General features: G+C 41.2%; 1 protein-coding gene across 2 annotated transcripts; it reads left to right on the top strand.

Moving 5' to 3' along the window:
* The first annotated feature begins 29,184 nt into the window (after nucleotides 1-29,184).
* On the top strand, nucleotides 29,185-131,210 carry HS3ST3A1 (heparan sulfate-glucosamine 3-sulfotransferase 3A1). Of its 2 annotated transcripts, XM_008010425.3 has the most exons (3): nucleotides 29,185-30,895; nucleotides 32,595-32,687; nucleotides 130,274-131,210. In XM_008010425.3, the coding sequence occupies exons 1-3, from the start codon at nucleotides 30,297-30,299 to the stop codon at nucleotides 130,893-130,895; spliced, it is 1,314 nt and encodes a 437-aa protein (XP_008008616.3). In that variant the 5' UTR covers nucleotides 29,185-30,296; the 3' UTR covers nucleotides 130,896-131,210. The 2 variants fall into 2 exon arrangements, with proteins under 2 accessions (XP_008008616.3, XP_008008617.3); XM_008010426.3 differs by lacking the exon at nucleotides 32,595-32,687.
* The last annotated feature ends 12,969 nt before the right edge of the window (nucleotides 131,211-144,179 follow it).

Genomic DNA, 144,179 nt, shown 5'->3' with positions numbered 1-144,179 from the left:
CGAGATAACAACAATAATATTTACTGTTTATTGGGCACTCTTTATGAGTCAGGCACTCTATTAAGCCCTTCATATGTGTTACCAGAAGGGGTCCTGATCCAGACCCCAAAAGAGGTTTCTTGGATCTTGCACAAGAAATAATTCAACATGAATCCATAAAGTGAAAGCAAGTTTATTAAGAAAGTAAAGGAATAAAAGAATGGCTTTACTCCATAGGCAGAACAGCCCTAAGGGCTGCTGGCTGGCTATTTTTATGTTTATTTCTTGATTATGTGCTAAACAGGGTGTGGATTACTCATGAGTTTTCTGGGAATGGGCTGGGCAATTCCCCGAACTGCAGGTTCCTTCCCCTTTTAGATCATATAGGGTAACTTCCTTTCATTGCCATGGCATCTGTAAACTGTCATGGAGCTGGTGAAAGTGTCCTTTAGCACGCTAATGGATTATAATTAGCATGTAATGAGAAGTGAGGTTGATCAGAGGCGACATTTGTTGCCATTTTGGTTTTGGTGGGATTTGGCCCGCTTCTTTGCCACCTGCTGTTTTATCAGCAAGGTCTTTGTGACCTGTGTCTTGCGCAGACCTCCTATCTCATGTTGTGACTAAGAGTGCCTTAACCTCCTGGGAATGCAGCCCAGTAGATCTCAGGCTTATTTTACCCAGCCCCTATTCAAGATGGAGTCGCTTTGGTTTGAGTGCCTCTGATGTATGTATCAGCTCATGTATTGCTCATGATAACTCATTGTAAGAGTGTATTATGATGCTAATACTACTATTATCCCTGTGTTTCAGATAAGGAAAAACCGAAGCTAGGAGAGATAAGTAACTTGTCCAAGGCAACTGACAGGGTGTGGACCCAGATTCAAACCCTGGTCATTCAGCTGCAGAGCTTGTGCCCGTCACTGCTGTGACCTCAGCTTACATCCTAATTCTCAGGTTTACTGTGTAGCCTCTATAATACTGGGGAGAGTATCTGGCCATAGTAACTGTTCAAAAAATGCTAACAATCAATAGCAAATTGTAGTTTGGCTTTATCTTTGTCCAAGTATTCATTAGGCAAGTAATACTTTACTTTCTTACTACTATGATTTTGCCATGTTTTTTAATTATAGTTTTCTTGTCTTATTGCATTGTGGTCAGACATTATGATTGATGAAATTTATGCTATTTAAATTTTTTTAAAATTTAATTATACATGCATGTATAATAGTCTCTAATTTATGTTTTGAACCTATTTAAAATATTTTGCTTTCAGTAAATTAGTATGACTTTTATTCTAAGATGGAACAGGTATATTTGGTTTAATTTCAATAATTTTAATATACGGCTATTGTTTCTTATGCTTCCCTTCTATTTTCTTTGTTTTCTATGCCACTATATTTTCTGGAAATTTTACACATGCATGTGTTAGTTTGGAAGACATTCTGTCTGCTTGAAGTTCTGCTTATAGTTGTATAATGTCTTTCATAACTGATAAGCATTCTTTTAAACTTACATTTGTTAATTTTGAAATGATAGAAATGAAATTATAATTGGTGAGTTCCCTCAATGAAACATGAATTCAGTTATACTTTTGAAATGTTCTTTTCAGTATTTTGAAATTAATTTATGATTTTTTAACCTGTCACATTTGTCTCAAACATTATAAGATGTAAAGTATAATATTTATTACACCACTTGTATTTATAGTTTTAGATGGAGTTTTAACTTCCTACTTGTGGTGTTTTTACTTTTAAATTTTTTTTTTTTTTTTTTTTTTCTGAGATGGAGTTTCACTCTTGTTGCCCAGACTGGAGTGCAATGGCACGATCTCGGCTCATTACAACTTCCACCTCCCGAGTTCAAGTGATTCTTCTGCCTCAGCCTCCCAAGTACCTGGGATTATAGGCATGTGCCACTACACCCAGCTAATTTTTATATGGTTAGTAGAGACAGGGTTTCGCCATGTTGGTCAGGCTGGTCTCAAACTCCCGACCCCAGATGATCCACCCACCTTGGCCTCCAAAAGTGTTGGGATTACAGGCATGAGCCATCGTGCCTGGCACTTTTGAATTTTTAGTTGCTTAAATTGTGCCTTCAACTAGTTTTTCAGGAAGAATACATGAGCAGCTTTGTTACTGAGTCATTTTACTAACTGTGAAAGTCATCGTATCATCTTTATTTCAGAATGGTAAGTTGGCTGAATAGAGAATTCTACTGTTTTTTTTGCCAAAGCGTCTGAGGAGATATTTGAGGTTGATGCTTTAGATGTCAATGATAGTGACACAGGAGTTAAGAAAAAATTATTTAGGCAGATAGTGAGAGGAAGGAAGTCCTTGGTAATGTTTTTCTTTTAATAAAAAAGCAGCCCCAAATCATTTTCTTTTCTAACAAATGGTAGCCTGTAAAATCAACCTGCAGGCATAGACAAGCAAGCTGGAAGCTTGCACGGGTGAGGCAGCTGTGCCAATAGGAAAAGGCTACCTGGCAGGAAGGCATCAAACATGGCAGCTCCATCTTCCCCTTATCTTGTCAACCACGTGCCCAGTAAGGAGCAGGCAACATGGCCCAGCCAAGTACAGACTGTATTTGCATAATAAATGGTTGGGGTGGGGTGGCCAGCTTCCTGTGGGCTATGTAAATGTCACACCTGGTCCAACCAATCTTTGAGCCTTATGTAAATCAGACACTGCCTCCTCAAGCCTGTCTATAAAACTCTGTGCACTCCAACATGGACCAGGAGTCCCCCTGGGGCACCCCTCTGTCTTGTAAGAGAGAGAGAGCAGTTCTCCTTTCTCTCTTTTGCTTATTAAATCTCTGTTTTTAACCTCACTCCACCTGTGTCCATGTCCTAGATTCCTTGGCACAAGGAAACAAACCTTGGGTATTTACTTCAGACAACAGTGCCGCTTCAATATTCCTAAAAAATATATTAAAAATGGTTTGGCCTTTCCTTGGTTTCAGCTTTTTCTTTTCTTTTCTTTCTTTCTTTTTTTTTTGTCTTTGTCTTTGTCATATTTGTTTCTTTCTATTTGTTTCAGATGGTGCTATATATGGAAGTTCCAGCTTTCCTCAGTTTCTTAAAATTTTAAATTAAACATAGATGAGGCTTCTCAGTACCTGTTATCAAGGTTACTTACAGAATTTATCAACATTATATTTCACATTTTATTTTCTATTTTTAACTTACTATATTTTCATATCTGATCTCCTCATGTAAATTTAACCCTCTAACTATTTTAGGCCGGGCGCGGTGGCTCAAGCCTGTAATCCCAGCACTTTGGGAGGCCGAGGGGGAGGATCACGAGGTCAAGAGATCGAGACCATCCTGGCTAACACGGTGAAACCCCGTCTCTACTAAAAATACAAAAAATTAGCCAGGCGTGGTGGTGGGTGCCTGTAGTCCCAGCTACTCAGGAGGCTGAGGCAGGAGAATGGCGTGAACCCAGGAGGCGGAGCTTGCAACGATCCGAGATTGAGCCACTGCACTCCAGCCTGGGCAAGACAGCGAGACTCCGTCTCAAAAAACAAACAAACAAACAAACAAAAAATTTAATATTTTAAAAAATTCAATATTCAGTATCAGCCATTTAAAAACCATTTCTCTTTCTTTTCCACTTCTACTTCAAATACATTTTTTTCAATAAATATTATGAAACTAAATAATTCAAACTTAAAACTGTTGGAACTTTAAATTATTTTTTGAGCCTTGAGATGAATGTGGCTATGTGGCCTGAGCCACCTTACATGCAGCTGTAACTCCTGCTTTTTCCTGAAAATGATTAGGAAAGGCTTTGTGGCATCAGAGGTAAGACCTCCTTAGATCATCATTCCTCCCCACAGAATGTTAAAGCAATCATTCTTGCAATGTAGCAAGCTGTAATAAAATTGCTACAGTGTAGGTACTGACTTTGTTTGGAAAACGTTGCAACCCCTGTTAACTGCCTATATAAGGGAAACTGTAACTTCCCCACTTTGGAATGCTGACCCATTATTTTGCAGTCTGTGTTTCCCAAGCACTTATCCTCAAGCTTTGCACTTGAATAAACTCTATATGTTAGTCATATTTTCTGAATCTAATTATCTAAGGCTGACAATATAAATATATAACACTTTCTGGATATCTGAATATATACATACATATATATGTACACATAATTGTTATATTACTTTTCTGTGAGGAAAAGAGCTTTGATAGGTATATAATACTTCAAACACTTTTCCTTGAAAACTTTACACACATTGCTCCATTGTCTTAAGAGCATTTAAAGTTGTGGGAACGTCTGAGGCTAGTTAATTTTTCATCATCTTTAGACAGCCTTTCCTTTCTACCTGATTTTTTCAGGTACTCTCTTTTTGTTATGTTTTTTACTCCTTTTAATCTGAGAATTTGCTTTATTTGTTTTGCTTTGCTCTGCTCAAGAAAGTTCTCGTGTGTGTGTGTGTGTGTGTGTGTGTGTGTGTGTGTGTATGTTCTGAGATGGAGTCTCTCTCTGTCGCCCAGTCTGGAGTGCAGTGGCACGATCTAGGCTCACTGCAACCTCTTCCTCCCGGGTTCAAGTGATTCTCCTGCCTCGGCCTCCCAAGTAGCTGGGGCTACAGGCACATGCCACCATGCCCAGCTAATTTTTGTATTTTTAGTAGAGACGGGGTTTCACCATGTTGGCCAGGATGGTCTCAATCTCTTGACCTCATGATCCGCCCACCTTGGTATACCAAAGTACTAGGATTACAGGCATGAACCACCGTGCCCGGCCGCTCCTATGTTTTAAATTCTTGTTTTGCTTGCATTTGTTCTGGAGAACCCTTCGATAACATTAAAGATTTACATATTTAACCTTAGTTCTTTGTTCTCCACTTCTATCATCTTTCTTATGTTTTAAATTATATTTCTTTTTTCTGCCATCCTGGAAAAACTTCTCCGATTTACTCTCCATTTTCTAATTCTATCTTCTTGAGGATAAGTTTTGTTTTCACCACTTCTAATAAATTTTGTTTTTATCACCTTTTTAGTATATTAATATTATCAAAATATTATCAAGTTTCTTGTTTCTGTTTTGTCCTACAGAGTCTCCCTTTTAATCTCAGTTTATCTAGTCATCTCATTCTTTTTTTTTTTTTTTTTAGATGCAGTTTCGCTCTTGTTGCCCAGGCTGGAGTGTGATGGCACAATCTCGGCTCACTACGCCCTCCGCCTCCCAGCTTTCAGCAATTCTCCTGTCTCAGCCTCCCGAGTAGCTGGGATTACAGGCATTAGCCACCAGGCCTGGCTAATTTTGTATTTTTAGTAGAGACGGATTTTCTTCATGTTGGTCAGGCTGGTCTCGAACTCCAGACCTCAGGTGATCTGCCCACCTCAGCCCCACAAAGTGCTGGGATTAGAGGCATGAGCCACCACACCCAGCCTCATCTCATTCTTACCTCATTTCAGTGAGCCAATATGTTATTTTATTTTATTGAGAACCAAGCAAACGTACTCTAAAATATACCAGAGAAATACACCATAAAATACCATTTGGAAAATTTTATTTTTCCTTAAATGTATATTTCCTTTTACTCATGCATGCATGATGAGACTTCTATCTAGGAATTATATTTGATTTCTCATAGATTGAGTAGGTTCTTCTTGAATTCCTTTGAACTTTACCTATATGCTTGATTGCAGTGTCTGACACGTCATCCTCATAATCAATAAATATGGAGACTATAAAAAGATTGCGTAATGTAAGGAGAAACAAGGTAAACAAAACGAATTTAAACTTAACTTTCTTATCTACTTAAAGGAGATAATAACACTTAGGCCACAGGAAATATTGCAAGATTAAATGCCTAAGGTGTTTGACATACTCCCTGAGAAATACTTAACAAATACGGCTCTTGTTATTACATCAGTGGAGAATCTGGTCATTATCCAGAACATGAAATTGGCATGGAAAAAGCATCTAGTTATTGAAACTTTGGATACGTAAAAATAGCATTCATGAATCGAACCCATTTCTTACCACATCACTGCAAAATTACAAACAGCCTGGGAGTCCTTCATTTTTATTCTTCACCTTGAGAAGCGTGTGGACAATCTACCTATGTCATCCTTGACATAACTCCTTAACTCCGTTTAAACGTTCTACTCCTGGGCAGGAAATGTGTTGATTCAACCAAACATAGGCAAGTCTAGCAAGTCTGTGGTTACAATCAGGCTAAGTAAAAACATCTAGGTTGTTTGAGGATACCAGGTGGCCATCTTTGCCTTTCTCTAGGTCGACCAGTCTCATCAGTTATTTTCATCATTTGCCGTGTCTGAACCCCAGTTATATGCAAATCATTTTACTTAAAAAAGACCATATTTTATTGCTTTCTGAGTTTTCAACACTTCAAAAATGTTTTTTTAAAAGGCCTATTTCAGGCGGGGTGCAGTGGCTCACTTTGGGAGGCCAACACGGGAGGATCACGAGGTCAAGAGATCAAGACCATCCTGGCCAACACGGTGAAACCCTGTCTCTACTAAAAATACAAAAATCAGCTGGGTGTGGTGGCGGGCACCTGTGGTCTCAGCTACTCGTTCGGGAGGCTGAGGCAGGAGAATCTCTTGAACCCAGGAGGTGTAGGTTGCAGTGAGCCGAGATCGTGCCATAGCACTCCAGCCTGGTGACAGAGTGAGACTTCATCTCAAAAAAAAAAAAAAAAAAAAAAAAAGCAAAAATAACAACAACAACAAAGTCCTATTTCAAAAAATTGTACATGTAGACACATCAGTATTTTTTCCTCTCACTCTTTCTCTTAACTAATATTTTAGAACTTCACAGCTTTGATAGGCTTCCTGGATATAACTTCTTCTTCATATTTTCCTCAGTATAAGCATTTGCTCCTACCTTTTTTTTCTTTTAACTGGGTCCAGTGTATTGATTTAGAAATATCTTTTCCCTTCAAATAAATGTAGAAAATGCCATTGCAAAGGACAGAAAGATGTCTAAATTTCAGAGGCTATTTAAATAGCTTTTTCAGTTTAGCAATATTATAATTATTCTTATTTTTTCCCTTCCTTGTTTGAAAAGTGGCACAAACAAGGTAGTCTAAAGTGAATGTCAGGAGAGAGAAGAAAAAGCAAGATAGAGTAAAAAGCCAACCAAGCGGAGCTATCCTAAAATTAATGGTTACTTCCACTTTGCAGGCTCGTACAAAGTGGCATAGAATTATGTAGTTCTTAGGGATATTCAGGGATCAATTTCTGACCGCCCACAACATCATTTAATCTCCCTGTGCCTTAGTCCCTCTTTTTTTTTTTTTTTTTTTTTGAGATGGAGTCTGGCTCTGTCACCAGGCTGGAGTGCAGTGGCATGATCTCCCCTCACTGCAACCTCCATCTCCCAGGTTCAAGTGATTCTCCTGCCTCAGCCTCTCAAGTAACTGGGACTACAGGCTCACGCCGCCACGCCCACTTAATTTTTGTATTTTTAATAGAGATGGGGTTTCAACATGTTGGCCAGGATGGTCTCCATCTCTTGACCCTGTGATCGACCCACTTCGGCCTCCCAAAATGTGGTGATTACAGGCGTGAGCCACCACGCCTGGGCAGTCCCTCACCTTAAAATGAGACTGATTGGCCCAGCGCGGTGGCTCAAGCCTGTAATCCCAGCACTTTGGAAGGCCGAGATGGGCGGATCACAAGGTCAGGAGATCAAGACCATCCTGGTTAACACGGTGAAACCCCGTCTCTACTAAAAAATACAAAAAATTAGCGGGCGAGGTGGCGGGCGCCTGTAGTCTCAGCTACTCGGGAGGCTGAGGCAGGAGAATGGCGTGAACCTGGGATGCGGAGCTTGCAGTGAGCTGAAATCTGGCCACTGCACTCCAGCCTGGGCGACAGAGCGAGACTCCGTCTCAAAAAAAAAAAAAAAAAAGACTGATTATCATTTTGTGGGGTTGTTCATGAAGATCAAAAAAATTGATATGTGAAAAGAAACTAAAATAGCACTATGTAAATGTTAGGTTCTCTTTTATTTATGTTAGATTAGATCTGATATATCCGAGTTTACTTTTCCAATGGCATATGATCAGAATTTCATCTGTGTAAAAGTTGCAAGGATTTTTTTTAATTGATAACTTCACTGAATTAAGAGTTCTACTCTTAGTGATTGAATATTAGATTATGACTCAACCATGATTCAAATGTACATGAAGATATCATTTATACTGATTTCCTTCTGTCTGTGATCCTTCATTATGTCAGTTTGGTGATGTAAATTTAAAGAGTTAAATTTCAGCAGCTGTGTAAGTAATGATATTACACTTCAATTAAAATTGCTACTTGATTCAAGCATTCTGACGGGACACCTGGCAAGGTTAGTTATGCAATAGAAGCTGCGGGCTGGTGGCAAATGTTGGCTGTGAAGTCATGTGTACTAGCCAAATTGATAAAGAACATTTACTTTAAAATGTTTTGGCGCGGCCGGGCATGGTGGCTCACGCCTGTAATCCCAGGACTTTGGGAGGCCAAGACGGGTAGATCACAAGGTCAGGAAATCGAGACCATCCTGGCTAACACGGTGAAACCCCCGTCTCTACTAAAATACAAAAAAAAACTAGCCGAGTGAGGCGGCGGGCGCCTGTAGTCCCAGCTACTCGGGAGGCTGAAGCGGGAGAATGGCGTGAACCCGGGAGGCGGAGCTTGCAGTGAGCTGAGATCTGGCCACTGCACTCCAGCCTGGGCGACAGAGCGAGACTCCGTCTCAAAAAACAAACAAAACCAAAATATTTTGGGGTACGCCTTTGACCTTTGAACATCTGCAAGCGCAGTAGAGTGGAAAGAGTACAGACACGGGTTTGAGAGTTTTGAACCTGGTCCAGCAGTTCTAAGATCGTAGTGTGGAGCAGTAAGGTTCAGACTTCATACAGAGAAAGCATCTAGCACACAGCTAATACCTATGACACTAAGTGGTAGCAGTATGGGTTAAAATGAATGTGTGAGGCCGGGCCCCGTGGCTCACGCTTGTAATCCCAGCACTTTGGGAAGCCGAGGTGGGCGGATCACGAGGTCAGGAGATCAAGACCATCCTGGCTAACATGGTGAAACTCCCTCTCTACTAAAAAAATACAAAAAATTAGCCGGGCATGGTGGCAGGCGCCTGTAGTCCCAGCTACTCAGGAGGTTAAGGCAGGAGATTGGCATGAACCCGGGAGGCGGAGCTTGCAGTGAGCCGAGATCGTGCCACTGCACTCCAGCCTGGGCTACACAGCCAGACTCCGCCTCAAAAAAAAAAAAAAAAAAAAAAGAATGTGTGATAGTGAATACTAATGAGTAACCACACAAAGTAGGAATCAGAGAGACTCCGTCTCTCCAGATATTCAATCTTAGATAGAGATTCAGCACTACCCTTTTCCCTGACTTTGAAAAAGTTAATTTAAATATCTAACCTTCAGTTTTATCTCTTCCAAATTGGGAATAATACTTGGAGAGGTTGTGGTAGAAAAAAATGTTAGAAATATTATGTGTAGTGTGATTAGCTGAATGTGTAACATAGTAAATGCTCAATAAAGAACCTGACTTTCCCCAGCAATAGATTTTATATCACTTCTTTCCCTCTATCCCCTGCATATCATGTGAGGTGTGCTGAACTCCTCCTAACCTTAATTAGTAGGAGAGGCATCAGGTTCAAGAGGCCAAAGAAGAGACCCAGAGCCAGCAAACGAGACTTGGGGTATTATTTTTATTTTATTATTATTTTTATTATACTTTAAGTTCTAGGGTACATGTGCACAATGTGCAGGTTTGTTATATATGTATACATATGCCATGTTGGTGTGCTGCACCCATTAACTCGTCGTTTACATTAGGTACATCTCCTAACGCTATCTCTCCCCACTTCCCACGACAGGCCCTGGTGTGTGATGTTCCCCGCCCTGTGTCCAGGTGTTCTCATTGTTCAATTCCCACCTATGAGTGAGAGCATGTGGTGTTTGGTTTTCTGTCCTTGCGATAGTTTGCTCAGTATGATGGTTTCCAGTTTCATCCATGTCCCTACAAAGGACATGAACTTACACATGGGGTATTATTAGGGATTTACATATAGGGTACAGAATCCAGTGGCGGTGGGTTGAACAAGATATCTTCCTTACCTACAGTCTAGTGGTGGCGGGCTAGGCAGCAACACTGCAACCCCTTGCAAACAGCATGCAATTTATATGACATTTTCACCTAATACTCTCCCCTTAGTTACCTCCTTCTGATAACCTTCATTTAACCCAAAACTCAGGGGCTCAGTCCCCTGTATGGCCCATGGACGCTCAGAAGTTCCTCATAGACAAGGAATCAAGGAATGGGTCTCCCGGTTGGCCATGCCCAGTTTCCCAAGAACGGACGGAACACACATTCAGATGCCTGTGCCATACGGGGTCAATCTAAGGGTATGCCTAAGTTATTGCTAATCGGGTGTGTTTGCCCTACAAGTCTATTTATTTTCTTCATAGGAGTCATCATTCAGTATCTGAATTTATTTTTATTTATTTTTGTTTTATATCTTTCTTCAGACCACCGTTTTGGTGACAGCAAGAATTAGCCCTCTTGTTCTTTTTTTCTTTTTCTTTTTCTTTTTTTTTGAGATGGAATCTCGCTCTGTCGCCCAGGCTGGAGTGCAGTGGCACAATCTCTGCTCACTGCAAGCTCCGCCTCCTGGGTTCAAGCAATTCTTCCGCCTCAACCTCCCAAGTAGCTGGGACTACAGCCAAGCGCCACCACGCCCGGCTACTTTTTGTATTTTTTTAGTAGAGACAGGGTTTCACCATATTGGCCAGGATGGTCTGGAACTCCTGACCTGGTGATCCTCCCGCCTTGGCCTCCCAAAGTGCTGGGATTATAGGTGTGAGCCACCGCACCCAGTCCCTTCTTGGTCTTAACTCTATCCTTAGTATGTTGCACATGTAAGCCACATAATAAATGTTGGATAAATGAACAAAATAAATTATTATTAGTATTATTATTGATTTGGATACCTGAGACTAAATAAGTCTTTTCAAGCTTTTCATATAGTTTGTTTTCAGTATTCTACTAGTTGTTGTTTTTGTTTGTTTGTTTGTTTGTTTTTGTTTTTTGAGGTGGAGTCTCACTCTGTTGCCCAAGCTAGACAGTGCAGTAGTGTGGTCTCGGCTCACTGCAACCTCCACCTACTGGGTTCAAGTGATTCTCCTGACTCAGCTTCCCGAGTAGGTGGGATTACATGTGCCTGCCACCACGCCCGGCTAATTTCTTTTTCTTTTTCTTTTGTAGATGGAGTCTCGCTCTGTCTCCCAGGCTGGAGCGCAGCGGGGCGATCTCGGCTCACTGCAAGCTCCGCCTCTCGGGTTCAGGCCATTCTCCTGCCTCAGCCTCCCGAGTAGCTGGGACAACAGGCGCTCGCCACCTTGCCCGGCTAATTTTTTGTGTTTTTAGTAGAGACGGGGTTTCACCGTGTTAGCCAGGATGGTCTCGATCTCCTGACCTTGTGATCCGCCCGCCTGGGCTTCCCCAAAGTACTGGGATTACAGGCGTGAGCCACCGCGCCCGGCCACGCCCGGCTAATTTTTGTATTTTCTTTGTTTTAAGTAGAGACAGGGTTTCACCATGTTGGCCAGGCTGACCTCAAACTGCTGACCTCAAGTGGTCTGCCCACCTCGGTCTCCCAAACTGCTGGGATTACAAACATGAGCCATGGCACCCAGCCTCCGCTAGGATTCTTGTCCTGAGTGTATTACACTCTAGCAAAATGTTTACATGCCCTTTTGCCCATAGTTCAATAATTCATAATTCATATATTATGCCATATATGTCTTATTAATATAAAATAGATCTTGACCTTCCTATACATCTGTACTTGAGTAAGAACGATCTACATTTAATGACTGGATTGATGAGGCAGGGATTGGTGCAGGTGGAGTTAATTATGGTGACAGGTAGATTTTGGACCAAATAGAAAAACCTAGCATTCTTTTCAAGAGATTATAGGTCCAATCATCATAGATGCCAAGAAATCTAATTGAAAGGCTTTCTAAAAGTCTTCTGACCTCATTATATCTGCCAGGAGGCAACAAGGACTAGTGGAAGGCAAAAGTGAAGATGGGGAAGAAATAGAAGAGATACCAATTTCAAATTTGTTTCCTGAGAAACAAAACAAAATAAGATTGTTCATTGACAGTTTGGGTTTTTTAATCTCTTTTTTGTTATATCATGCTCTAGATTTTTATAATATCACATTAAATTCGGTGATTTATGTTGCCATATATTTTAAGTTTATAATTAAAGTAACAGCTAACAGACTGCTTAAAGTACATTATGTAAATTATCTTACCCTGCCACAAAATCTTCTATGATTTTGTGTGTGTTTGTCTGTTTTTGAGACGGAGTCTCATTCTGTCTCCAGGCTGGAGTGCAGTGGCACGATCTCAGCTCACTGCAACCTCCGCCTCCTGGGTTCAAGCAATTCTCCTGCCTCAGCCTCCCAAGTAGCTGAGACTACAGGCGCGGTCCACCACGCCCAGCTAATTTTTGTATGTTTAGTAGAGACAGGGTTTCACCATGTTGGCCAGGATGGTTTTGATCTCTTGACCTCATGATCCACCTGCTTCAGCCACCCAAAGTGCCGGGATTACAGGCATGAGCCACCACGTCTGGCCTCTTCTATGGTATTATTAACATCATGTCCATTTTAGGGATGATGAGGCTTGGAGTAATGTGCCCAAGGTGTCACAGGTGCTAGATAATTGTATGGTGATTTGAACACAGGTGAGCCCATAGGTGATCACTACTACAGGGGTTCACAAGCTGTGGTCCAGCGACCCTAGCTTAAACTTGCTAGAAATGCAAACATTTATTTCTCACAGTTCCAGAGGCTGGAAGCCAGCATGGTTGGGTTCTGGCGAGGGCTCTCTTTCTTGTTTATAGGTGGCTGCCTTCTTGCTGTGTCCTCTATGGTGGAGGCAAAGATCATCTTCCTTATGTCTCCTCTAATAAGGGCATTAATCTCATTCATGAGGGCCCCACCCTCATGGCCTAACAAGGGTCCCATCTCTAAATACCAACATATTAGAGATTAGAGCTTTAACACAGGAATTTGAGGGGGACACATTTAATCCATAGAAGGTGGTTTAGGGTTTGGAGTTGTAAGATGATATTGTATAATACCATGATAATATGTGGTTCTGATTAAAATGACAGATTAATGGAACAAAATAAAATGGCTCAGGATTCAGAAATGTGTCAAATTAAACATAAGATAAATGCATTATTTCAAGCCAGCGAGGAAAGACTAGGTATCAGGAAAACCAGTTCATTATTTGGGGATTAAAAAAAAAAAGTTAGATTGTTACCTTACAACAAAGAGAGAAATTGATTAGGTAAAAAATTTTACTCAGAATCCCTTTCTTATTAACTCTTCCTAATCTTGCTTTTTTCCTTAGGATATTTAATACATTAGTTTGAATTTCTCTGCCTATTCACAAAGATATCTAATCATATGCAAGCAAAATAGGGACTATCTTTTGTCTCAACATAATCATGTCTAAAATTTGCTATTTTTTCTTGTGTAAATGGAGTTTTTTTGTTTGTTTGTTTTGTTTTGTTTTGTTTTGTTTGAGACAGGGTCTTCCTTTGTCAACCAGCCTAGGGTGCAGTGGCACAATTATAGCTCATTGGAATTTTAACCTCCCACACTCAAGCCATCCTCCCACCTCAGCCTCTGGGGTAGTTGGGACCATAGGGTCATGCCACCATGCCTGGCTAATTAAAACAAAAAAAATAAAAGAAAAATTGGTAGAGTCAGGGTTCATTAAGTTGCCCAAATTGTTTTCTAACTTCTGCATCCAAGTGATCTTCCTGTCTTGGCTTCCCAAAGTACTGGAATTATAAGCACGAGCCATAGCACTTGGCACTAAACGAGTCTTAAAAAGTTGTGTTCTTAGATAGTCTGGGATTTTAGTCATTCCAAGTCCTTTAAAAGAGTATGGTCTGTGTCAGAGGTCAAGCTGTAAAAAGCTTAGAGGTGAGTTTGAGCTTTTAGTGTTTAATTAGTAAAGTTAAGCATTATCTTCATAGCCCCAGCTAATATAATTCCAGCAGTTAAAGGGCAGGGTGTTAAAGAGATGGGGCTATAAAATGCTCCCCTTTTTGGATAGGAAATAAAAGATACCTTCAGAGTAGTAACACTGGCAAAATCAATCTCTCTCTCACTCCAGGAATTATGAGAAGTGGTCAAGTTTGCAAGAAAATCAACTACAGGCCTTTTCTAGGAAATGACAAAAGTTAGAATGAGCAGAAAAGCTCTGGGAGAAGGAAACTTTGGGGGAGTTTTAACATTTTGAGGATGTTTCTATTAGTACTAAAAGTGTGAACGAAACAGAACAAGGAACTGCAGATTGAGTTGAAAAAGTGTATTTTAGTCTGAGATAAAGTAAGAGTACCTTTTAAGAGTAAGTTGTGTAAGTAAGACAATGCCCAGCTTAAGGATTAATATTGGCTTTGGAGTTAGGCAAAGGTGCAAAAAATCTTGATCATGCCACTTCCCAGATGTGCAACTTCAGGCATGTTTGCTCATCCTCTTTGGACCTCAATTTCCCAGCTGTCAAATGGGGCTAATACAACTTACATTCAAGGTGGCCCTGGGAGGACTCAGTGAGATCGTGGTTGCAAGGCACTTAACACATAGTAAAAGCTAAAAAATATTAGCTATTATTATTAATTGTATTGACTAATTATTGCATTATTATTATTATTATTATTATTATTATTATTTTGAGGTGGAGTTTCACTCTTGTTGCCCAGGCTGGAGTGCAATGGCACAATCTCGACTCACCACAACCTCCGCCTCCCCAGTTCAAGCGATTCTCCCTGCCTCAGCCTTCCCGAGTAGCTGGGATTACAAAAATGTGCCACCATGCCTGGATAATTTTGTACTTTTAATAGAGACTGGATTTCTCCATGTTGGTAAGGCTGGTTTCAAATTCCCAACCTCAGGTGATTTGCCTGCCTCGGCCTCCCGAAGTGCTGGGATTACAGACATGAGCCACTGCACCTGGCCTATTGCATTATTAATTAGCTATTACTATTAATTGCATAGTCATGTGTGCTGTGGCTTGAATTGGGTCCTCCCAAAAGATACATTCAAGTCCTAACCCATAGTACCTGTGAATGTGACTTTATTTGGAAAGAGTCTTTGCAAATTAAGATTTAAATTAAGATGAGGTTATACTGAATTAGGGTGGACCCTAAATCCAATCACCTGTATCCTTAATAGAAGAGACACAGACACACACAGAGGGAAGATGATCATATGCAGAAATTGAAGTAACACATCTACAAGGCAGAAACATCAGGGAATGCTAGCAGATACTAGAAACTAGGAAGCAAGGAACAGGTAAGGAAATACCTTTCCCTAGATATTATCCCTTTCAGAGAGATATATGCCTTTCAGAGGGAGCATGTCCTGTCAACACCTTGATTTTGGACTGTTAGTCTGCAGAGCTAAGATAAAATACATTTCTACTGTTTTAACCCATCTAGTTTTCAGTAATTCATTAAAGTAGTTCTAGGAAATGAGTATAGTACTTAATCTTTCACTTTTAGTTGTTTAACAATATGCCTGGAAAAGCTATATTATTGTATAGAAAAAAATAATAATTAAAAATGTACATTTATTTAACTGTTGTTCTATATGTGTTTTCATTAAAAAAATTAATTGATGCAATCATTTGCCCCAGAAGTTTCAGTACAACTTGAAAAAAACTATTAGACAAGGCAAGAGAGGAGGTGGACATTAGTGCTTTGGGGTTGACGTCATTTGGATTTTTGTCTCCAGTGGCAAAAATGCAATGGAGGAGAAAGCAGTAAAGGGATGAATGTTGCAAATGGTACTGTAAGAGCCTGAGCCCATATCTGACCTGGAATAGAAACCTCACGGGAAACAGAAAATAAAAGTTCTCCTCTTGGTAACCACTGTCTACTTCGTTTTGTTACCCAAGTGTGCACCAAGCCTTCTTGTGATTTTGCAGGTAATGCAATATTTTCCATCATCTCTAAAATTTCATTTATTTTCTACCATCTCCGGGGGTTTTATGTGCTTTATGAAATAACTTGCTCAAGGTGAAATTTACTTAAGTGGAATATTAAATAACCTGAGGAGCACCTGCAATGATTATTCTAATTCCAGTTAATATTCAGGTTCAGCTGTATTCATCATTCTTTTTCAACTTAAAAAAAATCAATTACTAGCAAGTCCTAAGGGAACAATCAATTCAAACTTCTTGCAGTAAATATAAAGCTATTCATGTTAATGTGTGTCTATATACTTACATATGATGTGTGCCTGCCTCCACTAGGTATTCCAGAAAACAATGAAGAGGAGATTATTTTGGCAGTGAGGGCAGAAGAGAACCCTGACTTGAAAATATATCAATTCTTAAAAGCTCTGTCAATGTTTATTAACTTGATTAAATAGAGCTGTTTAGACTGTAGGAGATTGAGCCATCCATACTTTAAAACCATATTTAGTTCTGATTAAGTAAATATGCATAGAAACTACCAATTAATCTTTCACTTTGAGTGCTTAATCATATGACTCAAAAATCTATAGTGTGTGGAAAATAATTAGAACCAAAAAGAAAAACAAAAAATCATTTGTTGAAAAAGGTGGCATGGATAGATGCTTTAAGGTATGCCTTATAGGTTCCCATTAGTAAACTCATTTAGTAAACTTCTTCAGTGACTGTTGCAGACACAAAATATTGGATAGGACAATCATGTATGTAAAAATTAACTTCCTTGCACTTTTTGAAAATTGAACTGAATTTCCATTTTCAGGGCCCATTTTTTTTGGTCCCTTCTGGGTAATCTCAGGGTCTCTCCCCGACCCCCACCCCACAGCCTTTATCAATTCCTCTGATCTTGCCCCCAGGTCTCCTGGGTGGTCTTAGAGAATGCCAAGACATCATAGGGAATCTGGTTTTGGCTGCCATTATCCGTACATAGGCCATCTGGCCCTTGTTCACCACTCCATAGCGATCACAGCTGTATCAGCTACAGAGACCATGGTTTCTCCAGACCTGGATACTTTTTAATTATTTCTGTGCCTTTTCCATTTTGGAGCTTTGACGGGCCCCTGGAGAGTGATTGGAGGTGCTACATCATAGGTGTTCTTTTTTTCTGCTCTCATGATTCTCTGGGCTCTTTGAGACTCACCCCTTCCCTGGGCCCTCCTACAGGCCTCCTTTGCTTTCAGATTCCCTCAAGGGATCTCAGGACCCATGTCTTACCTCCAGCTTCTGCTACACTTGTGGCTTAGAAATGGTTCTTGCTTAGGAACCACGAACATTTCACTCTCACTTTCCACCTAAATTACCTCCCTCTCCTGCAACACAAGGAATGCTTTTAAGTCTCCTCTAGAGATGGGGAGCCAAGAAAACTAACTCAAAGTCCTCTTACTTTTCAGGTTTAGATATATGCCCACCTCCTTCAAACGATCATCTAAAGATTAATTTTTAATCTACTATGAAAAGCATATGGTACCTTTAAAATAAAGGAGTACCAATATTATAATAAAACAAAAAAAAAGTATGGTCCTCTACTTTCAGAAAACAAATTGAGAAGAGAACAAATAGAATAACCATGTCACCCTCATTGAATCGACTTTTAACAATACGTTACTGATTTCAGTATGTCTCATTTTCAAACTGTGAATTCTTCTTCCTTCTGATGCTTTGTTTTTATTCTACCCAATGTTGAAAACCTGGATGCTCTACTCAAACATGTCTCTTGACCTTTTTGCACACTAATTTATTTTTAAATGAGTTATATTTCAAAAACCTGTACCCATTTCTTGCATGTATCATAGAATATGAAAGAATTTACTCAGGGTACAAGCAAGAAGCATGAGGCGATCTCTATGTAATTATAAACCTTTTCAATTATTTTTGGCCAAATCAATAATTCACGAAAATCGCCATTTGTCAGGACCTTGGTTAAACCCCTGTCCCTTGGGGAGAGTGGGCCCTCTGAGAAATAACAGAACAAAGAAAATTCCAGATATTTGGTGAAATATCCCCCCACCTGGTCTCAAAGTAAACCAGGCCCTCACTATATGCAGCTGAGGCCTCAATATGTTCACAAAACATTCATCCTCTGAGGTTCCTGATAATAGCAATCCCTATAAAGCTGAGGATTGTGTTTGCTGATGCGAGTTCCTCAGAACAATGAATGTTACCGGATTGGGCATGAACAAAGAGAGCCCATGATCCTCAAAGCTTGGAAAATGTTGAATTCAGCACAATTTAACCAGTATCTTTACTGCGACATCATCTCAGAGACTACAATATGCTAATGTTTATCAGGAATGTTCAAGAGACGATATGCTCTCCCAAATTTGTGTCATCACAGTATCGTTTTTTATGGGACATTTTTCAGGGTGAAGATGATACCCGGGGAAATGCTGGCCTCTTTGAATACTGGAAATGACAAGAAGAAAACGTGAGCATCCACTCAGAGAAAGACCTGCTAGGAAAACCATGGTGCTGAGTGTAATACCCAGCCTTCAGTGAATATCAGCCATGTTTCATCTCCCTTCCTCATCATCCCGCTGGTCCAGACTGCAAAGAGTTTTGGACACTCGTTTTGGTAAGAGCAATTCTTACCATTGGTAATAATTTTCGTTTGTTTTGTTTCTCAATCTGGGATACCCACGTTGCTCACATCCATCTGCAGAAATCTTACTTCTACAAGGCCCTATTTAAATTTCACTTACTTGGAAATTCTTGGTTATCTCTCTCTCTCTCATTTTATTTTAACTCACTCTCAATAATAACTCACAGTTTAGCAATGGATAGATTTTTAATCATCATCTCACCCGAGGCTGAGAATACAATCTTGCCCCCAATACGAGATTAGTAAGAATTGTATATGATTTAGACAGCAATTGAAATAGTCACTGTGACTTCATTTCAGGCCTGCTTTGTCCTGCAGTGAGAGCTGACTTGTGACCAAAGCCGTAGCTTCGATTCTAAAAGTGACTTGAACCAGCCTCTGTCCCTGCTTGCCCTCTTGTCTGCTGCCCACTCAGGACTACCCCTCCTGGCACATCCCCAAGTCAGTTTGGAGCAGGGCATCTGCATGCCTGACTGCAAAGACAGAAGACAAAACCAGCCAGTAAATAGACACAAGGCCAACTGTGAAGGAAGAATTCAATGGCAATAATTGGAGTGGCTTTTGATTTTTGCTTTTTCTTTCACCTGCTTTATCTACGCCATCACAGGGTTTTCTGTTTCTTTCTTTGGAAGATAGTTTAGAGTTTTCTATTTGTACCCTCTGCTGACAGCATAGTTTGGGCTGATAGGATTTCATGACTGGTACCTAACTATAGCTTCTCTACTGGGTTATCTACTTCAAGCTTTTCCAACCCATCCAGCATGCAGTGCTCAAAGCAATTTTCTAAAATGCTAACTTCATTATTCCTGGGATTGAGAATAAGAAATCAGGCACTTGAATTTGAGCGCTGAACATCCTGAGGTCCTATTTTTGTTTGTTTGTTTCTTTACTTTTATGTGCTTTGACTCAATAAACCTAAGGTTGCCAGGTGCGGTGGCTCACGCCTGTAATCCCAGCACTTTGGGAGGCCGAGGCGGGTGGATCACGAGGTCAGGAGATCGAGACCATCCTGGCTAACATGGTGTAAACCCCGTCTCTACTAAAAATACAAAAAATTAGCCGGGTGTGTTGGTGGACGGCTGTAGTACCAGCTACTCAGGAGGCTGAGGCAGGAGAATGGTGTGAACCTGGGAGGCGGAGCTCACAGTGAGCCGAGATTGCGCCACTGCACTCCAGCCTGGGCGACAGAGCAAGACTCCATCTCAAAACAAACAAACAAACAAACAAAAACAAAAAAACAAAAACCTAAGATTTTGGGACCAGGTAGCTTTCTATCCCCAGCAAGTCCGAGTTAGTCCTTTTTTCCTCCTAATGTTGTTGTGATTAAAATAAGTTCAGAGAAGCAAATGGTTTTCATTCATGAACAATAAAGCTTTCGAACACTATATTGGAATGATTTGCACATAAAATCCAAAACAACGGGTATATTTTGTTATATAAGAATAATCAGTTAGACTTCAAAAGCAAACACTCCTGTTTTATAGTCAATAATTTAGTAATGTGTTAAATCCCTTTTAGAGTAAATGAAAATGGCTGTTTAAAATGTCAGAAATAGTTAACACCAGTTGAGCAGGCTCTCTGGAGTCGGGCTAGGTGGCCTCAGTTCAGGCCTGACTGGTGTTCTGGGAGCAGGAAAACAGGTGCAGTCATACAGGTGACAGCAGGTGGGTCCTGGTAGGTTTCAGCTGGTGGGCATGGAGCAGCACAGGTTGGCATCATTAAAAATATCACTGGTGACCCAGCTACTTGGGAGGCTGAGGCAGGAGAATGGTGTGAACCCGGGAGGCGAAGCTTGCAGTGAGCCAAGATCGCGCCACTGCACTCCAGCCTGGGCGACAGAGCAAGATTCCGTCTCAAAAAAAAAAAAAAAAAAAAAAAAGAAAGAAAAAGAAAAAGAAATCACTAGTGAAAATGTCTGATTAGGCAAGCAAGGAAGCTTGTAGGGTAGAATAGAAAACCAAATTTGGACTGGGCATGGTGGCTCATGCCTGTGATCCCAGCACTTTGGGAAGCCAAGGTGTGTGAATCGTTTGAGCCCAGGAGTTTGAGACCAGCCTGGGCAACATGGTGAAGCAATATCTCTACAAAAAGTACAAAAATTTGCCAGGACTAGTGGTGCACGCCTGTAGTCCCAGCTACTCGGGAGGCTGAAGCAGGAGGATTGCTTTGGCCCAGAATGTGCAGCCTGCAGTGAGCTGAGATGGCACCACTGCACTGAAACCTGGGTGACACAGTGAAAACTCGTCTCAAGAAAAAAAAAAAAAAAAAAAAAAGGGAGAAAACCACATCTGTTGAAATCGAGAGAGACCTGATATTTTAACATCCCGATGAATCTTGAAAATGACAACAACAACAACAGAATTTATCAGTGCATGTAACTACGAGCTCCAGGGTAGAGATGAATCCAGGGCCTCAGATTAAGTGTCCTGGAATCTGTTTCTTGCTTGCCTCTGCATTCTGTGTTGACTCCATCAGAGAGGAAAACATGGTAACCAGCAGTTCAGGCTTACATGCTGTCAGCCCAGCAGCCCAGGGAGAAGAGCACTTCCTTTTTCGGTAGTTGCAGCAAAGTCCTAGGGTTGAACCTCTGAGCCTGACCTGATTTACTTGCATCTTTTAAACCAAACCCTCTGGACAGGAAGCTGGGCTATTTAGACAGCTAAAGCCAGGGGGTGAGGCTGGCTTTATTGGGATTTTGTGATGTGAGTCCAAAGAAGAGTATTTGCCCGTTCTTAGAAGAGCAGGAGAGAAAAATTAGAGCTATTCACTGCCATCGCTCCCCAACTCTCATCTACCTCTCAACATACATAACAGAAAGCACTCTTCCCTGGGACTTGCGAATGTCTGGGGCAGATTTTGTCAGGAGAGCGCTAGAACCCATGTGAGTCCCCTTGGCACCACTGTGCCCATTAGATCAAGGTACTGCTTCTAAAACCATTTTATTGCCATCTGACAAAACATTAGCATTATAAATTACAAATCTGCAATGACTGCCATGCGAATGACATCCTGGAATGTGATTAAAATAAGTTCAGAGAAGCAAATGGTTGCCATTCGTGAATAATAAAGCATAACATAAAAAATATAAAAATATAAAAAATACATGTTAAGTTGGGTATAATCTTCACAGCCTAACTAACTGTGGCCCTGAGTTTGGTATTCCTTTGTCCACTGTATTCCTTTTCAGGTGAACAGGGGCAATTTTGCAAGGTTCGTTAATAATTTATTGACTTCAGTGCTTCTTTTCTTTTTCTTTTCTTCTTCTTCTTCTTTTTTTTTTTTTTTTTTTTGTTTTTGGTCTTCAAGGTGGTTTCTGGCAGCAAAATCCTGATGCAAGTCTTGAGAGCGAGAATAATGGAAGCGAAAATATTGGGTGACAATGCTACGAAAAAAGGAACGTGACTTCTCATCTGGTAACTTCATTCTCAGGAATTGGGCGTAACCTACAGAAAACATGAGGAGTGGGTAGGTTAGAAAGCAGAGACTACAACGTAATGCAGAAGTCTATGACAAGCCCCAGAGGCTGCAGAAATCCAACGTCTGCTTCTAGGAAACTTTCTTAAGTTAATAGATAGAAACACTTTCTTTCCTTTCTCCCTATCATTGCACACACATTGACTGAATTTTTAAAAAACCACTGCATAAACCCTATAGAATAGATTTAACTATCCTCTATTGATGGACATCTTAGCCATCAATTTTTTTTTTTTTTTTTTGAGACAGAGTCTCACTGTATCACCCAGGCTGGAGTGCAGTGGCGCTATTTCAGCTCACTGCAACCTCTGCCTCCGGGGTTCAAGTGATTCTCCTGCCTCAGCCTCCCGAGTAGCTGGGACTACAGGCACCTGCCACCGCGCCTGGCTAATTTTTGTATTTTTAGTAAAGATGGGGTTTCACCATCTTGGCCAGGCTGATCTTGAACTCCTGACTTCGTGATCCACCCGCCTTGGCCTCCCAAAGTGTTGGAATTACAGGCGTGAGCCACGGAGCCCGGTCCCATATATATATATATGCATAGATGTGTGTGTATATATATGTGTGTGTGTGTGTGTGTGTATATATATACATATTGAAAGGAGAAACACTTTCTTAACACTAAAATAGGGATAAATGAAGATTTGGTTATAGTTAATCATTCAACAAATATTGATTGACTGCCTCTTGGGTGGTGCTTATTCTTTGTGACTCAATGTCCCCACCTGCCCCACATTCCTCAAGACCTAGTTGGAAATCTACCACCTCCACCAATTCTCCCTCTAGTTTCTAGCCAATAATTGATTGTCATTTTTACTCTCTTCTAATAGGAATTTGTCACACAACTGGAATCCTGTTCTCCTGACTTGACACTGTGTAGGAGAGCTTTCTAGAAATGCAAAGTGGCCTTATCGGTCTCCACCAGTGTCCCACAAAAGTGCAGCCTGTCAAGAAAATTGTACAAGATCTTCAAGATCTGCTCTTGATTTCCACTCTAGTCTTACTCTCCTGCTACTTCCAGCTCTCTTCAGTAGCTCCACTAAGCCAATCACATACTTCATTCCGACTGAAATACAAGCTGTTCACAGGACACCACGTCCTCTCTGGTCTCTTGGCTTTTTTTTTCTTCTTTGAGACAGAGTTTCCCTCTTATTGCCCAAGCTGGAGTGCAATGGTGTGATCTTGGCTCACTGCAACCTCCGCCTCCTGGGTTCAAGCGATTCTCCTGTCTTAGCCCCCCAAGTAACTGGGATTACAGGCGCATGCCACCATGCCCGGCTAATTTTTGTATTTTTAGTAGAGACAGGGTTTCTTCATGTTGGCCAGGCTGGTCTCGAACTCCTGACCTCAGGTGATCTGCCCGCCTCGCCCTCTCAAAGTGCTGGGATTACAGGCATGAGACACTGCGTCCGGCGTCTCGGCTTTTTAATGAAGTGTGCTCAGTCCCTGCCACACCTCTAGATGCATAAGTCCATTCAACACATCTTTACTGGGCATCTCCTTACAACAGGTAATATGCTAGATGTTCTAGGTATACTAATGGGCAATGGGGTAGGATCCCTTGGCGGGCTTGTAGTCTAAGGGGGAGGCATAGACACAACCACACATCTATATAGCAAGAAACTCTCATACAGTCTGCAAGGAACAGTGCTGGGCACTATTAGAATCCATACCAGGAGATCTCATTAAACTAGGGGCAAGAAATGGACCAGGAAAACACCCTTGAAGATGAGTTTAGAGCTGATATCTGAAGAACAGGTTGGGGTAGGGGAGCAGTGCATTCTAGGTAGAAACACCATGTGCCTCAAATCAGAAAGAAACAGGTCAACCGGGTGCGGTGGCTCATGCCTGTAATCCCAGAACTTTGGGAGGCTGAGGTAGGTGGATCACCTGAGGTTGGGAGTTCGAGACCAGGCTGACCAACGTGTAGAAACCCCATGTCTACTAAAAATACAAAATTAACCGGGCGTGGTGGCACATGCCTGTAATCCCAGCTACTCGGGATGCTGACGCAGGAGAATTGCTTGAACCCAGGAGGTGGATGTTGCAGTGAGCAGAGATTGCGCTATTGTACTCCAGCCTAGGCAACAAGAGCAAAACTCTGCCTCCAAAAAGGAAGGAAGGAAAGAAGGAAGGAAGGAAGGAAGGAAGGAAGGAAGGAAGGAAGGAAGGAAGGGAGGGAGGGAGGGAGGGAGGGAGGGAGGGAGGGAGGGAGGGAGGGAAAGAAAGAAAGAGAGAAATAGAGAGAAAGAAAGAAAAAGAAAGAAAGAAAGAAAGAAAGAAAGAAAGAAAGAAAGAAAGAAAGAAAGAAAGAAAGGTGAAATTTGTGAATTGAAAATGAATCTGGTGAGTGTGGAACATAAAGTCTGATAGTTTATTGAATACAATATAATTCTGCATTCTAAGGGGTGCATTCATGTTTTGGCTCACAAAGCTCATAAGCTCTTAAATCTGTGTCCCCACTTGTGGGACATACTCTGTTCTGAATGCCTTTTACTCTTAATCTCTATCCTGACCTGGGTGTAGCTCACATCAGTGGGCTCCTGAGTTCATTGGCTTCTGCATTAGTTTGGCTGATGTGGTATCCTGGCAGGCGATGGAGGCAAGGATGTGACCGAGAGACAGATAGGAAAGGAGCAGGACTCTGAGGAGCCATAAACGTTGTTTCTCAGATATGTGGGTCTTTGGGGAAAGGGGAGGTAAAAAGTCTTCGGTGAAGCACTCTAAATTCTTGGAGCAGAACCATCCATGAGTTCATGCACATCAATTATGCACATTATTACAGGCGGCCAAAGGGTGATCCCCATATTCTCCACACTGCTAGAAACTTTTAGTATTTTTTTTTAAAGTATCTGTTTTTCTGTCTATCGATCCATCTGTCAATCTATCTCTCTCATATATCTACATCCACCTCTCTCTCAGAGAGAGAGAAAGAGAAAGAGGTGGATGTGCATATGGATGTAATTGTTTTATTTGTTACATATTAATGTATATTAAGTTTTCTGAATGAGTATAAACTATTGATATGTGGGTCAGTGGGACTGAGTCGTCTTTAAAAATATTCCTTACTTTACAATGTTAAACCTCTGTGATAGCGCATGAGAGATGGTAAGAAATGCTTGAACAGTAGAATAACAGGTTTATAAGATCCAGGCCTGGGAAGGGATTGAAGGTGGGAAGCCTCACAGGACCCTGGGTGGCATTGCAAGAGTGGGCATCACAGTAAAGGAAGCCAGAAGGGTACAGAGAGGGAAGCTGAAAGTCACTGAACACAGACCTCACCCCTTTCACCACCGAGCACAAGACCAGCTTCTGTGATAGCAAGAAACACCTGGAGTTTTTTCCAAGGCAGAGCCTTATTGCTTTCAAGGGTCTTGAAAGCATGCTTTAACATGATGTGATAATTAATTTTAGGTGTTAACATGACTGGATTGAGGAATATGTACAAAAGGCATTATTTTGGGTTCTTTCTGTAAGGATGCTTTCAGAGGAGATTAGCATGTAAGCCTGAGTGGACTGAGTTGGAAAGATCCACCCTCAATGTGGGCAGGCACTATCCAACTGGTTGGGGGGCCTAGACATAACAAAAGCAGAGGAAGGCGAATTTGTCTTTTTTTTTTTTTGAGATGGCATCTCACTCTGTCGCCCAGGCTGGAGTGCAATGGCACAGTCTTGGCTCACTGCAACCTCCCCCTCCTGGGTTCAAGCAATTCTCCTGCCTCAGCCTCCCGAGTAGTTGGGATCACAGGCACCCACTGGCTGTGTGGGCATATGCCTGGCTAAATTTTGTATTTTTAATAGAGACGGGGTTTTGCCATGTTGGCCAGACTGGTCTTGAACTCCTGACCTGAGGCAATCCACCTACCTTGGCCTCCCAAAGTGTTGGGATTACAGGCATGAACCCCTGAGCCCGGCCCAACGTATCTTTATCTACCTCCTAGAGCTGGAATACATTCTCCTTCTCATGTTACTGGGCATCAGAATTCCAGGCTCTTTCGCTTTTGGACTCCAAGACTCACACCAGTGGACCTTTGGTTCTCAGAACTTATACCATTGACTTTCTGGGCTCTGAAGCCTTCAGACTTGGACTGAGCTACACTACGAGCATTCAGGGTCTGTGGCTTGCAGATGGCTTGTCATGGAACTTCTCAGCCTCCACAATCACGTGAGCCGATTCCCCAGTAAATAATCTCTCATCTCTCTATCTCTATCATCTCTCTCTAATCCATCTATCTATATCCATATATCCCATTAGTTCTCTCTCTCTGAAGAAGCCTAATAAACATGGAATAACAAAGAGAAAGGGAATAACAAGAAGAAGCTGTGCAACAAAGTCTATTGTGCTCTCAGGTATTTTGGTAGGCATTTTTTTCCCCATCAAAGAACCCTAATAATCATTATCTCCAACTTGTTTCCATTCTAATGTAAGCCTCTGAGTGGATGAAAGAAGACAGTTTCTAAAAGGCTGTGTAGTGTGACTGCATCTAATGTTATCATGAGGCTTTAATCACCCTTCTTGATTTTTATCACGATTAAACATAATGCCACATACTTATCCCCTACTGTCTTATCAAGAACATTTCTTTCCCTGATTCCTTTTCTAAGAGGTGCCTTGGACAGGCTGTGTGTCACCACGAAAACTTGCCGCCAAGAGCCTCTTCTATGGACATGTTCCCTCCTGGTTGTGGTAACCCTCCCTTTCCCTCATTCTTTCAGACATAAGGGTAGTGACAGTGCCAGAGCTACTAGCTCGGGGTTGTTGTCTTTTCTAGTCCTTTAGAAACAGATCTTTTGGAAGTAAACCCTCCATGCATTATGTGCTGTCTGATTCCTGTTGAGATCCTGACAGATTCACCCCTCCCACCAAAGCAACATCCCCATTTGTGCTGGTAGGCACAATGGTAGGGGAGCCACCAGCCACCTAGGGGTAATGAGCATTTGAAATGTGGCTAGTCCCAACTGAGATGTGCGGAAAGTGTAAGATTCACACTGGATTTCAAAGACTTGGTATGAAAAGAAAGGACATATATGACTTCAATCATTTTTATATTGACTACATGTTATAGTCACCTTTTTGGATGATGGGATATATTATGAAAAGATAACTTTCTCTGCTTCTTTTTTAACCTTTGTAAAGTGATAAAATTTATTAGAAATCAGCCTGGGCAATATGGCATAACCCCATCTCTACAAAAAACAACAACAATTAAAAAACTAGGTATAGTGGTACACGCCTGTAGTCCCAGCTACTCAGGAGGCGAAGGTGGGAAGATCACTTGAGCCCGGAAGGCAGAGACTGCAGTGAGCCAAGATTGTGCCACTGTACTCCAGCCTGGGTGACACTCAGACCCCATTTCAAAAAACACACAAAAAAGTACTGGAAATTAAAAATTACCCATGCAGCTTTTATTTGTGGCTCACATTTTGCTTCTAAGGTGCAGAGCTGTCCTACATATCATGCGAGTGATGGTGAGAACCGAGCAAGTATTTAATTCCCACCTAAAGGCAAGACCTGTGCTCAGAAAGTGAAAGACAAAACGCATGCTATGATGTCATGTTGGAGCTAGAAGGGAACTTCGAGCCCATCATTTTCCAGTCCAGGAAACTGGGGCATGTTTAATAAGAATGCACAGAATTGCGTGTCTTCAAAACAACTTAAAAATGGTCTTTGTTTTGTCTTCCTTCTGCAAATCTGACTGAAGTACTTAGGGAAAAAATCTGAAAACACAGGAAAGCTTAAGTTAGCATTAGATCTCAACTGGTTTGTCAATATCCAATTTTAGAACACAGAAGGACGTTCAAGCTTGGCAGGGCTTGTCCATCCTTGTAAATGTCCAGTGCTTTATGGCATCAGAATCTAAAGGGCTCTTCAATGGTTGCTGAATCAGTTGGGATTGGTAATTCATAAACATAAAACCATATCCAGCAGTGACTATTTATCCAGCAGGGCACAAATTCATGGATCCATGCAAGCCCAGAGTTAGAACCACTAGGTTCCCCTTGGAAGCTGAAAAAGTGGAAACTGACTTCCACTTCCATGGTCAAATAGAGCACAGAAGGGCTGCGAAGTTCCTGCATGGGGGCGCAGAAATGCCTGGTAAGTTTCCTGCACCGTGGACCTTGAGCCTATGGTGGGCCCTTGTTAGTACCCACAGTGGACCCAGAAAGCTGCCTCCACAGCTTGCAGGGGCTGGTATGAAACTGCCAGGCTACCGCCCACATGCTGAGGCATCCCGTGGAGGCAAGGAAGTCAAGAAATAAGGAACAAATAGAATTGGAACAAAAAACCACCTAATACATCTTCCACAGGCCACCTCCCTCCATTAGACAGCAAGGCGGTTTGTATCCCTTCCTGACCTGCTCTCCGGGGAGCGCACGAAGAGGATATAGGGTCAGGGGAGGCAAGGGAAAGAGGAAACCGCCGTTTATGACAGGACATTTAACCCCTTTGCGAGCGTGCACGAGCGCGCGCGCGCGCGCGCGCACACACACACACACACACAAGTACAAACAACAATAAGAAAATACACACTACATTAAAAATTGGGCATAGGGACTTGGGATAGGAGCTGCATTTTTTTTTAAATTTTAATTTTGCCTTTGATTTATGCATTGGTTTTTCTCCTAAGAGTCTGTTCCTTTCTAGGCCCTGGAGGACTGGATTATCTTATGCAAATCCAGGGGAAAACAATCAAAAGAAGAAAACCAAACAAACAAACAAACAAACAACAAACTGATGGGAGAAAGAGCTTTGCTCCAAGGCCCGTAGCAGACAGTTGAGTAGGTAGAAGTCGAAGCTGCTGCAGAGGAATTCGGTTTGCGCCAGACAAACGGGGGCGTGGCGTGCAGCGCAGTACTGGGAACTGCTGCAAACAAAACTTCCAACGGGACGAAGAGTAGGCTCCAGGCGATGGAAAGTGGTGGGATGGGGAAGGATAGGGCAACAGTGCCGAGAGAGGAGCAGAGCACGGGGAACCTGGAGAGGTTCAGGGCTGCGGAGGGCTCAGCTGCGGTGGAGAGCTCTGGAGCCTCTCACCAAGCTAGTGGCTTCTTGGGTGGAAGTCAGGCCTCCAGGGATCCGGCCGGCCTTAGCTGTCACTCAGGCAACCCCGAAGCCGCCACAGACCCCGGATACACTGGAAGGGGGCGAAGCCGCCGGGAGGAAAGGGGGACACTGGGGAAGGGGCGTCGCCCCTGCCACCCCCGCCCTCTCCAGTGCCATTGGGCGGCCGCTGCGGAGCCCGCGCCACCTTTTCTCCATCCTACCCCGCCCGTCTGGCCCCGCCCGGCCGCTGGTCCGCGCCCCGCTGCGCTCGTCCTGGGGCTGGTCGGGCCCGGGCCGTTGACGTCACCAGCAAGTTTGCTGCCCTCGGCGTCCCACGTGTGGCGGCGGTGGCTGCGGCCCGGGAGGCAGCCGGTGAGTGCCTGCGAGCACAGTGGCGGGGGCCGCTGACAGGTCCCGCGCAGCCCAGCCCCACCAAGCAGCTCACTGGTGGGGTCCAAGGGCAGTTTGGAGCAACCCGGCGCGCACCGAGAGGGGTGGACGGCTCGGCAAGGGCCTCCTGTCTCCCGCTCTGGCAGAGGGACTCGGGCGGACCTCGCTCCTTGGCCAAGAGAACCTGAACCCGGGCGGAGAGAACGCACCCAGGCGGGCAAGGGGACCAGAGGAAGCCCGGGCTGGAGGGCACTGTCGCTCACCCCTGTCTGGAGCGCACGGAGCGCAGAGGCGCCGCAGCCGCCCGTGCCCTCACCGGGACCGAGCCAGGGATGCAGGATCGCTGAGCGGACATCCGCCCCGAGAGGCCGCTCGGGGCCGGGGCTGAGACGCACGCCTTCGCCACTGCTGCCAAGACCCCGATTCCGGCGACTCTTGGGGGAACCGGGTGGCCGAGGGCTGCCCCAAGCTCAGGACTTGGGCGAGTCTAAGAAGATGGTTTCTTAAGCACGGACCCGCGTTCCCCTTCCCGCCCCCTCGACTGGAGGCAGGGATCCTGCGTGAGGCCCCCGGGGGCTCCGTCTCCCCGCGGAGCCCCGGCCGCTGCCTCCCGGGACAGTTCGCACGGCCGCAGGGGCGCACGGCGATGTGGCCTCCGTCCAGCGCGCAGGCACGCCGGGGGGATGCTCTGGCACCTGTCGGGGTCCCGGCCTAGCATGGCCCGCGCGTTGCCCGACGTCGCCTCCGGCTAGGATGGCCCCTCTGGGCCCGGCCGGTGCCCTCCCCACCTCTGCCGAGCCGCTGTCCCGCAGCATCTTCCGGAAGTTCTTGCTGATGCTCTGCTCCCTGCTCACGTCCCTTTACGTCTTCTACTGCCTGGCCGAGCGCTGCCAGACCCTGTCCGGACCCGTCGTGGGGCTGTCCGGCGGCGGCGAGGAGGCGGGGGCCCCTGGTCGCGGCGTCCTGGCCGGAGGCCCGCGGGAGCTGGCGGTGTGGCCGGCGGCGGCACAGAGAAAGCGCCTCCTGCAACTGCAGCAGTGGCGGAGGCGCCGGCCGCCCGCGCGGCGCGACAACGGCGAGGAGGCGGCCTGGGAAGAGGAGTCCGCTGGCCTGGCCGGGGGTCCCGGCGGCTCCGGGGCCGGAAGCAGCGTGGCCGAAGCCCCGCAGGGGACCCTGGCGCTGCTCCTGGACGAAGGCAGCAAGCAGCTGCCGCAGGCCATCATCATCGGCGTGAAGAAGGGCGGCACGCGGGCGTTGCTGGAGTTCCTGCGCGTGCACCCCGACGTGCGCGCCGTGGGCGCCGAGCCCCACTTCTTCGACCGCAGCTACGACAAGGGCCTCGCCTGGTACCGGTGAGCGGGGCGGGCCCGGGCGGGGGCTGAAGGATCCGGGGGTCCTGGGCTGGGAAAGACGTGGGAGAGCCCTCGGTGACCCCCGGTTCGCCCTCCTGCCCACTTCTTGCAGAAGGCGAAAGGTCATCAAGGGTCTTTCTTCTCTCTCCGCCTTCTCCCTCCTGGGAAGTGAATGTTGAGGGAGACAGTGGGAGGGAAATTCTGGCCTTCATGATTTTCATCCTTGGGGATCCCTCGCCAACAAATAGCTAGTCTGGTCTCTTTCTCCTGCTCTGCAAAAGTATTCATATATTTAACTAACAGAAAAAAAAAAGTCTCTTCTAAATTAGAAACCTGTTCAACAATTAATAGATTTCCTTCCCCTTCCCAAGGAAGCCCGTTTTCATTCTTTATCTTTCGGGCAGTTCTCTGTGGTTAACACAGTCTTTACCATCAGGTATTTATTTACCTTGACCTTTTGCCAGATAGTTGTCCTAGGTGGGAAGTAATATAGAGACTTAGTAAAAGTGTCAAGAACCAGAGAATCTGGGTAGTTTGGAAAATATATGCCTGTCTGAGCAACAGAAAGCAACCAGGCACTGTATTTTAAAGGACGCTTGGCAGTAACTTTTGTTTGAGGGCAAGGAGTGAGTTTTGTGAAGGGCTTTTGATATTTGTAGGGATCCAAAGATCTTCAAACAATCCTCTTTACAGATAAGGTAGCCAATTAAAAGAAGAAGAAGAAGATAAAAGAGAGAAAAATACATTGGCACAACGTTGCCAATACAGTTTAGGAAATAAGTTTCGCTTAGATCTTAATCTTAAATTTGCCAGTCTCTTCAAATTCAGACCACCGTTAATAATAAAATCAGCCAGATTCTAATAAATCTAGTGTCGCCTGGATTTTGTTTGCCATAATATATTGGCTTTTTTTTTTTCTTTCTTCAAAGTACCAGTAAAAATTATGTTGCTAGTTTTCCATTTTATAAAGTTTATCTTGTTCATAAAATATGCATTCTGTTTGTTATTTTAACTGAAACAATGTTACAAAAATTACAGCAAAATTTAGGTACATTTCAAAAAGCCCATTAAATTAACCATTCATCCCCAACACAGAAATGGATATGATTTGACAAGTTTATTTACTTGAGGGGCCAATTACACTCTCAGATTGATTTCAGGAGCCGAATTTACAGTAAATCTTCTCATAGAGAAAAGATTTGGCCCTAAAAATAGAATTTGAACATTAAACACGTTTAAAACAGCAACTTTCCATTTGTTGGAAAGAAAAAACAAACAACATTCCCTTAATATAGATGATATATCATTTAAAATCATCAGCCACTTAAAATATCCCCTTGTGTTTCTGTCATTTATGTTGTATCCTCTGGGAAGTTCTTATAAAAATGACCTGTTGAATCTGAAAACAACAGGTCCTTCTTTTTAGCACAAAGGCAGTTCTGTTTTTTCCATCAAGGACACGAGAAAGAAGTGATTAAAGACCCCTAAAACTCTTATCTATAGCAGTTTGCATTGAATTCGGCCTCGAACCGTGCTATAAGCGAACACATTTCACGCTGACTGTCTGAAACATCTAACACTATGTTGGGCTCTGAGGTGCTATTAAATATGGTGAAATATTTAGTACTAAAACCCTTTATTTTCCTTTTGCCACATAAACTTTATTTCCACAAAGTAGGATTGTTTCTTCTTATTCCAGAAATGAGTATTTGAGGGCACAGTGTATCTGCAGACCTGGATCTTATTTTCCGTGGACCTTTCTGAGCTCCTGTAAGGGGAGGAAGGTTTCAAGGTAACTAGAAACATAAGTATTTTTTTAAAAAAAAGAAAGAAAAAAAAAAAAGAAAAAAAGAGTCATAAACTTGTAGGCCACTCTTTCCTTTGGAAACTGAAAGCATGCTATAAAGTAAATCTCTCCTTGGATTGTTTACTCCAGCAGAAGAGTTCTATAAAGCAATTTATGGTGGTTACAAAAATAACTGCACAGTAGACTTCATGGTTTGGTGAATTTAATTTTCTAAGTGTTGGAGCAATGTCTTTGTTTTACCATTTGCAGTGGTTTTTTTATTGGATGCATAAATTTACGTTTAACTCAATTACATAGGAAACTTACTTTAAAAAACTCCAACCTATGGAGCTTAGATTATGTGATTATTTAATGAAATTTCCCCAAAGTTCTCTTTCATCTTGGCTCTGAACTTGGAGTTTGATGTTTGTGAGTAAGACTGAAGGCTCAACTATGAAAAAAAAACAAAAACTCCCATCCAGAATGCCACTTCAATATTAAGTGCATTTTAGCTACTTATATTTGGCTAATAGTTTAGAACAGGGGGATTCAGTTAGACCTGCATGAGTCAGCCCAAACTTTGCAATACAGGATTTGTACCACATGCTTATGACCACACTAACACAGACACACACATAGGAACAGAAATAAATTCCAGATATTTGCACCCAGCAGTGAATTATGGAAGAGAAAAACCTATATAATTATTTTTAGGTGTACATTGACGTGGGAGAATCCTAAAATGTCTAGCCATTTTTTTGGCCAGTGAAATCACTCAGCTAGCCATAATAGTTTGTGGTGGCAGCGCCCCCTACTGTCCCCACAAAGGGACAAATCTGTTGCTATTAGCAAGTTTGAAGAAAGTCTCTTGGAGAACGAGTCTGTGAGTTAGAAATGCCTGTTGCTGAACTTTTTCAGTCAATGACTCTCACTGGGAAGAAAATAAAATACTTGATGAAGTTTTTTCCAAGAGGGAAGTAATAAACACTTCCTTCATTTGAACACACTTGTTGTGAAGGCAAAGAAAACAAATGTATTATTCAAAATCTCTAGAAAGAAAGTTATTCTTACTAATTTAAATGTCCTAATAGACTTCCTCTAAAATAAATACAACAAAGGCAAATTTTTATATGCTGAGAAACTCGACCCTGATGGAGTTAAAAAAAAAAATTCCTCAAACTTAATTTAGCAGACATGGTATCAGTACAACAAATGTGTGTGGCTTGCAGGTCACGGGAAAGCTGTCCTTTTCAATGAATAGTCTCCATTTCTCTTGTATGTGTGGTGGCTTCATACAGGAAAGGAAAAAGCTTCCTTAGCTTCAAAACATTGAGATATTTGCTGGAAGTCAGGACCAAATACCTCTACTGTAGTTCAAAAGCAGGCGAGTTTAGAATAAGGAGGCTCTCTTCTGCTTTTTCTATCTGTACCAACTAAAAGGTATGCCTTTTTTTTTTCTTGCAAGCTAAAAGATACCTGTTAATAAAGTAGTTAAATATGTGTGTATGTGTGTGTACGTGTGTACACATACACATACATATGTACGTATATAAATGTTTAGATTCAATAACATTTCAGTCTATTATTTTGGTGCAAGATAGGAAATATTTATTATCCAGTCTCTTACACTAGCATGTCTATTTCTTATATTTCAATTTCTTTTCTTTAGCAAGTCTGGACAATTTCAGCAGAGAAGGATACCACTAGAATCATTTTATTCTAGAGGATACGGGAAGATCAAAGATAGTCCAGATCAGAGTTTAGGAGTTAGTGCTCCCCGGACTTCACCAAAATCTGAAATTTCCTGGCCTCGAATGATCATGGCCCTGTTTTTCAAGTCCATTAGAGAGGCAGACTGAGCAGAGGCCCTTTCGATTCCTAGGAGGAGAAATTGGTATTTCGTAGCAGCTGGGAGCAGCTGCGAAGTCCCTCTACGTACAGTTTCCCACCCTCCTGTACTGGGCAAGCCCCTTCTGTGTGAAGAGTTTGAAATGAAATCTGAGCCAAGGAAGCTGCAGTCTGGCCACCCATGCAAGGTCGTATGGACTGAAGGCCAAGGGCACTCTGTCCTTAGGGCAGAGGAAAGAACATTGGGAATAGGTGAGGGCTAGGAAGAGAGTGAGGTGTTGCTTTGGACTCTGAGTCTAGAGTACTTGTCTACAGAAGTTCTCAGTACCTGGACGTTCCCCACCTAGTCACAGGTTGGGGAGCCAAAATGCTGTCATCTAGTTTGCTAAATGTCTGAACTCTGGGCTCATCCCCAGTAGACAACCAGAAATGCAAGTTGATCAGCCCAGTTCCTGTGTGTGTGTGTGTGTGTGTGTGTGTGTTTGCCCTCACACATGCATGTGCATGCAGGAGCAGACACCCAGAAGGCAGGGACAATGACAGAATTTATGATAGGAAAGTTACTAAGTAGTTGGGGAACTTCTGAGCGATACTGGACATCCTGAGTAGGGAACAGTTTGGGGGCACTATTGACATCATAGTCCAGGCATTAAACAACAACAAAAACCCTTGGTAGAGCTTGGACTGGAATGCCTTGTGTGAATGAATATTCCTTTACAGGGATGAGATTTACAATATGCTCCTATACTTCATGTGAAATTCATAGACTTCTATGAAAATCCACCACTACATTATAATCTCCTGCCCTCTCTTTAAAAAGAAAACACCCTGGCCAAAATATTTGTCTCCTGTAAATAAGTCTGTTGATTGGCCAGGAAAGGATAAGTGCCAAATCTGTATTTTGGCAGGGTCATGGGAATGAAATAAGCCTGTGTAATTAATGACAACAGGGCCTAACCTCACATAGACCAGATGCTTAACTTCATGAGAAGAGTGTTGCAGGGCAAACAAAACTCCCTGATATGAACAACAACAACAACAACAACAACAACAACAACAACAACAAAAGGCCTCATATCTCTCCGGGACACAGTTGAACAACTGCAAATTGCAATTACCATCAGTCAAATTGCTGGGCCCAGTCGGGAATTTGATATTCTCAGCTCTTTTCCTTGGGGGGCAATCTTCCTCCACCTAGTGATAGTAAGTTGGCTGAAAAAGAGCATCGTTTCTTGGTATGGGTTTCCTAATGATATTAAACCCCAAGCTTTTAGAAAATTTGTTTCTGCTTAAGTGATGAGTTGCAATTGTGAACATAAGGTTTCTTATTAAATATGTGCCTCTAATATGTAATCAGAGGAAATCGTACTCCCTCATCTTTGCATTTTATAAGGATATCTTAAAAATGCTTGTCAGCACTTTAAAACTTTTGCTAATTTGATACAATTTAAAAATCTCTATGGCGGATATTTATATAGTGAACACATAAGCTGTTGTGAAGCTAAAATTTGGAAATTGAATTTATGAGAGGGAAGTTATTAAGTAGTTGGGGAACTTCTGAGCAATATTGGACATCCTGAGTAGGGAAGAATTTGGGGGCACTATTGAGATCATATGCCAGGCAATGCTGAGTTAATGAATGGAAGCCTTTCCCCAGTTTCTTGCCTTCAGTGATGCAACTCTTGAATTTTTGCCTTACTATGTGGTCATGATTCTTCATGCCCCTAAAAACTTACATTTATCCTAAGATTGCCCGACTGCATTACAGAAATTCAGAACTGGCCTGTTTCAGTTGTCTGATGACAAGAAATGTGAAAAGAGACAGGGGAAGTGTTTATTAACAATGAAGTTTAGTACTTGCCATCAGGAATTCCAGAGACATTCTTGCAAAGGTTTCAACACAGACTACCGACTCCATCAGCCCGCTTTGAATGTGATGTGTAGCGCCACCTAGTGGGAGGAGGAGTCAGCAAGCAACACCTAAAGGGAGGACTTGGAAAAATCTCATCATGATAGAGCATATTTGCGGTCCCACTTTAAAAAAGAAACTACAGCAATATCAAAAACTTGTGTTTAGGTAGCACTTATAGCAAGATGATGTGCCTAGCACAGATGAGCTGCACTTTGCTTTTTTCCAGGCAAGGATAAGTCACTTCATTTAGGCAGGGAGTTGATTCTTTGGAGAGAAATAAAGAGATTTGGCTTCACAATAAACTGAAAACCAAGATCTAAATGATTAGGGGATTTATATTAAAAATGCCTATGACTGAAAGGAATACCATATGCCCCAGATTACTTTTGTTAGTGTGTTTTGCCTCTGTGTCTGAAAGCCAGCTTCAAATGAAAATACTTCCAGATGATTTTATTTCAACATCAGTAATGCAGGCCTGTTCCTTCCCCTGTGTGGTACAGGCTCTGGAGGAGGGTTCTGGGATTCTAAACAGAAGCCTGTTTAACCCTTAAGGCGCTTGAGGTGCCCCGTTGAGAATCCTACCCATCACACACAGGACAGCTTCACAGGAAAGCGCTTCGAGAGTTCCGACAGGACAGGCGTTTCTGCGCCTGCAGTCCAGGGCCTGGGAGAGCAGGCTGGGACGCAGTGTGGTGGTCAGGTTAAAGGAAGGCAGGATGATAGGGACAAATAGGACAGATTGAGTGGAGAAACTGACAGACACCACCTTAACCAAGTAACCAGGGTTAGCATTCCCTTGTTGTGTTGAGATCATGATCCCTGATATAATACAATAGGATGGCACTTCACCTGTGCGGTAATCTTCCCCCAAATCCATAACCCCAGTATAGCCATGAGAAAACATTAGACAAACACTAACTGAGGGACATTTTACAAAATACTTGACCAGTACTCTTCAAAAGTGTCAGGATCATGCAAAACAACGCAAGACCACTAAGCTAATCTGTCTCAGATGTGGGGAGACAAAGGTGAGTCATGACTAATGAGTAAACACGAGGGTGCCGTTGGTTGGATCCTGGGTCCGAACTAAGGCATTTATGGGAAAACTGGGGAAATGTGGATAATGTGTACAGTTTAGTTAATAGCATTATTATTCAGGTCAATTTCTTGGTTTTGATCATTGTACTGTACTAGGATTGCGATATCCCCTAAGATTATCATCTGGGTGAAAGGGGTATGCGAATTCTCTGTACTATTTTTCACAGTTTTAATATCTAAAATGATTCTAAAATCAAAGGTGCAAACAGCAAAGAAGGCGGGAGAAGCCTAACAGGCGTTGAAGGATGAGGGCTCATGCTGAAATACTGTCTGTGCCGATTCCCTTTTATTCCGTGTTTCTTCTTTCCTTTCCTTCGGAAGGGCCCCCAGGATGGGCCCGCCAGCTTCCCCTCCCCTGCCCGCACCTGTTGCTTCCAGACATGCTGATCTTATCCTCAGCTGATTTCATAATCATATTGGCTCACGGCTCCCCTCCTACGCTCTTGTTCCCGAACCAAGCACAGAGACAGTTTTGTATTCCTTTCTGTCTGTCTTCTACGGCGGGCAAATGTAAAGTGAAGAAGGTGTGAAAGTTTCCCCAAAGCTTCTTGTCATAGAGAACAAAAACGCTGATGTAAATGACAGGTCTCTGAGGGCACAAAGAGTTAAAAACTAAAATAAGGGTCAGAGGAAAATCAGACTTGGGCGTATGACTTTTTTTTTTTTTTTTTTTTTTTTTTTTGCTACAAACATACAAAGGAACAGGTGTCAGTGGTTGAAAGCTGGTTGTAGGGTAAATAGATAGATAGGGCCAGAGCTGTGGATGCACCTTATGGCGAAGATGACAACACGGTCCAGATTTTCCAGGCCAGCTTAGGAATTTTATCTGCTTACTTTACTCGTTTTAACCTTTGTTGTAGACACTTTGAGTTATGAAACTTTCCATAGGAGAAAAACAGACCTGGAACAGTTAATGCATTCAAGGAGGAGGCAGGAAGAGAGAAAGTGCAACCTTCAGAGCTCTGGAGGACCAGTTTCATTGCACCTTCTAACCATGCGGGTTTATTCCACTGGAGCTGCTCAGCCAGACTCTCAGCGTTATCAGACTCAAAGTTCCTGTCTAGGTGGTGTGCTGTCGTTTTCTGCTTCTGTTTTTAAGCACACAGTTATGTTGATCTGCGCTTCTGGTTGAATAGAGTCATGAAAATCTCCCTCAAAACATTTCCTCTGATATTTTTAATAACTGTAAAAATAGTTTTATCCATGTTACATTTTTCCCTAAGCAAAACAAAGCAACACCCGCTCCATCAAGAGACTCCAAGAAACTAACAGTATTTTCTTCTAATCGTGCATTCGCTTATCTTTATTGGATCTGTTGTATCAACTGCTTTCGTGCAAGGGATAGACTGCAAATGCTTATGTAGTTAAAAATAATTTCTGTGATTTAATACCATTCTCTACTTGTTTGGCATTTTTCCATTTTAGTGGCCATACACTTTTCTTCATGCGTTTTAGCCCTTTTTTAAAAGAGCAAAATAATTGGACCCCGCAGTGTACCTTTGATGAAATCTATCATTTCAGAGGTGAGGTGATATTAACTATACTTGTTGAGGCCACACTCTGTGCTGGATGATGCAGAACGACCTGTCGCTCGTAGTCTGATGTTATTAATGTGATTCCTATTTTTAAGCAGGTCCTATCATTTTCTACATTTTATAGATCAGAAAACAGGCTCAGAAAGATGAAATAACTTGTCCAAGGTCGTAGAACTATGTACGTTATAGAACTGCTGCCAAATCCAGATTCACCCACCTCCGGCATGCCAGTGCCTCACCACTGTGGTGAATGGTCTCTGTGATGGTCTCTGGCAGAACTGCCTACAGCTAGTTCCTGCCTACATAGCAAGCCACCAGTGTCTCAGAGGTGCAGGGGACTGAAAGGCCCATGTGGTAGAGTGACTTGGATGTTCTGATCTTGGACCTTTAGTTAGAAAATGGGACAGCACATTAGGGCCAGGTGTGGTGGCTCATGCCTGGAATCCCAGCACTTTGGGAGACCAAGGCAGGCAGATCACTTGAGGGCAGGAGTTCGAGACCAGCCTGGCCAACATGGCAAAATCCTATCTCTACTGAAAACACAAAAATCAGCCGGGTGTGTGGTGGTGCGCGCCCTGTAATCCCAGCTACTCGGGAAGCCGAGGCACAAGAATCGCTTAAGCCCAGGAGGCAGAGGTTGCAGTGAGCTGAGATTGTATCACTGCACTCCAGCCTATGCAACAGATTGAGACTCTGTCTCAAAAAAAAAAAAAAAAAAGAAAGAAAAAAAGAAGTTTGGGCAATCCATTAAAATATGGTTGTAAAAGTGAATTTTTAAAAATATTTAAATATCTCTGTTAGTCAATTGGCCTATTATGGAATAGCTAATTATGGAATAACTATTATGAAATAATAATTTTAGTTATTGTTGTCAACTTTACTCCCTTTTTCTCTAAAGAAGTCGTCTGATCACAGAACTTATCTCGTTGAACATATCAGAAATCTCGTGTCATTCAATTGATTTTTTCCCTATTTATTACAAAATGACAATAACCACCAAAAACACTTTCCAAACTGCTGTGTGAGAAAGCCAATATGTTGTCAGAAATGTAATCAGAGCTGGGCGCAGTGGCTCATGCCTGTAAACCCAGCACTTTGGGAGGCTGAGGCAGGTGGATCACTTGAGGTCAGGAGTTCGAGACCAGCCTGGACAACATGGTGAAACCCTGTCTCTACTAAAAATACAAAAGATTAGCCAGGTGTTGTGGCCATGCCTGTAATCCCAGGTACTCCGGAGGCTGAGGTAAGAGGATGGTGGAGCCCGGGATGCGGAGGTAGCAGTGAGCTGAGATCACACCACTGCACTCCAGCCTGGGTGACAGAGTGAGACTCTGTCTCATTAAAACAAAAAAAAAAAAAAATAAAAAAAATAAAAAGGAAAGAAAAAGAAAATACATGGAATCGGAAGGATGCTTGCTGCTCCTGGAATTGGAGCAAGGAGAACTGAGGCTTATGTGCCGTGGCTAGTGTCATCGAGCTACCTTGAGGTCCCTTTTGCACCATAGGGATCCCCCAATCCAGTGCTCTCCCGAAACCTTGCTGAGCCACTCTGCCAGTCTGTCTTCTTCACTTTTCCATATTTTCATCTTTGGATTGATGCTTTAAAAAAATTCTTCAGATATGTTAATACCCCCAATGAGAGCACAACCTGGTTGTTATCCGAAGTACTATTCTATCTTCATTATTGTTGTTATTAATAATGTTTGTCAAATTGATTTCCTGTCATCTGGTCATTATTAGCACCAAGACTTTACTGGAGTGGTCAGGTCATTAGTCACATAAGACATGATTGTTGATCTGAACTTCCTTTAGTTCCAATAAGATAGAATCATAAACAGATAGGATGTTGGAGGTAGAAGGTATCCAAAAGATAAAGGTTGTCTTCTGAATAGGAAGAACCAGAAGTGCTTTGCCCAAGGTTAAGCTGAAAGACAAGAACTCAGTGCTTCTAATTCCAAGGATATAATTCTTAAATGCAATTGGGGAACAATTGCATACCTCCACATATGTAAGTTTGGTTTTGGTGGATTTGCAACAAAGATAAAAATATTTTTTTTAATGGAACCAATCGTAGCATTATTTTTTTTCCTCACAGAGCTATTAAATTAAAGCATTGAATTGAATTGAATCAATGGTCAATTCATCTTTAAATTTCTGTTTTTCATCTCAGATGTTTTCCACAATATTTTGATACTTAGAGGTGTGGGAACACAGCGAGTGCAATTGGTCTTGGGGTCCTTGAAAGTAATTTGTGTTTTATGTCCGTTGCCTGCTTGTAAAAGATTAGCAGGAGAAATCTGAGTATGGACAGGAAAAAGTTTGCTTTTTCGCTTTTTTCTCTCTTGAGTGTTCAGAGTAGGAAGTAATCAATCAAATTACGGGAATAAAATTTCTTTCCCCTTTTTCAGAGTTCTTACTTGGATTAGGTCTCTCCTTTCACTAGGAAATATCAAAGTTGCCAGACTGGTTTGAATGACAAAGTCAAAAATGATGTGTTTGTTATGGTCATAAATCTCTGCGGATTCTCATTAAGTTCAGGTATTTAACAAAAGGGAACCGGATTGAGCTGCAACTAAAGTTGTATTGCCGGAGCTAACTGCTCCCCTCGCCACCTTTCTAAACGGAAGCCGTGTTTGCCCTAACTCTGTTTTGAAAAGATGCTGCAGCAATGCAGTGATTTCATTTCACAAACAAAGCTTTTCACAAAGTAAACAAAAACTTGCACCTGTGTGTGCGTGCGTGCGTGCGTGTGTGTGTGTGTGTGTAATTTTCTGGTGAGCTCTAATTATTCTTGTAGTTTCTTTTGTCAAATGTTGTGTGTTTGCTTTTTCATTTTTTCTTGTTTTAAGAAAGAAAAGCCACTTTTTTCTTTCTAATGAGGCCTTGGTGTAGGAGGCTTTTGGATTACAACATTATTTGTTCATAAGGGCTTTCCCCAAAGCCAGAGGGTCTACTCGAATGCCCTGCTAGGGTTTAATGATGGAAAGAAAACAGATTGGATCTGTTTTATATTTATATGGGGAGAGGTCATAGGGAGCTAATGCTTGTGAAGAAAATTCTTGGGATTTTCAGGTGCATTTGCTCTGTTGGCGAAGGGTGGCAAATTGGGGAGCAGGCCTTGGAGAAACTACTCAGCTCCCACGGATTCTTACAAAGTAGGAAGGAGGGTTCCCAGTGCCTTGTCCTCTGACTTTTCAAAGAAACTTGGAGTATCGACTTTTTAAAAACGTATTGGAAAAGAATTTACGTATGAAAAACCAAAACCCACACGAAAACCAAACAAACGTCTGTGTGGATGAAGCGAATCAATCTCAACTGAAGTGAATGGCTGCTAGTTTACAGCCTGTGACGTGCGGTGAAGGTCAGAGTTAGACAGTCCACAGCTGGAGTGGACCAGGGAGTTTTTCAAACTGAATCACAAGACATGAATATCTGATAAAATCAATCCTTCTTTAAAAATGGAATTCCCTATAAAATGGGCTATACTAAGGTAACATAAAAGAGTGAATCCCATGTGGTAAGAAGGACAACTATTGCCTTGACAATCTTGGTTCTGTTTGTTGTATTTACTTACATAGATACGTGTGTGCTGAAAGGGTTGGGTGTAAAATGTATTTGTTATAGTGGATCCCAATAGAAAAAAAAGTTTGGAAAACACTGACTAGTGTACAAGAAACTCATGTTTGAAAAGACTAAAATGAATGTGCTAAAATGACTAAAATGAGAAACTAAGTGTGAACATTCTATGCTATGGATTCTAAACTTCAATCCTTTCAACCCTATATGCCCAAGGCTTGGAACTGTACCATAAATAGAATCACTATGAATTTAATGAAAAAAAAAAAGTTTAACGCCCCATTACACCAGGTGTCAGCAATTTTTTTTTTCTTTTTTCTGGAAAGGGCCAGATACTAAATACTTTAGGTTTTGTGGGTGGTGCAGTGTTTATCACAACCACTCAATTCTGCTTGTGTAGCATGGAAGCAGCCACAGATGATATGTAAATGATTATGTGTGGCTGTATTCCAATATTCCAATAAAACTTTATTGACCCAAACTATGAAACCACTGGCTGTCGTTTGCAGACTTCTGGGCTAAGCCAGAGGCTTCAAATATCTCATATGTGCTTCCTTTACTTATGGTTTACTCTCAGGTGAGCACCCGCAGCTAATATTCATGGCAATGTTAGGGAGGCCGAAGGTAGGTGATGAAACACCAATTCAAGATCCAATTCAGAAATAACAGAGCTCCCTGTGACTGTGTGGGAATGGGATTAGGCCATGCCCTCTGGAACTGCATGCCAGTGACCTGTATTTTTGAAACATATAAAGTTGTTTGGGAGGATGACATTTTCTAGAATGTGATTATATGCTCAACTACAAATATTCTGTTTTGAAACAGACATAAACACCAATCAAAGCAGTGGTAGCTCTTTTTTTTTTTTTTCCCAAGCTTAATAATCTGTTTTGATGCTTCCTTGACTTTGTACTTGAGTGTGTTTAGTTTATAAATCATTCCCTGCTCTCTCTTTTGCCTTTTTTCTTTAGATGCCTGGGCACCATATGAATCATTTAGGAGTAGTGGGGGTACAGTGAGGTCACTTTGATTGTCACCTGACTTCTGCACTGAAACAGCATTTCATTCACCCATCTGTCTGTGCAGGTGAGGAGTGAGACATCAAGTTGGGAACAAAGTTTGGGAAAGATTTTTGGAAATTTTTTTTTTTTATTTTTGAGACGGGGTCTCGCTCAGTCACCAGATTGGAGTGCGGTGGCACGATATTGGCTCACTGCAACATCTACCTCTTGGTTCAAGCGATTCTCCTGCCTCACCCTCCCCAGTAGCTGGGACTACAGGTGTGTGCCACCACACCCAGCTAATTTTTGTATTTTTAGTAGAGACAGGTTTCACCATGTTGGCCAGGATGATCTCAATCTCCCTACCTTGTGATCCGCCCACCTTGGCCTCCCAAAGTGCTGGGATTAGAGGCGTGAGCCACTGAGCCCGGGCTCGATTATTAAGTGGCATGTTTAAGGAGTTTGGACTTTATTCAAGTCCAGTGGAAATGTAATGGGAACCTTATATGTAATTTCAACTTTCTAGTAGCTACCTTAAAAAGGTAAGAGTAAAGAGGTGAAATTAACTAATAATATTTTAACTTAAGCCAATATGTCTAAAATATTATAATTTCAATATGAAATCAAAATAAAACATTATTGGTAAGAGATCTTGCAGTTTTTTATATTGTCTCCAAAATCTAGTATGCATTCTACACTTGCAACAGATTTCCATTTGGGTTAACTACATTTCAAGAGCTCAGTAGCCTCATGAAGCCAATGGCTATTCTACTAGCTACTCAAGGCACTGGAGACAGAATCAGGGGAGGCACTGAAGGCTTTCAGTGGAGGACTGATTTCACAGACCTCCTCTCGTTCTGCTTTGGAAATCTAATTCTCGGTGGCATATGGATGCACACTGGGATAGGTGGCTGTTGAGGAATCTAGAGGACAGATGATAGAGGCTTGAACTAGAGCAGAGCAGTGCAGTGTGCATGGGAAGTGAGGGAAAGATTTGGTAGATGTTTCAGAAGTAGGTCTTGTAACGTTGTGTGGAATACTAGCAATGCGGAAAGGAGGAGGAAAGGGAGAGTAGTTGAATACTTATTAGTAAGTGTAACTGTGATAAAGAACACAGAGGCAGGGTGTGGTGGCTCACACCTGTAATCCCAGCACTTTGGAAGGCCGAGGCAGGTGGATCATGAGGTCAGGCGATTAAGATCATCCTGGTCAACCTGGTGAAACCCTGTCTCTACTAAAATACAAAAAATTAGCCCGGCGTGGTAGTCCGCTCCTGTAGTCTCAGCTACTTGGGAGGTTGAGGCAGGGGAATCGCTTGAACCCAGGAGGCGGAGGTTGCAGTGAGCCGAGATCGCACCACTGCACTCCAGCCTGGGCAACAGAGCAAGACTCTATGTCAAAAAAAAAAAAAAAAAAAGCACAGAAAAATGAGTATTTAGATTGTAATTGGTGACTAAATGGTTGCTCGTGGTATAATTCTTTCAAATTTTGCTCTATTTTACATTTCCACAATAAATGCTGGTAATGGAGAAGGGAGGGTGGTTTCAAGGTCCGTGGTATCAGCTTCTACAGAAAGGATGAATACAGGTTTGAGTGTTTGCCTTGTGAGTTAAGAAGTCATTGGTGACCTCGAGGCCAGGTGGGCTTTTGTGGTGTGACAGAAGCCACATGGCATGGGGTGACGAGTAAATGGAAATGAGTAAATGAGTAAATCCTGTGTCAGAAGACACAGGAGGTAATGTGTATCTGTGTAATCTTTGCCACCTTCCCTGTCTTTCCTGGACTTGAGTCACCCAATGGGATCCTCATACTTGCTTTGTGATGACTTTGACTAGTTATCCATGTGAATAAAACTTCCTGAGATGAAAAGAGGGTTTAGAATGTTCTTACTGTATTTTTTCCTGGTTACTGCACTTATATGCCCTGGTTTCTGTGCTTATGTGGTTACTTATGTATAGTGGCTTGATGAATAGTTTTTTTATCAGAGAGTTTTAGCCAAATCCATCCTTCCTTCTTTCCTTCCTTCCTTCCTTCCCTCCCTTCCCTCCCTCTTTCCCTCCCTGCTTTCCTTCCTTCCCTCCCTCCCTCCCTCCCTTCCTTTCTTCCTTCCCTCCTTCCCTTCCTCTCTCCCTCCCTCCCTCCTTTCATTCCTTCCCTCCCTCCCTCCCTCCTTTCTTTCCTTCCCTCACTCCCTCCCTCCTTTCCTTCCTTCCTTCCTTCCTTCCTTCCCTCCCTCCCTCTCTCTTTTCCTTCCTTCCTTCCTTCCTTCCTTCCTTCCTTCCTTCCTTCCTTCCCTCCCTCCCTCCCTCCCTCTCTCCTTTCCTTCCTTCCTTCCTTCCTTCTTTTCTTCCTTCCTTCCTTCCCTCCCTCCCTCCCTCCTTCGTTCCTTCATTCCTTCCTTCCTTCCTTCGTTCCTTCGTTCCTTCCTTCCTTCCTTCCTTCCTTCCTTCCTTCCTTCCTTCCTTCCTCTTTCTTCCTTTTTTTTGGAAATTGCAGACTGTGCTCTTTGGATGAATGCTTATGGTTTCCAGCATTAATTATTAAATACATGTAACCATGTAGCATCTGAAATGCCTGTTTCATTTTCGTGAACATTTTGGTAAAAGCATAGTGGTTCTTCTTCAAGCCAGCACTTGTACCAGTCTATTCTAAACTCCATTGCAAGTATGTAAGTAAAGACAAACTTGCTTTAAGAATCTCCATTTTTTAAATACTTGCTTGAAAATTTCATCAGAGAATGAAGAAATTTAAATACCTTATGTTTTTTCCTCACTCACATTGAAGGCTTTTTAAAAAGTTTTACCATTGACTCTTCTTCCATCAGTGACATGTTTTTATGTGTTCACCTGTGAATACCAGATAGCAGATAAAATACTTTCCTTTTTCTTCTCTGGAAATCATGGTAATGGTGAGAAATCCTCAAAAACGAAGCAAAACAAAAACGCTCAGGAGTGAGAAAACCAAACCAATGTATTACTGCCGTATTGTCTGACTCACAAATGTATTGCTCATGGCAAAACCAAACCAAACCAAGCCAAATGCCATTGTAGTGTTCAATTTCTCATTTAGTTGACAGCGAATATTTCTCTCCAACTCATAGAGGTTCATAGAGAAAAGAATCAGAGAAAATTTCAAGCTGAATATCGTTTAAAATAAGTGGAGTGACTGTATGTAAAGTTCAACAACTATGTTCATGCCATCTCTTTAGATTTAATATTGGGATATTGCAAATAATTAATGTATTTCACCATGAGTTTCTTTTCCCGTTTGATAAAAGTTTGATAAAAAATCTAAGGGTAGGCCTTTAGCAGCATGGTGATGTGTTAAGGGGCATTTTTTCTGGAGGGGATGAGGGAGAAGGGAAATTGAGAGAGTATCAGGAACCCAGAAAACTGAAGAATTTAAAAGCTGGTGGCTTACGTTTAAATAAATAAGTGCCTGAGATCTTCACTTTTCTAATAGCCTGATTAAAGCCAGACTCCTTGTGACTCTCTGCATATATGTAACAAAACTTTAGAATATTTCAATGCATGACCAGAAACTCCACACAACTGCAGCGGAGGAGAAAGCAGAGAACCAAAAGGGGAAGAGAAAGTAGCACGGATGAAATGCTTCAGAGGTTCACCAATAAAAGGGCAAAGAGGCCAACATGGAGGAGAACGTGGTCTAAAGGCAGTTTCAGATTTTCTTAGCGGTCGAGCTGGATTTTTTCAAGGAATAACTCTGAAGACTTCTGTGACTCTTAAAATTCACAGACGCTGAAATGTTTGTACCTTCCCTACGTCCCCCGCGTCTCATGCCTTTCTATGGCCGTGGGTTTCCAGTGAATTTCCTCATACCCACAGTTTAATGCCTTTTCAGTTACCACTATCATTTTGTTCACAGAGAGGCATTTTTCTCTCATATCTGGAGAATGAATGGCTATAACATCTTCACAGGAATTTAAACGATCTGCCTCTACAAAATTAACAAATGACCGAGTCTCAGGAACTGTGCAGGCTACTTACACACGATCAAAGAGCAAATGTGAATCTTTGCCTGCCAGAGGTTACTCTGTATTACAGCATTATCTAAAAAATAAGGCACTCGGAAAGACATGAGAGTATTTCAAATACGATTTCTGATAGACTGATTGATTTCTCAAGGAAAGAAAGCATGAAAATCATTAAAGAATATAATGAATGAGAAAGTCGTGTTATGCAAATGAAAAGGTGATTATTTTGACATCTTAGAAATACGTTGGGCATTAAATGTTTCATTTCACGTGCAACTCCTTGGTCGTTTAGCACACCACATCGGTGGACAGATTATATGTTGGCTCTATTCATGCAAGCATGTTTTCCTTCATTTATAAAAAAGCAAATAAATCATAGTTCATTTAAATAGCTACATGAGTATATTGATTTGGACTTCTGACTTATGTATTCCTATTATCATAGTATACTAGCACGGTTGTAAAGGTTTGGGCAAAATTATTGCCCTTTTAAAAAGGAAGTTCTGAAAAACCAAATAATAACTGGATATTTAAGCAACTTCAATACGTTGATTTGGACATATGACTTCTTGTAGGCCTATTATCAGGATTCCATTGACTATGCTAGCTCAGTTTTAAAAGCTCAGGCAAAATCATTTTCCTTGAAAACAGAAAGTTCTTTTTCTTCCTCCCCAAGGCCGCTAAAAATTTGAACTATTGAACTCAGATTTGAGTGATGATGTACTATACTTTGCCAAACGAGTTGTTTCCCCTTTTATAACATCCATCAGGAAAAAAAAAAAAAAAAAAAAAAAAAGGAGGAACACTTCCTTTCATTTGTTCATTGGTCAAACTGTTTGCCAGGAAAGTCCTTTTTTGTGTGTCTGTTCGCTTAAGTCAAGGTAATTTTAAAATAGGAAGAAAATTTCACACTGTTCTCAGGTGACATTTAGGAAATAGAAAAGTATGAGTCTGTGTGCTGTGTTCTGCTGGTACGGAAATGCCCAGACAGTAGTTAAAGGGTGACCCCCCTCAGAACTGAGTTTATTTATTCTTATCTAAACATAAAGTACTTTATTATTAAGAAAAAAGTACACTATCACAAAATCTCGTTATTAGCATTGGAAATGACCTTGGGGTCATTTAGCCCAAAACTTATCTGATAGACCAAAGTTTATTAAAACAGTTCTGTAGCTATTCTAGTCATCAGATAATGCTTTTAAGATAAGTGCTCAAAACATTGATATAACATAACCTATTTGGATGGCAAAATATTTATTTAGTCCATTGCTTGCTTTGCCTGCTCATTGACGAGCAGATTCACATGTATTTATTCTGTATTTGTGTGGCTAGTTTTGAGACAGTGTTGGGTGTGTAGACAACTTTAGAAACATTATTTTATTAGCTCATGTTAAAGTTTATTTATTAGGAAGTTTCTACCTTTTTTTTTTTTTTTCTGAGATAGAGTCTCACTTCGTCACCCAGTCTGGAGTGCAGTGGCTTGATCTCAGCCCAGTGCAACTTCTATCTCCCGGGTTCAAGTGATTCTCCTGCCTCAGCCTCCTGAGCAGCTGGGATTACAGGCATGCACCACCATGTCCGGCTAATTTTGTATTTTTAGTAGAGGCGGGGTTTCTTTGTGTTGGTCAGGCTAGTCTCGAACTCCCAACCTCAGGTGATCTGCCTGCCTTGGTCTTCCAAAGTGCTAAGATTACAGACATGAGCCACTGTGCCCGGCCCACTGTGTGTGTTCTCAGTCTCACCCATCCAGGTCTGTTGTCTGGCTTTAAGCTGGATTTTACTTTACTATGCCTTTCTATTTAAAATTATTATTTTTTTATTAACTTGTTTTTAATTGACAAATACTAATTGCATGTATACATGTATAAACAGAGTACAATGTGATGTTTTGCTAATCTGATTTTAGATAACCTTCCATTCACCACTTCACAGTAATTCACAAGCTGCAACTCCTCCAATGCCCACTTCCATGAGAAAACACTAGGGCTTTTTCAAAGTAAAAGTGTCATTTTTATTTTAGAATTTCTGGATTTCTTAACCATTAGCGTGTATGGAACTGTGTTATCATTGCTATTTAGGTTCTTTTTTTTTTTTTTTAATGTGCCACTGATGAAAATTTTAAGTGTTGTACCCTAATCCTATTTTCCTCTAAGTCCTGTGGTTTTTTTTATCTTTGAATTTTTATCGGCATAGTGATTTGAAGAATGTGTGTGTTGACATTATAGCACAACAGACTCTATATGCTCCCCCTTACAAAAAACATGGCAAATGCCATGGCAAATGCAAGACATGGCAAATTCAAAACTCGTAGCCTTGCTTTTGTTTTGTTTTTAACCTAATTAAGATCACAGCATATGTATAATTTCTTTTCTTTTTTTTTTTTAGACAGAATCACTCTGTCACCTAGGCTGGAGTGCAGTGGCATGATCTTGGCTCACTGCAGCCTCTGCCTCCCAGGCTCCTGAATAACTGGGATTATAGGCAAGCACCACCACAGCCCTGCTAATGTTCGTTATTTTTAGTAGAGACAGGGTTTCCCCATGTTGACCTCAGGTGATCTGAGGAGTTCAGTCGGCCTCCCAAAGTATAATTTCTTATGATGCTTTATTTATTTACTTATTTTTTTTTTTGGAGACAGAGTCTGGCTCTGTCGCCCAGGCTGGAATGCAGTGGTGTGACCTTGGCTCACTGCAACCTCTGCCTCCCGAGTTCAAGCAATTCTCCTGCCTCAGCCTCCCAAGTAGCCCAGATTACAGGTATGCACCACCATGCCCTGCTAGCTTTTGTATTTTTTATTAGAGACAGGATTTCACCATTTTGGCCAGGTTGGTCTTGAACTCCTGAGCACAAGTGATCTGCCCACCTTGGCCTCCCAAAGTGCTGGGATTACAGGAGTGAGCCACTAGGCCCAGCCTAAATCCTCTTTTAAGAGTGTCTCATAGTAATCATTACCCCTTTAGGCACTTTGTAATTTGGGACTATTATAAGGGATACTTTTGATGGAAATCTTTGTTTGTAATGTTATTTCTAATATTGGGTAAAAGTTTAGAATATGTTTCCAGAAGTCGAATCATAAGGTCAAAGGCTATGAACATTTGATACATATTGCCAAATCGATGTCCAAAATGGTTGCATGAATTTACACTCCCAACAGTACTGTACCAACAGAACAGTGGTAGAGTTTCCACATCTTTATGATGCTGAAACAACAAAGATAAAAAATTTCATTAAAATGAAAAAATCTGTCCAGTTGTATGAATGGCTTTCTTTTTTGAAAAGATACAGAGTGCTACGCGTCTGGGAATTTAAAAATATATAATTATGTGATATGGTCAAGAAAATGTTCAGCTTATCTAATAATAAATGTTTTCCTGGGTAGCTGCATGTTGCTTGCATATTTTGTGTATTTAATAAAAATGACAAATTTGAGTATCTTTAATAATGAAAAATCAACATCTATTTTGAATACATGAAGTAATTCAAAAAATTGAATAATCGACCTACCTCTAAATAATCGCTTATATTGACATGGTCTCCGTAATTCCTCTTACTCAGGTAAGATTTTGTTATTAGGGTGTGTCTGGTGTTACGATGAAAATCTAATCACATTCATTCATTCAGTATTACCAAGTCTCTTTCCTGTGGCAAGCACTGTACTGAATATGGATATGTCTAGGAGAGACTGGGCCCAGGCTTCAGATTAGATTCAATAAATTTTCAGACACCACTGTGGAAACCCTGACTTTTTTTTTTTTTTTTGGAGATGGAGTCTCGCTCTGTCACCCAGGCTGGAGTGCAGTGGCACAATCCTGGCTCACTGCAACCTCTGCCTCCCAGGTTCAAGTGATTTTTCCACCTCAACCTTCCAAGTGGCTGGGACTACAGGCACCTGCCACCATGCCCAGCTAATTTTTTTTTTTTTTTTTTTTGTATTTTTGTAGAGACGGGGTTTCATCATGTTGGCCAGGCTGGTCTTGAACTACAGACCTCAGGTGATCCGCCCACCTTGGCCTCCCAAAGTGCTGGTATTACAGGCATGAGCCACCGTACCTGGCCTGGAAACCCTGACTTTTAAAAAGATTTTAACCTTTTTTTTATTTGAGACAGAGTCTCACTCTGTTGCCCAGGCTGGAGTGCAGTGGCGTAATCTCGGCTCACTGCAAGCTCCACCTTCCGAGTTCACGCCATTCTCCTGCCTCAGCCTCCTGAGTAGCTGGGACTACAAGTGTCAGCCACCACACTCGGCTAGTTTTTTTGTATTTTTAGTAGAGATGGGGTTTCTCTGTGTTAGCCAGGATGGTCTCAATCTCCTGACCTTGTGATATGCCCTCCTCGGCCTCCCAAAGTGCTGAGATTACAGGTGTGAGCCACTGTGCCCAGCCATTTTAAACATTTTTTTAAAATATCACATGGATTCTGTTGTCTGGAAGTCCTGTAAGTCACTTAGGCAATTCTTATTGTTCAATATTTTAACTTGATTCCAATATTTCACCATGACAAATAAAACTGCCGTGGACTCCTTGTTACTAAATCTTTAATGCTCACCTATCATTATTTTCTTAGGATAACTTCTCAGCAGAAAAGATGGCTGAGTAAAGTGGTATATGCATTTTTTAAATCTTTTGACAGCTGTTACAAAATGGCCCTTTGGAAAAATGGTATCAAATACTGTCTCTGGTAGTGTGAAGAAGCCCATTAATCTAGAGGTTCTAGATTAAGAGCTACTCTAAGAACTCTTTTTACACACGCACGTGCACACACACACACACACACACACACCAGAAACTGCTGCCAAAATTTCTTGGCTTCTTCAAAATAGTCATTAGACATAAAAGCAGGGAGCTGAACTTGATGGAAATGGTAGTCATATTGACTATGATAATAAAGCACTTTCTAGTAGGGATCTAGCCCTGGCTTTGCCATTAATTAATTGGTGAATTTGTACAAGGTACTTGTGTTTTAACTGTGCCTGAGTTTTTTTCATCTTCTAAATAAAAATGTCAAATTTGGTGATTTCTGTTGGTTTCCTCCAAGCCTACAATTGTATTATTCTGTATGTATTCTGTCCTGGATTATGTAAATTTTGACTAAGGACAGCTTGTGGGCATGACTGTTGTCATGAATGTCCTCAAACTCTCATTAGTTCTCTGTCCCAGGAGGGAGCAGTTAGCTTTACTGGTTTCCTTGCCAGACCTAAGGGCTCTTCAGAGTGGAAGGCAGTGGGGAAGGAAGGTCTTCTTTCATGAGGCAGCCAGAAAGCAACCCCATGAATACAATGAACTGATAATAGCTTGGAGAACTGGAAACTAGTAAGATTTCCTCCAGTCCTGGCCAGGCAGACTTAGGGTGAAGAAACCTTAGTTCCATGAATTAATAGCATGCTGAGTAGGTGTTATGGTTTGGCTGTGTCCCCACCCAAATCTCATCTTGAATTATAGCTCCCATAATTTCCATGTCTCATGGGAGGGACCTGGTGGGAGGTAATAGAATCATGGGGATGGGTCCTTCCTGTACTGTTCTTGCAATAGTGAGTAAGTCTCATGAGATCTGAAGATTTTATAAAGGGGAGTTCCCCTGCACATGCCCTCTTGCCTGCCACCATGTAAGGCATGCCTTTGCTCTTCCTTCGCCTTCTGCAATGATTGTGAGGCTTCCCCAGCCACGTGGAACTGTGAGTCCGTTAAGTCTCTTTCCTTTGTAAATTACCCAGTCTCGGATATGTCTTTATCAGCAGTACGAGAATGTACTAATGCAGTAGGCCATCCTACCAACCAAATGTCTGTTCTGCCATCTAGTGCTAGACATGAAAATTGTGATTAATTGCGCCATCCAGTTTATTGGTTAAAAAAATCTCTAGGATTGTTGCTTGCTCTAGGAATAGTGAACTAATTTTTAGGATGTCCCTTGGTCTCTCCTGCTGGGGAGGCACTAATTAAAATTGGATTCCTAAGACGTTAGGTGTTATTAAAGGTTTTTGGACACCCTTAACATTGCCGTGGTGATCTTCAAGATATGTCCACAAAGTCATATACTCTTGGTACTCTTTTGTTTAATAATTGAAGCGTAATCCTCCTCTTGGATGTGGCCTAGACCTAGTCATTCACTTGCAACAAAAATAATACGAGAGAAGTGATGAGATATATCTTCCAGGCTTGGCTTGTTAAAAGATTGTGCTTTCTCTCTTGAGTGCGTTCTCTGTCTGGAATGACTTGAAGTAGCAGAAGTTAGCTGCCATGTTTTATGAGCAGCCCCTATGGAGAGGCCCACATGGCAAGGACCTGAAGTCTTCCAACAGCACGTGAGTGAGCTTGGAGTGACTCTTCCACCTTAATCAAGTATCCATATGTCTGCAGCTCCAGCTGATGACTGTGATCCCAGGAGATACACCGAGCTGAGCTGGAACCACCCACTTAAGCAGCTGCAGCATTCCTGACCCTGGGCAACTGTGTGAGATAATCAATGTTTGTTATTTTAAGCTAGTAAGGTCTGCAGTCCCTTGCTGTGCTGCAATTGTTAATGCAGCCACCACCACCATTTGCTAAGGCAGTGCTTAACCAAAGTTGCATCAGAATCACCTGGAGAGCTCATTAAAACTCAAGTTCCTGGGCCTCGGTCCCAGAAATACCAATGCAGTAGCCTTAAGGTGAGGCCTGAGCATTTGCATTTCTAACAAGCTTCCAAGTAATGCTGATGCTAATAGTGTGGAGATCATCCTTTGAGTGACAAGGCCTTTATCTGCTTTCCAGAAAGACTTGTGTGAGTACGCTGTTCACAGCAGGGTAAATCTTTTCCATGGCACTTAGCTGGGAAATGTTTCTAGCTCCCGCAGTCTAACTGGAGCCTCTACTTCCCAGCATTGACGGAAATGATGGTTAATACTTACAATGGTTATTTTTGAGGCTTCTAAACCTGCTGGGCTTTCGGTAGACATTCCAGCCACTAGTCAATTATCAGCTCATTACTTTCCAATACGATTTCCCTTCCTTCTTAGTTTCTATTGGCTAAGAGGTCAGGAGACTCCTTGCTAACCTCTGGTATGGTCTTGTGCTATCTGGGAACCTCAGATAAAGGCAGAAGGAGCTAAAATCTTTGATTGACCCCTAGAATAAGCTGTGAGATGAAAGGATTTTTTCTATTCTTTTCCTGATGACAGTCACCATAATTAGAAGTGAGAGAGCGGAAACTTCCTGATTGGAACTAGGAACCAACAAGGGTAGATTCATGCTCTGTAGTTTCTTCTTCAAAGCATACCCCTGCTTTTATCTTACCAGTGTGTTTCATTTGCAATGTCTTATGAATTCGGCAAATTTTGAAATCAAAATAGAGGCTGGGAATTTCATGTCTTTCTGACCTCATCCATTATCCATTTTTTTGAACCTAAAAGATGCTTTTTCCCCACTTAGGGTAGGAGTTTGCAATTTGATGGAGGAATCAGAAAAGAGCCTCAACATGGGTAGTACATGTAATGCTAGGCAAGGGGTATAGGTAATAATTATCAGAGAATTTCACAACTGAGAGAGCAAGCAAGAGTGGTCTTGGTATGCTAGAACATTTGGGGGAAAGTCTCCTGAAGGAGATGGGATTATTAACAAAAATTGATAGAAATTAGATAAACAGAGAGACACTGAGAAAAATTTCCAGGTGGGGACAACTGTGAAGTGGAAGAGGGACGCATATGTGCATGCGTTACAGGATGGTGGCAAGAGGATTAATTTGACTAGAGGGGATATTTTGTCTTCAAGCAGTATTTCAAGGTGAGATGGGAAAGAAAAAGCAGACCCTCCTTGCGGGGGACCCTGGACATCAGTTTTAGTGTTTTACAATTACCATCTATTGATATGGAGAACGTTTTTCAGGAGGGTGATGATGAGACATGACTTTCATTGCTTTGAGAGTGATATGGGCTGGGCGCCGTGGCTAACGCCTGTAATCCCAGCACTTTGGGAGACCGAGGCGGGCAGATCACGAGGTCAGGAGATCGAGACCATCCTGGCTAACACGGTGAAAACCCGTCTCTACTAAAAATACAAAAAATTAGCTGGGTGTGGTGGCACACACCTGTAGTCCCAGCTACTAGGGAGGCTGAGGCAGGAGAGTCACTTAAACCCGGGAAACCGAGGTTGCAGTGAGCTGAGATCGCACCACTGCACTCCAGCCTGAGTGACAGAGTGAGACTCCATCTCAAAAAAAAAAAACAAAAACCAACCAACCAACCAACAAACAAACAAAAAAACAAAAAAAGAGTGATACAACAATGAGTATAGACTGAATTAATTGAGGACAAGGATAGAGAGTACTGGGGTGAGAACTGCATTAGGGGATGGTCTTAGTTTATCTACTATAACAGAATGCCACTGACTTGAACAACAAATACTGATTTCTTACTTCTGTGGAGGTTGGGAAGTCCAAGACCAAGGTGCCGGAAGATCTGTGTCCAATAAGTGCACTCTTCCTGGTTTGCAGACTGACATCTTCTTGTGTATTCTCATGTATCAGAGACAGCAGAGAGAAGGAGACAAGCTCCCCTGTGTCCTTAACTCCACTTTGGAGGCTCTATCCTCGTGCCTTCATTTATTTTATTTTATTTTGTTTTTTTGTTTTTTTTTTTTTGAGACGGAGTCTCGCTCATCGCCCAGGCTGGAGTGCAGTGGTGCGATCTCGGCTCACTGCAAGCTCCGCCTCCTGGGCTCAAGCCATTCTCCTGCCTCAGCCTCCTGAGTAGCTGGGACTACAGGCACCCGCCACCATGCCCAGCTAATTTTTTGTATTTTTAATAGAGACGGGTTTTCACCGTGTTAGCCAGGATGGTCTCGATCTCCTGACCTCGTGATCTGCCCGCCTTGGCCTCCCAAGGTGCTCTCATGCCTTCATTTAAATCCAGCCACCTCACAAAGGCCCCCAGCTCCTAGTACCTTCACATTGGAGATTACAGTTTGAACACATGAATTTGTGGTGGGGGATGGTGGGGGCACAAACATTCAACCTGTGTTGTTGACACTCACCCTCAACATTCAGCTCAGTCACATACCAAGTGTGAGGATAGAGGGTTCTGGAGGTGGGAACTCTGCCAGAGACACAGCTGATGTCTTTTGGGCTGGTGACAGTGAAGTCCTGGACCAGGAAAGACTGGAGAGGAAGAATCATCAGATTTTGATTTCTGGTTGTTTAGGAGACTAAAAAGGAGTCACAAATGACTCTTTCCAACTTTGTAGCATGGTGGTGTGGAAATGGGTAGAACTGAGGGAGCATGGATAAAGGGGCATGGTTGTGGATGGACAGAGACGTCAGGCGGGGAGCTTCGAGTTCTAGGTGGAAACTTCCATGAGACAGGGGTAACACTACAAATGGAGGCTTGCAATGATCTGCTTAGAAGTGAGAAGATAAAGCATGGATGGATTGAGTATTTAGGAGTTGGAAGGAGGAGGAGGTCTTGGAAGAAGTCTTGCTGTGGGCATTAGGGTATTCTAAAATGCATTCAGAGAGGATGGATGAGATCTAGGGCAACTGTAATGCCATGGAGGTCAGGGAAATGGTCATTTTAAATGTGGACAGGAAGGAGGCTAAGGAGAGCCAAGAACACTGCAAATTGGATGCATGTGTCCACTAGGAAGTCAAGGTGAGGAATCTCATGGTGTGCAATATTTTGACGGAAATCCGGACATCAGTGGAAAAGCTTTAGTGGAATTGGTTATAATCTTTCTTCCAGGACCTCCTGAACTCTAGGACTCCACATAAAAATCCTTTTCTGCTCACTGGGATCAGGCTGTTAAATAAGCAGGGTCTTGTGGTGGAAAAGGGTGCTCTGTTTTCCCTAATTCAATATATACAATTTTAACTTATTCTTTTCCTGCCTCTCATATCTCTAACAGAACGGCTAGTTCCTTGAGTTTGTGTTTTGCTCAACTTTTTATTTTCCTGAGGTTTCTGGCACAGTGCCTTGCACACAGTAAAAACTCAGAAAATAGCTGTTGAATTCCCCATCTACTTAATCCTGTAAAATAAAAGCATGGGTCTGAAGATTAGGCAGGTGAAATGACCTTAACAAATTAAAACACAGCCTGGACCTCTCCTCTAGGGAGCCCAGCCTCTATGAACAGAAGCCAGCGGTTTCATTCCAGCCCATTCAATTGTGAGCCCCGTATCAACTTCAGGATCAAATCCCGGTAGCAGCTCTCACATCCTCTCCACTGGCCCCCTCGATGCCCTTTTTTTCCATGGGTATTTCTTAGCACCCCGACTTTCTCTAAACCTGCATTTATGATTTCCAAATGCATTGGTTTCCTAGTCCTTCCAGGTAGGGTCCTACGAGAAAGTGGTCCAAGTGGTCACCCCCTAGGAAGGAAAGGATCCTGGGACACAAGAGCCCGACCTTTGCCCCTGCATCTGCCAGATGATGACTTGATTTGGGATAAGTCAGTTCCCTTCTTTAGAACTCAGTATTATCCTCTCAAAAAATGCATTTGATTCAATGTTTTCCGAGCATATTCGTTCATCTTTAGAGAAATATCCCTAAGCAATTCATAGACATAAAAAGGACGTGATAAGGAGAGAGATGAAGAGAGACAGAAAAAATATATCTATCCAGCAACATTTTGTTACCCAGAAAAGCATTTTGCTGTGGAGTCTCTTTGTTTTTTAAAAGCATTATTGGCCGGGCGCTATGGCTCATGCCTGTAATCCCAGCACTTTGAGAGGCTGAGGTGGGTGGATCACCTGAGGTCAGGAGTTCGAGACCAACCTGGCTAGTATGGCGAAACCCCGTCTGGACTCAAAATACAAAAATTAGCCAAATACGGAGGCACATGCCTGTAGTCCTAGCTACTCAGGAGGCTGAGGCAGGAGAAACGTTTGAACCTGGGAGGTGGAGGCTGCAGTGAGCTGAGATCATGCCACTGCACTCCAGCCTGGGCAATGGAGCGTGACTCCATCTCAAAACAACAACAACAACAAAACATTATTTTGAAAATTTCAGTATATGGCAGGACTAAAATAATTTTATAGTGAAAACCCATCAACCCACCATCTGGATTCTGTTCTTTACGTTTTACTATACTTGTTTTTATCATATATATTTCCATCTACCTGTCCTCTCTCTAGCACTAATCCCCTTTTTGATTTTCCGAATCCTCTGAGGATATGACTCTCCTGAGACATCAGGGGCTTGTGGGAAAGTTAGGGAAAGTTGTCAATTAGCCATTGAGGTGAAGTGAGATTGGCCAATTGGCAACCTATGCCATCTAGGTTGCCCTCAGAAAGTGATTTTCTTCCTGCAGTCTTCAAAGCGTAGAGCACTTGCTAAAATAATGCATCAACTGAATTATGTAAAATGTGAACATAGGAAGACTGAGTGTTTTTGAAAACAGACACACATAATTTATAGATCCAATTAAGTGACGTCCATCAAAGCAGTCCCCAGCAGAGGTTATGTGCTTACGCTAGTATTGCCATCACACAGAGCATTTGGGGGGATTTTTATCTGGAATTCCCTCTAAAACTATATGTGTCACAAAGAAATTGGCTTTATTGTTTATAGACAGGCCATACACTGATTAGATTCATAATCACAGCTTTGCAAAGCCCCCTTCCTCCCACCTTTCTCCCTTTAATTCCAGTTTGGCTCTAGTTCTAACTACCCATGAGTTTGTATGGGCTGATAGAGCAATTGTGAATTCCCTAGGTTTACAGACACCGAAGAAGAAAACCTTGGTAACAACAGGCTTCTCCTATATCTGTAATGCTGAGCAACTCATTGTCAAATGCTTGCGTCTCGGTTTCCTTCTCTGTCAAATGTGGTCAAGCACGTTTACCTTGCTTTAGTGAGAGGGTTGTTGTGATTAAAAAACAAACAAACAAACAAAAACCTGAGATGCATAGGGACCTAAAACTCCTGTAAATATGTGAAAAACACATGGATACTTTGATTTTAACTATGTTTAAATAAGTTGTAGACCGGACACAGTGGCTCACCCCTATAATCCCAGCACTTTGGGAGGCTGAGGCTGGTCAATTGCCCAAGAGTTGGAGACCAGCCTGAGCAACATGATGAAATCCCATCTCTACAAAAAACACAAGAATTAGCTAGGCCTGGTGGCGTGCACCTGTATCTCAGCTACTCGGGAGGCTGAGGTGCGAGGAATCACTTGAACCTGGGAGGCTGAGGCTACACTGAGCTGTGATTGTGTCACTGCACTCCAGCCTAGGTAGCAGAGTTTGCTTGTCTCAAAAAAACAAACAAAAAGGAAACACCCTTAGAATGCTAGCAGTGCTGGAATTATGGATGAGTGATTATCTTTTTTTTTTTCAAAACTGTCTATAAGGTGATATTATTACCTTCATCACGAAGAAGTGTATTAGAACTAAGCATCCAATATTCTTTTCATTTTTAGGACAAACAGCAAGAAATGACTTTTGTAGTAGTTAGTTCAAGAGGGAAACACCCAGTCATTTGAGAGAGAGATGGAAATAGCATGGAGAAGGTCCTTCTTTGTCTCCTGGTAGCATTGACTCCCATTTACGCCTTCCATATCCTAAGACCATTGGTTTACTTTGCATCTCTGAGTAACAGCTGAAATCTCTCAAATGTGGTGAGAATATTCATATATCAATAATTCTAGAAGGTTTTTCTTCTACCAGTTTTGAGCTATGAGAGGATTTTGAAAGGTTAGAATAACTGTTTGTTAACCAGCTAACTCCCATCTTCTGCACAGTGCCACTTTCCAAGAGGGATTAATGGCAAGTCCCAGAATAGAATTTCCAGCCTACACATCTAGGACACGGCTTCTGTGAGCAGGAAGGTGGGAGGAGTGTGGAATGGTTAAAGACCCATTTTAGATGGAGACGAACAGGGAATGTGAAAACCAGGAAGGTGACAGCCAGAGCTGTTGATAAGCCAGCTCCAAAGGAGAGGTAGCACTGAGATTCTTCAGACGTGCTTTTCAGTTCTATTTTACTCGTCGTTTCACTACCTTTCCCAAGGGATTGAATTTACATCAGAATTTTACTCCCAGTGGAGGTCTGTTGCATTAAAGTTTCAAAAGTTGATAGTTGTAAAAAATGAACCCCCCCCCCCCAACAAATTCGCTACTTGTTGTATAGAGATAGAAATGGAAGGAGCTGGCAGGGCATGGCTGGGGGACACCGGCAGTGAATCACCTGATTCATGCAGGCGTTGTGTACTTGCTGACAGTCCACAGCAGTCTCTGGTGGAGGGCTGGGACTGGTGTGTGTATCTGCCGTGTCTCGCAGCAATGCATGTGGAGCTTGGATGCCTGAACTCTGCTCACATAATATGGTGCCAATAGAGCATCATAATTAAAATCTTTAATTATCACAGAAACATTTCTAGCAATGAGAGGGACTCAGCTGAGGAGAGAAGTGATCTACTTCTCTCTTCTTTCCACCCAAAATAAACATAAAAGAATGCTGCATAAAATGTAACAGCTACCACAACAAAAACAAGTATACCCAGCCAAAGTTCAAAGAAAAGAAAACCTGCCAGGGCAGTAAGTGGGCGCTGAGGCTGCTGTAGCCCACAGAGGATGAACAGGAGAAAGGACCTGGGTTGAAAGCTGGGATTCAGGAATTTGGCCACTGCCTGCATTTGCCCCTAGAGACAAAACCATGCCTATACATGAAGCGAAGCATCTTGACATGCTCCATGCTCCTTGACCTCATAGATTAGAAAACCCGGCCTCCCAGGCTCAGCAAAAGTGTCAGAAAGCTTGCCCTCTCTCTAGACTGTTGGACAAAAAGTAAAAATAAAAATAAAAGTCACTCATAAGGAATTAAAACCACAAGTCTGAGCTGTATGTTTGCATGTGGCCTGAGTTTATGCTTCCCGTGAAGTGTGAGAACCACAAGCTGAGAAATCAACAGAAGAACTGGTCTCAGGACCATTGAAACCCTTGGCGTCTTTGGCAAAAGAAAAACTGAAGCTGTTCCGAATGATTTTCTACAACTTGGTTCCCAGGAGACTTCCCTAGAATGAACGACCACAATTGAGGATGGGAAACACGATCAGAAATTTCAATCACTCGAACAAAGACACCTACCCTGTGGAAGAGGCAGTAAAACCAACAAACCCCAAAATTGACCTCAAAATCATAATACTCTGAAAGATACCTACATGATTGTTTCAAATTTATTAAAGAAACAAAATATTAAAATTATTACAAAAAATCTGGACAGCATAAAAATATATGACAAAGAGTCAAATAGAATGTGAAATGAAAAATTGTAAATGTTGAAGGTAAAACCTCAACAGAAAGGATAAACTGCAGATTAAAAAAACAGAAAAACATAGTCCAGGTATACCTCGGAGATCTTGCAGGTTCTGCTCCAGACCACTGTAATAAAGCAAATATCACAATAAAACAAATATTACAATAAAGCGAGCTGCACAAATTATTTGATTTCCCAGTACGTATAAAAGTTATGGTTTTTTTTTTTTTTTTTTTTTTTTTGAGATGGAGTCTCGCTCTGTCGCCCAGGCGGGAGTGCAGTGGTGCCATCTCAGCTCACTGCAAGCCCCACCTCCTGGGTTCATGCCATTCTCCTGCCTCAGCCTCTTGTGTAGCTGGAACTACAGGTGCCCACCACCACGCCCGGCTAATTTTTTGTATTTTTTTTAGTAGAGACGGGGTTTCACTGTGTTGGCCAAGATGGTCTCGATCTCCTGACCTTGTGATCTGCCTACCTTGACCTCCCAAAGTGCTGGGATTACAGGCGTGAGCCACCGCACCTGGCCTAAAAGTTATGTTTATGCTATACTGTAGGTTATTAAGAGTGCTATGTAATTATGTCTAAGAAAGTACATAACTCAGTTTAAAAATAATTTATTGCTAAAAAAGTGCTAATGATCATCTGAGTCTTCAGTGAGTTGTAATCTTTGCTGAGAAAGGGTCTTGCCTCAGTGTCGATGGCTGCTGACTAATCAAGGTGTTGGTTGCTGAAGACTGGGGTGGCTGTGCCAATTTCTTAAAATAAGGCAACAGTGAAATTTGCCTCGTTGATCCACTCTTCCTTTCATGAAAGATTTCTCTGCAGCATGCAATGCTGCCGTTTGATAGCATTTTACCTACAGTGGAACTTCCTTTAAAATTGGAGTCGATCCTCTCAAATCCTCCTGTTGTTTTATCTACTAAGTTCATGTGACATTCTAAATCCTTCATCGTCATTTCAACAATGTTTACAGCATCTTTACCAGGAGGAGATTCCATCTCAAGAAACCACTGTCTTCGTTTATCCATAAGAAGCAACTCATTATCAGTTCAAGGTTTATTGCGAGATTGCAACAATTCAGTCATATCTTCAAGCTGTACTTTTAATTCTAATTCTCAGGCTCTTTACACCACATCTGGAGTTACTTCCTTCTCTGAAGTCCAGAACTTCTCAAAGTCATCCATGAGGGTTGGAACCAACATCTTCAAAACTCCTATTTGTGTTGATATTTTATAACCTCCTTCCATACATTACAAATGTTCTTCATGGCACTTAGAATGGTGAATTCTTTCCCGAAGGTTTTCAGTTTTCTTTGCCAAGATCTATCAGAGGAATCATTATCTATGGTAGCTAGAGCCTTACAAAGTATATTCCTTAAATAATAAGACTTGAAAGTCAAAACGACTCTGTCCTGTGGTCTACACAATGGATATTGTATTAACAGGTATAAAAAACAACATTCATCTTATACATCAGAGATCTTAGATAACCAGATGCATTATCAATGAGTAGTAATATTTAGACAGATATCCTTTTTATTTTCTGAGCAGTAGGTCTCAACAGTGGGCTTAAAATATTCAGTAAACCATGCTGTAAACAGATGTGCTGTCATCCGGGCTTTGTTGTTCCATTTGTACAGCACAGGCAGAATAGGCTTAGCATCAATTGTAAGGGCCCTAGAAATTTTGAAATGGCAAATGAGCATTGGCTTCAGCTCAAAGTCACCGGCTGCATTAACCCCTAACAAAAGGGTCAGCTTGTCCTTGAAACTTTGAAGCCAGGTATTAACTTCTCTGTAGCTATGAAATTCCTAGATGGCATCTTCTTCTAGTACAGAATAAAGCTATGTTGTCTACATGGAAAATCTGTTGTTTGGTGTAGCCACCTCCATCAATAATTTTATGTAGATATTCTAGATAACGTTTTGCAACTTCTGCGTCAGTACCTGCTGCTTCATCTTACACTTTTATGTTATGGAGACGGCTTCTTTTTTTAAACCCCATGAACTAGACTCTGCTAACTTCACACTTTTTTTCTGCAACTTCCTCACCTTCTCAGCCTTCATAAAATATAAGAGAGTTAGGGCCTGGCTCTAGATTACACTTTGGCTTAAGGGGATGTTGTGGCTGGTTTGATCTTCTGTCCAGATCAGCGATAAGGCTGTTTCACTTTCTTATCATTTGTGTGTTCGCTGGAGTAGCACTTTTTGTTTCCTTTAAGGACTTTTCCTCTGCATTTACAACTTGGCTAACTGCTGCAGGAGGCTGAGCTTTCAGCCTGTCTCAGCTTTCAACATGCCTTCCTCACTAAGTTTAATCATTTCTGGCTTTTGATTGAAAGTGACGGATGTGCAACTCTTCCTTTTCCTTGAACATTTAGAACATTGTAGGGATATTAAATGACCTAATTTCAATATTGTTGTGTCTCAGGTAATAGGGAGGCCTGAAGAAGAGAGAGATGGGGGATAGCTGGTCTGTGGAGCAGTCAGGACATACACATTTATCGATAAAATTCCCTGTCTTCTATGGACATGGTTTGAAGCACCTCAAAACAATTACAATGGTAACCTCAAAGATCACTGATCACAGATCACCATAACAGATACAATATTAATGAAAAAGTGAAATATTGAGAAAAATGCCAAAATTGTGACATACAGACACAGCATATGAGCATACTATTGGAAAAATGACCCCGACAGACTTGCTTGATGCAGGGTTGCCTCAAACCTTCAATTTTAAAAAAATGCAGTATCTGCAATGCACAGTAAACCAGAGCTCAATAAAGCAAGGTATGCCTGTAATAACTAAAAGATACATGATAAACTTACCAAACAGCAGAGGAAAACAGCTGAAACATGTTAATAATGAGAAGATCTGAGAAACTTCTTAAAGAGATTAAAAGATGGAACTATAACAAGGTGGTTTACAGACTCCAAGTATAGACTTACTAGGTCCAAAATGCATTTAATAAAACTTCCAGAGGACAGAACGTGGAGAACTTTCAGATAAACAAAGAGAGAAGTAACTATACAAAACCTTTACTGAAACTACTAAATGACAGACTTTAGCAAGAAAGACTGAATCCAGAAGGAAAGCAAGATGTACTAAAAGCAAGGGTGAGTTGGGAAGATGGTAAACACACTCATCCATCCAAACGAGCTGGGACTATAAAATTAAAAAAAAGTAATATGTTGCTTGGATTAATAGCAGTTTTACCAATAATAAATTTAGAATGAGAGGAAGGTGAAGTGGAGGGCAGTGTTAAAGCATTTTATTTTTTATGTTACTTATTTATTTATTTTTTGAGACAGGGTCTCGCTCTGTAGCCCAGGCTGGAGTGCAGTGGCACGATCACAGCTCACTGCAGCCTTGACCTCCCAGGCACAAGTGATCCTCCTGCCTCGGCCTCTGGAGTAGCTGGGACTGCAGGTGCAAGCCACCGTGCCCAGTTAATTTTTGCATTTTTTGTAGAGATGGGGATTCACCATGTTGCCCAAGCTGGTCTTGAACTCCTGGGCTCAAGTGATCTGCCTGCCTCGGCCTCTCAAAGTACTGAGATGACAGACAGGAGCAACTGTGCCTGGCCTCAAGCTTTTTAAACCCTTGCATTGATAGAGAAGGATTGCAATATCAATATGAGGTTTTCTTAAATTAATTACCATGCAAAATTTGAAATGTAACCAATGAAATAATAATTTCTAAACTGGAAGGGGATTCAATAAAATAAACTTGACTACTCCAATAAAAGAAAAGAAAAAAGCAAACAGACATAGTAAATGGAGAGCATCAAATAAAATGATAGAAAACAAGTCCAAATTTCATCCAGGCACGATGGCTCATGTCTGTAATCCCAGCACTTTGGGAGGCTGAAGCAGGCAGATCACTTGAGGTCAGGAGTTTGCGACCAGCCTGGCCAACATGGCTGGTCTCTACTAAAAATACAAAAATTAGCCGGGCATGGTGGCATGTGCCTGTAATCCCAGGTACTTGAGAGACTGAGGCATAAGAATCGTTTGAACTCGGGAGGTGAAGGTTGCAGTGAGCCGTGATCGTACCACTGCAGTCCAACCTGGGTGACAGAGCGAGACTCTGTCTCTTAAAAAAAAAAAAAAAAAAAGAAACAAGAAACAAGTCCAAATTTCTAAGCACAGGGGACATTCCACATCTGTGGGTTCTGCATTCAAGGATTCAGCTAATCCCCCGCCCCCCCGCCACAAAACAATACAATGATAAAAAGTAACATAAATGCTAAAAAAATGTGGTGTAATAGCTATTTACATAGCATTTCCATTCTAGCAGGCATTATAAGTAATTTAGAGAAGATTTAAATGTATACAGGAGGATGTGTGTAGGTTATATGCAAATACCATGCCATTTTATATAAGGAACTTGAGCATCCATGGATTTTGGTATCCTTAGGGGGTCCTGGAACCAATCCTTTGTGGATACCAAGGGGCAACAGTCATCAAAATAAATTTAAATGGATTAAAATCTAATACTAAAGGCGTCTCAGACTGGATAATTTACTCAGAAAAAATAAATCTCTGCCAAATAGCATCTGAACCTTGTGAGAAAATCCCTACTGCCTTTAATCTTCCTCAGGATATTTCACTTCTGTTATTTTCTGCACCAAGGGGTGAAAATGCAGGTTGCTGAGCACTGGCAGAAGGAAGTTCAGGGTACAGAAAAAATATCATTAACACATGTCATGAGGTGCTGCTGATGGAGGCAGAATTGCTTTCCTGGATTAACAGTAAAAACTTCCTAAAACCCACCTAATCTCTTTAGCTTCCTGAAGAGCAGTGGTAATTCAGCTTTGTGGTCCACGAGACGAGTCCAAATGTTTTATTGTGCAATCGTAGATTGGCCCATGTATTCAACAATAATTAATAAGAAATTAATTTTTCTTAATAATTAATAAAAAATTAGTGCCTGGCACTGGTGCCCACAGTTGCGATTTTGGGATCTTTAAGTTGTCCTTTCACAGTTAATTAATCGCATTTAAAAAATACAGAAACGTGTATTCAGCAAAGGAAGGAGCTGCAGCCGCGTACTCCAGTAACAAAATACCCATTGCCAGAAAGAGAGAGACAGCAGCCTCCAGTTCAGCGTTGGGGACTCGTGTGTGTCCTCTGAAAAGGCTGTTTCCTGAGGCTTTGCTCAACTATGACCCTTTGTACTCCATTCACTTCGTGATTCCCAGAGTTAGAGAGTGTCGGAGCTGAAAAAACCTCTGGATTTCCGTGAAGCTGCTCTAGAGATGAGGACAATTTACGTGCTGCCTCTCTGGTCCCCACACTGGGGTCAACACTTCAGAGTAGCCGGACGTCTCTGACATTTTCTTAGTTTGCTTACATCCTCACAAAATGCCTACATACATCCTGCTCCAGTTCCCTTGACCCCAGCTGGCATAGGTCCTCTTGAAGAATGACTTGAGTGAAATAAATGCAACATTGGTAGCAAACAACACACAGACCCTCCAGGTGACTGAAAGAGCTCAGAAGATGTCCCTTCTGCATGAGAAAGCTCCCTCCTAAATCCCTTTGTTCCCCTTGTACCCCACCTTCAGTTTCTTTCCATACCCCGAGCAACCTAAAGAGATGATGTGGTTCTACCCTTCGCTGCGGTTCTGGCGAACATTTCAGAGACTCATCGCTGTCCCTTTTTCCAAATGGGATCTAGGTATCCCTGGAGGACGCAGGGCTGGGAGAGGCAGGGCTGGGGAGGAGGAGGCAAGGGCTAGGGAGGTTAAATAAAATGATTCTCTTCTCCCTGCTTCTCATTTGCATCATACAAGATAACAGGTATGTATTTTTCCCACTTATCATGGACCGTCAAGAATCTATGGAATCTTGTTTAGGGCCCCTTTAAGTCTGACTCAATTTCTTTACCCCAACAAAATGCGCAAACAACAGCTGGCTGACTTAGCTTTTCAGGCTCTCTATCGGTCCCGACACACAATCCCCTTGTAAAGGAAGCTAGGGCCTTCCAGGCAACAAAAGTTAGGCAGAAAAATCATCTTTTTATGAACTCAAATACTGTCCTGTCATAGTAAATATAAGATGGTTTACGGTCACAGGGCACATCGACTGGCTTCATAAACGCTGGCTCCTGGAGCTCAGCTGGGTGCCTTGATATTTGACTCTGAATGGAGTTTGGCCCGGTGGAAACGTTTGCCCGTGATTTCCATCAATGTAGAAAAACAGGACTTAGAGCTCATAAATTCTCTGCCTGGCCAGGGGTGGGGATGGGAGCTCTATTGTAGGGCCTGGGGGAAGGGCCTGAAGCTTGAGGGTGGAGGATGTTAAAGGACTTCCATCAGGATACTGTTTCTTCAGTTTTTGAATCTGTCTTTCACGGTTTTTATAGGGCCATTCAATCCCAGGATGTAATGGAGATCAGAGCGGGTGTGAGGGGGCTGCAATGTCAGGAATTGGATAGGGTTACTGTCCCTCCCACCCGCTGTCCCTCGTGTGTGCCCGGGCAGCCACACTGGTGACAGGATGTGAAATGTTCGCGGAATAGACGAGGCTGTCTGTCCACGGCACACACGTCTGTCCCTGCCTCTTGCAGAATGAGCGGTCCTGGACTCCTCCAGACCATGACTGTGTCTGACTCATCTCCTGGCAAGTGGTGGAAGCTCAGTCAACTCTTGCAGGCTGCGGCTCCTTTTTCCTAGAGACGGAGCCAGAGTTACTGCCTGGCTATTCCAAAAAGGCAGGGTGGTCATGGCGATGGAGAGAAGGGAAAGAAGAGGGAGGTACAGCTGTTGTTTATTCACATTGTCAGGTATTGTGAGCTGTCACAAACACGGGTCTTTGCTTGAGAATTCAATTGTTTATAAGGGACATGGGCGGCATGACTTTGTCAATTGCAGATTTCTCCTCCAGCTAAGCTCCTGGACCCAGTGACAGCCCATGCCATTGAGAGCCTCATCTGAGGAAGCTGCCTTCAGCACCACACAGAACTGCACCCTACACCCTCCTTTTGCCCTTTATCTCTCCTCTTTGTACCCCTGGGATCCGGACATTGGCACTGGCACAGTTCATAGCTCTGTCATTTTCCGGTTTGTGTGAGTGAAATGCCTGCTATTGGGTGTGGCGTCCGTCTCCTGCTGGAATTCCCCAGTGTCTCCAGCCTGGTGGGAGGTCTGAGACATTGTGGACAATGCATTTAAGAATGGTCTGGTGGCCGGGTCCAGTGTCTCACGCCTGTAATCCCAGCGCTTTGGGAGGCCAAGGTGGTTGGATCACGAGGTCAAGAGTTCGAGACCAGCCTGACCAACATGGCGAAAGCCCGTCACTACTAAAAATAAAACAAAGATTAGCAGAGCATGGTGGTAGGTACTTGTAATCCCAAATCCCAGCTACTTGGGAGGCTAAGGCAGGAGAATCCCTTAAACCCAGGAGGAGGAGGTTGCAGTGAGCCAAGATTGCACCACTGTACTCTAGCCTGGGCAACAGAGCAAGATTCTGTCTCCAAAAAAAAGAATGATCTGGTATCTCAGGGTGAATGCTCTCAAGAAAATCAGCAGCAGAGGGAAGGAAAAATGTGGTGCAGTGTCACTTCCTAAGGCAACAGACTTAGGCAGTGGTGGACAAGAATACACAGCCGTACCCAAAGTCCAAACTTCCTTTCCTCTAGGGCAATGGGTCTCAGTTCCGGCTGCTTGTTAGAATCACCTGTGAGCTTGTAAATACCAGCATCCTTGTTCTGTCCCCATCGATTTCTACTTTTATTGGTCTGAGGCAGGCTCCAAGCCATCTCTGCATCTTTTAAAAGCTCCCGAGATGATTCTAGCATCCATCGAGGAATGGAGACCTCTGGCTGAGATGTGTTATAAACAGAAATGAGGGAGATGGAAGCAACGTGTTTCTGATCTCTTCGTGGATCATCTGTGCCCACCTCTCCCATAGGCTACGTGGTGTCAGGATCTGTGCTTTGCTGTACAGTATCGCTGGAACTTAAGTTTGAATTTTACCAACCTTCCTTCTGTAAACTTGAGGAATGTCACTTTAATTTCCTACACTTCGGTTCCCCTGTCTTTTACAAGAAGAAAACATTTTAATAAGTTTTCCTGAGGTACTAAGTACTTCAGTTCCAAACCAGATTCTCTACTAGGCACCTGTGTTGATATTATACTTTGATCAAGATGGAATTGCGATAATTAATTATTTAGAGATATTTACTCATGATATTTAGGAATGGAGCTATATTGTTAGTAAGCTCACTTTACCATACATAATAGGCAGCATATCCAGACTAAAAGAAACTCTATATTCCAAACCAAAAATCCAGACACACGCTGTAATAAAATTTGTTTTCCTCCATGTTAAATGTCTTGATGATTGTATTATGATTACTTAGGAGAATGTTTTTGTTCTTAGGTAGTAATACATGTGAAAGTATTTGAGGTGAGATGTCATGATGTTTATCTCTATTATGGTTCAGAAAGGATATACACAGTTATACACACACACAGGCAAAGGAGGCAGGAAAAAAGAAATGGTGACTCTAGTTGAAGAGTATGTGGGTAATACACTTTTTTTTTTTTTTTTTTTTGAGATGGAGTTTTGCTTTCGTTGCCTAGGCTGGAGTGCAATGACGTGATCTCGGCTCACCAGAGCCTCCGCCTCCCGGGTTCAAGCGATTCTCCTGCCTCAGCCTCCTGAGTAGCTGGGATTACAAGCATGTGCCACCACGCCCAGCTAATTTTGTGTTTTTAATAGAGATGGGGTTTCTCCATGTTGGTCAGGATGGTCTTGAACTCCTGACCTCAGGTGATCTGCCTGCCTTGGCCTCCCAAAATGTTGGGATTACAGGCATGAACCACCACGCCCGGCCAATATACTCTTACTACTGTACCTTTCCTATAACTTTGAAAATTTTCAAAATATAAATTTAGAGGATCAAATAATTGTTAAGAAAACAAGATGGGCTTATTGCAAAAAAACCAAAACTAAACTTGCTGCTTGAAAAATGAATAGTAATTGTACAGCCTAAGCAAAAAATAAAATAAAATAAAAATGTATATTTGCACCTTGCTCCTCAGTCTCCTCAGTTGCCTTAGGGATAGCCTGTGCTTCCATTCTGTACCTGGAATGTGAAGAAGAAAATACTGTTCACTGAATTTGGTAGGAACATGTTCATTTCCATTTCTAGAATTTTCTAAAGGGAAGGATACTTTAAAGACAATCAATTGCCTAAGACCTTAATAATTAATAAATTAGACAATAACAAATTAAACATATATGATAAAAGATCGAACTTTTATAATATATAATATAAATAAAATTATATCATAAAATCTAAAATTATATCTAACAATATATGTAAATATATGTTATATAATTAAATTTTATATAAAATATTAAATTATATACATATCTAATTGAATATATATTCACATGTAATAAAAACGGTATATTTTCAGAACTATTTTTACTTTTAGGTGTAAGAATAGTGTAGAAGTAGAGTTTGGACACATAAATGTCTGAATTTCTAGATGCTTGAAGCGGTGTCATCCATTAATACGAAATTACCTGTTCCAGATTTGCCTTGGGTGGTAGCCCCCAGCTGAGGGGCTAAGAGACTGGAGTAAAACCAAGCATCTCCACCCAGTCTCTTTTTTTGTTGTCATAATAATACTAACAGTTAATATTAATTGAATACTCATATGTGCCGGCCTCCAGGCTGATTTGTATTCCTTGTTTTACATAATTGTTACAATTTCCCCATGAGGTAGGTATCATTATTAGCCTTTGTACAAGGGCATAGCTGAGATTCAGACAGGCATTGTCACCTATTGAAGGTCACATCACTACTAAGTGGCAGAGGCAGAATCTGAGCACAGAGCAGTATTATTCCTGAGCTCAAGCCTTAAACCATTGTAATCTACCACCTGGCCCTTTATTATGACTTTTCAGTAGCATTGTGGTTTTTTTCTTCAAGGGCTATTTTTTACACTGGCATTTCATAAACATTTTTGTGACAATTTTTTAGACTTTCTTGTTTAGCTTCTTTGCTGATGCAGCTCTGCAGTCTCTAATCTCTTCATTATTCTCTTCTTTTAAAAAGCATGTACAATATATTAAGCCTGAAAATGACACAGATAACCTCTCACGTGCCAGATTTGATATTTTGCCGTGTTTGTTTGTTTCAGGCATAGCTACAGATAGTGATTGTTTTAAAGGAAATAAACTGGTATAGTTACCAGATTCCACCCTCTGCCTTCCTTCCCTCGAGATAATCATCTTCTTTAATATTTTTATCATTTGCTTTCTTACTCTGAATTTTTTGTTACTTACATATAGCATACATCACTATTTTTTTGTTTTTAAATTATATAATAGATCTTTGAAATATTTATACATTATTGAAGTACTTAGTACTTTATAGATATTATATATAATACCATATGCATATAGTACAAAGTAATGTTTTCAACATTTAAAAATTTTTGCACAGCCAATTTTTGTTTGTTTTAGAGATGGTGTCTCACTATGTTGTCCAGTCTGGTGTGCAATGGTTATTCACAGGGACAACTGCAGTGCACTACAGTCTCTAACTCCTGGGTTCAAGGGATTCTTCTGTCTCAGCCTCCCAAGCAGCAAGGAGCTACAGGCTCAAGCCACTATGCCTGGCTTTTCAATTTTTTTCTTAAATCTCTTATAAATGAAATATTGGTGGACTATAGCTTTCCTGAGTCATAGATATTTTCCCTCAAATTTCTGCAGAGTCTGCTTCCAGGTCTTATGGTACGTAATGGTGTTAAGTAAAGGCCTCAGATCACTTCTTTTATCTTGCTTTTAGGTAACTTGAAGGATTCTGTCTTTATTCTTAAAATTCAAAACGTTTACCAGGACACAGCAAATGCTTGTCCCTTTTCAGTAATTTTGTTAACGGTGAATGTTTTCTGTCTGCAGATTCCAGGTCTTGAGATCTTTTTCCAAAACATTCAGTGACCTGCATCGTGGAACTTCGTTCTCTGATCTTAACCTGTCTGCTCATCTTCCCGTTCCCATCTCTGAATAGCTTTTCTCTGCAGCCTAAGAGGAGATGGCTTCAAGCTTGGCCTCCACAGTGATACTTAACCTTCCTACTTTTGTATTTTCAGTTTCTGTGAATGATTTCACTTGTCCTTTTTTCATTTCTGCTCACCTTTTAAGTAGCTGCTTCTTAACCTGTCTTTATTCTTAGTATTTCCAATTTCATCTCTGTCTGATGAAGTCCATATTTACATTTAGTGAGAGTATTGGACAAGTGTCACTTAATTCTTACCTCGGGTTTTTGTTGTTGTTGTTGTTACAAATCTTTTTTTTCTTCCCTCTGAAAGGTGCCTTTGCTGTCTCTGTCTCTTTAGAGCTTGTCCTTTTCTTTTAATTTTGTAACTTCTCTTTCTGAAGTTGGTGGTTATCTGTTGACTCACGCTTAAATGTTCAAGGGTTTTACTCTGGCCTTCAGTTTGCTCAAAAAGTAGAGTGTGTGATTCACCTCATATAAACAGGAGGTCTAGCTAATGAAAAAATCCATTTTTATTAAGTGATTCAGCAACTGTGAAGAGGGGAAAAGAGGTGGAATCGCACAGCACCCATTAAGGAAACATTTCTGGGCCTTCCTCCGACCCGTGGTCATTTTTGTGAATCTGCTGGGCTAGATGTTTGCTTTGTATGTATCCTTTTGTTTGTTGGAAGTTTGATGTTCTCGTTCGTTTTAATTTGGGTGAGTTAAGGCGTCTCTGTGGCTATACGATTTGACTGCCTCGAACCTGTTGGCTATTCTGGTAACCGCACTTTCAGGGAACATGTTTGCTGTCCTAAGGATGTTCTGCTGGGTGCAAGCATGTGCAAGCATGGCTGCCATTGAGTTTCTGAGTGCATTTCTGTTTATGCTGATTTCGCCTTGCTTTTTTTTTTTTGAGACAGAGTTTCGCTCTTTCACCCAGGCTGGAGTGCAGTAGCACGATCTCCACTCGTGGCAACCTCTCCCTTCTGGTTTCAAGCAATTCTCCTGCCTCAGCCTCCCGAGTAGCTGAGACTACAGGTGCCTGTCACCATGCCTGGCTAATTTTTGTATTTTTAGTAGAGACGGGGTTTCATTATATTGGCCAGGCTGGTCTCGAACTCCTGACCTCGTGATTCACGTGCCTCGGCCTCCCAAAGTGCTGGGATTACAGGCATGAGCCTCCACGCCCAGCCTCGCCTTGCTTTCTAATTCTCCCTAAATCTAGGGAGATTGAAGTCTTTCTGGCGTAGCCCCTCATCACACCACATGCTGTTTTCGGGAGGGTGCTATATCTGTGCAACATGGCCCTTGGTGTCATCCTTCTTGATTCCTCAAAGCTGAACGTGGATGCCACCCTTCCCTAGGGCTCAATACTTAAGAAGGGCTTCCCAGATTTTTCTTCTTCTTTGGTCGTTGTGCATACGATTGGGAGAAAGACAAGAGAAGGAGGAAATCTAATGAAACCAAAAGTATCTTTTATTTCATAATTTGTGTCTTTGCTTTTATGCTTAGAAAACAGTTCTTCAGGAATGGCTTCATATTCGTCTGTCTTCAAGTTCTTACATGTAATATAATATACTCTCAGACACATTGAACTCTTCACACATCTGGGGTTGACTTTTGCATGTGGTTTGAGGTGCTGCTGGAGCTTTATTTCTTATCTCAGGTAGTTAAATGATTGTCCCAGTACCTTCTGTTAATTATAAATCTCTTTTGCATTTTTATTTTATGAAACAATGACATATTTATGAATGTAGGGGAATTTTGTTGTGTTTGAGTGTTAGGTCCAAAACTCCACAGGTAAGCAAGTTCTTAATACAGTATAACATCGACTTGAGAAACTCTTTTTTTTTTTTTTTTTTTTTAAAGACAGAGTCTCGCTCTGTCACCCAGGCTGGAGCACAGTGGCACGATCTCGGCTCGCTGCAAGCCTCCGCCTCCCGGGTTCACGCCATTCTCCTGCCTTAGCCTCCCTAGTAGCTGGGACTACAGGTGCCTGTCACCATGCCTGGCTAATTTTTGTATTTTTAGTAGAGACAGGGTTTCACCGTGTTAGCCAGGATGGTCTTGATCTCCTGACCTCATGATCCGCCCGCCTCGGCCTCCCAAAGTGCTGGGATTACAGGTGTGAGCCACCGAGCCCAGCTGAGAAACTCTTTAATCAAGTCTAGGATGGTTTTGAGGCAAGATGCTTCCACTCTAAGGGGCTCTCGGGGATCTGGGGACCTTGGAGAAGACAGGTGGGTCTCAGCCCCATTTCTGTTTTCTAGAACACAGGCTCCTAGTTGAACACCAGGCTGAACTACCTGCACCATTTCAATTGTGCTGTGTCTCCCTGTTGCCAAGTTGAGTCTGTGTAAGTGAAACGGGTTTAATGTTGAATGTGACACCCCTACAAGAGCAGGTTACATTTCTTCCTCCACCTGTTTCCATTCCCATACTGCCTGAACCACGGTAGGTTTATATGAACAAGGGTTTGGGAAAGACTTCGTGGAGTGGAATGGAGGAAGGATGAACTCCAGGCAGAAAAGGCCCACGCAGCAGGAGGCATAAGGGTGTAATCTGTGCTAAGGAAGCCATGGGTGTTTTTGTTCAGCAGAAATGGGGGCCACCACCGGGGAGCAGTGGGCGATAACACTGATGAGGTAGGTAGTGTGCGACTCCATTGGTGAAAATGGTGAATTCTAGACTGAAATGTCGGTGAGTTATTTGCAAATCAGACAGGTGCCGCTGAATGAGGTTAAGTGACATTATTCTCAGGGGGCTTGAGGAATACTAATTTGGCACACCAGGACACAGGGTGGAATACAGTCAGGGGGCAGTCTGCCTGTGGGGAGATCATTTATGGGGATATTGCTATCATTTGGTTTCAAGATAATAAGGTACTAGAGTTGTTGGGGGTGGAGGGGATGGTGGAGGAAGGTAGTATCTGTTAAATCCTCAGGGATGGCATCTTATCCCAATCCTGCAGGTTTTGAAAATCTGGATGAACGTTTCCTCTTCGTGCTTGAAAGACAAAACCTTTGCCTTATCTCTCTTTCAAAAGGAGGCTGAGCATGCTTCGAACTAGATTGCCTTGGTAGGTCTGGGGACTTGACAGTTCGGAAGTCAGCACCCCTCAACAAGAAAGGCAGTAATCAGTTGAGCGCCCCTCGGGGTTTTGCACTGAGCTGCCTTGAGCACACAGCCCACAAGGCATCACAAAGATATCAGCACCACACAGGGCCCAGCAGCTGTCAGATGTCAGCTCTGGTAATGACTGTATCTTATAAAACTTTGTGAATTTCCCATTCCCCTTGTGAGCACTTTTATTTCTCATTTATATTTTTTAATAAGCTTGATACATTATACATTGCTCATTTGCTACTAAGATTGGAACCAGTAGAGCAATAACTGGCAATTACCTCCTGAGCGCTGTGAATTTTCCTGCTACTTTTCTGGAATCCGTAGAAGACTCAGAGCTACTCAAACCACCAACCAGGCTTTGGTCTTGGGCTTTGCAACTGGGCCAGTAGGCTTGCTGAGTCTCTGCCTAGAACACAGACTAGCCACTGAATAGAAACTCAGAAAAAATGTACAATCGAATGTCTGCTTATGAGGCAGGAAGTTTGCCACTGATGGCTTGGGTCGCCAGCTTTTATTCCCTTATTTGGCCCCGCCCATGTCCTACTGATTGGTCCATCTTACAGAGTACTGATTGGTCCATTTTACAGAGTGCTGATTGGTCCGTTTCTACAGAGTGCTGATTGGTGCATTTACAAACCTTTAGCTAGGCACAGAGCACTGATTGGTGCGTTTTTACAGAGTGCCGATTGGTGTATTTACAAATCTTTAGCTAGACACAGTGCTGATTGGTGCATTTTTACAGAGTGCTGATTGGTGTGTTTACAAACCTTTAGCTAGACTGAGAGCACTGATTGGTGCACTTTTACAGAGTGCTGATTGGTGCGTTTACAAACCTTTAGCTAGACACAGAGCGCTGATTTTTGGTGCGTTTTAGCAGTGTGCCGATTGGTGTGTTTACAAATGTTTAACTAGACTCAGAGCACTGACTGGTGTGTTTACAAACCTTTAGCTAGACACAGAGAGCTGATTGGTGCATTTTTACAGAGTGCTGATTGGTGCATTTCCAAACCTTTAGCTACAAACAGAGTGCTGATTGGTGCATTTACAAACCTTTAACTAGACACAGAAAGCTGATTGGTGCATTTTTTGCAGAGTGCTGATTGGTGTGTTTATAAACCTTTAGCTAGACACAGAGCGCTGATTGGTGTTTTTACAATCCTTTAGCTAGAAAGAAAAGTTCTCCAAGTCCCCATCTGACCCAGAAGGGCAGCCGGCTTCACCTCTCAACGTGTGGAGTGAAGACTGCCAGTGAAGTCTAGGAATATGGTAGACTAGAGGATAGGATTAGAGATGGTTTGTTAATATGAACACTATCCAGGATGTTAAGGAACATGGTGGATATAATGGACTAAACGTGTTCCTGCAAAATTCATACATCGAAGCCCTTATTTCCCATGGGATGGTATTGGTATAGGTAGCACTTTCAGTAAATAATCAGGTTTAGGTGACAGGATGAGAGTAGAGATCCTATGATAGGATTAGTGCCCTTATTAAAGGAAGAGACCGGGGGTTTCTCTGACTCCTCAATGTGAGAATGCCACAGAATATGGCCATTTACAAACCAGAGAGAGAGCCCTAACTAGATACCAAATCTGCCTGCACCTTGATCTTGGAGCTCCCAGCCTCCAGAACTGGGAGAAATACATATTTGTTATATAAACCATCTTGTCTGTGGTATTTTGTTATAGCTCCCCAAAGTAACTGTAACAATTTAGAAAAGTAATACAGATACAAAGTCATCAGACAATGAAAATGGCTACTGGAAACCATGAGAGTGTGAAAGTGAGAATTTAGACTTGGTTAGTATACTTAAATAATCAGTGCTGTGTTTAATAACACCATACCTGACGCCATACCTGACGTGTGGGGTGTTTTTTTTTTTTTTTTTTTTTTGCTCACACCAACCAATTCTCCAACTCTCCAGACACCAAGTAGGTCTCCAACAACTCAATTCAATTCTGACACTATCTACCTGGAGTTAGCATCCTATCCCTGGAGTTAAGGGCTCAGTCCCTCCCACAAGGCTGCCCCATATCAGATGCTAATCTCAAGTCCCAGGCCTCCTGTACTTCCGACTGACTGGCTAAATATCAAGGTTTCTCATAACCCCTTTCTTGGGTTCAATAATTTGCTGGAACAACTCACAGAACTCAAAAAAGACTGTACTTATTATAACCAGTTTATTGTCAATAATACAATTTAGAAGCAGCCAAATGGAAGAGATGCTTAGGACAAGGTGTGGAGGAAGGGCATGGATCTTCCCATGTCCTCTCTGGGTGCACGGCCTTCCAGCACCTCCATAAGCTTTCTGAACCCTGGTTGTTTAGGGGCTTTTATGAAGTTCTGTTACATAGACATGATGAACTAAATCATTGGCCATTGTTGATTAGCTCCAATTCCAGCCCCTTCTCCCCTCCATGGAGGTTGTAGGGTGAGGTTAAAAGTTCTAACTCTCTAATGGTGCCTTGTTCTTTCTGGCAACCCATGCCCCTGGAGCTATCCAGGGGCCCTCCAACCATGGGTCCTCACATTTGCTTGCAAAAGGTACTTATCATTCCGAAAATTCCAAGGGCTTTAGGAACTGTGTCAGGAACTGGGGACAAAGACCAACTTTTTTTTTTTTTTTTTTAATGATCACAGGACTTTAAAAGTAAAGACGTAGTGTTAGATGCTATGGGGAGGGATGAAGGTGAAGTCTTATTTTCTTCCCTTGAGGTGAATGGGAGTGACGGGTGGGTCTCTGTGTGAGAGACACATGGTCATAGAATGCAATAGCCAAAGGAAATTTGGTAATCATTAAGTCTAATGTATATTCTGTGAGGGGTTCCTAGGCAACTGCAAAACATGAAATTCCATGGTTAAACACGTTTGCTAAAAGTTGCATACCATATGAAGTTTCATACTGCTTAGTAGCCCATTGGAAGGCTTGAAGAGTTTTAGAGTAAAGATTAAACACATTTTTCTCAGCTCACCCTACACTTGTCTCCAGAATCCCTTTTATCATGGCACAAGTATTTTCATTCATTCAACAAATATTTATTGAATATCTGTGCTTGGCACTGTACTATGAAAAGTTGGTATTCTAGAGAAGGCAGTTTGAGAAATGATGATCTTGTCCAACTTCTGGGTTTTTCAGGTGAGCAAATTAAGTCTATGAATAATCATATTTTAGTCAAAGGAGGTAGTTAAAAAGAGAGGCTGAAAGAGGGGGTGCCATTTCCACAGGGAAATCAGTAGGAAAAATGTACTGCAAGATAACGACAATTGGGAAGCGTGATGTGGGCTGGGTGTGATGGCTCATGCCTGTAATCCGAACACTTTGGGAGGCCGAGGCAGGCAGATCACGAGGTCAGGAGATCGAGATCATCCTGTCCAACATGGTGAAACCCTGTCTCTACTAAAAATACAAAAATTAGCTGGGCGTAGTGGCACACACTTGTAATCTCAGCTTCTCGGGAGGCTGAGGCAGGAGAATCGCTTGAACCTGGGAGGCAGAAATTGCAAGTGAGCCAAGATGACGCCACTGCACTCCAGCCTGGCAACAGAGTGAGACTCTGTCTCAAAAAAAAAAAAAAAAAAAAAAAAAGAAAGAAAAAAAGTGATATGGAGTTGTAGAAATAGTTTGGGCGGCAGATTCATTTTTTTTCTGAGAGTGGCATATAAAGAAAAAGGACTAGATAAGATGAAACTGCATGCATCTTAGCGGTGAGGAGTGGGTCCACGTGGTAGACAGTCAATTTTAAGTCAGAGAGGGAGGATAGGTGGAAATTACGCAGAGAAATGCACATACACACACGCTCTCTCTCTCAAGCGACCCCCAGAGCTGGCAAGAGGGTGGAGATCAGATTCACCTGGTACTTTTAAAAAATTATTTTAAGATGGAGACTCCCTCTGTCACCCAGGCTGGAGTGCAGTGGCACAATCTCAGCTCACTGCAGCCTCTGCCTCCTGGGTTCAAGCGATTCTCCTGCCTCAGCCTCCTGAGTAGCTGAGACTATAGGTGCGAACCACCACGCCCGGCTAATTTTTGTATTTTTAGTAGAGAAAGTTTCACCAAGTTGTCTAGGCTGGTTTCGAACTCCTGACCTCAAGTGAGCCACCCGCCTTGGCCCCCCAAAATGCTGAGATGATCACCTGATACTTTTTAGCATTGTGCGGGATGTTCTGAGTGATGCAGACATGAGCAATGGAGGTTTCTCCCCATATTCTATGGAAGAGGTGATGCAGCCCCAGCTCCAGGGGTTATTTCAGAGGTCACAAAACCAAAATGTCTGTGGCCCAGTGGAGTGTGACAAAAGATATATAAACCTCTTCCATGCAGAGAGATGCATAGCTCTCCGGTATAGGTAGGGAGAAAGAAGGAAAGATTTCTTAGATAGTGAAGGCAGGTCAATCGAAAAGGCCAGAAATAAAACTACACCACAGCCGGGCACGGTGGCTCACACCTGTGGTCCCCGCACTTTGGGAGGCCGAGGCGGGCGGATCACCTGAGGCCAGGAATTCGAGATCTGCCTGATTAACGTGGAGAAACCCCGTCTCTACTAAAAATACAAAATTAGCCAGGTATGGTGGTACATGCCTGTAATCCTAGCCACTTGGGAGGCTGAAGCAGGAGAATCACTTGAACCCGGAAGGCGGAGGTTGCAGTGAGCCGAGATGGTGCCATTGCACTCCAACCTGGGCAACAAGAGCCAAACTCCGTCTCAAACAAACAAACAAACAAAACAGACAAACAAAAAAACCTCCACCACGATGAGAAGCAACCTCTGTGAGGAGTTACTGGGGGAAGAGTCCCCGGTGGAACTAGCATTGATGTCTCCATTCATTGTGCAGGTCCCTCTCACACTGCTTTCATTACTTGAACACGATCTGGTGTCATTAAGATATCAATTTTATTTAGGTATATCTGCATTGGCAGTTTAATTATGTCTGGGTAAGGCCCGGTATTTATTCATGGGTGATCTTGGTAGTTGTCAGACACCAGCCTGAAGATAAAGCCGTCCATGCCTGAGGAATGCTAATGCTCCCCAGCCCGCCGTTTGACAAGCTCACATGCCAGTTACTACCAAACTGATTATTTCAATCATTAACAACACATGCATCAGCCTCCTTCACCCGAGATTGCCACATGCATTCATCTTTTCACAAACAATTATCTGACAAGGGTGCCGAGAATTGATGTTCTGGGGGGAATTGCCCAACTTGCCTTAGCCACGGATGCAGCAAGCTGAACACCCCGCTTAGCATCGTCATTTCATTAATCAGATTAGCACAATGCCCGATTGAGTGAGTACCATGTTGCTAAACAGTCTCCAATCAGGGTTCCTTTCTGTTGTCCATGCTGGTGGCTGCACTTTGATTTTTTTTTTTTCCTGGAGGATTCGACCTTGCAGATCCTCTTAGAAAACCTGGATCTTTGCTTATCCCACCACCCATCCCATTTATAATAATTACTCTTGTTCCAAGGAGCAGGGTGCAAGGAGATGCTCTGGGTTTGTGGAGGCGCCATCTGCTCCTTATTGCTCACCTGAGTCAGAGCCTCCTGACATCACTTCTCCGCAGCAATGAGAGCCAAATATTCACACAAAGAGGCCGGGGCTGTGCCAGACGGCGCAGGGCCTGAAAAGTGATGAATGAAAGAAATGTGAAACAGCAAAACTGCTCCCAGGCAGCGAGCCCTTCCTTTAAAAAGTGACTCACAGAAAAGGCAGTTTCGCCTTAGTTAGAAAGGTTGTCCCAGACCCTTACAGCCGAAGGACTAGCATTTGTTTCTCTACACTCACAGCTTGTACAGATCGCATCTCACCCATCGGGGAAAAGAGAACATTCTGTTCAATTTCACTGAGGCTTTTTGTTGTTCTTCTTCTTCTGATGTAAGGCAAACTTCCAGGGTTTGGGTTTTTAATGGTTTTATATGATTGCCTTTTCATGAGACACACAGTTATATTTTTAAAGCAAACCCAAAGTAAGAAAAAAATTATATACTTTCATCATATGAGTGGAAAGTATTATATAGTTTTTTCTTTTCTTGGAATATTTTCATTTGATGACACAAACGGCATGATGATGATAATAATGTTTTCTATTTATTTGTTGCTTGACTAATATATTCTTTTCAATTTTCACAAAAACTGTACTTTCTTTTTAAAAAGAGTTTTGGAAACTGAGATGAAGAGACTTTGGACAACTTGCCCAAGACAGTGAGCTACTTAGTGGTAACCCTTGATGAGTGGGTTTTAAAATCCTACTTTTACCACATAAAAGTCATCATAGAGTTCTGCTAGTCCAACATTCTTTGTGATGCTTCGGAATCCAGATCGATGGTTATTTATGTGATGGGATCTTACCCACTTTTGTTATGTAGCTCCTTCTCATTCTTCTTTTGAAAAGCTTTAACAGTTAAAAATTCTTTTTTTATAATTGAGCCAAATACCTTATTTTTTAAAACATTTCCAACCAGTTCTAGATTTCCTTCTAGATTCACAGAGAACAAATCTGAATCTCCATGTATTAGGTTGGTGCAAAAGTAATCACAGTTTTTGGCATTGAAAGTAATAGCAAAAACTGCAATTTCTTTTGCACCAAGCTAAAAGTAGTCACTGTCTTCAGATATTTTAAAACAGCTATAATGTCTTCTGGAAACTTCTCTTCTTCAGGCTGATTCCAAATGTTGAAGTTATGTGGCACTGTATTAGTCTGCGTGGGCTATGTCGGAGGAAAAAAAAATCCTTTTTCTCTACTTCCACACATCACTCGATATAACACTTTTGACACTACATTCTCCAGCACACATCATCTGGGTGTCTTATGCAATTCAGTTCTGACACCATCAACCTGTAGATAGCATCAGATATCATAGGTTAAGGGCTTAGTTTCACAAGACTGCCCCCCACTTTAAATGCTAGTTGTGAATAGTATACCTCTGATTGACTGTCTGGCTATAAATTGGGGTTTTCCATGAACTCTTCCTTAGATTTGTTTAATTTGCTATAGAGGCTCACAGAACTCAGGGAAACACTTATGTTGACCCACTTATTACAAAGGATGTTACAAAGGATACAGGGGAGCAGCCAGATAGAAGAGATGTATAGGGCGAGGTATGTAGAAAGGGGTTTGGAGCTTCCACGCGCCTGGGTGCACTACCCTCCAGGAACCGCTGTGTGTGCAGTGCTCTGGAAGCCGTCAGAACCCAGTCTTGGGTTCTTGTAGAGGCCTTATTACATAAGCATGATTGATTAAACCATTGGCCATTGGTGATGAACTCAACCTTCAGCTCCTCTTTCCACCCCAGAGGTGTGTGTGTGATGGTAGTAGGGGAGCTGAAAGTTTCAACCCTCTAATTACAATGTTCCCCTGGCAACCAGCCCCCATCCTGAGGCCATCCAGGAGCCCCCAGCCACCAGTGATCTCATTAGCATTCACAAAGACACTTATTGCTTTAGATTCCAAGGGTTTGGGGAAAGGTGAACCAGAAAACAGGAAGACCAAATATCAAAATATGGTAGCCTGTGATGTTTCAAAATGTCACAGGCTACCATAACAAAGTGCCACAGGCTGGGGGACCTAAACAACAGTTTATTTCCTCACAATTCTGGAGACTGGAAGTCTGAGATTGAGGATGGTAGGGTTGTTCTGTCCTGTGACCTCTCTCCTTGGCTTGCACATGGCCACCTTTTCTCTGTGTCTTCACACAACCTTTCCTCTGTACAGACATACTCCTGGTATCTCTTCCTCTTCCTTTAAGGACACCAGTTCTGTTGGATCAGGGCTCCATTCTTACAACCTCATTTAACTTTTTTTTTGGGGGGACAGAGTCTCGCTCTATTGCCCAGGCTGGAGTGCAGTGGCACAATCTCAGCTCACCGCAACCTCCACCTCTCCCGGGTTCAAGTGATTCTCATGCCTCAGCCTCCCAAGTAGCTGGGACTGCAGGTGTACGCCGCCACGCCGAGCTATTTTTGTATTTTTTGTAGGGATGGGATTTTGCCATGCTGGCCAGGCTGGTCTCAAACTCCTGACCTCAAGTGATCCACCCGCCTTGGCCTCCCAAAGTGCTGGGATTACAGGCATGAGCCACTGTGCCTGACCCCTCATTCAACTTTAATTACCTCCTTTAATGCCCTTTAATCTTCAAATACAGTCACATTGAGAGTTAAGCCTTCAACATACCAGTTTTGAGGGGACATAATTCAGTCCATTCCAGATATCAGTGAAGTCAAGGCATCCATTTCCTCAGTATGCTTTACTACATGTACAGCAAGCCAGGACTGTTCACAGTTGAAAGAGGTTTCTGGAGGTGTGTGAACCATCTGAACTTCATCCTCTTTCTTCAAGTAGTCTTCAGGACTTGTGCCCACTCAATGAATCCTGTGGAAACTGCCAACAGATGGCCATCTGGTCAAGATGTTCAAAGGCTCAACCTAAACAACTTTGAAAATTATCAAAACTAAGGCAAAGGATATGATTCTACTAAAGAAGGAGACTTCTTAAGGAGCAAGAGTCTCTAGGAACTGACTGTTCAGCAGCACTGAATGTAAAATTGGAATAACCACCCTCTCAAATCTCAAAGAAACTGGACTTAGGGCTTTTTTTTTTTTTTTTTTTTTTTGTTATTAGAATGTGTTTGGGGAAGTGGACAGGGTGATTATATTAACTGGCCCTTCCATTCCCAATGTGTGTACCAAGAGCGAGTGAGACAGTGATGAATTACCCAGGATGAGGTTAGAATAATTTAATAAAAAGAGGTGGAAATGGGGTCTTTAATTCCTAACCTTTTGAGCTGTGGCTAAAATCCATTAATAGAACATGGATTAAGAGTCCAAAGTAAGATTACTCAGCATCACCCGCCAGTGAATCACTCTGGTACTTGGGTCAGAATTCATATCTGAGAATTCTTTGAAACTTTATGGCTGGAATGTTTCTTTCCCCCTGGCTTGGCTTCTTTTGTAGTCTTAGCCTCTTTAGCAGAGGAGATAGGAAATCTTTGGCATCCTTTCAAAAACTCATTCAAACCACAGGGTAGAACTTTAAAGGAGGCCTTTGGGGATATGTGGGGTCAGTTGGAATAGTTTATATCATAGCTTTCAGTTTAAAGAATTTTTTTACAGCATCAGTAGGGAGAATTATATCACAATACATAAATAGATTTAGCAGGATTTACAAATCCACATGTGTTCGCTTAAGCAGTAGTTTTCAAATATTTGATGACCTTAGAACTCCTAGTTCAAATGAAATTTTACACTGAAGTGAAAATGAACAACACTGATAAAAGGGGAGTTTCTCTGCTAAAATAAGGATGTGAGGTCCCAGAGATCCCTTCTGCCTTTCCCTTTTGCTCTTTTGGGTAGCCCCTAAGGGGAACGAATGCCAAGATCTTCCAGGAAGATAGATCGAATGCTTTTTCTCTAGGAGACTCTTGTTCTACAGTGAAGTTCCCTCAATGAACCACAGAAATGTGTGAGCAAAAGTTGATCATTAAGTAGTAAGTCACACCTCTCCTTAAGTTTTGAAAAATATTTTGAAAATGATATCTGGTCTTCCAACATAAATGCAGAGATGAAAGAAAACAGACTTTTCTTTCTCCACAGCAGGAGCACTTAAAAGTCTTTGACTATTTAAACTACTGGAAAAAGGTACATTTTATCAATTGAGCATGCATTTTTAATCCATCAAATCATGCAATGTTGAAGATGGAAGGAACCCTAGAAATTGAAATCAAATGAGGCAATTACACAAAGTGCTTTGGAACCTGTGAAACATTTTCAAGAGTATAATTTGATGATGATATTTAACCCCTTCCACTAACTAGAGCTTTACTGTGCCTTTAATGTTTAACCCTGAACCCTTTGGCAAGAACTCAGAAAGGGGAAAACCACCCTGCCCAGTGTCAAGCTGCTGGTCAGTGACACAGATAACCCTAGAACATTATAGATTGTTGCTTGAAGACATTGTGATCAGTCATAAAAGCCTAGGAATCAGAGGTCAATCAGAAATTAGAAAGAAATCGTTTACTTTCTCTTGCACAAAAATATGTTTTATTTATACCTACGGTGGATCCCAAGGGACTACTTTCTGTTGGAACACAAAAGACAAGTCTATCAGTCTTGATCTGCAAATCTAAAACATGTTTTAAAGAGGGGATTTAGGCTTATTTACTAACTAAGCCCAAACTGGGGTGCACAGGAACACTCTCTCTTCGTAGCTCTACAGTGATACATTTGGAGCAAATGGGTGGAATGTCATCTTACATGGTTGGTGGTGAGCTTCTAAAATGAGTAAAGAAGTTGAAGGTCATACAAAATCACAATTTTTTCTGAGGACCGTTCAGACTCTTAGAAGCTCAATGACAAATCGTATGTTAATATTATTGTCTATGGAAATTTCACTGACATGTTCCTTTTCCTGTGACACTGGAAACTAAAGTCTCTTTTGAATTAAGGAAGGCAGCATAAATAAGGTGTGTTTTGTCTTCTTTGTGCTTGACTGGTTGAATATGAATCATGTGCTCTGGTTCCTAAACAAGTTGCCTGTTTGACTTACAAATTGACTCATGGTGATAGAACTGATTTGAGGCTCAAGTTAATTTGAAATGAGGATCTAATAACAAACATGCAGTGATGTTTAAAGAAAAAGATGTTCTTTGCCAACGTCTCTAACCTGTGAAGTGAAATTATGGAGAATGACCACTAACTCTCTGAGCTGACCATTAGTACCCTCATCCATGCTAGAATTGAGAAAAACACTGGGAGCTAGTACGGTTGACTGTCTCCATAGATATGCCAACTATTCCTCCCACCCATATTTGTGCATTCCATTTACCCCATCCAGATATGGAATCATGGAATCTAATTATGTCCACGCACCTTGGATTTGAACTGGCCTTGTGATTTGTATCAGCTACTAGAATATGGCAGCAGCAATGTTGTGCCAACTCCAGGCTTAGCCACTTAGAGGCCTGACGGCTTCTGCTGTGGCTCACTTGGAGCCCTGAGCCACCAAATAAGAAATTCAACAACCCTGCTGAAGAGAGGCTCAGCCAGCCCCCAGATCTTCAGCCACCACAGCTGAGGACCCAGATATGTGAGTGAGGCCGCCTTGATATCATTCTAGCCCCAGCTGACCTCTCTGTCAACTAAAGCTAAATGAGTGACTCTAGCTGATATCACATGGAGCAGATGAATCACTTAGCTGAGCACTTTCTAAATTTCAGAATTATGAGCAAATAAATGTTTTGTATTGTTGCAAGCATTAAGTTTGAGGGTGTTTTGTTAAATAGCAGTACATGACAGTTAGTTGGCCAAGAGATTTCTGATAGATTTTGTCTTATAGACTCTTCCCTGACCCTCTTCCTTCTCCAGATAGGCTCTTCTGCTTTGGTGTCCCCTAATTTTACCCCAAATCTTGATGGAAAAAAAAGCAAAACCAAAACACCTGGGACTTCCCTACTGGTAGACCCTGCACGGTCTTCCCTTCCTTCCAAGCAGATGATGTGGTTGCGGGGATCTGGCCTGAGTCTCTAAATGTTCTCACCTTGCAGGAGTGGTCAGAAATGTCGATCAGGGTATCATACATTTCAAATTCCATGTTATGCTGGCATTTGGTTTTCAATTCCCATTACAGAAGAAGATATGGACAGGTGGCCACAATTACTTTCTAAAGAATTCAATACTCCAGGGAGAAGGGGTTAGTGATAAGCATCAGAAGTGAAAAATTAGACAATTGTTGGGTAACCAGGGTAAGCAGAAGGAATTTCTAAGAATTTCTAAGTGCTACTGTGAAAATAGCAACAGACAACCTCAAAGACTTGCAAAATGGTCAGACCACTTCTGTGGCTAATCAGGATGGCTTGGAGTCAGTCAGTAATTGAGCCATTTCAGTCAATTCTAAAATAAATTGGTCTGCAAAAAAAGTAGAATAACCATCTATAAACACAAAGGGTTTATCCCAGTATCCAATATCATGGTAAATTTATTCCATAAAATGCAGTTGCTGGATGTTTAACCATTAAGTAGTAAGACACATCATTTCTGTTGTATTGAAAAACACTATACAGATGATACGTCATTTAAAATACACAAATGTAGTCCTGACAGACCAAATAGATGTTTCTTAATACAAACATCCTTTGAAACCCTGGCACGGTAAAGCAATCGCTACAGAATGTTTATTGTATTAGTTGAACAACTCCGTTAAATCCAATAATGTTGTCACCTAAGAAAACACCAAAGCTGAGTTTTTAACCTTACAGAAATATTGATGGCATAAAGTGGAGGCTGATGAAATAAAGATTTCTTATTACTTTTACTACCTTGGAATAACCTTCTACCTGTGAACTGTAAGAAAATGCTTTGCCAGTGCCACCACCTGCCCTCCAGGGCAGCTCTACCCTCAGTTGACAGGTGTTCGTAGAAATTTTATAGGAGTTTTCAGTGAGGCATCAGTTGTCTTTAATACTTGAAAGAAAATTGAATGGAAGGATTCAATTACTCATGTGAAAAATGAGTCTTCTACCCAAGGTTTGGCCACTGCTGGTATGCTTGTTTTAAAACTGAATTATAGGCGCAATACATTTCCCAGAGACACAGGCATTAATTTTTCTCAAACCATTCAAGATTGGGAGGACAGAATAGGAGGGAGCAGAGAGAAAATAAGATAATAAGAGCTTCACATTGATTTATTCACCTTTGTGCAAAGTAATGGGGACAAGAGGGAGGCGGCCCCTGGAGCCTGGAAGAGAGATGGAGGAGCTGAGAAAGGAAGGATTGCAGGGCAGCCTGCCAAATAGAAAGTCAAATTGTTGTTCTTAGATGATATAAGATTGCTTTATTTCTCTAGCTGCTTTATAAAAATACATATGCATAAAATATGCCACATGATGCAGCTGGAGTGAACGAAGGCCACTCTATTTATCCAGGAAAGGATTGTATTCCTAACTTGCCTGTCTGTTAGCTCATTCTTTTAATAAAGGTAAACTGATCCTCTACCTAGCAGAGCTCAGGCTATGATTCCAATGTGTTTGATGCTAGGAGTGCATGAGAGATTGGCTCATAACCTGCCCTGGGCAGATGGATGGATGGATGCTCTGAAGCACAAAGTTGACACTATACAGAAGTCTGTGTACGTGAGCTATCATAGTTGCGGAGGATGTTCTGTCCTTCGCAGACCTGATGTCAGGTCACTTAGCATAGATGGGAGAAGTATTGGACAAGGAGTCTGTGCAATCCTCCCTCAGCTACTAAGTAGCTCCATGCAGGACTAGGCTCATAATTTCCAGGACCCAGTGCAGTAAGAAAATGTAGGGATCCTTGTTAAAAAGAAAAATGAGAATTTTAAGACAGCAGTGTCAGAGCATTAAACCAAAGGCAGAACCCTTCTAAATATGGTGATCTTTTGAGTGCAAGACTCTGTGGGACTGCATGGGTTACATGTCCAGAAAGCCCAACCTGGCTCCATGATTTTGTGACATGAAGCTTCTCATTTGGGACTGTCAGTTTCCTTGTATTAAGAGAAGCCAATTGGAAACGATCAGCAGCTTTCACCCTAGGGGTGTTAAACATGGGCGTGGTCAGTTAGCAACATTATTGGTGAAGTTGGATCTTCTCTGTATTATGGAATTTGAATCTTAATTCCAAGAAAACCTTCTTTTTTTTGGAACCACGTGACAGCGCAGAGGGAAATACCTACTCTCTTGGGTACCCAGGAGATGGGGAGCAGAAAGCTTGTGTCCATTGTCTCATGGAGCAAAAGAAAACTTATATTAACAAAGAGTATATTTTCTCATGTCTATAAAAGAAAATCAAGTCCATTCCATAAATTAGCCCTTGCCTTTCTTCTAAAACAACTTAAATCTTTTTTTTTTTTTTTTTGGTCTCCAAACAGAAAATTTAAAAAATAGCATAAGCTCATTTATCTTGGAACTGACATTGCAGGCAAAGTTGACAGGTTTATCTGTTTGAAAAGAGACCTTGAAACCTCAATGCCTTCTTTAATGCTTGGGCGCTGAAGTTGAACTTCTGGGAGATGACAAATGAGAATGGGATGAAGCATAACTTTTCTTATTTTAACCATAAAAGTATCACTAAACCCAAGCATATAACTTGACTTACAAGTTCTGAGAAATAGAACTCTGTGCCCAGCAGCTGCAAAATTAGTAACTGTGGTTCTCTAGGTCATTTTGGGAAGGTTCTGGAGTCACCAGAACCTTGCTGATATTTCAGTTTCTCATCTTAATGGAAGAATCTACTATAATTCTGTGGATTTGCTATTTTTTCCCTGTTCACGCCCCAGAGGGTAGCCCTTGGGTCAGTAAAACTCTAGAAACAATTCTTCAGCATTGGAAAAGCCATTTGATACCAACTTGCCATTTTGCACTGAACAGGTGTGTTTCTGACTTATAAATATTTTTGCTTTTTTAAACAAGATTTTTCGTTTTTTTAAGAGGGAGAAAGCTGATTTGAAAAAACAGACAACCCAAAAATATTTGGCCTATTTTCATGGGTTTTCAATTTCTTTTTTTTTTAATACACCTATTTAACAAATGCAGTCGATCCTCACTATTCACGGATTTGCGTCTGCAAATGTGCCTACTTGCTAAATTTATTTGTGACTCCAGAATCAAGACTTGCAGCACTTTCAGAGTCATTTGTGGGCATGCCCAGAGCTGCCAAAAATTTGAGGTGCTTGAGGTTTGCAGCTGAGGTTGAACAAAACAACACTGCCTTCTTGTTTTAGCTCTCATACCGTAACCTGGCTTTCTTGCATGTATTTGGTGACTTGGTTTTTTTTTTTTTTTTTTTTTTTTATTATTATACTTTAAGTTCTAGGGTACATGTGCATAATGTGCAGGTTTCTTACATATGTATACTTGTGCCGTGTTGCTGTGCTGCACCCATCAACTCGTCAGCACCCATCAACTCGTCATTTACATCAGGTATAACTCCCAATGCAGTCCCTCCCCCCTCCCCCCTCCCCATGATAGGCCCCAGTGTGTGATGTTCCCCTTCCCGAGTCCAAGTGATCTCATTGTTCAGTTCCCACCTATGAGTGAGAACATGCGGTGTTTGGTTTTCTGTTCTTGTGATAGTTTGCTAAGAATGATGGTTTCCAGCTGCATCCATGTCCCTATAAAGGACACAAACTCATCCTTTTTTATGGCTGCATAGTATTCCATGGTGTATATGTGCCACATTTTCTTAATCCAGTCTGTCACTGATGGACATGGTGACTTGGTTTTTGCACTTTCATGCTTTTTGTCGATTTCACTGTTTAAAATGGCCCCCAAGTGTAGTGCCAAATTGCCGTCTAGTGTTCCTAAGCACAAGAAGGCTGTGATGTGCCTTGCAGGGAAAATACATATGTTAACAAGCTCCCTTCAGGCACAAGGTATTGCACTATTGGCCATGAGTTTAGTGTTAATGCATCAACTATATATTAAATAATGTGTCTTTAAACAGAAACACATAAAACAAGATTATGATTTGAGCATTTGACAAAATGTGACCAGAAACTCACAGGAACCTAGCCCTATGTTTCCCCTAGGAGCATTGGTTCAGTATTCACTAATTAATGTTTCATTTTATTTATTTATTTTTGAGATGGAGTTTCACTGTTGTTGCCCAGACTGGTGTGCAATGGCACGATCTTGGCTCACCACAACCTCCACCTCCCAGGTTCAAGTGATTCTCCTGCCTCAGCCTCCCGAGTAGCTGGGATTACAGGCATGCGCCACCATGCCTGGCTAATTTTTGTATTTTTAGTAGAGATGTGGTTTCTCCATGCTAGTTAGGCTGGTCACGAACTCCTGACCTCAGGTGATCTGCCTGCCTTGGCCTCCCAAAGTGTTGGGATTACAGGCGTGAGCCACTGCGCCCTGCCATTATTTATTTTTTTGAGACAGGGTGTCACTTTGTTGCCCAGGTTGGATGGCAGTGGCACCATTATGGCTCACTGCAGCCTTGATCTCCCTGGGCTCCAGCAATCCTCCCACCTCATTCTCCCAGGTTGCTGGAACTACAGATGCATGCCACCATACCTGGCTAATTTTTTTTTTTTTTTTTTTTTTTTTTTTTTTTTTGTAGTTTGTAGAGATGAGGTTTCGCCATGTTACCCAGGCTAGTCTCAAACTCCTGGGCTCAAGCAGTCCACCTCCCTCTACCTCCCAAAGTGCTGGGATTACTGGTGTAAGCCATCGCACCTGGCCTGCAGCAACTTTATAGAACATAATTACTTAGAATAACAAGAACTGACTGTATGTGTTGAGAGTCTGCTCTGTTCAAATGCCCTGAAGGAGGCAAAGTGCAATAAAAGGTTTCCTATCTTCAAGGAGTGTGTTTAATAGCAGTCTTTTCCATTTTTGAGTACTTATTCCAAGCATCTTAAATATTGTATCTGCTTTAATTTTCTCAGTAACACTGTAAGTTAGACATTAACCCCATTTATAGAAACAAAGAAACAAAGACTTAAGTTATCACAGCTACTACTAAGTAGGACAAGAAGGATTTGGACTTTCCACATCATGCATTCATCTTCCCACATTATTCTACCTACCTAGTCAAGGGGAAGAAAAGTTGCAGGTTATGGTTTCATAACAAGATTCTAATGCTTGTGATTGCTTTGGGATCTATGGAATTGAGACAAAAGAAAGTACCCAAATGGGTATTTCTGGCTAGTTTTCTCAAAAACACTAAATTCATCCTAATTTCTTTCTCCCTCTTTCTCTGAGACATCTGTGAAAATGCTCTCAGAGAAACTCTTCAGGGATTTACAGTCCTTCCTATGTTAAGTTCTTTCTCTTCTTATTTGTTACACTAAACATAAGGCAGGAATTTTAAACAAGCAAGAAAAGAACTTTATACTCTGGACTATGATCTTTGACGACAATAAGTATCACTGAACATTTTGTTCTTTTTTTCATTTTGGGTTATTACTCTCCTATTTGTTCAAATTATAGACCCTATCTAAAGCTTTAGGAAGTTGTTTCCATGAAAGTAACATCTTTCTATCTTGATGCAATCAGATTTCTTCTGCTTTTTGTTATTTTGATTTAAATTCTTTGCAATGAATGTAACCAATCTCAAATAACAGATACAGAGTTGCCTTAAAAATTAATAACTTCAGATTATAACAATTCTTTGTATATTTTCATTATTATTTTTCTTATCTCCCCTTTGAAGATCTGGGAACTCATTGAAAACAGAGTCTCCGTTCTAGACTTTTCTCCTTCCGAACAAGACTTAGGACAATGACATTTCCTTTTTCTATTTCTTCAGGGTTGCTGTAAGGATAAAGTGAGATAAACTACAAAAGTCACCTTAAGCAGTGTGTGGATTATAGCAGATATGTATTAAATATTAGTTTCTTTCCTGTTTCCCTTATTAAGCAGTTTAATTTCTACTTAGCAGTGGATGCCATTTACAAGGTTGGTATGCAAATGAGAAAGCCTAACTTGACTATATATACTAGCCTTATACATGTAGGTATTTTACACTTTACACAGTTCCCCACTCCTCCACAATCTTGACATGTTCTATTCAATTTAATTCTTACAGCAGCACTATAAAAAGGATAGAGCAGGTGTTGTTGTCCTTTTTTGATAAGATGATGGGACTGAGGTCTAGAGTGGATGAGATTATTCAGGGTGAGATCCAGATGTCACTGAAAAGAACCTATTATATTTCCTCCATTTTCATCATAAGTCAAAGCGTATAAATATATATTTATATATTTTTATATATATATTTGTGTGTGTGTAACCATAACCATATTGTTTACTAGTTGCAAATATGTCTTGGAAATATTCAACAAAGATGATAAAAACCTCCAGAACCTAAATCCTGCATGCTGCTCTCTGATGCTTCTATCTCCTGCTGCCCAGATGTCTCTAATTTCCGACTTTTGTCTAATAGGACTATGGAAAATAATTGTCTTTCCCCATCTTCAGTATTCCATCAGCAGATATTTAAAAGCGACTCTCTCGTAAACTCTTAATACCCAGACGTCTTGCTTGTGTTGATCTCTACTTTATACTTTATTCCCCTTTCATCCTGACCCCCCTCGGGCCCTGGACTCTCTTGGAAAACTGATTTCTTCATGATATTGCCTCCATCTCCTTGTTGCTAGGTGTTCGGCTAGCTCCTGAAGCGCTAGGCTTTGTTTGTCAATTTCTGAAACTCAGGCTTCTTTGAAATTTGCTTCGACCTCCCGACGGCCTTAGGACCCTGTTTCCTAATTTGAACTCAGCATTCTCCTGGTCAGCCCCTGGTCTTCCTGGCACCATTCCTAACTAGGACTGCTCTACCTATGCCCCACTGTGTTACCTGATGACAGTCAGATCTTTTGCAAATGCAATGGTAAAGGAACACAAGTGCAGCCAGCACTTGGGAGGACATAAGACATGTGTAGAAGATCCTGTGTTCAGCAGCCCGTCTTCATCTGAAACAGAATTGCCAGAGAAGTCACCGGTGAACTAAGTCCGTGGCTTCTCCCCTTAAAGTATGCTGTTTCAACTCATCTGGCTGATTGTGCTTGCAAAGAGCCTTGATTTTGAGCTCTAATTACCAGCCGCTAATTCAAGCCTGGCCTCTGATCATTCATCTTTTAAGTGTTCAGCTTCTGAATCCCATTTGGTTCCCTGTCCCCTCTCTCTTTCCTACCACCTCCCCTTGATGTGGCCAGAATAGTTAACTCAGACAATTAGTAAATGCTGAATCATTGAGTCAGTGAATGAGGCAAGTGTCTGTGTGAGGTATACAACTTCCTGAGTGGGTTTAATGGAAGCCTAAAGAGATTTTTCACAGATTCATGGGTTTTCAAAGGAGAAATTTGCATATTAATAAGAAGCTGTTCAGACTGATTCGCTTAATGTGTTTGGAGTAAGTATAATTAAATGTCAAGGGAGATATATCATGAAGTAATGAAGCTGAAGCCAATTTATCAAAAATAAGGTCTGGAGAGAGACATTTCAAATAATAAACAGTTCTCTAACCTTCCTTTTTAAGGTGATTTGCTTAGTCTGGGCCAAGATTTACATGTTTTTTGAGACTTGGTTCAAACAAAGATGCTGGGAACTGGGTGGGGGTGGGGAAAGAGAATGCACATTTTTTCCCATTCAAGTTTATAACATTCAAGGAGGTCTTTCCTGTCTGAAACACTTTTAAAGGGGACAAAACCTATTTCGTTTTCCTCACTCAGATATTGGGATGTGAGATAGGATGAGCACCCCACCCAAACCCCACAATTACAGCGGCCATTTGAAAACTCCTGTTCTGATGAAAGGGAAGGTGATATGCAACGGGAGCTGGTTCATCAGGAACTGCAACTGTGAGAAAAATGGATGAAAATACAACCCCGAGTTCTTGATTTTGAAGAGTGAGCTATTTACTAATGAATATGTTTTAAGAGTTGGTCATTCTTTGAGCAAAATCAATCCATGCTTTGCTTTGAATTCACTCAGGAGAGATATCATGATAAAATTGCACAGCCGTCTTTTTATGCTTTTCCTTAAATGTTGGATTAAATTAAGAAGTTTAGGCTCATGTAATACATGGATTCTTTTGAGTTCAAATGACCCTGAAGTGACCTCAGGAATAGTTGCCTGACCCAATCAAATGGAAACACTCAATAGCATCTGATTCCGTTTATCAGAATGTGAAAGTCACTGGGTTCATTTCTAGCCAGAGAAGAGGGATCAGTGGCCCTCACTGGCCCACCTCAAAGAGGTCTCGGGGGAAGAGAGGAAGGGCTTGAGTCAATACTGTAAAACCACTGGGTGGAAGAAAGAAAATGCCTGCCTCGTATTCATTTGTCACACTGAAAAAATGAAAAGCCACATACAGAAAACTGAGAGATTGAGTTGCTTACCCTTGTATTGACTGCGAGTTGTGCTGACTGTGGTCATGGGGAGGATAAAGCAGAGACAGGCCATGATTCAGTACTATCAGCTTTTGGGGTGGCGGTAGGCTCCCCCAAGTCTTACAAAGGTAGCTAACTTTGAGAAGCATCCATCTATTTTGTTTCATAACCAAACAGATTGTTACCCATTAGTGTTACCCACTGCCTTTGTAACAGGACTGCTTTTGAAATCTGCCTGTCTTGGGTTCAAGTCTTCCACACCTCCTTATCATCTGGCTAACTTGGTACAAGTTACTGAAGCTCTCTACACTTTAGTTTAGTCATTTGGAGAGTGGGAACAGTAATGTCCACCTTGCTTTGCATTTGTCAGGATTAGAGATGGTGCATGTGGACCACCTTGTTGATATTACTGTTGTGATTGTCCTTTGACCCATAACTTCTTGTCGCCATCTTTTCTGGATGTCATTTGTAGACATCGTTTATACCTCAAATGATTAGTGATAATGAGCCTTGCAATTTCCTCTTAACTTCATTAAAGTTAAAAATAAGAACTGTATTTTAGGTGGGATTGCCTATGTCTGAGCAGGAGTGTCCTTTGGGAACTTTGTGTTGCATCTATTGAAAGGAATGAAAAGGGGGCATTTCTTCTGAGATCAAGCCCCTGGTCTTTCTCCTTTTCCTAATGGTAGATATATGCCCACCCCAACCCGTGTGTGTGTGTGTGTGTGTGTGTGTGTGTGTGTGTGTGTAGTTAGATAAATAGATTGATTGATTACTGTTGTGATTTCAAATGTTTGTAGCACTAGAACTCTTTTTTTTTATTCTTAAATATCTGTTACAAATTCTTAATACATAATACAATCCGCGATGATTGAATTGGGGAGGGGAGCTCTAGAACCCACCTGCTTAGCCACCCTCTCATTTCATGGAGTGACCCTAAAACCTTTACAAGGAGACTTTGGGGTTGTGTTCAGCAAGTTTTGATATGAAATGCTTTTGAATTCCTCAAAGTCAACCCACAAAATGTTTTCCCTGTAGTGTTGTTTCCGTATCTTTCACGGGGGTTATGAAGGTAGGAGGATTTTGTGATCAAATATGAATGGGAAATGAATTCAACAAACATAAATGGATTTTCTACAGTAGACTTTTCAAGTCTGTGGACCTTCTAAAATTCACTGTGAAAAGTCAGATGGGATTTGTCACATACAGTGTTTCCCATATTATGACGACAGTGGAAAGCATTTTAATGAAAAATCCATAGAACTCTGTGTTTCTTGGAATGCAGCTTGGGAAATTTTTTTTTAATTAAAGCAAATTATGATTTCTAAAATAACTTCTTTAGGATGGATGGTCTTCCTTGTTAGGATTTGATAATGGGCTTAAGGTAGTTATTTTAGAACCACACAAACGTGTCTTTTTCTTCTCTTGAATAAGTAGTCAGCAATAGGAATATTAACTGCCATTTTCTTTCCTCAAAATGTGGGCCTAGAGAATGAATTTCACATGATAGATTGGTGTTATGATATGATTGATTTGACTGTACCATGGGTCAAGCAATTCATTCTCTCCCTAACAAATAGCAGGTGCTATTTTTCCAAGGAAACCACCTACATAGAAGTAAAATATCTGTTTCAGGGCTGTCAAAAATACTATGCTATGGAATTCTACATATTTTATTGCTTTGTGCGGCTCATTCTTCTCCCAGGACTACCATTTCCCTTTATCAGAGTCTACAAACCAATAGGAGTGTATACATAGAGCGTTTGTGACAGCTGTTTATCTTGGATCCCGTATTTCCCAGCTTTATCTCCCCGCTTCACCCCCGCCCCCGCCACTGCACACGTCCACATCGTTCCATGCATTACCCATGCTCCCACATCCTGCTCTTTATATCATGCCTTTGTGCATGTGTCCATCCTGCTGCTTCAAATGTCTATTTTCTTCTTTCCTACTCATTCAACTCCTATTCATCTTCAAAGTCAATTCGAATGCCGTTTCCTTCACGATTTCGCCTTCCTCCGTTCCCCCAGTGGTCGGATCCATCACACCCTCTTCTGCATCGTATGCCACTTTGTTTGCAACTCATCCTCTGTCGCCATGGAGGTTCTCCAGGAAGCGGATCCTAAGAGGGAGTTAGAAGTACAAAAGGTGTCATAGAGAGGGAAATCTGTACAAGTAAAGGGAGGGAAGCTGGATTGGGCAGACCCCCATGCAGACCTGACAGTCTCTGCCAGACCAATGGGAGGCTCTGGGGCAAAGATGGCTCAGCACAAGAGTCACTGGGCTAAGCCTTGGTGCCACCACCTTGTTCCACTATTGACCAAACTATTCTGTGAGCAAATCATGAGCTCGATAGTGAGATGGAGCCTAAAGGCTCTAACAGCTGAAACCTGTTGGCTGCCCACACGTCACACAGCTGAATGGCAGGCAAGTCCTTTCCTGAAGGGTGATCTGAGTAGCACATCTCTGTGCCTGTCACATTTCCCATCATTTTTGTTGCCTGCCAGAGTTTTTATTCCTTGACCTACATGTCCAGAATATTAGAGGTAGATGGGACTTAGGAGCCCATACTGTGCATCCTTCACATTCCATTAGGAATGGAGACGTTCGTTACTCATACTGCATTATAACTTCCCTGACTGTATGATCCATTCTGAATGGGATCCCAAATCAGAATCCAGTAGATCTCCTCCTTCTTTCCAATGACATGGATCAGTATATATACATATATCTGGCCAACCCAGGACGCACTGCCTATTCCTGGGGGCCAAGAAGAATGAATATTGATAGCTGTAAAAAAAAAAATAAGAACATTATTAGTGATATCGTGGTATCTGCACTGGGTCATTGTACTTCAATTATACATTTTCCCAAAAAAGCAAACAGCAACCAAGAATATTGACACTTTAAATATTAGCCTTTTGTGACTTGAAGTCCCCACACAATTACAGATAATGAAGGGGAGCTAAAATCCTCAAAGCCAGATCCGCTGCAGCCGTAGTTGGAAGCCTACGAACAAATGTTTGTAAAAGGAGGAAAATCAATGAGCAGAATGGGAATACATCGGAGCAGAGTCTGTTTCCCTTTCTGTTGATCAATCAGTCTTCCTAGAAGCTGCTGGGCTGTGAGGTTATCTTAGATGCATTTCCAAAGACCCTGGGCTCTTGGCACTTTGTGGTGAGCAATCCCTGTGCTGTGGGGAGCAGGGGGGCTTCACTCTCCCACCAGGGTCCACTCCGCTCCTGGGGTGATGGATAATGCCTTAATTACCAAACCCAGAGCAGGTGATGTCTGTCTTCTTGGTCCTCAGGGCTCTTGATTACTTAACTCCCTCCCTAAAAGGAAACAGTTTCCACATCAATAATTTAACAGAGCAATTAGGGGAATTTAAAAAGTATAATTAGACAGAATCAACTCTGTGTCCCTTGGGTATTCTGTCCCTTTTTCTTTTTCATGCTCCGTGCCCTCCCTCCCCTTTTTCTAAAGGATCATTTTGTGGGCATAGCAGATAGGAACATAGTTCAATGTCTTTAGTCCAGGAGAGAGAGAGAAAAAAAAAATCAATTTAAAGGAATGAAAGAAAGGAATGGAAGGTAAGCGCACACCCAGACTGTCTGGGTTCAGTCCTGGGACCTGCTGTTTCCCACGTATAACAGCCTCAGCTCTCGGGGCTTGAGGAAGGCAAAGGAGGTAGGTTATTTGGGGCTGGAACAGTCTGTCGCGCAAGAAGTCTCTGGAAATGGGGTTCTCAGTCCCCAGAATAGTGCCCAGCCAGCAGCAAAGTATGTGGCAGCCCCCCTAGGAAACGACCTCCATGGACCAGGTGCGATGGCTCACGCCTGTAATCCCAGCGCTTTGGGAGGCCAAGGCGGGTGGATCACCTGAGGTCGGGAGTTCAAGATCAGGCTGACCAACATGGAGAAACCCGTCTCTGCTAAAAATACAAAAAAAAAAATTAGCCGGGCACGGTGGCAGGTGCCTGTAATCCCAGCTACTCGGGAGGCTAAGGCAGGAGAATCGCTTGAACCTGGGAGACGGAGGTTGCAGTGAGCTGAGACCACACCACTGCACTCCAGCCTGGGCAACAAGAGTGAAACTCTGTCTCAAAAAAAAAATAAAAAAGAAAATAAAAAGAAAATAACTACTGTGAATGGTTTTTACTTTACTCTGATCTGCCTGGTATCCTCAGGTGAGGAGAATATATATTTTTTAACCTTGAGGAAATGAAAATTAATCACAGGCCAACCCAATAATATGTATATTAAAAAAATTAAAGTTGCATCCAAGTTCAATTTGGTAATAAAAACTTGTGCTTTAATGTGTCCTTTCCCCAAATTCCCAGTGACATGGCCAAAGAAATAGTAGCAATGAGGAAAAAGCACTGTCAGTAATGGAAAAAGGACAATCACCATCTACCAGCAAAGAGCTCATAAATTCTCTAAGATACAATGCAGGGAAGTCTGGATTGAGGCAACAGCAATTGAGAAGTTGGGACAGGAGCCACTGAAGGAAAGCTTGTTCTCAGAAGGAAGCAGAAGGGACCATCTGCAAACCCTGGAACAAAGATGCTGGGCCCCAGGGAGGGTGCACTGCAATGCAGTGACAGAGGGCAGATTCTAAGACTGCCCTGTGGAGACACCAAGGGCCAGGACCGAACAAGCAGGATTCAGGCCTGCAGATGGCAAGGTGGGTGCCTGAAGCACTGATATCCCAGTTTCCTAGGATATCATGCCAAGTACGGCTGGGGGCTTAGTGCAGCCAGCCTCAGGTCTCAGCCTTGGCGTACTAGTTCCTGTGGTCTCTCCTTGCCTCCTCCTCTTGGGATATTTATTTGACTTTTATTTTGATAAAGTAAATCACAGAAGAAAAAAAAAAAGGTAACATTTCTCTTCTCCCTTCCTCTGGCCCTGAACAGATTTCAACAGGCACTCGGAAAAACGGAAGCCGTTTCGGTCACAAATATGGACAAACACAGATCCACCTCTGGGGCCCTGTAAGGTCAGCAGGAAGAAACATGATCAAACATAAAACTCGGTCTTTTAGAAGAACAGAGTCAATTGGAGGCATCAGAATGAACGTCCTCCCTTCCTGACCCTCTATGAGACAGAGTTTCAGTATGAAATGGGAGAAAACTGGAGAAAATCTCTTAATTTGTTTTCTCCAGATTTCAGTCTGTAATTTGAAAAGGTTAACTGAGTGTCATGCAAAAGTAATGAAAGTAGCCTAAATGTATCCTGATTTCAAGGAGAAAAGTTTAATCAAGGGAAAACAACAACATCCACAAACAAAAACCCTACAATTATCTAGATGACAAAAACAGATTGCCTCAGAGGAAAAATATATATAACACTGGCATTAGATGTCTTCCTTGAAATATTACGTTTCAAAAAGCGTTAGCCTCATATTACAGTTTTAAGGAAAAAAACATTTAGGACAATAATTTTTAATTTTAAAATTTATTTTAAAATTATTTTTAAAATAATTTTAATAATAATTTATTTTAAAAATAATAATTTTTAAGTCCAAATTACCTGATATGGTTAAGGTATAAAGAAAGTTAAGGCATCACAAGAATAATGAATGAACTAAAATTATATCATAATAGGAGGAATAAAAATCTGTGATCGTTGTTTCTTATTTGTAACAGACACACTAAAACAAAATGAAATAAGTTTAAAAATACAGGATAGTCAAAGCTGACTTACCAGACTTGGGAGTATGCAGACACACTCACACATACACACTGCAAGACAGAAAAGAAAGGAAATAAAAGAAAGCAAGCTGGGGTTACAAAATTAGCATCAGGCAAAGTAAAATTCAAGGTAAAACATGTTAAATAAAACAAAAGTATCTATTTTTAATAATCAAGGCTGTAAGTTATAGCTTGAGATTTATGAACCTTTATGTCGTAGATGACATAACCACTAACATCAAAATATATGACCTGAAAGCTGTTAGAAATGCAAGCAGTGAATTTTTAAATTTATTTTTACTTTTAATCGGAAACAATTATAGATTTGTAGGAATGTGAATACATTTTGCAAAAGGTTCTTAGGTGCCCTTCACCCAGCCTCTCCCAATGTTATCATCTTCTATAGCTATTGTACCGTACCAAAACCAGGAAATTGATATTGATACAATCCATGGAACATGTAGAAATTTAAAAAAAAATCACAGTACTGGTGGAATATTTTAATACATTCATTTGAACTTTTGCCAGAGCAACTGGAAAAACGAGAATAAATATAGAAATATCAAAAATGTGCTTAAACCCGGCTCAGTGGCGCACACCTGTAATGCCAACACTTTGGGAAGCTGAGGTGGGCAGATCACCAGAGTCCTCAGCCTAGGCAACATGGTGAAACCCCATATCTACAAAACACACAAAAATTAGCCGGGTGTGGTAGTGTGTGCCTGTAGTCCCAGCTACTCAGGAGGCTGACTCAGGAGGATCACTTGAGCCCTGGCGTTTGAGGCTTCAGTGAGCTGAGATCGTGTCACTGCACTCTGGCCTGGGTGACAGATATATAGGCTTAATTATGACCTGATAAATAACTATCAGAAGGCTACTTATCTACAAACAGAAAATAGTCTTTTCAAAAGTCTGTGAAATATTTGTAAAATGTGTATATACTTGGCCACAAACTCATACTCTGTAAGTGACAAGTAATAACAAAGGAAAAATAAAATTAATAAAATCAATATAAGGTTAAAAACTACTTTTTAAAAACCTTCAAAGAGGAAATCAAACAAGCAGTTAAAGACCATTTATGTAAGAGCCAAATGATAATACTATATACCTGTCATATTTTTACAGTCAGTGATGTAAGTAGAATGAATTCACATTTTTATGTATTTTAGTATTAAGATAGAATGAAAATGGATAAATAAGCATTCATGCCCCCAAACTTGAAAAAGGGCAACAAGTAATAAAACAATGAGACTAGATATGGCCAAGAAATTATAAAATATATATTACATAACTCTGCAATAATGAATTTAAAATATATCTGAAATAAATTCTCTATTGAAAGACACAAGTTACTAAAACTCTCTGTGGGAAACACAGCAGGCATCTGTTATTGAAAGGCAATTCAAATTGAAAACAACTGATTGAAAACAGGCAAAAACTTACCGAGAGAAAACTATTGGAGATTTCTCCGTGTAAAACTAACTCTTACCTATTTTCTGTAGCACCCAGGAAACCTCTCTTAGTGTGGAGGGCGCGCATTGTATGGAAACTTCTTTCCAGGAGCAATAGCAATCCACCATTGTCAGAGCTGCCATTTCTCAACATCTTTGCAACATTTGATATTCAACACTATAGATCACAGGCACATTTACAAATGATTTCCTGCATCCTTTTGGTTTCCTCTTCTGTATGACACCACCCTCTGTCTTCCTAATTTTACCCCAAATGTGGGCTGTCAAATATCCAGCCTTTGTCTTACCCATGATTACATTTTCTGTTTCAGTTACCTGATCCAGTTTCCTGCTCAAGAAATTAACTAGACAGGGCCATAGTCTTCGTCTTTTCCTTGTTATTTCACCCACTTTCCATACAACTACATGGCCAGATCTTCAAATGCAGATTGGGTTTATTTATTTATTTATCTTTTTCCAGCAAGGAAATATTTAAGAAGAAAATAGAGAAAGCTTCACTTCGTCTTTAGTTTGATCCTAGAGTCTCAGATGCTGGACTCTTGAAACCTAGTTCATCCTCTCTCTTTTGTGAAATTCCTAGCTTGGGTAACTTCTCACTTCTGCCTTTGGTTCCTATCTGGACCCACTTCTATTTTTTTCTAAGCATTCAGCATTTCTCACTCACCCTAGCTGTCTGTTTTAGCTTGAATATGTGCTTTATCACTCTCAATAAAACTCCACTTCTGTGTTCCGGGGTTACCACAAACTTATGGCCAAAACTGAAAAGGTTATCTTTTGTACTTGCTTTTTTTGTTTTTTGTTTTCTAGGTTTTTTTGGTCTAGGAAGCTTGACTTGACTTGAAACAGCTTTGGTATCATTAAATATTATTTTGCCATTTTTTATTGTTTCGGTTTTTATGTGTTCATTCATATGTCCCCAACTGACAGCAAATGGCCATTTTCTTGTCTAATTTAACTTGGTATTAACCATCTAACCTGTGTCATCTGTCTTAAAGTGAGATTTAAATACACATTGCTTAATAATTGTCTCCTGAAATATATAATAAGCCCGGAGATGGCGAGATTGGGCAGCTTTGCACGTATTTTGCTATTTCCCTCAGTATATAGACTCCCTAATCTCCTGGATGACCTATGATATTTTGTTTTGATTCTTTTATATTATCTAAGGTAGACAGAAATCACTAACCTTGTTTCAATAAGGTAGAAAACAAAGTGCTCATTAGTTGTTGAAAGAAAACCATACTAAATTAAAAACAATCCAACAAAAGCATACAATACAATATTGAAGAGAAATAGATTTCTAAATGGGAGACTGTAATCCATCTCTTAGTAATAGCACAGATAAACAATAGACTTTCTGAGGGTCAAGTCTCTCAGTATTGTTAACTTTTTTTTTAACCATAATTTAACCATAATCCATGTTATTTATAGGCATATACATACACACAGATGAATATGAAATACATGTTTATGAAACAGTACTTTCTCTTATGCTATGTTGTCTGATTTTTTTTTTCTGATTCTATTTTACTGTATTCCACTTTTTAAATTCAATGTCTGTGGCCATTTTCTAAAGCAGTGGTTTTCATCAGAGGACAATTTTGCCCCCAGGAGACATTTGGCCACGTCTGGAGACACTAGTAGTTGTTATCACACCCTGGAGAGAGAGTAGAGGAAAGGGAGGTTGCTACTGGCATCTATCTATGCAGTCCAGAGATGCTGCCCAAATTCTACAATGCATAGAACAGCCCCCAAACAAAGAATTATCCATCCTGGAATATCAATAGTGTTGGGGTCGAGAAACCCATATCTAAAGAGTTGTAGCCACAGATCCAAACACACTTCCCTCAATCCTAGGGTTACCAAGAGGAGAGGAACATTGCCTGTAACAATATGATAAAGTTCTTCTAAGAGGAATCATTAGAGCGATTTTTGTCTATATGAGGACCCCGCAACGTAGGCCCATCTTTCCTATGATAATGCTTGATGTACTCTTTCTTCAAGTTTACATCAACTTGTGAGACCTTGAAGGCCATGCAGGGCACGCTGAGGTTAAATGTTAGCAAATACCTCTCTAAGTGTCCATGAAAGCGGATTCATCACTCGGGGCGATTAGCAGTGTTGGGTTAGAACTAATGAGCTTTGAGTGCCAGTAGTTGCTATGTGAGCTTAGTGGGGCATTGAAACTCAACAGCACTCAACTTCTTTCTGACCTGCCTGGCCCTCTATTACTTCAAAACCCAGCAGTGAGAAAACTGCTGAAACAGCAGTGTATTCCCCATCAGGCTAATTACTTCTTTTCCCAAGATCAAGAGTACATTTTGGAAGGGCTGACACATCTGAAAGCAGAGAACATCCTGCCTACTGGGGCAGGGAAGCTCAGGCAGTTTTTGTGCCCCTCAAAAGAAAGAAGCAATTAGCAAAGGATCTGAAAGCAGAACACAAAGCACGGGGACTTCTGATGGAGTCTGTAAACCAACCCGGCCAAGAGGCAAATGGTCACTCAAACTCAGAAGCAACAGTTTGGGAGTGCTGCCACCACAGACAGCTGCTGCCATGTAGAAGAAAGGGTGTCAGTGGGACTGGGGAAGCCCAACAGAATGCTTGTAAACCATAGAGAATTTGGAAAGAAGCCCATGAAGTTGCTTTTGGTTGGAAGGTTTGAGGTTGTCAGAGCAAACTCTCAGCAAACTCAACATACAAGGATATTGTTCTAGTTTTCCAATGAATAAGCGCTTTAAAAATCTAAATGATCCCACCACTTTGGGAGGTCGAGGTGGGTGGATCACCTGAGGTTAGGAGTTAGAAACCAGCCTGGCCAACTTGGTGAAATCCCATCTCTACTAAAAATACAAAAATTAGCCAGGCCTGGTGGCGGGTGCCTATAATCCCAGCTATTTGGGAAGCTGAGGCAGGAGAATCGCTTGAACCCAGGAGGTATACTCCTTGCAGTGAGTGGACATTGCTCCATGGCACTCCAGCCTGGGTGACACAACGAGACTCTATCTCAAAAAGAAAAAGAAAAAAAAAAAAACCGGGTGAAAATATTTGCGTATTCTTCGGCATTGAGGATTGTTAGCTCGCCATGGACTGGTTCTACAGACATAGACTGGTTGGGAAATATTTCAGATGTTGCTCTGGCCAGGAGAATAGGGTCCTAGATTTTTGTTCCTATTCTGTTGATATAACACTGGGCAAATGACTCTATGTCTTCTGACCAGGATCTTATAATATCTGAATGTACAGTAGGACTGATACAATTTTCAAAGGCTTGTTTCCCCTCAAACATACTGTAGATTTAAGAGGATTAAATGATAATGAAACTGTCCTAAAGTATATGAAGTTTTGTTTCATATCACTGCTTAAGCAGACATTAGAAAATAATAGCATACTGGGGAAAGGAAAATTAATGAGTCAAAGCAATAGCATAAGAGACATGAAGAGTATCAATAGCAATAGCATATCCATTCTTTATTGATCCTTTACCAGCCTTTTTATTAATTAGAGGGTAGATGTCGGGAGGTGGCGGCAAATAACTGAATTTAATTTCCATAACATGAATTTTCTATTCATTATTTATTTTCAATGGATGAGGAAACTAATACACAGAAATTAAGAAACTTAGGGTCAGATAGTTATCAGGAGATGGAACCAGGTACTTTTAACCCTCAAACCTGACATATTTTCATGCTATTTTACCATCCTGCTACCTCTAATCAGTTCTATGCTTCACACAGGAGACGACTCTGATATTTTGGATGTCTACAGTTATTTTAAAAGCTTGCCATTTGTTAAAACTATTGGTCGAAGCTTAATGTGGGGTGAGCAACCAAATCAAATCAATAGCTTGGAGTTCCTTTTTTTTTTTTTCTAGACTTGGGAAAGATTAAAACAATAATTAAATTTTCTCCCAGAGAGTTGGCATGAGTGAATAAAATAACCATACATCAGAATCCACTTACTTATAAAATCACTCAGCTATTTTAATAATCTGAAAGGCCAAATTAGATCAATCTCAAGAAGATTAATAGATCATATGGCAGTTGGTTCTTAGTGTGGGTTAAAATTAGCAAATTATCATCATCATCATCATCGTCGTCATCATTGCTATTCTAAGCACTTTCAGCTTATAATACTTTTATACAGAACTTTGGGTACTCTTAACAGTTTCTTCTATGGCTGTTCATCTTCAAAATAGACATAATCATTATCTCAATGATCTCACCCCTGGCATCAGCCGTTTGCAGCTTTATAAATAAGGAAAAATGGGCTAAAATAGAGGTTAAGTATCTCATTCACTGATGTTCAGCCTATCAGTGTGACAGATAAGAACAAAAGCCAACTATTCTCAAACTTTTTAGAATGTTGGTTCTGTAACCATTCAGACTTAATCTTAAGGCCCTAGGCAGCCACCAGGATCAAGTCCTATTTTCTTATCTATTTTTGGTGTTTTAAGAACACATTAGGAGAGAAAATGGATCAAAGCAAAAACAGCAATTCGATTTCTTAGAGGGTACATCAATACTTTCAGTGTGTGGAAGTACAATGTTAACCAACCATTCCATTTTCTAGAGGTAACCACTGTTAATAATTTGTTATGTATCTGTCTAGATTTTTGGTAAGCTTATATTATATACAAATATAGCCTATCAGTTATCTAGGGCTAAAATAATGCTTCATAACATTACCACAAAACCTCAGAGACATACAATAACAGTTATTTATTTTATAAGTCTGCAGGTTTTAGCTGATCCAGACTAACTTGGGATCTCAGCTGGCCTTGCTTATGTGTCTGTGGTCAGCTGTGGGTCGACCAGATGGCTCTGCTGATCTTGGCTGAGCCTGAGCAGAGGAATTAGCTGGCTGAAGGCTGACCTAGGGAAGGCTTTCCTGGGATAACTGAGGTGGCTTTACTTTGTTCCATCTGCCTTTCATCCTTCAGAAGGCTAGCCCAGACATGTCCTCACAGTGATGAAGAATTTTCAAGTCTCTTCTTATAGCACAAGTGCTAATGTTTCATTGGCCAAAGCAAGTCACATGGATAAGCTAAGTATCATGAAATGGGAAAACAGATTCCACTCCCGACACAAAAACTAGAAATTCCATGGCAAACGGCAAGGATAAAGAGAGGAATGAAGAATTGGAGCCGTCAACACACTCAACCTAATACTAAAACACATTCTAACTCAAAACATTTTTTTTATTGCCTGTTTTTACAAACATGAGATAGTGTCTTATCGTTTTATGACTTGTTTTGTAACCTAATACTATTTTGGGGATCTTTCTAAGTCATTGGAAACAGATGTAACTCAATCTTTTTAACACTGGGAAATGTTACATTATATGAATAAATTAGAGATTTTTCAGCAGTCCTCTAATGATGGATAAGCTAATAATCATTAAGTTACTTCCTGTTTTGAGAACTTTGTTAACAGTGCTGCAGTAGACACCATCTTGCATAAATATTTGTGTATTTCCACTGTAATTTCTGTAAATTAAATTCACATAAGTCAGACTGTAGGATCCTTCCTACTTCACCCTCCAGCAAGACTGAGCCACTTATACTTCTCTGAATATGCCTCCATTTTCTCAAGCACTAATCTCTTATGCCTCCATTTTTTTAAGCACTTTTCTTCTAGAATCCTTCCTCTCCCAGTGGACCCTGATAAACTATAATAAAACTCTATTAGAAAATAAATTTACGGCCAGGCACGGTGGCTCATATCTGTAATCCCAACACTTTGAGAGGCCGAGGCAGGCAGATCACCTGAGGTCAGGAGTTCGAGATCAGCCTAGCCAACGTGGCAAAACCCCACCTCTACTAAAAATACAAAAATTAGCCGGAGATGGTAGTGGGCGCCTGTAATCCCAGCTACTTGGGAGGCTGAGGCAGGAGAATTGCTTGAACCCGAGAGGCAGAGGTTGCAGTGAGCCAAGATCGTGACACTGCACTCCAACCTGTGGGCGACAGAGTGAGACTCCTTCTCAAAAAAATAAAATACAATAATAAAATAAATTTCCATATAATTGATCATTAGCTCCCGTTCTCTATATCTGACTCACTCTGCAACATCTCAAGTTTACAGAATATGCAAATTATTGGGAGGTCACTTGTGACTCTACTTTTATCATCATTCTTGTCTTCACTCAAGCACTTCTGTGTTTGTGAAGCTTTTTCTAAATTCCTTAGGCAGATTCAGTACTCCTTCTGTGAACATAAACATTCCCTTATAGTAATTTTCCCATTGAAATACATTTGTTATTATGTCTACCTGCCCTCTAGATAGTAAGCTTTTTGTCTCAGGGACATTATCTTTTTATTCATGTAGCCAATAGGATGCTTGGCCAAGATAGACATTCAATAAATGTTTACTAAATAAAAATTTTGCACTTTAGGTCAAACCTAATGTTAGTCATCTATTAATAACATTCATTCACTAAATATTAAATTTGTTCAGTGATTTAGATATGTTTGAGATGAGAGTGTGGGTAGAATGTGAATGTGCCTAATTGAAAAGGGATGATCTTTTTAGAGTATCTGATGAAATTTCAAATTTTTCCTTCAGAAAAATGCATATATGCTCATTTCCACACTTTTACATACACTTACTGTAAGTTCACTATTTCCTGATACTCATTCTTGGAACTCAAGTTAAGAACCTCGGCCTTAGGTGGATAAGAACATGGCCCAATGTCAGACTTAGCTGTGCTAAGGACAGATTTTGGGAACTTGAGGTTAGACCATCTGTCATAACCTCCGCATTATAGTCCTTCATTCTTATAATAAGTGTACACGTGGCCAGAATATAGATTCTGTCATATCTATATCTTCATCTACATTTTGGCTATCTTGCCTACCTCCTAAAATACGCTTGAGACTCATAATATTTCGGGTCATTGATAATGAGACAGCTACAAAGACAGGGAAACCACAAAGATGCCTCATCACTTGTTTGACATTTCCACCATAATTCTGTGTAAATACATTGATCAGTTTGATTTAGTGGGAGAAAGAAAAAGTTTCCAAAAAATCACTGGATTGAAAATATAACTTCTGCATTAAAAAAAAAGAAAAAGCTTAAGGTATATTTAGATCAAATAAAACATCAAGATCTCATTCAAAATAATAGCAAAAATTAAAATATTTAGAAAAACATCTCAATAAGAATTGTGTACAACTTGCCTGTAAAAAGCTTTACTGAGGCTTCACGACTTGGGTCTAGGCAAAGAGTTCTTACACATGTGATAAAAGCATAATCCATAAAATAAATCTATAAATTGGACTTCATCAAAATTAAAAACCTTTTACTCAGTCTAAGACACTGTTAAAAAAAATGCAAAGTCAAACTACAAACTGGGAAAATACTTCGAAAAACCTCCTATCCAACAAAGGACTTTTATTTTGAATAGATAAAGAACTTTTATGTATTTATTTATTTAATTTAATTTTTTTTTTTTGAGACAGAGTCTTGCTCTGTCACCCAGGCTGGAGTGCAATTGCACAATCTCTGCTCACCGCAACCTCTGCCTCCTGGGTTCAAGTGATTCTCCTGCCTCAGCCTCCCGAGTAGCTAGGATTACAGGTGCGTGCCACCATGCCCAGCTCACTGTTTGTATTTTTAGTAGAGATGGAGTTTCTCCATGTTGGCCAGGGTGGTCTCAAACTCCTGACCTCGTGATTCGCCCACCTTGGCCTTCCAAAGTTCTGGGATTATAGGTGTGAGCCAACACGCCCGGCCCGTGAAGATATAAAGAACTTTTAAAACTCAGCAGTAAAAAAATAAACAGCCCCATGTAAAAATGGGCAAAAAACACCTGTAATAAACATTTCAACAAGGAGGCAATTAAACACATAAAAAGATGTTCAACATCATTCATCAATAGGAAAAGGTAAATGGAAACCACCATGTGATACCACCACACAACTATTAGAATGGTTAAAATTATTTTTAAAAAGTGACAACATTAAGTGCTGACAAGGATGTGAAGCAAATGAAACCCTCATACATTGCTTTTAGGAAATGAGAAATGGTAGGCACTCTTTTTTTTTTTTTTTTTTTTTGAGACGGAGTCTCGCTCTGTCGCCCAGGCTGGAGTGCAGTGGCACCGATCTCGGCTCACTGCAAGCTCTGCCTCCCGGCTTCACGCCATTCTCCTGCCTCAGCCTCCCGAGTAGCTGGGACTACAGGCACCCCCCACCACGCCTGGCTAATTTTTGTATTTTTAGTAGAGACGGGGTTTCACCATGTTAGCCAGGATGGTCTCTATCTCCTGACTTCGTGATCCGCCCGCCTCGGCCTCCCAAAGTGCTGGGATTACAGGCCTGAGCCACCGCGCCCGGCCGACACTCCTTAAAACACTTTGGCAGTTACTTATAAAGTTAAACATATACTTGTTAAATGACCCAGTAATTTTGCCCCTTACTATTTAGCCTAGAGAAAAAGTTTGTATTCACATAAAGCCTCTGCAAAATGTTAATAACAGTGCTAGTCATAATCATTGAAAACTGGAACTGACCAAGATGTCCTCCAGCAGGTGAATGGATAAACTAACTGTGGTGCGTGTGGGCAATAGAATACTATTCAGCAAAAACAAAAACAAACAAACAAACAAACAAAAACAAAACGGAGCAAACTGGTTGCCCACAGTGGCTCATGCCTGTAATCCCAGCACTTTGGGAGGTGGAGGTGGGCAGATCACCTGAGGTCAGGAGTTCAAGACCAGCCTGGCCAACATGGTGAAACCCCATCTCTACTAAAAATACAAAAATTAGCCAGGTATGGTGGCACATGCCTGTTATGCCAGCTACTTGGGAGGCTGAGGTGGGAGAATCACTTGAACCCAAGAGGTGGAGGTTGCAGTGAGCCAAGATAGTGCCCTGCACTCCAGCCTGGGCAAGAGAGGGAGACTCGTTTCAAAAAATATATGTTATTGCAATTTTATATGTCTCAAATCGAATGTGAAATTTCCTGTTCTACTCTTGAATATTTTTCACTGAATGTGTTTTCTTCCAAATACATTGAAGAATTATACAATATTTGAATTAAATCCTATTTCCCTCTTCATTTCCATTTGAATTGGCATTTCATAAAATGCAAGTACTAGTTTGGGAAGAGATGACTTTTTACTACCTTTAGTTCATTAATCTAGGAAAATTATATGACTTTCATTTCCACAAATTTTCTTTTATGTTCCTCAGTAACATTTTTATTTTGTTTTATATTTAAATTAATATTTAGCAAAACTGACATTTCTGGAGGACAACTCTATGAAGTCCAACGTGTGTACTGATTTGCATAACCAACACCACCATCTGAATGTAAAACAGTTTCATCACTTTAATCTCATCCTATCACTTTGTAGTCTTACCCTGTCCTCATCTCTGGCAACGTTTCCTCAAAAGGAAAAGCCATACCTAGAAACACGTGACCTCACGTGATCCACCCTCCTTGGCCTCTCAAAGTGCTGGGACTACAGGCATGGGCCATCGCGTCCAGCCAAATTGCAATAATTAAAAGAGTGTTTTACTAATGCCAAGGTAAACATAGAACAGTATCAAAACTCCGAACACAAAATGAAGGATACATAGCAACTTAGTATATGATGTAGGTGGCATATCAATACTGGATAAAAGGACAGGTACTTGTTCATAATTTTAAAATATACATATATTTCAAATTTGACTTGACATAATTTAAAATGAATTAAAAAATAAAATACAAATCAAAGATGGATATTTATTTAATATTAAGATTAGAAAGACCTTTCTTAGGAAACATTATAAAGGAAAAGCAAAAGTCCTAAAGAAAAACATTGATGGATTTAAAAATATTTTTTAAAAACACTATGAACAAAAAAGAAACAAGAAAGGATAGACTGGAATGTTTGCTCCATAAAAGACAAGGGATAAATATCATTAATATAAAGAAAATGTTTGAAATCTAAGAAAAAAAAATCCCATTAGAAAAATATAGACAAAACAAACATAACCAGAAAATGTCTTTGAAAATCATAATCTTGATAAACATCTGGGAAATGCTCTAATTTAAAGCATAACTATGAAAATATTTTAAAAAATCATTTCCCTATGCTTACTGGAAGCAATTGAAATATAATACAAAGTGTTAAGGACTGTATGAGAAAATATATACTTTAATGTACTGAAATAGAACTAAAATGTTTTAATATATTAAGATTCAAAGACAAAATATAAATACTTCCATAGAAGTTTTACGGTATGCCTCAAAAGCTTTTAAAATACTCATGCCTTCATTTCTACTTCAAGGAAATAATTAAACATGTGAGTCAAAATGTTTGACTTTAGAAATAACTCAGGTATCCAATAATAAGGGATTCACTGAACACTTCATGGCATTTCATAAAATAGGATACTGCGCAGCAATTTAAAATGAAGTAGATGTGTAATTAATGACAAGAATGGTGTTTCTATTCCAAAGCGCAACAGGCAGTTTAGAATAGTGTGTGCACCATATGATTTAATTTTATAAATAAAGTATGAACCTACAGCTCTGCATAGAATGAGATCTGCATGGACGTATTTTTAAATGCTGTATCTGAGCGGTGGGTGAGTGGTTTTACTTTCTAGAATTTTGTGCTTCTCTGAATTTTCTAAGTTTTCTATAATGAACCTTTTTGGCATGTAGGATTTTTAAAATGTTGTTGAAGTTTAATTTTTTAAAAAGCCCATTTGGACAGCCGCTATTTTCCGCTGCTCCCCCCAGAGCCTAGCCTGTTTCGTTTTCCTGTGCTGAAAGAAGAGGGATTTCTGTTCGCTCACACAGATGTGAGGCGTCTGCAGCGTTTCTGCTGCGGTGGAACTACCTCGCCCGCGTGAAGTGCCTCATCTGGAAAGTTCAACCCCTGACAGCCCCAGGCTTTTGTTGAATGGACAGCCTGTCTGCGGGCCTTGTGTTTCTTCACCATGACTTAGCTCTAAGTCCCGGTGTGTTTTCTTCTGGCCCACCCTTTACATTTCAGGTCCCTGGACAAGAGCACAAACGAAGGCCCGCATACCGTATGTCTGAACATTTAAAAAGTTATAAATCAAGCTAATAAACTGTTAAATGAAATACATCCTATTCTCCTATTTTGACAAATATTCCTTCCTAACAACAAAACAGAAAAATACACATAAATCTATTATTTTTCTATGTCTGAAAGTTGGCAAATTACCAAAAATGACTCCATTTAATTATTATTGCTCATTTGGGCATTTTGTTGATGGGCCAGCAATGTTGGGATGAGTAATAAAACAAAGACATACGCAGATCACGAACTACTACATACTTGTGCGTACAATTTGTTTTTTATCTCTTAATTTCAACAAAATGCTAATTATGCTACCATCAAGATTTTGAATACCAATTTTTTTTTTTTTTTTTTTTTTTTTGAGGCAGAGTCTCACTCTGTCGCCCAGGCTGGAGTGCAGTGGCGTGATCTCAGCTCACTGCAAGCTCCGCCTCCCGGGTTCACGCCATTCTCCTGCCTCAGCCTCCCGAGTAGCTGGGACTACAGGCGCCCGTCACCACGCCCGGCTAATTTTTTTTGCATTTTTAGTAGAGACGGGATTTCACCGTGTTAGCCGGGATGGTCTCCGTCTCCTGACCTTGTGATCCGCCCGCCTCAGCCTCCCAAAGTGTTGAATACTAATTTTGTTCTACTGACAGCAATGGTCTAAAGCAGGAGGTGAAAAATGTTTTATGAAACGGTCCAGATAATGAATATTTTTTAGGCCACGTGATCTCTGTTACACGTACCCAGTCCCGTGTTTGTGGTTCAAAAGCAGCCAGAGAGGATACATTTGCAAATGGACGTGGCTATGTTTCAATAAAACTTTACTGACAAAAATAGCTGATCACCACTGCTATCCAATCCCAGAGAACTTTCATCTGGTCAAAAGGAAACGTCATACCTATTAAGCACTCACTGCCATTCCCCACTCCCCTTAGCCCTTGGCAACAACTAATCTGCTTTCTGTCACTATAGATTTGCGTGTTCTGAATGTGTCATATAAATGGAATCATGCAGTTTAAAAAAACTAGCTGGGGTTGACCTGTGGGCCATAGTTGGATGACCTCTGATCTAAAGAATTTTTGAAGTGCAAGTATACAAATGTGAACATATTTTGATCAAAAAAGTAAGTGTAAAATTTAAGAAATGAAAGTTATTTCCATGTGTATTTCAAAGTTGTCTTCATTTCTAAAATATTCCAACTTATCTATCAAAATTCAAAGACAAAATGTAGATTCTAATTAATAAATATAAAATTTTGAAATAAAAATTATTTTAAATTGACTTCTTATTAATTTTTAAATTGTAATTAAATCTCAAACATATTTATAAAATTAGAACTGTTCTCTGTTCTAGCTTTTAACATCCATGTAGTTGCCACTAGAGTCAGTACCATACTTCAGCTGTTTCATCTGGACCTACATGTTTATACATGTCAGAGTGGCATCATTTGCTCCATTATGAAATATGCCCCTCCACCTCCAAGTGCAAATGTTGTGAGTACGTCTATAATGTGTTAATATCTTCAGGACCGTGAACTGGATTAGGAGGAGAAGCAGAGAAATGAGCACTCAGTCATGCTAGGACATGATACTTTTACTTCAAGACGCTATTTCATGCTCTGTGATAGGAAGCCCTGGATAAGTTACTTAATTTGATTTTTTTTTCTCTTAGCTAACTACTTCCCTCACCCAAATCCTTCCCCAGACTGGAACCAGTGTCTATCTGCTGCAACACAACCCCTGTATGTTCTCAGCATTTGGACCTTTTGTTTTAAAGACACAGGGCAAGAGGTTTGCTGAAGCATTTCCCTGGGATTTAAATATGAGAGTGGGTATTTAGGGTTTCTGGTTGCACTATGCTGATGCTGGAGTGACAGTTTCTGTAATAAATTTGTGTGTGTGTGCAATTCGTGGGAACTTCCAAATTGTGGGACTTAAAGCCAGAGCCCTTCTTGCCTGTGTCCCTATTGGATGGATGGTTTTACTTCTTCTTAGTGGTGCATGGTACAGTTGCACCAAGAGGCTGTGTAAAATGCGCACTCAGGGATGGATTTCCTAAAGTTTGTTTTGTCTGCATGCCTCATTTCATTATGACATTATTAGGGTTTTATATTATAAGAGTAATGAATAAGAGATTATTTTGGAAGTTTGTTTTGATCTGTATGAGACAAAATGTTTCTCCTTTTCTACTGTTCAAAATCAAGCACGTGGTGGCGGGTGCCTGTAATCCCAGCTATGCAGGAAGCTGAGGCAGGAGAATTACTTGAACCCGGGAGGTGGAGGTTGCAGTGAGCCAAGATCACACCACTTCACTCTGGCCTGAGTCACAGAGCAAGACTTCATCTAAAAAAAAAAAAAAAAAAAAAAAAAAAAAAAAAAAAAAAAAATCAAGGACACTGAGATATTCACATAGGGTGAGGATGGCAAATTTTAGAAAGACTATTCTAGCAGTTCAAGACCCCAGACTCCTGCCAAAATCATAGCTGCAAGTCACTTTTCCTGATTCAAACTTGCAAGACGTATTGATTTAGCACCTAGTCTGTGTCCAGAACCTTACAAGTAGAATAAAATAAACTGACAGAAAAATAAGGAATGAACAAGCAAACAACAAAAAATACCACCATTGCCAAAATGTAACAAAGAACCTTTCTAAAATTTTAGATTTATCCTCATCATGTTTCTCGCTCAGCTTCCCCACTCTCCTGAGATTGTTGATTTCCAAACAAGGAAAAGCACATTTTCCCCCCTTATCTCCAGCCGCACATATGCAAAGACCCGATAATTCCAGGCTGATGAGAGCTCTGTTCCGAAGCAGCTGCCCGCAGTTGCACAAAAGCCGGTAGCACAGCTCTCAAACTAATCATTTATAAAACTCCTGTCAAGAGCCCAGATCAGCCTAGATGTTGGGTTTGCTACGGCAGCCACCACAGAGCCAGGAGAGGGGTCTGCCCTTGGCCCAGACTCTCCCCACTTTGAATAAGAATTCCATTCTCCCCTTCTAGATGCTGACCTCGTATCATGGTTATGAGAACCAGGTAGGCTGAAGAAAAGCCAATTCTTCCTTTACTCAGGACTCAACATTTAATATAACTTTCACAGTTCAGAAGCACTACAAGGGAATTCCGCCCCCCGCCCCCCAAGATGGATTTTGTTTTTCAGGTAATCAAGCCCTGGGCACATTATATTTCTAGAATTAAGGCAGAATAATGTAACTTAGAAAGAACAGTGAGCCAAGCATCAGAAGACTCAGAGTCTAAGCCTGGCTTTTTGTGTTCTTTTGGCTGAATGACTTAGGACAAGCTCCTTCTCGAACCTTTCAATATCCGTGAAATGAAGCAACTGGATTAGGGGATTTCTAAGGTTTTTTCCAGTTCTAATTTTTAGTGGTACTGCTTGGAAGAATACAGTCCTTGCACTTTCCTGTCTCTGGTAGATTCTAGATTCTTCTCTTTTTTCTCCTATCTTCTTAGTCTCTTCTCTGTCTCCTTGTAACCTATCAATCTCTCTCTGTCTCTCTCTCTCTCTCTCTTTCTCTCTCTCTCTTGCACCCAAATACACACACACTTCTAAGGGCTTGTAAATATTATTCAGGCTTCAGCTCCTAACTAACTTAATTACATTTTATTTCTGCTATGTATTTGTCATCATTTTTGTGCATACATTAAGAATAATTCTTTAAGACATTTCTATTCTGACTGATTTTAGATGGCCCCGCATTTTACTGAAATACACTAACTTTTTCATTCTTGTGCTTTTAATTTTTCTCTATCTATTGCTCAGTTGACATGAACTTTCAAGTTTGTTTGTTTCCCAGGATTACATGGGTGTTAAGTTTTTTAAACCATTGCATATCTGAAAATGTCATTTTGATATGTCATCAAATGAAATAAAACTTAGCTGAGCATAAAGGTCTTTTTCTTTTAAGCTCTTCTCCACTTTTGGCACTTATTACTGAAGGCTAAGGCCCAACTCCCCCATCTCCTCCTTCATTTGTCAGTAGCCTAGGTGTTGTGTTATTTGTTTCTCTTTCTCTTTAAATGCCAGGAAGTACTTTGTTTTTTCTCAAACTCTAAAAACTTGCTAGTATTTTCAAAGTGTGGATCTCTGCCAGGGCCAGGACCAGGGTCAGGCAAGAGTGGCACCTAGGCTAAAAAAAAAAAAAAAAAAAAAAAAAATTAAAGAGATGCTTACTGTCAGAGTAGGAAATCTTACTTTTTGCTTGGTACACAAAGAATGTCGGAAGTCCAGAGATGGCCCCACGTTGGGGAAGAACGACGTATTCCTACCTTTCCCAGGTGATTTCTTAGGCTCTGATCATCTTACAGATTCTGGCATAATTCGGTTGTTTGTGAATTTTAGTTTTCAATGTTGTAAGGTTATTTCTCTGGATATTATTTGATACTTTGATAGGACATTGATAGAAGCACACCAGCTCCTAGGAGACAGAAACCACTTTAAAACAGAATTTGGGACAATGCATACCGTGTTAGAAATGGTATTTTACATCTTATGAATTACATGAGTTCCCCCAACGAAGTTAACATAGAAAGGGGGATCGGGGGTTGAAGCAATGAGCCTTGGAAGTTACTGGTTTATTTTTACTGTGTCTAAGAGTCAATGAAAGAGAAAATGTGTGGAATTGCTTGGGAAACTCTAAGATCCAACAGAAACATAAAGCATTCTTACTTGAATTTATGAGCCCAAAACACTCTTGCCCCTTGTCTTCCAGGAAGACTCTTTGATCTGACCTGACTACAGATGGATTCGTTATCTTTTCATGAGGCTCCCCCAAATTAACGATCAAGAGTCCTTGACTTTTCTCTCCTCCCCTAGAGTCCAGGGAACCCTGTGCTGTTTTCTTGAAGTAAACTTTGGTACATATTGTGTCATAAAGACTAGTGAGAATAAGTATCCAGTTTTTTTTTTTCTCTTTCTTTCTTCTTTACCTGGTCGTTAAAAGTTTTAAAAGGAGCCTGCTATCAGTGACACTGGTCAGTGTCCCAGCCTCTAACTCTGATGTTTAGCTTATCGTGATGATGATTTGGTTCTTAGAATTGCATATCCAGATTCAGTTAGTGTGGGAGCTGGTTCAAAAACATAAGTCTTCCTACCCACAGAAGCCAATTCAAACAACAAGTAAAGGGAGTTTTCTTTCCATCCTTATAAGTCACGTTTTCTGAGGGGTCCCATGTAACAACAGCAGGAAAAGAAATATTAATGTGAGTGGGACTCGGCCCAAGGGATGGCGAGCTGACAGCACGGAGGGTTTCCAGCAGTTTCCCCTGCTCCCAGACACACACCATCGAGGACCCACAGGAACTACCTTCTCGCCGTGGCCATGAAAAGAGCATGTTTTTCTAGCATGTTCTGCTGCCGGAGGCTTCCAAAAACAGACACACAGTTCTGTTTGGTTGTACAGACTTAAAAAAAGTACATGTTCGTGGGCCAGATTTATTTATTCCTCAAGGCACATTACCTTTGCATTACAACTCAGGGACTTCCCTTTGCAGGATGTTCTTCCCTTGCAGAAGATAGCCTTTGAAAAACATATGATGTATATTACCTGTTTGCAAGATTTCAGGAAGGGTGATTTGCATTCAGAGATGGATATGTAAAGAATGCATTTAACACTCATATGTTTTGGCAGAATGTCAAAGACGGCCAGGAACATCAACCAAAAGTCACTCTGATGTTCCCTGACTGTTTCCGAAGGTTGAAAGAATATGCACTTTAGAGCTGGATGGACCTGGGTTTTCATTCTTGCCCTATTAGCAACCATGTGTGCTTGGATAAGTCACATTATCTCTGTGAGCCTATTTCCCCATCTGTAAAATGAGGGGAATAATTCTAGCTTTTCATTTTAGTTGTGAGACTCAAGAAATAATACATCAGACCTTGTTCTATGGTAAATGCTCGGTAAGTGTTCATTTTCTTCTGTCTTCATTATCTCTTCCTAAGGACCCTGAACTTAAATTTCTGGCTGCCCTGGATCTATTATTTTTAATGTAGTCCTATCCATGAATTTCATCTTCTGACTTTGACATTTTTCTTTCTTTTTTTTTTTTTTTTTTGAGATGGAGTCTCGCTCTGTCACCCTGGCTGGAGTGCAGTGGCACAATCTTGGCTCACCGCAACCTCCGCCTCCCGGGTTCAAGCATTTCTCCCTCCTCAGCCGCCTGAGAAGCTGGGATTACAGGCCTCCACCCCCAGGCCTGGCTAATTTTTTTTTTTTTTTGTATTTTAGTAGAGACGGGGTTACACCGTGTTGCCCAGGCTGGCCTCGAACTCCTGAGCTCAGGCGATCCGCCCGCCTTGGCCTCCCAAAGTGCTGGGATTACAGACGTGAGCCACCGTACCAGGCCTCTTGACTTTGACATCTCATTTCAACGTGTCAGGCACAGAGGAAGCACAGGCTAGACGTGGGTCTCCTTCATCACTTGCCTTGTGGAATATAGTGAGACCTCTCTGCTCATAGATTTCCTGGTCTTTCTGCTGCTCCCAAGCCCTAGGGATATATCAAGTTCACTTTCATTTTAACTAACCTCAGCACTTTCTCTTGGCATCAGTTATTTGAACTGCATTCTTTCAGATCTCATTGATTTTGAAATCAATTCTGTTGATGCAGAATTGCCCTGTGTAATTATTTATACAAATCTCTTGATGTGATTGGTGGAGCCATACTTCAGAACACAGCAGCATGATGCCGCACAGAGCTTTAAATATAAGTTAAAAAGGAATTAAAGTCTCACTCCCTACATGAAATCTTAGAGATGGGAAGTCCTACCGACATTGAGGACAATACACTTTTTTTGTTCGTGAAGAAATCGAGGCCAGGAGAACGAAAGTGATTTGCCCAAGATCACACAGTTTATTAATAGCAAAATCAAGGCTGAAATCCTTATTACTATTCCTGCTTTTGAGTTTCCTATAAAACTATGTTGTCTTCATGGAGATACATGATCCATCTGTGTCATAGTCTAAAATAAAACTAATACTATTTTGTCTCCACTAGAATCCTCACGCAGAAATCCTAACTTAAAAAAAAAAAAAGTAACTCTGACTCTACTGAAACAGAAATTCAATTTATTTATTTATTTATTTATTTATTTATTTATTTATTTATTGAAGTGAAGTCTCACTCTGTTGCCCAGGCTGGAGTGCAGTGGCGAGATCTTGGCTCGCTGCAACCTCTGCCTCCCGGGTTCAAGCAATTCTCCTGTTTCAGCCTCCTGAGTGCTGGGATTACAGGCACATGCCACCACACCTGGCTAATTTTTGTATTTTTAGTAGAGACGGGGTTTCACCATGGTAGTCAGGCTGGTCTCGAACTCCTGACCTGGTGATCTGTCCACCGCTGCCTCCCAAAGTGCTGGAATTATAGGCATAAACCACCACACCCGGCCCAAATTTTCTTTTTTGACGGAGAGAGGGGACCACTTCCTTCTTCAAAATAATTGTTCACTTTAATAAAATTTGTATTCTTTTCCACCTTTCTTTTTTGAAAATGTCTACATTGCTTCATTCATAAATCAGCTATCTAGCCTCACCAATTATACTCTAAATATTTCTTTTGTCCTCACCCACCCTGTCTTTCCCACTGTCAGCACCCTAATCCAGGTCTTTAACTCCTCGAGCTTGGATTCTGTTGGAAGAGCCCCCGAAAGTATTTAACCACCTGCAGTCCTTTCCTGCTCCAAACCTGCACACTGCTTCAGATTTAATATATCACTGACATTAATCAAACCATCATCTTTTTTGGTCTAATTTCGTACAGCTCCCCAATTCAAGCAGACAAATTTCTTCATCTCATCTGTATTCAATTCAGGATTTAGTTCTTTCAGGATCTTCACAGCTACTTTCTGGATAACTCTCTCAGGTTCCCATGTTTTCCATCTGTTGAATTTGCTCCATTGGTGCCATTGTCTGTATATGATTTTTGTAACTTTGGCTGCTGACTTTCTCTTACCCGCTGCAATAGAAATACTCTTGCACTAGGCATTGGGAGAACCACCCATCACCTTCCATACAGTGACTGTGAAGACGTCAGCATACTGCTCAGCCTCTCTGGACCTCAGCTTCCTCGTCAGAAAAATTAGGGAATGTAATTACTTACCTTATCTCTTTTTTGGCTGTGTGAGGATTAGCTGAGAAAGTTGTCGCCCACGTGTTTTGCAAGTGTCACTTATTCTTCAGTTCTCTCTTTTCTGAGTTCACACTCTTGAAACTTGAAACACATCCTCCAGGTTACACTGCACACCACTGTGCTCATAGTGGTCCATGTGAGGGGCAGCTGCCGTCCTTATCATTTACCTGGGGTGAGGGAGAAGTGGTCTTGGAGAGGACGCCTGACTCCTAGGTATATGATCTCCACTCCTTCTCCTTTGTGATCTGAATTTACACAAATTGGAGACATAGTGGTCTTCGCAGATACCCTTTAAAAAAAAAATCATGCTTTTCTTGGAGCATTATGGGATATCGGTCCATTTATTTTTTATAAGCATAGTAAAATCTTTATTCAAGTACAACATAAACATAGAAAAAGACACAAATCGTGGGATAGAACTCAATAAATTTTCACAAAATGGGTATGCTCCTGTGACCAGCACCCAGGTCATGAATTGGTACTTTTCCTTTAGCCTGGAAGTCCCTCCCATGCCCTCTTCTAGACACCGATCTCCGCTAAGGGTAACCTCCATTTTGACATTGAAGGGGATAGATGAGTTTGGCCTGTTTAAGAACATTTTTTATAAAGGAAATCATACAGTGTTTCCTTTTTTGTGACTGGCTCTGTTTGTTAACGTTGTGATGTTCACCCACAGATTTTGTTTGTTTGTTTGTTTGAGATGGAGTCTCACTCTGTCGCCCAGGCTGGAGTGCAGTGGTGCAATCTCAGCTTACTGCGACCTCCGCCTCCTGGATTCAAGTCATTCTCCTGCGTTCAAGTCATTCTCCTGCCTCAGTCTCCCGAGTAGCTGGGACTTGTAAGAGGTGCCTGCTACCACACCTGGCTAATTTTTGTATTTTTAGTAGAGACGGGGTTTCACCAGTTGGTCAGGCTGGTTTCGAACTCCTGACCTAATGATCCACCCACCTCGGCCTCCCAAAGGGCTGGGATTACAGGTGTGAGCCACCATACCCAACCCACCCACAGGTTTTAAGTCATTCATTCTGTGTGCTGTTTAAGATCTCACTGTTTAAGATCTATGTGCGTCTATTTTGGGTGGACATTTGGAGAGCTTGAAATGGGGACTATTAGGATTGTCTGTGAACATTTGTGAACATGTCTTTTGGTGAACATATGTATCATTTCCACTGAGTATAGCCCTGGCCATGAAATGGCTGGGTCACAGTGAATGCACATGTTTGGTAGATAGTGCCAAAGAGTTTTCTAAAGTCACTGTGCCAGTTTACTCTTTAACCACTAAAGTGCCAGTTCCACATTCTCACCCAAACTCAGAATTCTCTGTGGTTTTTATTCTAGATGACCAGTAGGTGTGTCATAGTATGCTATTGTGTTTTACTTTACATTTTCCTGACGACCGATGAAGTTCAGTGCCTTCTCGTGTGTTGATTATTTACTTTTTATTTATTTATTTTCCATTTCATTATTAGTTGGCACCTAATAATTGTACATGCTTATGAGACACAGAGTGATATTTCAATACATGTATACAATGTAATAATCAAATCAGGGTAGTTAGCATATCCATCACCTCAAACATTTATTACTTTTTAGTGTTGTGAACATTCAAAAATCTTCCCTTCCAGCTTGTTGAAAATATACACGAAATTGTTGTTAACCATATTCACCCTACAGTGCTTCAGAACACCAGAACTTATTCCTCCTATCTAGCTGTAATTTTGTGGATATGGTATTCTGTTAACAAAACTTTGCTTCCTTCAAAAGTGCTTATTCCAGCTTTTTGCCTGTTTTTCTTCTATGCTGTGTAGTTATTTTTACTTATTGATTTATAGGAGTTTTTTGTTTGTTTGTTTTTTGCGGTGGATCTTGCTGTCTTGCTAGGCTGGAGTGCAGTGGCCTGATCTCAACTCACTGCAACGTCTACCCCCCAGGTTCAAGCGATTCTCCTGCCTCAGCCTCTGGAGTAGCTGGGACTACAGGCACATGCCACCACACCCAGCTAATTTTGTATTTTTCGTAGAGACGTGATTTCTCCGTGTTGGCCAGGATGGTCTCGCTCTCTTGACCTCATAATCAGCCTGCCTTCACCTCCCAAAGTGCTGGGATTACAGGCGTGAGCCACCGCCCCCAGCCCTATTTATTTATTTATTTTGCATTATAGTTGCTCCTTTAAGAAACTAACAAAACTTTACCTCCTTCAAAATCATCAAGATGTTCTAGGTTTCCTTCCAAAAGTTGATTGTTTCACCACTTATATTTGTATCAGCAGACGACCTGGAATTAATTTTTCCTAGATAGCTAGAGGCAAATGCCAAGATTTATTTTTCCATATAAATAGAAAATTGACCAAACATCATTGATTAAAAATAAAATGGGGAAGGGTAATAGGGTAATTGTGTTTTGGAAGAAGTACTTTCAGAGAGGGCCAGTAGCAGTTCCAGAGGGAGGGTGAAGGAGCAAAAGACAACATGATGGCAATGAGAATTCAGAGCAAATGGCCCAAATGGATAAGAAGAGTGAGGCACATGAGGGAAGTTCTTTTTATTTTTCTTGCACATATTGGATGCACCATGCATATGTGTTGTTGAGTGTCATGGAAGGCTCTCTCAGGTGGTTCCCAGATCATAGAGATGGCAGTGATGCAGCCAGTGCTAGAGTTCTACGCTTGCCTCTTGGACCATCGTTAAGGCACAGCCATGGAGGCAGGTCTGTCCCCTCAGTAGTGTGGCAGTGGGAAAGTCCTCTGGGTCATTTTAGTACTCCCACCATTAACTGCTGACCTGGTTGAAGGCTGGGGTAGAAAACAGAAGACAACTTAGCGTGTCTATCATGGTTCCTGCTTGACCATAACACTTCCGGCACCACAGACGCACAGCAGCTCTAACAACCCTAGGCCCCGAGAGCCTTACCCGGGGTGACCAATCAGATCCAGAATGGAATTCCCCAGCACAGTGGAGTGGCATGATGTCTGAGCCAGATTTAACATTGCCCAGCAGTTTCCTTCCTGGCACAACTGCACCCATGCCATGGAAGGAAATGAAATCCCCTTAAAAACTGAGCTCATCTCTCTCACACCATAATAAGATAATAAGCCAGGCTCTGCCCTTCCAAATAATGTAGCCAGCTCACGGTCTTCAAACCAGGCATCCTCACTGTCTGAATGACAAATGGGCAGGTGTGTCAGGAATATGGCAAAGAGCTCTAACTCGCTGAACCCTTTGTTAGCTGGACTAAGTGGAATTCTCCCTGAAGTTGGGAATTCAGAACACTGGATGTCACATTCTTAAAAAGAGTGCTTCCCTCTATTCCCTACAGTAATAATGGCCGTGTTGACACTTCATTACAGTCCAGGAATTTTGAACCTTTGACTTGATTTTTCTGGTAAGGTGAATAAACTGAACATAGAGATGCTAAATTACTATCTCGTGATCATGCAGCAAGCAGTGGGCATGGACCACAAACCTCATTTTTTGATTCGAGATCAGCTGCACAAAAATCTCATAAATTATATTTCCCTTTTAACAAAACCAGAATCTCCTTCAGCGGTACCTTGTTCTAATGTTTAATTAACCATAAAGCAAAAAGACTCTTTTGTCTAACTAATTTCTATCAATGCCACTGAAATGCTTGTTCTTCCTTAAGTTCTTTTTTAAAAAATTGTAATAAAATACAGATAACATAAAATTTACCATTTTAACCATCGTTAGGTTCAGTAGTGTTAAGTACATACATGTTGCTATGTGATCAACCTCGAGAACTCTTTTAATCTTATAACACCGAAACTTCATACCTACTGAACAGTAACTCTCTGTTCCTCTTCCCTACAGCCTCTGGAAACCACCTTTCTACTTGCTGTCTCAATGAATTTGAGTACCCCAGATATATCATATAGGTGAACTCATACAGCATTTGTCTTTTTGTGACTGGATTATTTCACTGGGCATAATGTCCCCAAGGTTCATCCAGGTTGGAGTGTGTGTCAGAATTTCTGAATAATATTCCATTGTATGCATAAACCACATTTTGTTTATTAACTCATCTGTCAATAGACACTCGGGTTGCTTCCACCCTTTGGCTATTGTGAATTCTCTTTGAGTTCTATGGGAAGAAGAGTAACTGTGTATAATCTGCCTTGCAATAATTCTTAATTTGCTTGTGAAATTTCTGCTTATCTTTGCCTCCCTCAGGACAAAACAAATACACTTCTATATTTTTTTCCTTACGGTGTTGGTCTCAACCCATTTCCTCATCCTTATACCTACTGTAAATGTTTCCAAATTCTACTCACTATTTAGAGGGGAGGTTGGAATGGTCTACACTACGTAGCTTGGAAAGTAAGTTCTCCTAGGACCTATGCCTCCCATCATCCAGTTGAATTTCTCCCATCCTTCCTCACCTGTTCTGTCTTCAGGCAAACCTCATGTGATTTCTCAGTGCACACACCTTCGTGCTCCCATAGCCTGCCTGGTATTTCTATAGACCTTTTGTAATACTGTAATAGGTCTTTCACTACCCATCCCGGGCCCCAGCTTTTACACAAAGCACAGTCATAGTATTAGGTTGGTGCAAAAGTAATTGTAGGTGTTGCCATTAAAAGTATTAGGTTGGTGCAAAAGTAATTGTGGTTTTGGCAATCATTGCAAAAGCCACAGTTACTTTTGCACCAACCTAATATGTACCTTACTGTGGTAAAGAAGAATGATTTCCAAGTTCTAGACACTTTGAAATGCAGTATTCCAACATACATAAGCCTTTTGTTTTATATGCTAGTGTGGTGCTTTGTTGAACATTAAAATGCAGTAAAATTTGCAATAAGAAAATGTATGAAAAAAAGTATCCCCTTCATTGACTTTTTTCAAAAAAAAAAGTTTATCCCTTTTATTGAATTTTTTGAAAAAAAAGATTTAAAGATTACAATTTAAAGAATTCTGTTGTGAGTCCTGTCACAAAGCAACCATTTTCTACAATGTAAGCTTGATTAGGATTTATTTAGACTATCGTTTCTTTATTTTTGCAGAAAGAAGCTTGCAGGTAGCTTATAGTTAAACCCGACTCTCCACACCCACCCCATGCTACATCAGTCAGTTTTCCTCACCCTGCCAGTGACAGTAATGAATGTGTTTTTCTTTTGCAATCCGATTTTAGCTGTTTCTTCTTCAAACTCCTCGTATGTTGGATAGCTCTTTTCCCTACTCTACTGAGATTATTTAAACTATGGTTCCTTTTTTTAGTGGTTTTAGCAGTGTTTCCTCTGGCCCAGCGCAATCTATAGCCTCAATCTCTGCAAAGTCTCCTGCAGCTCTTGCCCACCCCAACCACACCCATACACCCAACCCCTTCCCCAGTAGGCCAACCAGGAGCTCCCAAGTGAAGTATTATGCTCTCTCTATTTTACTGGTCAAAATTTGAAATAAAGTAGTTAAACGTCAAAGATATGTAGGAAAAAAAAGAGATAGCAAGGCTGGCTCTTTCAAAAAAAATCTATAAATACTCTTTCTTATCACTTCTATGTAGTTGATGGTTGCTTTTCAAGCCCAAAACTTTTTCACACGTTTGATTAAATTTCCTTTACTGAGAAATTCCAGCCATCTCTGGATAAATCTCCTGGCTCACCTTAGACAAGAGTAACGTAAGCTTTTATATTAGGTTGGCCTAGCCAACTTTTCAGTTCCATAAAAGGAGTCACAGAGCAATGAGTTATATGCATTCACACCACGGAATCTGTGTCGCATAGATGGTTATGCCAATGTGTGTCTCCTTTGTGTCAACACCAAACTATCTGGTCTTCACTTACTCTTACCCAGACCTTAAGGTCTGTCTAGGAGGTGGGTAATGAGGTACCTTAAGAGTTATTTTGAAAAAGGAAGTTCACATTTATTTAAAAAATTAAAAGCTCAGAAACAGAAAGCAAATGCCTATAAAAAGTAAGCTAACCTGACTGAAATGACAAAAATAAACCCCCCTCCCCCCAAAAAATGGGAGGAAACCTGAGTATGGGCTAAGGGAAAACTTCCCCTTCAACTCCTGAAGGGTTGCTGAAAATCACTGATGAGAGGCAGATTCAAAGGAGAAAAGGCATACACGTTTATTACTGCGTATGCAAGAGCCTTCAGAGGGAAGACCTAAAGATACAGAGGAAATTGTCCATTTTTATGCTTGGGCTTAGCTAAATATGAACAGTTGTATAGAAATATGATTGGACAAAAAGGGTATGATCTAACCCAAATAGACCCAGTGGGGGAAGCCCGCAAGGCCTCTCTGTCTAGATTCTTCTTGGCCTCTCTGAGCACGCCTTCCTTCCTTTCAGGTGTGGGGCAGGACCGTCTCAGGAATGAAGGTCTTATGACCTACAGTCAAACAGCATAGGTCAGATAATTTCTTTATGGCCAATTTTTATACAGAAAAGTGGAAGGAAAGTTAGGGTAATGTTTTTAGGATTATGGCTGGCTTTGGGGAAAAGGAGTTCCGGTTTCTATGATCTGCCTTGAGGGAGAGGGATTTTAGTTTCTATGGTGAGTCTTGGGTAAGAATAGGCCTGAAAGACAGAGGGGCAGGAGAAGTTCAGAGAAACACTTCTGCTTCTGAGGCTGCTTTTGAGGCCTTCATTTTGGAGTATTGTTTTCTGAGTCCCAGTACCTGCATCATTAAAACTAAGGGACTATCAGGGCCATCAGATTGCCCAAGAGACTGAGGAATTTGTGCCAGAAATAATGCAGATGGGAGCAGGAATACTTATTAATCCATTGGTAGGATGTTTGTGAATGACTTTAAAATAATCCAGCTGGCCTGGTGGGGCAGCAGAAATGAAGGGATTTAGAAATAAAATTGGCCATCCTGAAGTTTTGAAACTGGATGTGAGGTGTATGAGATGGATTTGACAATTTTCTCTGCTTTTGTGTATGTTTGACGTGTCTCACAAAATGTAGTTAGCCCAGATGGTGTAGCTGGGACAAAAATCACAGGGAATTAATAACTGCAAGCTCCCATGGCACAAAGTGTATCCTTTCCCTGCAGGTGCAAAATAAAAACGAACCACAAATTCCGTGAACAAAAGTAACAAATCTATCATCAGAATTAAAGATATAATACAATCCTAGATAATGCCTACATTAAAAGAGAAATCGAAACTACAAAATGAAATAACTAAAGATCTCTGACTATCCATCTGTCTGTATCTATCTCAACAAATAGTACATTTAATTGCAGTATATTTAAGTTGGAAGAACCAATAGATGTAATCTCTCCTGTTCATATGTTTCGACTGGCGAGGCCCGTAGAAACCCTGCTTGAATAGAGAAGCACTATCTGCTTTATCAAGACTCCAACTGGGTTTTTGTTTTTAATGTGACAAAGTGATATCTCATTTGTCAGGAGGAATAAACAGACAAGAATCATCAAGGGCAAGTTGAACAATAGAAAGTCAGAATGTACTCTGGTGTACATGAAAATATACTGTCACGCGATAATAACTTATAATTGGGCCAATGTAGAAAGGAATCAACATATTTAGAATATGATAATGATGGCATTTCAAATCATTAGGCAAAAGATGGATTCTTTAATAAGTCTTGTTTGTGCCTGCAAAACTCAGGCATTACAAACGGAAGTATTTTGTGTAATATGCTACGTGATGTTGAATATAATTGCTTTGTTTATAAGAAAACTACAGGAAGGACTCAGGATATTTTAATACTATCTCATAACAGTATAATTGTGTTGATGACAATATTCTAATTCACCTGAAGATTTTGACCAAGGTTATTTTCTTACAGCACTGTGGATAAACAACAATAAAACACAGAAACTTAACATGGCATTTATTCGGTGCCAGGCACTTTTCTAAGCTGTTGAGGTATATTAACTCGTTTAATCATCACAAAACTGTACGCGATGGGTAATACTATTATTCTCTGCTCAATACACGAGGAATCTGAGGTGCGGAACTCGTTGTGCCATCATCAGACATCTAGCAAGTGGGCGGGGGATGGGGAGCTGGAATTGCTGCCTGGCTCCAGTGTGTACTTCACAGTCTTTCCTGGGACTGAGCTCTCTATGCACATCTCTGACGTGCCTTTTTGCTTTTCTCAGGGACCTGATGCCCAGAACCCTGGACGGGCAGATCACCATGGAGAAGACGCCCAGTTACTTCGTCACGCGGGAGGCGCCCGCGCGCATCTCGGCCATGTCCAAGGACACCAAGCTCATCGTGGTGGTGCGGGACCCGGTGACCAGGGCCATCTCGGACTACACACAGACGCTGTCCAAGCGGCCCGACATCCCCACCTTCGAGAGCTTGACGTTCAAAAACAGGACGACGGGCCTCATCGACACGTCGTGGAGCGCCATCCAGATCGGCATCTACGCCAAGCACCTGGAGCACTGGCTGCGCCACTTCCCCATCCGCCAGATGCTCTTCGTGAGCGGCGAGCGGCTCATCAGCGACCCGGCCGGCGAGCTGGGCCGCGTGCAGGACTTCCTGGGCCTCAAGCGGATCATCACGGACAAGCACTTCTACTTCAACAAGACCAAGGGCTTCCCCTGCCTGAAGAAGGCGGAGGGCAGCAGCCGGCCCCACTGCCTGGGCAAGACCAAGGGCAGGACCCACCCTGAGATCGACCGCGAGGTGGTGCGCAGGCTGCGCGAGTTCTACCGGCCTTTCAACCTCAAGTTCTACCAGATGACCGGGCACGACTTTGGCTGGGATGGATAACCATATAATTTAAAAAGAAAAAAAAAAAAATCAAAATATAATATATTTTTTTACCAATCGGTAGAGAAGAGACAGTTTAATATTTGTGCTGAAAATATGTTTCAGTATTTTTTTCAATGAATGTTAAGAGATTGTTCTCACTCCAGCCCCATCTTAATGGATAACCAACACCAAACACGTGGGTCAATAGAAAAGGAAAAGTTCACTTGTCTAAACGCTTTCAATGTTCAGTTTTTATTTTATGTTCTATGTACCCAGTCATAAAGTATAAGCATCAGTTGTCATTAAAAGTTTTCAGAAAATCTTGAGGATAAACATCTCTCTCTTTTTAATACAAGACCCTGATAAAATTGATATCTATCCTTATATTTTTCTCCCTTTTTCCTGTGCCACTTTTTCTTAAATTATTTCCCAGTTAGTATTATCATGTTTGTACCCCACTTCACAGTTTTCATAGTGCTTTCAAATACACGTTTTTGATCATTAAAATACTTTTAAAAATCTTGCTCTGTCGTATAAGAGCACAGTAAGTAAAGATTATTATCCCCACATTACAGAAAGGAAAACTGAGTCTCTGGGAGGCGAAATGATGTATCTAAAGGCTAAATGGTGGACCCTGGACAAAATTCCGTCTTCCACTTGTTCCGTATTTTATGCCAGTTTTTCCAGGGAGAATGGGAAGGAAGATATCTGCACCTTTAGAAATGGTTAGCTAGTTTTCAGATGATCTGAAAAGGGACAGAAAGGGTGTTTTCTTGTTTTCTAAGTTCCATGGCACCCAGTTTCATTACATAGTTGTGTTCAAGAAAACTACTCAGACCTGGACACAACCTCTCTTAAGAGCAGTCTTACCTCTTGGCTACTAAAAATAGCCTGAGATATGGAAATCTTGACTGACGGATGCTTGATTGAATTGGAGAGGAATTATTGGATTCTTACACGGAGGACAAGGTGGCCAGCCATGCCAGGGGTAGCACAAGATGTGTTAGGAACATAACTTACCCATTTGTTGGTTTAACTGACTTTAAAAAAAAAGAAAAACAGATTTCAATTAGCGCTTACAAGTATGAGTCTCGTGTGTGTTTTTGGTTTACCTCTTTTTAAAGAGAGAAAATCTACCTTTCTTTGTAGTATCTCGCTTCTAACTTTGGAGCTAGTACTCTAAAAGAATTAATTAGCAATTCGTTTTCAACGTTTTTATTTTTCATGGATGGAAGATGATCACTTCGTCACTTTATCCTCCCCCCTTCCTATTATACCATTTATAACCTAATGTTCGGTAATATTTGGAGAAATATTCTAGGAAATTCATTTGTGGGAAAATGGTGGCTCTTCCTCTTCTCTCGTCTGTTTCTGCCCATCCCCCATTTAAATCACTCAAATAAATCAATAGTTTATTAAGAGTATTCCTTTCCTCTCTGAGTGGGTATTAACAAGATTAGCGTTAATGGGAATTAAATTGGTTTAGAGAGGAACACATATGCACGAAATATATAAAACATTTATAATTAGCCTGTCAGCAACATTTTACTAGAGGTTTAAACCCAAGAGGAAAAATGTCTTCTATTTCATGGAAGTTTTCTTTATCTGCCAAAATTTAAAGGACCAGACACTCTGAAATAATATTCTTTTTCTTCTCTAATGTTGTCAATCAAAAGAAACTAAAGTTGTTTTAAAATATGCAATACAATTGTACATTTACCATAGATGCTGCAGCAGGTGATGTAAATATTTCTTGAGACGCTTAACATAGGATCAAAATGAAGGAAAAAAATCTTTTAAGTGTTAGATATTGTGTCATTGCTCCAAATCTTCGATTTATCTGTTAATATCCCATTTACAGGAGTTAAGTAAACCCCAAATCCAGGTCACCTTTTCTCAGCTGATTTCCTTCATGTCTATGCCCTCAATTTCCCAGTGCCACAGACTGTTTTTATTCTACTTGAATCACTAGCTGCAACAAGATAACTCTTATCATCATTTCTCTTAGCTCATTTTGTTTGTACAACTGATTCTTTTGTAAGTGTTTGCTTGGCGTTATGCAAAAGTGGCTTGCGCAAACAAACAATTGCATTCTGCAACCTTCATTTTTTTAATGTGAAAGAAATAATAAAAGAACAGAATTGAATGCAAAGGATCTCTTTTTGAACATAGATATTTTTGTTCATATTATTTTCAAAATGAATGACTACAGAAAATGCCAGGAAAATCTTCTAGCTTCTCTGAGTTCCTTAGAGTGTTAGAAGTGATAAGTACCAGCAAAATGTATAAAGATTTAGAGTCAGTATTCCCTAACAGGAATATCCATTCATTTCTGCCTCTATACTGTACTCATCCCTGCTGTGCATGAACTTGACCTCACATTTATTTTGTCCATTTAGCTACACCAGATCATAGGCTTTGACCTCGATTGGAACACCTTAGCATCCATTCTCTGAGCTGTCTGCTCCAAAGCCATGCCTCCCAATCCCCTTCCCGTTTCTTAGAGGTATAGAGTGTTGTCTTTCAAGAAGAACACCTAGAAAATACAGTTTCGTTTTGAGCAGTTTGCTTCCAAGGTCACATCTACAGTGTATCCATTCTCCAGAGAACTTAACCACTTCTAGGGAAATGAATTTCATTTCAATAAATGGAGATTAATATGCTTCTAGAAAATGGATATTGATTATTCTAGAAATATTAATCCCACTCTAATTTTCTTATTTTCAAAGGATCTTCAAAGTTGAAACCAACTTCAATGGTCATTTGGATCAAATTCCTGTTCAGCACCTGAATCCTTTCATTAACTTGTTATGCGGGGGTTTAAAACATTGATGTGTCTGTAAATTCTTAACTCTTGATATTACAGTTGAAAAGGGGATACATTTCTCCTAAACAGTCTCATCGTATTCTGTCAGCTGAGACCTGCTGAGTCCCCAGCTCCCCATGAAGATATCTTAAGTTCAATATGTGAATAAAGAAATGTGTCTATAAAATAATAATGCCTTATATTTATATTGCAGACTGACCTTTCAAATGCATTATTTCACCGTATACCAACAACAGCAGCTCTCTACTCTCATTAGTTTGACTTTACAGATGTTTCACTAGGTTTCACTAGGGCTTAAGACACTGGTGCTCAACAAAAGGTGAATTTGCATGCCAGGGCAATGTCTGGAGATATTTTTGGTTGTCTCAAGGGTTGAGGAGTGTAGGGTGCTACTAGCATCCTGGGTAGAGGCCAGGGATGCTGCTAAACATTCTGTAACGCACAGGAGAGTCTCCATCACCAAAAATGATCTCAACCAAAACGTCAGTCATGCTGCAGTTCCTGGGTTAAGATGAGGATCAGTCACAGCTAGTGTGTGCCTCAGGTCTAAAAGCCACATTCTAATTAATGCTGGACTGGTAATTCTTTCAGTCACCATTCTAGATTTTCTCTTGAAAACCTTTCTTTTCTGTTATTTTCTTTCCCTCCCTCCCTCCCTCCCTCCCTCCCTCCCTCCCTCCCTCCCTCCCTCTCTCTCTCTCTCTCTCTCTTTCTTTCTTTCTTTCTTTCTTTCTTTCTTTCTTTCTTTCTTTCTTTCTTTCTTTCTTTCTTTCTTTCTTTCTTTTCTTTCTTTTTCTTTCTTTCTTTTTCTTTTTTTCTTCCTTCCTTTCTTTCTTTCTTTTTCTTTCTTTCTTTCCTTCTTTTTCTTTCCTTCCTTCCTTCCCTCCTTTCCTTTCCTTTCTCTTTCTCTCTTTCTCTTTCTTTCTTTCTTTCTTTCTTTTCTTTCTTTTTCTTTCTTTCTCTTTCTTTCTTTCTTTCTTTCTTTTCTTTCTTTCTTTCTTTCTTTCTTTCTTTCTTTCTCTCTCTCTCTCTGTCTGTCTCTGTCACTCTTTCTTTCTTCTAATAAGCAGGGCAATGTTTACTGTTGTGCTTTGCTGGGAAAAATGCTAAAGGGAACCAAACTCTGGTTTTATAATGAAGATACAGAAGCAGCTTGCAACAAATGGATAATTGCAATTGTGAGAAATGGAATCAGTCAGCTTCAGGTGGAGAATAACATTCCCATAAAACACTTCTAAAGGCTCTTTCAAGTTCAAGCCTTGCAGTTTCTATTTGCCTCCACAACACGGCCGTGACTGTATCTCTTGTCACCTGACAAAACCAAAGTGCCTAGAGAGACAAGTAAATATCTCCATTTCTGTTAAACAGCTAAATTCAGATGGATGTGCTATGGTTACAAATAGCCTTGAGTTGCTGAATAATAGCAAAGGAAAGCAAATTCCTATTGCCTCATATCCTAGAAACCCCAGAACTTTGTGCATAATTTCGATAGAATCAGAGAATAGAAAAATGTATGGTTCTCAAACACAAGAAAAGTGTTGCTGGGATTCATTCCAATATAAGTCTTGGTGCAGAAAAAAAAAAGGGGTCCCTGCTTATTCTCCTATTGTATCCTACAATCACTGAAGGAGAGTGGAATTTTAAAAACCCAACCCCAAGCCCTGTTGGTGAGGCACTGGTGTTATTGTAGAATTTGTGGTCCTTGAAATATCTTCATCAACATGCAAACAGATTTGCACTGAGTCTCTAATATACGGAAGAAGAACATGGATAGGAAAATTATAAATCTGTTTGCTACATAATGGAATGTTGAAATGGCAGGCCTTTCTTTAAAAGCTTGAAAAAGGGTGAATTTGGGGAAATTATGAGGCAGTGCGACATCACATACGAAGTCATAAAATAGTAAATTTTAGTTACGCCAGGAGGAAATAAAACTGAAAATAGAAATTGTTTCTAATATATGGTTCCATTGTGGGATATTAGAAAATGTTAGTATGTTTTAGGCTATAGCCCATTTTTTTTTAGTTTAATTTCCAAATGTTGGTTGTATTCTTTTAATAACAATATGCTCAACAACTTCCTGTCCTCTAGTTTTCCTGTGAAAATAAAAGGGAACACTGAATGGGCAGCACACATTCTGCTGTGTGTCCTTTTTTCTCTAAAATGTCTGGGTATGACATTTTAGTTACTTTTGAGGGATCAGACAGGATGAGATCTGGTGTCCTTCATTAGCTCTGCCTGGAAGATCCATGACTACGCTAGATTTTGAACTTGCTGCTAACTTTGATTATTCCTAAGAGGGCTTTTGTGTAACTGTCTAGTCTCTACGTTGACCACTGGGTCTCTCCCAAAGCCATTTTATAATAAACCTAGAGTGTTCCCCCACACCCCAAGGGGAGTTTGGTTTCATTGCAAATAGAAATAAAGGTCTTTTCCCCTTCCATCTTCTACCTCCATGCTTCTCTCACTTTCCGGTGACTTCTGCCACATCCTGCCTGTGGCTAGTGATCTTTGGCATCTGATTCTTCCCTCTCTTGAGATGTACCATAGCTGAGGATGTCCATTTCCTACTTCAGATTCCCAGGAAAAAACTGCAGCCCACCTAGGGCACTTGCTCTCAGCTTCAGCCCTAGGAAAAACAGTCTGAATATCTGATATAGACACCTAGAGAGATGAAAGTGAAATAGGCTTCACTTTCCCCAAGAGGATTTACATTAGGAAAAAAAAAAAGGCCCAAAGGAAGATGGATGGAACTGAATCTGAAAGGATGGAGCATGTTTGACATAGGAGATGTGCATGGTGTTGAAAGGATGCTTACCTGGCTTTCAGTATCCCAACCCCTCACTACGGACCTGAAGAACCAAGGGCAGTAATGTGTGGCCTTCCACTCCTGAAAGGTTATCTGCCTCTGGTCTGGGCAGTGGCATTTTTCTCCCACTTGTTTTTCCAGAAAGCCTTATCTAAGCTCAGATTTCTTTATTTCAGGCCTGCAACAGCTGGTCAACCAGCAAACTGTTGGAAGCAAAGAAGCTTTATAGTCATTTCACTGCCATTTTTCAGAGGCAACAAGAGTTTTTGATTAAGTGTTATCAACTGATACCTTTATAGCCAAACCTAATTTTTATTTCAGATGACTTGATCTTACTCCTAAATTCCAGGTCAGTTGTTCTTCATTATACAAAGTCCAACTAAATATCCTATAATAGTAATACCTTACCTTTATACAGAATGGTTCAAAGCATGTTTATATCAAAGAGGGTATCGACTTTAGACTTGAATAGTTTTTTTTTTTTTTTTTCTTTTTCCTTTCTAGATTAACAAAAAAAGTTTATATGGTCTATTGCAACTCATTCCCATCTTGGGCAAACCCCATATTTCCCCTCAGCTGAATTACTTACAAAAGTCTTTTCATCATCTTTCTTTCTACCCTTCTTGATTTTACTTTTTTCCTCATCTGAGTAAACTTTTACTCTTCAATTTTTTCCTGTACCTTATGTCAAAAACTATTTTACATATTTTTTATTACTCTTTTCTTTTCTTCTTCTTCTTCTTTTTTTTTTTTTTTTTTTTTTTTTGAGACAGAGTCTTGCTCTGTCGCCCAGGCTGGAGTGCAGTTATGTGATCTCGGCTCACTGCAAGCTCCGCCTCCTGGGTTCAGGCCATTCTCCTGCCTCAGCCTCCCAAGTAGCTGGGACTACAGGCGTCCGCCACCATGCCCGGCTAATTTTTTGTATTTTTAGTAGAGATGGGGCTTCACCGTGTTAGCCAGGATGGTCTCGATCTCCTGACCTAGTGATCCGCCCTCCTCGGCCTCCCAAAGTGCTGGGATTACAGGCGTGAGCCACCATGCCTGGCCTCCTCCTTTCTTTTTAACAAGACCCCTAATTGTTATTTTCCCCCTTTTGTAGCAATCTGGCCTCAAAATTATACCTTACTTTTCATTTCAAAGTGCTTGGCCTTCATCCTACCCTCTTCGATGTTCTTTGCCCTTTCTCAAATTGTGCCTTTCCACGTTAGGGAAAGTTCTCTTTAGAGAAAAATCCCCTCCCTACTATCATTGAAGCATATGGCATTTGAAACTTTCTTGTGGATGTAGCTTTCTTATTCCTTCCGACCCACTGAAATGCAAAAATTCCAACTGGTTGACTTCCAACTGGAAAGTAATTCCGTATTGAACACACCTAGCTCTTCTTCTTCTATCTAGTCATAAATAATGAGCTCTTTTTCAGACTCTTTGGCCCCTGCTATTTGCTGAGGCCATTAATAAAAAGTTCTTTATCGACAAGATGATGCATTCTACTAGCCCAAGCTATATATAATGAACACACAGAAAAAATTGGAAGCAGATCTGTTTTTACCAGCCTCATCCTGTCTTTTCACTGAAGTTGCAAATCTCCCACGTGTAACAATGCCCGTAGTCTGTTTCCCTCATCATTCCTGCATGTCTGCTCCTAGGTTTCTTACCAGTCTGGTCTGTGCCTGCTCATTACCATTTAATTCTGTGATGCTTTCATTATTTAATGGACTTTTGTTTCAGTTCATCATTTTTACTATTGTGTCCCTTATTTATGTGGTTGCCTCTTTGATGTTTTCCAGGTCTCTCAACCTGTGCTGAGTCGGCTTTTTCCCTGACACTCTGTCATCTGCATAAGCAAACTTCCTTCGTTTCATTCCACTTACCGGATGAATGAAATATATATGTATATATATGAATGAAATATATATATGAATGAAATATATATATGAATGAAATATATATATGTGAATGAAATATATACATAGATATATATATTTGAAATGGAGTCTTGCTCTGTCACCCAACCTGGAGTGCAGTGGCACAATCTCAGCTCACTGCAACCTCCACTTCCCAGGTTCAAGCAATTCTCCCTGCCTCAGCCTCTTGAGTAGCTGGGATTACAGGTGCCCGCCACCATGCCTGGCTAACTTTTGTAGTTTTTAGTGGACATGGGTTTTCGCTATGTTGGCCAGGCTGGTCTTGAACTCCTGACCTCAGGTGATCCTGCCTTGGCCTCCCAAAGTGCTGGGATTATGGGCATGAGCCACTGCGCCAGGCCAATTATATATATATTTTACCCTTACATGGCACTTCATACCACGAAAGAGCGAACAATGGCTTATCTAATCCATCATTTTCTTGATCCTGTCTTTTTTTATGATGTTCTTTAGACTCACCAGCTCTTTCCGTGCCCTAATGATGAAACCCCATGGCTTGTATATAATCTTGTGAGTAATTTTTGATTTGGCCACAAATAATGAAAATTTGCATGAATCATTCAATCCTACTGAACCTTAATTTTTTCATTTATTAAAAAAAGAAGAGGATAAGAGGATTAACAGTTCTGTCAGTCTCATTCCAACTGTGACAAGTCTGCAAGCATTCTGTTGTTGAAGCTGTTACTAATAATTATTTTTCTTCTGCCTCTTAAAATGGTAATCTTAAAGTCACTAACTTTACTAACTTCTCATAGGCTGCTGAAACTGTGACCAAGTTTGTTTTTAGAAATAACAATCAGTGCTAGCTGGCCACTGAACCTTTCCTTTCAATAGAAATTGATCACATTTGTCAATGTTGGAGAAGTGGTCACTGCCCTTGAATTGTGTGTTTCTTCCTAATTTCCCTGAAGTCCTAACATTATCACCCTTCCTGAACTCTAAGGTTTCTGAAATAGTTCTGTTAAAAAAAAAAAAAAAAAGTGCTTAATAACAGTTTCTAAATTGAGGGTATCTTAATCCATTCATTTTTGGCTCTTTAATTTACAGACAATCCCCTACCTTGAACAGTAAAATGTAGCTATAAAGAAACTCGGGCCGGGCGCGGTGGCTCACGCCTGTAATCCCAGCACTTTGGGAGGCCGAGATGGGCGGATCACGAGGTCAGGAGATCGAGACCATCCTGACTAACACGGTGAAACCCTGTCTCTACTAAAAATACAAAAATTAGCCGGGCGCGGTGGCGGGCGTCTGTAGTCCCAGCCACACGGGAGGCTGAGGCAGGAGAATGGCGTGAACCCGGGAGGCGGAGCTTGCAGTGAGTGGAGATTGCGCCACCGCACTCCAGCCTGGCGACAGAGCGAGACTCCGTCTCAAAAAAAAAAAAAAAAAAAAAAAGAAACTCAATCATTACTTCTATCATTGCTTTGATCTGGCCCAGACTGGTTTTCCTTTGACATAGGCTATTTTCCGTGAATTTTTATGACCTGGTTTCTCCTGCCTCCTGCACCATTCCCTGCTTTTGCAAAAGGAGGTAGACACCTTACCTTTTGAATTCTTTCTACAGAGAGTGAACCATTTATAACCATTTGGAAATGGGGACCAGGCTTCTCGCCTCTTGATAGGTCATATAAATGCCTTTTGAGTCTACAATTTACACAAAGGTTATTAAGTGGCCAGAAAAGGCAGTATCTGTTGCTTTATTTCCCAGCCTCTATCGTCCTTACAACTAAACCCATGGCTTTGATTTGTGGAATTTTACTTAGGTTCTGGGATGCCTTTTGAATTCACTGTTATAAAAGGATTTTTTTATTTTGTTAAAATATGTGTAACATAGGCCGGGCGCGGTGGCTCACGCCTGTAATCCCAGCACTTTGGGAGGCCGAGATGGGCGGATCACAAGGTCAGGAGATCGAGACCATCTTGACTAACACGGTGAAACCCCGTCTCTACTAAAAATACAAAAAAAATTAGCCGGGCGCGGTGGCGGGTGCCTGTAGTCCCAGCCACACGGGAGGCTGAGGCAGGAGAATGGCGTGAACCCGGGAGGCGGAGCTTGCAGTGAGTGGAGATTGCTCCACCACACTCCAGCCTGGGCGACAGAGCCAGACTCCTCCGTCTCAAAAAAAAAAAAAAAAAAAAAAAAAAAAGTAACATAAAATGTATTATCTTAACCATTAAGTATATAATTCAGTACATTAAGTACATTCACAATGTTGTTCTAGAACCATCACCAATATTCATTTCCAGAATATTTTATCCTAAACTGAAGCTCTAGACCCACTAAACAGTAACTCTTCATTCCCTCCTCCCTCAGTCCCTGGCAACCACCATCCTACTTTCTCTCTCTATTCTACATACCAGAGGTCCCGCCTACCTTGAAGGCATACCCAAATTTTGATTATTCAGCTCATTTTGTTTTTCTGCAAGCAAGCTCCCAATTGTTCAGTCCTGCCCAGCAGCTGAGTAATGTCTGCTACCTCTATAGCCAGGTTTTAGACTTTTCAGCCCTTCCCTCAGTTACTCCAGTTCAGGAGGTCTGCCCAAACCCATCTGTTTGACTACATGCCTGATACGTCTTGCTAGACCTCCCTTGCTTTTATCTACCAAGGCACATTAGGAGATTGGACAGTAGTCTTCTATTTCAATCCACTCAAGCACTGGAAAAGTCTCTGTAGCCCTCTGTATTGATTTTACTGCCTTAGTGATCTCCTCCCTGGTCTATTCTAAAGCCAAGGGAAACCCAGTTATGATGAATTCTTCCAATGGCTGTGGTTCAATTTTTTCTTCGCACATTTTTAAATACATTTTCTGCATGTTATCTTTTAACTTGACCAGATTTCTCATAGGAATTTGAAAGGTAGCTTATGCATCTTTGGTTCCTCTCGATTTAATTCATAGTCCCCAGGTAGCTATTATCTCTCCTGAAGGTTTCCCGTGAAGAAATCTCTGATTTACATGGGGCACAGAGATAGCAAAAGCTCCTTCTGCCTTCTCCTGCCTCTGCCATATGCAGGTGAATTCACTACTCGCTACAAAATAAGTAAAGCTCAAGCTTCAGACTCTTCACTGGCACTGAGTACTTTCCAAGGTCCTTTATCCCTACATTTCTACTTTTGTATTTTTTTTTCTTAAAGGTACCCCTAAAATGATTTCAGTGTCAGGGTGTCAGGTGCTATTAAACCTATATCCACTTTTGCTTGCTTGATTCTTTTTTTTTTTTTTTTGGACAGAGTTTCACTCTTGTTGTCCAGGCTGGAGTGCAGTGGCATTACCTTGGCTCACTGCAACCTCCGCCTCCTGGGTTTGAACGATTCTCCTGCCTCAGCCTCCGGAGTAGCTGGGATTACAGGAACCCGCCACCACGTCTGGGTAATTTTTTGTATTTTTAGTAGAGACAGGGTTTCACCATGTTGGCCAGGTTGGTCTCGAACTCCTGACCTCAGTTGATCCACCCATCTTGGCCTCCCAAAGTGTTGGGATTACCAGCTTGAGCCACTGCGCCCGGCCTGCTTGCTTGATTCTTGAAGACAAATTTGCCATACCAGCAGAATGAAACTTCTTCCCTTTTAACCACCTTCTTTTTTCTTTTTCTTTTTCTTTTTTCTTTTTCTTTTCTTTCTTTTTTTTTTTTTTTTTGATAAAGGGTCTTACTTCAATGTCCAGGCTAAAGTACAGTAGCACAATCACGGCTCACTGTAGCCTTAAATTCCCAGGCTTAGGTTATCCTTCCGCCTCAGTCAACCAAGTAGCTGGGACTACAGGCATGTGCCACCACACTGGGCTAATTTTTTGTACTTTTTGTAGACATGGGTTTTACCATGTTGCTTAGGCTGGTCTTGAACCCCTGGGCTCAAGCAATGTGCTCACCTTGGCCTCCCAAAGTGCTGGGATTATAGGCATGAGCCACCATGCCTGGACTCACCTCCTTCTTGATTAGTACATCTCAAATCCCACACTCGCCTAGTTCCTCAGTTAGATACTCCAGGTCCTCTTCGTTATTCTCATAATTAGCATCTGGTTGATGGCATTCGTTTGACAAAGGGTGGCTCATGGGTCTGTGTAAGAAACAAATGACAAGGCACTGCAATGGGAGATCATTCCATCTGCTCTATTTGAAAGGACAGGCGATGACGCAGTTTAATTTTAGCTGGTAGTACCAGATGAAACTGGTCAACAGGCCAAAACCAACGATGACTAAGGAATTACAACTTACAAATCACCTGGCACCCTTTTTAGGCCCTTCTTAGCCTATATTCTAACATACATATTTATTACAAAGAATCAGTGTACTGTAAATTATTAGTTAAGAGCATGGCCTTTCAATTTGAATTCTAGATTTGCTCATTTCTAGCTTGGCGACTTTGGTAACAGGACTTAATCTCTCTGTGCCTCAGTTTTCTCTTCTGTAAAGAGGGGATGTTAATAATAGCATTCACAACAAAGGATTGTTATGAGGATTAAATTATTAAGTAAAATGCTTATGTCAATGCCTGGCACACAGTAAATAGGATGTGTTTCAGCTTTTATATTAGCTGTTGTTTGGGAGCTTTATATTCACTCACTGTCTTGGTTCTTTTTTTTTTTTTTTTTTTTTTTTGAGACACAGTCTCGCTCTGTCACCCAGACTGGAGTGCAGTGGCCGGATCTCAGCTCACTGCAAGCTCCGCCTCCCAGGTTTACGCCATTCTCCTGCCTCAGCCTCCCGAGTAGCTGGGACTGCAGGCGCCCGCCACTTCGGCTAGTTTTTTGTATTTTTTAGTAGAGATGGGGTTTCATGGGGGTAGCCAGGATGGTCTCCATCTCCTGACCTCGTGATCCGCCCGTCTCGGCCTCCCAAAGTGCTGGGATTAAAGGCTTGAGCCACCGCGCCCGGTACACTTTCTTGGTTCTAAAAGGACTGTGGTATGCATGAATATGTTTGTGTACTTAGGCATTCTTATATTCCAGGCCTCTTTGCACAGAGATTATATAATTTGAGATAATTGCATTGCATCGTGTGATTATTTTACCTTGAAATTAGAGAACTGCTAAAATATGCAGTGGAAGTTTCCAAATCCTAAGGCTCTCTAACAGCTAAGTAGAAATTAGAAGCAGAAAGGAATAATTTGAAGCCATTGTCTTAGACCATTTGGCCTTCCATAACAGCATGCAATAAACTGGTTAGTTTACAAGTATTAGAAATTTATTTTTTCAGAGTTCTGGAAGCTGGGAAGTCCAACATCAAAATGCTAGTAGGTTTTGTGTCAAAGGCGGGCCTGCTTCCTATTTCATAGACACCTGTCTTCTCATTGTATTTTCACATGGTGGAATGGGCAAGGGCACTCTCTGGGCTCTCTTCTATGAGGGCGCTAATCCTGTTCAAAAGATCCCCACCCTCATGGCCTAATCACCTGACAAAGGCCTCACCTCCAAATCTAATCACATTGAGGATTAGGGTTCGATATATGAACCTTTGGGAAGACATAAGCATTCAGTCTATAGCACTGATTGATGGAGTCTAGTTTCATCATTTCATAGTTATGTCTCTCCATTGTGCAGACATAAGTCATGGGCAGGAGGGAGACCACAGTGGTGTCCCCATCGTAAGTCATCTAATGGAAAGCAAAGCTTAGGGTTACTTGGTAGAGAACTACTCATAGATCTCTTCATTGCAGGGCTCTAGAAGGAGCAGCCCTTAACAGCCTCAAGATCTGGGGTTTTGCTCATGAATGACACTATCTTATGACTTTATGTAAACCCTT

This window comes from Chlorocebus sabaeus, chromosome 16 (assembly GCF_047675955.1).
Source record: "Chlorocebus sabaeus isolate Y175 chromosome 16, mChlSab1.0.hap1, whole genome shotgun sequence".
NCBI classification, from domain to species: domain Eukaryota; kingdom Metazoa; phylum Chordata; class Mammalia; order Primates; family Cercopithecidae; genus Chlorocebus; species Chlorocebus sabaeus.
This window is presented reverse-complemented; position numbering and strand designations above follow the sequence as displayed.

Excerpts from the sequence above, each read along its gene's own strand:
- HS3ST3A1 (XM_008010425.3), top strand. The coding sequence starts at position 30,297 with ATGGCCCCTCTGGGCCCGGCCGGTGCCCTCCCCACCTCTGCCGAGCCG. Across the intron at positions 30,896-32,594 it reads AAGGGCCTCGCCTGGTACCG|AAATGAGTATTTGAGGGCAC; the intron begins GTGAGCGGGGCG and ends TTCTTATTCCAG. Across the intron at positions 32,688-130,273 it reads AAGGGGAGGAAGGTTTCAAG|GGACCTGATGCCCAGAACCC; the intron begins GTAACTAGAAAC and ends TGCTTTTCTCAG.